Source organism: Castanea sativa, chromosome 12, assembly GCF_040712315.1.
Source record: "Castanea sativa cultivar Marrone di Chiusa Pesio chromosome 12, ASM4071231v1".
NCBI classification, from domain to species: domain Eukaryota; kingdom Viridiplantae; phylum Streptophyta; class Magnoliopsida; order Fagales; family Fagaceae; genus Castanea; species Castanea sativa.
Window position 1 is genome coordinate 6,606,176 of NC_134024.1, and position 144,179 is coordinate 6,750,354.

The 144,179-nt window shown below is 36.4% G+C and overlaps 7 protein-coding genes, 1 non-coding gene and 3 pseudogenes across 9 annotated transcripts; 6 read left to right on the forward strand and 5 right to left on the reverse strand.

The window, feature by feature from the left end:
* The first annotated feature begins 20,150 nt into the window (after positions 1-20,150).
* Positions 20,151-21,635, forward strand: LOC142618619 (homeobox-leucine zipper protein ATHB-7-like). 2 transcript variants are annotated; one of them, XM_075791566.1, is made up of 3 exons: positions 20,151-20,679; positions 20,925-21,199; positions 21,331-21,635. In XM_075791566.1, the coding sequence occupies exons 1-3, from the start codon at positions 20,302-20,304 to the stop codon at positions 21,353-21,355; spliced, it is 678 nt and encodes a 225-aa protein (XP_075647681.1). In that variant the 5' UTR covers positions 20,151-20,301; the 3' UTR covers positions 21,356-21,635. The 2 variants fall into 2 exon arrangements, with proteins under 2 accessions (XP_075647681.1, XP_075647680.1); XM_075791565.1 differs by having other exon boundaries at positions 20,925-21,456.
* Positions 21,636-22,942: 1,307 nt separating this feature from the next.
* On the forward strand, positions 22,943-23,022 carry TRNAL-UAG (transfer RNA leucine (anticodon UAG)). The gene has a single exon. It is a non-coding gene; the product is annotated as a tRNA-Leu (tRNA).
* Positions 23,023-24,739: 1,717 nt separating this feature from the next.
* On the forward strand, positions 24,740-30,289 carry LOC142618934 (pyridoxal reductase, chloroplastic). Its single transcript, XM_075791989.1, has 9 exons — positions 24,740-25,014; positions 25,138-25,366; positions 26,794-26,887; positions 27,110-27,233; positions 27,768-27,869; positions 28,203-28,354; positions 28,444-28,537; positions 29,709-29,890; positions 29,987-30,289. The coding sequence occupies exons 1-9, from the start codon at positions 24,892-24,894 to the stop codon at positions 29,988-29,990; spliced, it is 1,104 nt and encodes a 367-aa protein (XP_075648104.1). The 5' UTR covers positions 24,740-24,891; the 3' UTR covers positions 29,991-30,289.
* A 454-nt stretch (positions 30,290-30,743) lies between these two features.
* On the forward strand, positions 30,744-40,163 carry LOC142620095 (stemmadenine O-acetyltransferase-like; annotated as a pseudogene).
* LOC142620983 (phospholipase A2-alpha-like) lies at positions 34,281-38,201 on the reverse strand. Its single transcript, XM_075794300.1, has 4 exons — positions 37,863-38,201; positions 37,731-37,773; positions 37,227-37,352; positions 34,281-34,570 (listed from the first exon to the last, which is right to left on the reverse strand). Exons 1-4 carry the CDS (start codon positions 37,989-37,991, stop codon positions 34,395-34,397), a joined length of 474 nt encoding a protein of 157 aa, XP_075650415.1. The 5' UTR covers positions 37,992-38,201; the 3' UTR covers positions 34,281-34,394.
* Positions 40,164-42,799: 2,636 nt separating the features above from the next.
* On the reverse strand, positions 42,800-48,865 carry LOC142618882 (phospholipase A2-alpha-like). The gene is made up of 4 exons (XM_075791922.1): positions 48,653-48,865; positions 48,510-48,552; positions 45,582-45,707; positions 42,800-43,154 (listed from the first exon to the last, which is right to left on the reverse strand). Exons 1-4 carry the CDS (start codon positions 48,779-48,781, stop codon positions 42,979-42,981), a joined length of 474 nt encoding a protein of 157 aa, XP_075648037.1. The 5' UTR covers positions 48,782-48,865; the 3' UTR covers positions 42,800-42,978.
* An 820-nt stretch (positions 48,866-49,685) lies between these two features.
* Positions 49,686-54,466, reverse strand: LOC142618883 (phospholipase A2-alpha-like). The gene is made up of 4 exons (XM_075791923.1): positions 54,197-54,466; positions 54,062-54,104; positions 53,571-53,696; positions 49,686-50,215 (listed from the first exon to the last, which is right to left on the reverse strand). The coding sequence occupies exons 1-4, from the start codon at positions 54,323-54,325 to the stop codon at positions 50,040-50,042; spliced, it is 474 nt and encodes a 157-aa protein (XP_075648038.1). The 5' UTR covers positions 54,326-54,466; the 3' UTR covers positions 49,686-50,039.
* A 5,161-nt stretch (positions 54,467-59,627) lies between these two features.
* On the reverse strand, positions 59,628-62,138 carry LOC142619898 (ubiquitin-ribosomal protein eL40z fusion protein). The gene is made up of 5 exons (XM_075793257.1): positions 61,901-62,138; positions 61,697-61,783; positions 60,862-60,964; positions 60,048-60,114; positions 59,628-59,905 (listed from the first exon to the last, which is right to left on the reverse strand). The coding sequence occupies exons 1-5, from the start codon at positions 62,001-62,003 to the stop codon at positions 59,879-59,881; spliced, it is 387 nt and encodes a 128-aa protein (XP_075649372.1). The 5' UTR covers positions 62,004-62,138; the 3' UTR covers positions 59,628-59,878.
* A 20,881-nt stretch (positions 62,139-83,019) lies between these two features.
* LOC142619740 (putative 6-phosphogluconolactonase 4, chloroplastic) lies at positions 83,020-85,326 on the forward strand (annotated as a pseudogene).
* Positions 85,327-107,418: 22,092 nt separating this feature from the next.
* Positions 107,419-107,907, reverse strand: LOC142620096 (uncharacterized). The gene has a single exon (XM_075793524.1). It carries the CDS (start codon positions 107,905-107,907, stop codon positions 107,419-107,421), a length of 489 nt encoding a protein of 162 aa, XP_075649639.1.
* Positions 107,908-113,885: 5,978 nt separating this feature from the next.
* LOC142619198 (wall-associated receptor kinase 2-like) lies at positions 113,886-120,051 on the forward strand (annotated as a pseudogene).
* The last annotated feature ends 24,128 nt before the right edge of the window (positions 120,052-144,179 follow it).

Here is a 144,179-nt window from a genome sequence, read left to right on the forward strand (position 1 = left end):
TGTTGCTTAAATATCAAATTATAATGTTTTTTTTTTTTTTTGAAAGTGTTTAAATCATAACTTACCACTTTAATAAATTGTGGGAAAAAAAGGTTAAGGAAAATTTTGTATCCATCGATCTGCTCAATATAACCAGACCTATTAGACCACCCCAAGAAGATACTATTTTGATAATTATATAGATTTTTTTTTTAGTTCTCTACCTTTCTATATGTCCTCTTCTCAAAAAAGAAAAAAGAAAAAGAAAAGAAAGATAGGCTTTAGGAATAAGGTTTTGGGCCGGGCTGGCAAATATGGGTGGCTTCGGAGTTTTCATTTACAAACTTGAGCGGGTCCGGTAGCCCCTCACCCCTTCCATTAATTCTCTTCAATCCATCTCGGATCTTTATAAGGTTTGGCCCAACAACAAAGATTTCAAGCCCATTCTGCTTTGTGAGACCAGGGTTATATATTACAGCCAGGCCCAGAAATGGTGGGATAGAAATCATAAGCATCAGAGAGGATATGAATGTCATACAAATAGCTTTTGCACACAATTTTTTAATTTTTTTTTACTAAGTAGATGAAAGCCTTATCAATGTAATTTTTAAACCCACTTCAAAACTCCAGGTAACCTGGCAATTATAAGCCAAAATCCAATTCTCTTTTTAACAACATGGGACAAAGTCTAAGGGACCTTTAAAAAGAGTTCTCTTTTTCTATTATAATTTGGGACTAGTGAAAGTGTATTCACACAAACAATAATATAAAACAATCACACAAAACAATCATATATAACTTTTAATTTTAGGAACATAATATTTTTCCAAAGAGTGTCAAACGACTCTGACCCAGTGATATTCAGCCCATTTTAAGGGTTTAGTTCCAAGGTTAAATTCCTTTAACTTTTACTTATAAAAAAAAAAAAAAGCTTTTTTGTGTGTGTGTGTGTGTTGGTTGAGAATAAAAAGAAAAGGTTAATTACTTGAGCATTGTTTACCCATTTTATTGTATTGACACTCCAAAGGTAAGGGTCCAAAACAAGGTTAATTTCATCGTCATTGTCTTTACCGCCGATGATACACATATTACTTGGCTGTACATTAAACTACAACTTATCCTCAATCAATCTTTCATCATCATGTACTCGATTAAAAAAAAAAAAAGAACTAATATCAAATTTAGTATCAATTTTACAATAAAAACTAAAAAGTTAACAAAATAACGTGGGGAATGAATATAATTAATGCTATATCTCAAAAAAAAGAAAAAAAGAAAAAAAGAAGAGGTTGGGTGAACAGGCCATGACCGTAAATGACCATTGCACAACCGTATTGACACAATTTTAGCATTGTTAACAAATTTTATTTCATTGGTAGGTCCGTAACCATGAAATGTTGAATATTTTATACCATATTGGTGAAACTCCAAAGGTAATTGTCCAAAACAAGGTAAAGTTTCATCGCCATTAGCATTGTCTTTGTTTTTTGTTCAACTTGGGATCCACGTCCTCTATCTCTAAGGGAGCGTTTGGTTCGTTGTGATATGTTTTTGATGCGATGCACATTACGATGATGTGATATTCAGATTTTTGGTTTATTTTATTTTTTCTAACATTACTATAATTTAAAATTACAAAATATATCACATTATCTTAATCTCATCACTTTCCTAAATAATGTAACGTTGTATTCTCGTATTAAAATTACATTAATGTAAAATTACAATAATGTAATATTATTGCGTAATGTAATATCACGACGAGCCAAGCATCCCCTACTCATGTAATAGTAACGACAGATGAGTGATAAGTAAGAGATTAATTAGGGAGTGGTGGATCTGTGTTTTAAATATGATTTAATTTTATACTCCATAGTCCATATAAATAAGCATTAACAATAATAAAGATAAATACCTGAGACTATAGGATGGCAACAGCTTATTCCTTTCTGTTTGATAATTCACTACTCCTAAGCCCACTCATTGCTAAGAGATCTTGTAGCTTATTTGAACAAACTAAACTATAGAATCAAACTAATCAAATTACATCTTCATCTCTATCTCCTTATCACTGCGGTTATGCATCTTTAACTTCTACTTTATCAATATGGCTGTCCGAAATTAGGGCATGGGATTTGCAGCACGTGCTTCTTGCTACGAATAGGTAACACTTTGCCATACATATTTTACTTGGCTATACATAAAACTACTATAAATATCCTCAGTCATTTCCTAATGATGTGTTAGATAAATATAAAAAGAAAATCGAAAATTCTAGAGCAGTAAAAATTCTTTAAAAAAAAATCATCAAATGCTTTTTGTTCTTTGTATTGTGGATGGGATATTTTTCAGTGCCTCCAACAAGACTGAAAGGAAAAAAAAAAAAGAAAAGAAAAAAAGACGACATATACTCATACACATAGTATTTACAATTTACATGCGATGGTACACATAAAACACAAAAAAGTGGTGTTTACATTTAAAATATAAAAAGTGGATGTGTATGGAAAATTTGAAATAAGTTATGTGAAAGAATTGTTTCCTATAAAACAAATATGATAATTTTGCGTTTGTTGCGGGATTAACAATTTTAAGTTAGTTATAAGATATAGCTCTATAAGTAGCAGAACAGAAACACAAAAAAAAGAAGGAAAAAACTAAAAATAAAACTTCTATATAAGGTTTTGCACATGCCCATTCTTTTTTGGGTGCAAAATCGTTTTCCTTTTGTAGTAAATTTGAAAGAACAATAATCTTAAAAAAAAGTCTAAACATAGCATTTAGCAACATTCTTTAGAGGGCAAAAGGAAAATATCAAACATCAAATAACAACTTCACATTTTCCTCCTTTCATTTCTTTCCATACAACCAAACCGTACACTGCGGTTGACCAAATATCAATGTCTCACCACACCATGTAACCCAAAATACATAATTCCTAATGTGTCCTCATACATATAGTCCAATATTTCATGTGTATTCTATAGTCCTAGCTAGACAAGTTGACATTCCGCCGGATTTTGATCGTCCTCCACCGGCCGTGACCGGGAGGCCGGAATCCACCGGCAGCACTCTCCTCCAGCAGCCAAAGCGTCGGCGATTGGTCTAATTACCAACATACCCTCCCCCACTGCGGCACACAAAAATGTACTAATAAACACAACGAGTGCCACAGCGCCATAGGCTAGTTCTTCAGGACTCCAGAACGAGGACAACCCAAGAGACAGAATTTGAACAGCCAAAGATGTCAAAACCGAGGAAGCAAGCACATAGATTCGAACCCTCAAGCTCTTATTGATGGCTAGGGACACAGCTTTCCAGCAAGAAAACAAGAAGCATAGACAATACGCAATGCAAAAACTACCAAACGCAATGGTACTCAACAAAGGGTATCCGCACAAAACATTCTCGTTACCAAAACCATCCTTCAAAACCACATAGCTTCTTGTGAAAATGGAAGGTAGTTTTTCCTCCAAAGGCACAAGGAACAAAGATACCACTTGGAATGTTAATATGGGAAAGCAAGAAATGAGAACAAAAGGGAAAGCCCAGCTTTCTCTCTTGGCTTTTTGTTTGATAGAGATGTTAAGAAGGAAAAGTAGGGTTACCAAGAAGGCAGGCTCGAAGAACCCTAATGAGAGAACAACATGGATTTTGCAAAGGCTGGCTTGGTTGGATCTGTTTACGGAAGGTAAAAGAGGGTAGAGAAAACGCCTACAATAGAAAGGTATACGGAGAAGCTCGTTGAGTGCCCAGAAGATAATGAAAGCGACGAGGATGAAACGGACTGACCAAAGAGAATTGAAGTCTTGTAAATGGTAAAGGGTGCGCGATTTGAAGCGGAGGTGGAAGATGAAGCAAAGGGACAAGATGGAGAGGAGAAGGAGCAATGCAATGAAAGCAAGGGTGGTGTAATCGTTCAAGAGAGAATCAAAGAGAGGCAATGGAGGAAAGAAAAACATGGAGAGAATCTCTCTTTCCCTCTTGTGTCTCTCTTTTCTCCCTCTCACTCTTTGTAGCTCTCAAACCCGGGTTGATATAAATATATATATATATTTAATCAATAGTATATATCACTACCTTGTGTTTTCTATAATAAGGTAGGTTTGATATTTATGATATGGGTGGTGGTGATGGTGGTTTTGGTGGCAAAATCCGAAGTGAAAGTGGCGGCGAGAGGGTGAGATTATGCATGGAATGGTAATCATATGGAGGAAAGATGGCATTTGGTGGTAGGAATGGAATGGGATGGGGGAGAGAGATTTGTTTATGGTAAAATTTTCTCCCCCAATTCCCAACCGGCGGGAAAAACAGGCTAGATTGGTACTAATAAGGTAGGGAAATTAGCTTTGTTTTTTGATGAGAGAGAGAGAGAAAGAGAGAGAGAGATGGTGGAGGAAGAGAATTGTGTTGTAATGAGATGGCACCCTTAATCTCGGGTTTGTACGGTTAAGGAATTTTTTTTTTTAGAAGAAGAAGTTAAGGAATTAGTTTGTTTGATATGCATAGGATTTTACAGCTTCTATATTAGTATAGTATAATAGGCTTTGAGATGAAGAGGTTGCTATTCCTGAGGCTTAATCTTGTGGAGTCCATTGAAGGATTTTTTGGCATATTAAAATCTTATCTTTGAAAATTGAGATAAGTTACAAGATATTAGTGATAATATTATTATGGTGATGATATCTCTGCCGACCACCTGTGTGATCTTACCAAAGAATTATAATTTATTATTTAGATTTTTTAATGATTTTTATTATTATTAATGAGTCTTATCGATTTATCTGCACCTTTAAATTATTTGTTAAAAATAATTTTAGGGACATAATTGGGAAAATCTATAAACAATTTTAATTAGGAACATTAATGAAACATTACATTTCTTGTAATCATCAATCAATTATTCGTTTAGATTCTTCTAAAAAAAATTAAAAAAATTATTCGATTAGATGTTTTTTTTAATAATTTTTTAGGAATTATAGACTATATGGATGTCAGAATATTTTTCTACTATATTTTATTAAGAATTGACACCTAATATATTCTTTTAATTGTGGATGTGATCAAGAAAAATCAGATTCTGTTACCCAAATTTGTAGTTTATTAAGTTGGCAGATCTGAATTGTATTACAGCTTGGATGGATACACTTCCATTATATGATTATAATTTATCGAAAGCCAATGAATTAGTTTTTGGGTATATTATATACGCTTTTTTTTTTTTGAGAGAAAGTTTATAGGTAGATACCATCCAATGGATATGTGCAGCTTTAATGGTTTTAAGTTTGACCAGACTGTTAGCAATATTATGGAAAGGTGAAACCTGTGGGTACAAAAATAACAGCTAGCTGTCTTTTATGTAAGGGAAGGAGGAGCTCCTTCAATTTTTATTTCCTGTATTGTACTTTGAAATGCCAACCGTAATACTTTGTGATTCGATCAATCATAAGTATTAATGACTCCATTATTGTGGGATTAGTGAACTGGTTATTCTCTTGTGAAGAGAGAGAGAGAGAGAGAGAGAGAGAGAGCCCTAAAGCATGACATAATTAATTTATGAACAAAATTATGTTTTGCATTAGGGTTCTCTCTCTCTCTCCAAATTACTAAAGGACTTATTCAGAAAAAAAAAAACACTAAAAGACTTTCATTTCTCCATATTAAGAAATCTACAAACATAAAGTCCAGGATGAGGAACTTGCTAGCTAACAGAAGAAATCATTTCTAGGAGCTCGTGGGCCTCAACCAGTGATCTATATTGGTAAATTGATCAAATCTTGGTAAATTTATTTTTTTTAAAATAATTCAATAATTACAATAATAGTAAGGAGCATTTGAATTCTGATTCTCATTATAACGAAGAGTAAGCAATATTGTTAATATACAAAATTCTTGACAATAAGATTAGCAAGTTAGAATATGCTGATTTGAAATTACATCAATAATTACTTACAATAATGAAATTGATTCTCCTTATTTTTCCTTAAGTAGAGAGCAAGCAATATTATTGAAATATAAGATTCTTGATAGTAAGATTTTAATCAACTGATACGAAGAGCTACCTATCAATAGATGGGTGTGTCCTTTAACCTAAGGGTAAGGGGCAAACATAGATAGACTCCCATTGTATGACTCTTGACAGTAAGTAACTAATACCAAAACATTGATGATAGGTAACAAAATTTTCATAAAATAACCTCTAATTTGAGAACACTAAGAAATATCTAATGCAACTACAACACTTGGTAGGTAGTGGTAACCCGGCCAACAGACAAAATAGAGAATAACCTTGCATAAATATTAAACCAGCAACACAGCTTATGTTGCTCCCCAATACTTGTTATGTTTATATTGATCTTTTTACATTTAGTGGTAAGCGTGGAAACTAAAGTGAATCATCAGGGCACAGTGTGTCATCAACTTCACCGGCAATATAAAACCTGCATTTCCAGCGATCACTTTCTGCTCCACCTAAAGAAATAAAAAGTTCCATTCTTTAACCTTTGTCTTTGCACATTTGCGCACCTGCATCCCACTACTCATAACCAAATATATTGAAATGCCTTTTATTTCATATAAATTGTGGTCCAAACCATACTCTACGGGAAGTGTGTGCATGTTATGCAACAGTCCCAATGTAATTAAGAATTCTCCTCGACCTTGCTTACTGGTTTAGTTTAGCATTTGGGAAGAAGATTCTTGTTTTTCAAAATCATATTTGCTGTTTTCTTCTGCTTTCTGAAGGGCAAAGAGTAGTCTATTATAGTAATGACAATCTGAATGCTTTTCTAGCCAAAAAAAAAAAAAAAAAAATCAATCTGAGTGCTTAGACATAATTCTTTGAAAGACAAAATATTCTTTAGATTTCTCTTAGGAGCGTTTGGTTTGTGGTGATGTGCCCTTAATGATGCACGATGATGTAACATTAAAATTTTTGGTTTATTTTTTTTTTAATATTACCATAATTTTAAATTCAAAATATATCACATCATATTCCTAAACAATGTAATGTTGTATTCTTGTATTGAGATTACATTATTGTAAGATTATAATAATGTAATATTATGTTGTAATGTAACATCACGGCAAACCAAATGCCCCCTTGAAGATTAATATGTGATATTTCATTGACGTATAGCAAACTCTTTATATCGAATTATCAGAAAAAAAAAAAAATCCTATTTATATAGAGCTTTACAAAGATTAATTACAAATATCTGAAATAATTTGTGAATCTTAGAAAATCACTTATTTTAGAAAAAAGTTGAAAAAATATATATGAATTCAACTATGGAATTATATCTTAAAAGATTTTGCTTTTTTGACGAGTGATTGCAATTAAATTGATTACATGATTCTACTCATGGAATGATAATTATCCTCATTTCCAAATTAATGTTAGCATCCGTATGACTTAATACTACAAGGAATATCCATAAAGATTCTGTCTCTAATAATATAGTAAGCATGCACATCGTTGATGTATCTTAAATATATTGTCAATGACCATATCTTTCTTGTTTCCTTCACACCCACTCCGTCACTATCTCTATCAACAAGTTTGATTGCCAGTGCCAGATAAAAAAGAATGTATTTCATTTCATTCAGTGGCTACATGCATCCCACCACTTACATGAGAAGATAAGAGGCAGAGGAGTAGTATGAAACAGCAATGTGATTACTCGCTAATTAATTACTTTTTCAAATTATTTCAAAATAATCTAAAAAAATCTAAATCTTTATCACTCTCAATATAGTGCCGTAACCAAATCCAGTGACAGTTCATTTGGATAAAAGTGTTTGAAGATAAGGATCTAAAATTGAATAATCTGAATAAATTAAGTGTAAAATGACAACTTTTATCTTGATAATATTTTATGGATGATTTAAGATGTGTATGTATCAATGTGTAAATTTGAAATGATTAAATGTAAGGTATTATTTTAAGCCCATGTATTTTGTTATTAGAGTAAAATTCTCAAAACTCAAATCTATCATGTGCTGTTAAATTGATATAAAATAGTTTTTACTAGTACATAAATATATTTCAAATCCATTGATTTTAAATCCTAAAATCCAAATGCAATTTTACACCATTTCCCAAGTTCATATTGACTCTAGAGTCTAAACTCTAACACCAATCCTAAAATCAAAATGCAATTTTACACCATTTCCCAAGTTCATATTGACTCTAAAGTCTCTAAACTCTAGAAACCAATCCTAAAATCCAAATTCAAATTTTCACCATTTCCCATGTTCATATTGACTCTAAAGTCTAAACTCTAGACATCAATCCTAAAATCCAAATGCAATTTTCCACCATTTCTCAAGTTCATATTGACTCTAAAGTCTAAAGTCTAAACACCATATAATTTTGTCCTAGCTATTAGACTAGCAATAGTATGAAAGCTTAAAAACACTTTTTTTTCCCAAGCAAAACTTACCTGACATTTTGAAAGTGGCATAATTTGTAATGTCTTTAATGTTTTTCTACAAGTTTACGAGATTACATTCCAAAAGAATAATCTGACGGAAAAAACAATCCACAAACGATAAAACTTATGGTTCTCGTGTGGTAGGTAGCATTGTTAACGAGAGAGAGAGAGAGAGAGAGAGAGAGAGAGAGAGACATTTAAGAATCACTGGAATGAGCATTATTCATCACAAATATGGCAATCATACATTGCCAACGTTGGCTTCATCCTTCAAAAAGCAAAATTACAAAACAAGAATAAACAAGAGAAAGATGGCTCGTAAATTCACTAAGTGCCTTACTTTTTCTTTTTCTTATTCTGATGAACACTAAGTGGCTTACTTATGCATTCAGAAATAAAATTAAAAAAAGTTGTTTGTCTTATGCAATACAAATTTAAAAGTATGAAAGTCTTTCATCCTTTATTAGGTCTAAAAGTTAACAAAATTAAGAACCAACCTGATCTCTACTGCCGCATAATAAGAACTATTTTATAGTAATTTGCATACCACATGAGGGAAGTCATTGCTTCACCATTATTTTGGAACAACTACCAAGAAAAGAATCACTTTAATTGTTCACACTGATACAGAGACAAACAATAATGTTTGCACAGTTTGCTACACTGAATTTAGTACATGACAAATAAATTGAGGTGGTACGGTGCATGCATGGGCTTATTGAATCTATTGAGTCCATCCCTAGCAAACTATAGCAGCTAGGCTTACTCGGTTATCTTCTTGCTACTCTGTGTTACAATGATCCATTATGACTGTTTAGAATTTAGACATTAAACAGTCACGCCATTGAAAAATAAGAAGAGGAGATTATTAATCATTATTTTCAAAAAAGAAAAAAAGAGGAGATTATATTCTATTTCTTTTCTGTAGAATTATTGTCGTAATGAAAACAACTATATATAGAGTATGAAGCATAATAAAATGGCTTTATATGTCATGTGATTTCTTATTTTTTTGAGAATCAAGTCATGTGATTATTGTTGCAAATAAAACAAAAATATTATATCATAACATGTAACTTAATATATTAACTTAGGTTTTACACCAAGAGCATTGTAATTATAATTTAACTGGTATTTTTAAATATTTTTAATGGAAATATTAAAATTTCAAATTAAAAACCAAAAATAAAAAACAGTTAGGTTTAACCTGTTATTTGATTTAATGTGAGCATATTTTAACAATATAAGATAGTAAGATACTAATATAAGACAATTTACTCCATCCAAAACCTTATCACCAAAAGTTGTAATCATTTTTAAGTAGTACTTATTTTATTTCATCTGAAATTTATTTATAAAAATTCTAATTAATACAAATTAATAGCTTTCTTTTTCTTTCCTCTTATCAAAAGCATTGTCTAAACTCTAAAGGCTAAACCAATACAAATTCATACCTAAAATATTTATAAATACAAGATAATTTCTTATTATTTTACATATGTGTAATCAATTAATGAATTTGTGCTTTGTAGGAGAATATAGTTACCACACACACAAGTCCCTACTTATTGATTAAGGAAAAAACATGATACGTACTACAAGGAAATCTCCATTAAAAATAAAAGGAAAAGAAAAATATCTAATGCCCCGATCTTGTTAATTAACACGCACACGATTAGTACTTAAAAAGAATTAATTAAATAAATTAATTGTTGAAAAAATAAATTAATGAGACATTATTTTCCTTCAATCAAAAGAAGCCTAGCCTAGATAATATCCGGGGATAAGATCCAAAAGATAGATAGCGTCAAAAAAGAAAAAAGAAGAAATGAGAAAAGAGATTTCGAAAAGATGGCAGAAAGATGCCTCTTTTTATAAAGAGAGACACACAACAAATTAGAATCAATTCTACAAGAATATTATTGACCCACAAATACAATCTGATCTAGCTAGAATATTCCTACTGCAGCTCCATATATATCTAGCTAGCAAAGTATAGTATTGTTCCACTAAAAATATATCAACAAAAATTCAATGTAAATATATATTTGGAAAAAGCATTGGTAAAGCTGAGAAGTTGAAGATTGTACAGCTCTGCAGATCCACACCCACCCCACTAGCAACAAGTTATACAAAACAAAACCATTACTTAATATTTAAAATTTCAAGGAAAACTTAATCTTTGTAGCTAAAAGTGTATTGTCCTTTTTCTAAATAATATTAGGCTTTGGTAAGCTAAACTTTCCACTAATCTTCTCTAGGGGGATGAAAGGCTCTTAGTAGCCCTCTCTAAACCCTAGTTTAAAAAATAAAAATGAAGATACAACAATTATTGAAGATAAACCCTAAAACTGAAGAAGGGAAACATATAGAAATTACTAGAAATTTTGAAGGCATCATGAGAAGAATCTATCCAATGATAAACCCAAAAAGGGTTTTGGAGGAACTGAAGAAAACACACAGTCATGATGGCAATAGCTGAATAACCCAAGACTAGAACTTAAAAAGCAATGATGAAAAACCAAAAAAAAAAGTCTGTGTTCTTGTCAGAACCCAAAGACTAAACAGAAAACAGTCAGCTTTTCATCATTACACCAATCTGATAGTAATTAACCACACTAATATTTCCACAAAAGAACAAAATCATCAAATCCACAAAAAAGTAGAGAGCTTATAACACCAAAAAATAATGAGAGATTTTCAGAATTAAGCAAAACCCACCTGGGAGATCATGCAGGCGATTGAATGAATGAGATCTTAAGAGGTGAAGATGATTGTGCTGGTCAAAAGGGAAGCAATAATTGAGGGGAATGAAGCCTGGTCCGAGGACACGTACTGACACTTATATATAAATCGAGTTATGATCATATGTGTGATCGGTTTTGAAACTGATAAGGAACAGAAAGAAAACAATCGATTTAGCTGGTGAGTCTTGGCCTTGGACCAGATAACATTCCCCTCAAAAGAGAAAGCTTCCCAAGCTCCTAGCTATCCTTATTCCTTGATATCTCTTTGCAAGCAAGAGACTTCTTTGATCTTCTTCTTCATATTTTTGTGTGGTTATTCTTATCTCCAACAGTGCAAACCTCTCTTTTATGAATGAGATGAGATTTTGGTTTATGCTATAATGAAAACATGATGATGAAAATAATCATTTTGGTTTTAGGGAAAGATAAAGGGCTGCACACAGAGAGAGAGAGAGAGAGAGAGAGAGAGAGAGAGAGAGGGTGCATGGGGTCCTGGGATCGTGGTCATTTCTGGAACCCAGCAGTGGGGTTGGGTGGGACTGCCTTTTGTCTCTCTTTCTCATAATTCATATGCATTGTGTTTTTGGTACAACTTAAAAGCTAGTAGTATTCTGCTTTTAATTTTCATGTACAAGACCTCACTTTTTTATAGAAATTTTTTTTTTTTGCTTAAAAAAAATATATTTTAGCATACTTTCTGTGGGAGGTAAAAACTCCTGAATAAACATTAGGGCTTTGGGCTTAATTGGCTGGTACCAGTTTGTTTTTTATCAGGGTCTCCAGGCCCACAAGTCAATCTGCACTGTAAAGGTTCGAGGAGTTGTCCGAGGAGGAATGTCTCCTCGGACAGGCCCAGCGATGACCCTGGGACTTGCTAAATGGGTTAAAGGCAGAATTCTGGAAAAACTGATGGATAAGAGGGTGATCCAAGTACCCTCTAGAAGCAAGGATGTGAGAGAAATATCTAGGAAAAAGGCTGCTACCTCTACATTAAAGACTCTGCATCTACCTTCCTGGCCACATTAATGGGGAAGTGATCTATGAACAGTAGGATTTAGTCTCCCTGCTATTATTTGAAGACTTCAAGAAGGTGGTGGATGGGACAAGGATCCAAGGGGAAGATTTGTATGACACGTGGATGAACCAGTGAAGGAAAAGTATATAAAGAAATGAGAGAGGAAAGAGAAAGGGGATCAACACTTTCTGCTTAGAGAAAACAGGAACCAAGAGTTGTAAACTTTGGCATAGAAAGAAAAAAAAAATATATATATATATATACAAATCGTCATCGGCTTACGTCTGAGGAGGTTTCTTTGTTGTATTCGTTCACCATTTGCATAGATTATGGCATTCTAGCCTGCTAATTAAACTTCCAACATCCCGAACCTAGATTTCAAATCCACGCTCTACAAATCTTATTGCATAAGGCTTATTGGACCTGAGTCCAACACTTATTTTTGGGTCCGGGTACAATTGTGCACTTACACTTTCAATAAAAACAAACTATATAAGTTGTTTTCAGAGGAATGTAATATAGACTAGTCAATATGATCATTATGATCATGATCTCCTTCAAATTCTCTAAAGCATTAAACGGATTTGACTATATATATTTTGAAGTAGTCAATAATATTATGGTTGGTGGAATCATTCTCCTTATACCAATCATCCTCCAAGTAGTCATGACAAAATAAGTTGAAAATTGAATATCTTATAAATTCATGAATACGTACACAGGGATTTTTCAAAGTTTATTGCAAATTTATAATGCGATATAATCAGCGTATCAATTTTTATTATATTATTGATATGCAGTGTGAATTAAATTAGTTGACATGTCCATTGGTAAGACTTATAATAAAATTAGTCAATAGTTCGTGCGATACATGGAAAAGTTTAATAAAATACAAGGGAATCCCCTTAAATAATAGTATAAATACTGTATTTTTTTTTGTCTCACTACGAAATTTAATATTTATGATAATTATTAATAAGTATTTAATATATTTTTATTTGTATATTGAACTATATACTCTACTATTTAAAAAAAAAAAATTATTTTGTAAGATTTTGTAAGATTTTAATGGATGGGTTAATTATATAATAGATTTTTATGAAGCTGGCAACACCATCATTAGTCGAGGAAGTCTATAAACACAAAAAATTTCACATCTATTAGGGTCCGTTTGGATAAAACTTATTACTGAAAACTGAAAACACTGTAGTAAAATAATTTTTAAATATGTGAATAGTGTTGTGGGACCTATTTTTAATAAAAAATTGGCTGAAAAGTGAAGTTGTGGGTCCCGTAAACAGTACACGGGACCCACAGATGTGACAAAAAAGATAGAAAAGTCAATAAATCACGGTTACTGTTCATGAACAGTAGCATAAACAGTACCGTTGTCCTCCCTGACGCGTGTAGCCACAGCAGAAGAAAAAAAGAAAAAAAAGAAAGAAAACGTAAAAACACAACTTTACAAAATGTAACGTGCATCCAAACAGGCAATTAATATGTCAAATTATGAGTGGCAATAAAAAAACCGGAATTAATAATGAATTCAGATAAGAACCGATTAAAACTCACAATTGGGTGTGTGAAGCATGTGGCAGCCCACCAAGATATACAGTGAGGTAGGTGAGTAGAGTGGAACCCAATTAGCTGGTCCACTGAAAGAAATAACTCCTGTTTAGTTGTGGGCCAATGTTATTCATGCACACGTAGGCCCTTTACATTTCTACGCAGGCTTTCACTAAATAACATTGATGGGTAAACCCATTTAAGATTCGATAATGGGCGTTGTCTAATGGGCTGAATGAGACAACTTTTATTTTATTTTTGAGGAAGGAAAAAAATTTGACTTGACCAAAAAAAAATGCTTACCAATTGACCTGACAAAATTAGACCTGGATTTGTTTACCCGTTGAACTCAAAGAAAAATATCACACTCACATTCGAGGCCATCTTACTAGAGCTTCAATCTCAACCTAAGCAATAGAGTCAGAGCTGCCGCACACAGTAGGCAATAGAGCTGCCCCTAACTCCAAGTCTTGGCTTCATTCTTGGGTCGATCTGTCCCTTAACAACCTGGTTAAGATCATAGGTTTAATAACTCATTTAGAATGACACAAAGAACTTGAACCCGATCAATCTGACCTATTTGCTAGGTATACTTAGCAGCCAGGAACACAAGCACCATAAAGTAAGCTGCAAACAACATAAAAATGGAATCATAATTACAAACTGAAACTATTTTTTCGGAATACTTAATACATGTTAACTAAAGCAAGGATCTAGACATTTACATAGCCTGCAACAGATTCCAATTGTATGGATTAACAAGGTCCACTCATCACATAACATTTGGCTGTTTCAAAGAGTTACAATATTTGTGTTAATAACTTGAGTAAATTGCATTTCTAAATGCATTCAGACAGTACTTTCCTTTCTTTTCTTTCTTTTTTTCTTTTTAACTTTTTTTATCTAAACAAATGCAATCAGTTTCATAGTACTCGAAGTTATGGACCAGGGTTGAGGGGTGCTATCAGCTAATGCATCAATCTTAGCAAAATAAAATAAAATAAGGACTAATACCACAACTTCACCCATACAAGAATATTTTTCAAACTCTACACAGCCTTCTTAAAAACAGATGCTGTCATATGACCTCAAGGTCATGCCACAAATATATTTGCCATACATGTGTGAGTAGGTTCCACATTTAGTAAAAATAAAGAATATGAGTAATTAATATAAAATAATTAGGTCCACATCTATTGATTTACATTTTTGGGTTAAGTAGCTTTTAAAAAACATACTTCTCAAGGTATTAGTATCTTTCCACAAAAATTACTAAAAATAAATAAATAAGGGTATTAGTGTTTTTCTTATGAATCCAAAATCTCCACAAGTGGTATCAAAGTTAGTGGATGATCTTCAAAATATCCCAACAAAGCAATATCACTAATGATATGACTAAAGCAACACAAGATTTCCATGGATGACATATGAGAGAGCCTATGGGAATTGTTAGGTATAGAAGTATGAGTGAAAGTCTCATGGTTGAAGAATGAGGGCCCATGCATAGAGATTGTTAAGATATATATGTGTTTGGGGAAGTCTTATGACCATAATCTAGTCCTAAATCCTTATCATATGTTTGGATGGAGAGAGATACTAGAAGAGGAGAAGAGAGTAAAAAAGAAAGTGGTCGGAATATACTAAATTTCAATATATTCCGACTATCTTCTTTCTCCTTACTTTACTTTTGTCTCTCTTTATCTTTCTCCGTTCCAATCATGCCCTTAAGAATTTGTTCTTAATATAATTTAATTGTTACTAAGATACAAAATGAAGGAAAGGTGATTCAAATCTTGGTGCTCCTCAAAACGAAGACCAAACATGTCACTAAGATACAAAACTATTTGAATCTTTATGGATTAAAGGACCAACCATCTCACTTTAAAATTTTAGGCATAAAAATTTGCTGTTAACATAATAGAAATCAATCCAGATGTAGCTCATGTAATCATATATATAAGGTTAATCCATAGATACTAAGAAAGAGTTGGATAGTAGAATTGGTAATGATGATCAAATAATTTATGACCAACAATCCTATCCTTAATATTTAATTATTAGAGGACTAACCAACTCACTTTGCTGTAGCTTTTTAGGCACAAAAATTTGGCATATAAATTGGTTTGAGAATTGAAATGAATTATTAGGTCATTCAAGCTTGCGCGAAAGAAAAGAAATGCTAATTAATCATTGCCGTTCAAGACAAATAAGTTGGTCATTGTCAAAGGCAGTAGTTAGAGATAGACTTACGGAGATTCGAGGGGGAGGCTTTTTTCATTTACACGCAGTTTCTAGATACAAACCCAGCTTCCTGGACGTGGACAAAGGGATGTTTGATGCACAATTCCAACCCAATACTCACTACAGGACACTACAGATAGTAGTTTTGGTGACATTGTGTGGAAAGCATCTTGCTTTACGACATTTGCTGCTTTAATCTTCCCAACTTTTCTACGTATTGCTTTTGTCTTCATGTTCACATTGCCTCAACTTTGATTTTGATCCTTAAAGTTAAATTATTTGGATTTTAGTCCCTAACGTTGTTTTCGATAGACATGATAGAATTTTAACCTATATGAAACTTTAGTAGTTAAACTAACTGGAACACGCTTTCTAATGTTGTTAATTCATTCTTCAAATTCCATCCTTGTATGTTAATGTGAAGCTAGCAATTCCTCTAATGTATGTTAATAAGTCCAATTAAAATATGTCAAGTCAACTAAAGAGTCCATAGACGAGTTGTAAAAATTCAAATAATTAACTATTTCAAATTAAAGAGACTTAAAAAGAATTACCCTATTTTAAATTTCTTTTTGGGAAGTTGCCAAAAAAAAACCCCCCCTTCTATGGAACAAGTATGGATCTAACTCACTCCAAAGTCGAGACCTGCCATCCTCAAAACACCAAGAAATCTTCACCAAAGGCGGCACACGGTCAAACCATCACCCACATAAAAACCTAGTTGTCCCCAGTAAGCCTATAACCTCCAAGCCATGCTAGATCTCCACAAGCCCTCACAATTGGTCATCAAAATGGGAGAGACCATATATATATATATATATATATATATATATATATATATATATATATATCCAAATAACAAATCCACAATCCGCCTTCAATCCACCACCAAACATCTCACATTTTGCAAAAAAATGCAACCACATCAACACTATACCCAAAAAGGACAAGTCAAATTACAATTAGTGATCTTCATATATAATAACTTATATAACCCAAATCATCCTTATACACATACCCGTATAAATAAATTTAAAAAAAAAAATTAAAACCCAAAGTAAGACATGTGCATTAATCTATTAGAGATTGAGGGGTAATTTCCTTGATCAATTTCTCCAAGTAAGACATTTGCCAAGCACATGAATTAATAAGGCAACTATTACCTTGAAGCGACTATAAGAAGTTCCTCAGTTTTAATGTTCGTGAAATGTTTAGCAAAGAAGACACAAATCAATACATGCCATGTGGTAAGGAAGAAAAGATTAACTGTCAAAGCCTCAAGTATAAACAGAAGGATTATTCTATGAGAAAGTGTACTCGCAATCAACCACAAAAATCCAGAATATCATTTGTATTTGTATCACATAGTATGTAGGCAATACGTAGGCTAGTAAGAGGCTTTATACATGTAAGTTTGTATTCAAGTTCTTAATTTAATTAGGCATTACTCTTTTTAAGTAGGTTTTTACCCTTTTTTGCAGTTTATTTTACTTTGAGTAAGCTTGGTATATATTAGGCTTGATAATATAGGCATCGTACGTAATCTAGGATTTTCTTATTCTAATTGTTAACTTGTGAATTTCACAAAAGTCTTATTAACTAAAGCATGGTCAGAAAGATCACAAGTAAAACGGACTCATGTTGGGAACTAAAATTCAACTTTTTATACATTTAAGACTAAAAATTAAAATTACCTCAAATTTTAAGGATATAGTTTACATTTTAGTCTACACTTTATTCTAGTGCATTTAAGGTGATTGCATGGTATACAGTAGATTTCAATCTACATCCATTGTGGTATTTAAGTACTCCTATCTCCATAGGTAAATTATAATAATGTCCCATTCAAATGCTAAATGATATATAAGATTGTATCCAAAGTTCCAAACCATGTCTAAATGTCCTACTTGAATGGGACCAACACAGGGCAATTGCCCTTTAATGACCAATAAAATTTGTAGATAAGGAATTTTCAGAACTTGAATCAAACGAAGAACTGTTGTCAATATAGTAGAAGTCAAATTTCACGTCTTGTTGGTTAACTGTAAACGTGCTCAAGGGATTGTTCATTGCTTGTGTTTCTTTTGTAGCCAAGAAATGAATTTACTTTCAAAATGTGTTTTGGAAATCAAAACCATAGGGTTCAACAATTCCTTGCCAAATTGTCAACAATATAAGGCTCCCGTGGCGTGCAAGTGAGGACTAATTAGAAAGAGTATCCTAAGCTTATTGACCGACACCTATTCTTGTTCACAAGACACTTCACCAACCATGACATTGACACCTATTGTTTTGGTAAGAATACATGACATATACACGGCAAACTGTAAAGCCATTTTGGACAATCCAATGCCACCAAAACATGAACAGAGTTTGGAAACAGTGCCTAAATCAATGGTCTCAAATTATATGAACTTCGTGGCCAAATTTATACCTGAAACGTGAAACCAAAATGGATATGAAATGAAGTTGGCCTTTGTCTAAGGCCAACTGGTATGATTAGCCTATCATTGTTAAGGTTGATTTTTAATATCTCATGTGATTTAACTTTACAATCTATTATTCATCATTCATTTGTCTGTGTTAGGCGACTTAATTAGTTGATCCTCATGTTCTGCAAGAATTTATTATCTACTCTAAGACCAGTACGAAATCTTATCCTAGATATCCAAGTGATAAGTATCAATATGAGCCAGAAACTTCATGCCAAAGATTGCACCCATCTTTTTGTTCAAATTATGCAGGTCATTGTTCAAATTATTGTTACATAGCTTTAATCTGTGCCTTACTAAGTAATTAAAAATGTTTCCTTCAATGGAACAAGACTACAGGAGTTTATTGTATCCATCAACATCTTGTAAAACTAGTACAACAATCTTCATCAAATCACTATGAGTTTATCATCCCAGCTGAGTAAGTGGTTGATTAATTAGTGATAATACTGACAAAGTGCTAATATATACCTGTATCAGTCAAATCTAATCACAAGTCAATTTAGAATTAACCGCCAGCCTTTGTGAATCAAAACCAGAATATGTTAACAGAGAGAGAGAGAGAGAGCCACTTATTTCAAAGTTCATTGCAAAGAACTTTTTCTTCTGATAGGCCAATTGTCAGTGATTGATTGTAGGAACTTTACAAAAATTTAATGTACTGAAAAAGTGCATGCAAGTTCAAAGTTAGTTGATTAATCTCTATCTTGCAGACACAGATTAAGCTTAAATTTGACTACTCAGACCCCATGGCCAATTATTTTTGTAAGCTAGCCACATAACAGCAGAACTGACCACAAAATATCCCTTCCACACTGATCCAGACAGCAAAGATCAAAAGGTTGATAAGAACAGTTTGAAAATTTTCCTCAGCAAAAGATCAAAAGGTCGATAAGAACATCTTGAAAATTTTCCTTTTTACTCACAATAAAGTAATCCTAAGTTTGAAAATAAGAGTAGGAAACAATGCTCCCCCATACCCTTTCCACATGCAAGATCCTGTAGTCAAGAAAATATATTAACTAAGAGATGCATTCTTTTAACTTCTAAGATAAACCAAACCCCTTAAAATGAATATTGTGTTTTATTTTATTTTTTTTGCTTTTCTCTGTTCAATTTTCTCACTGACTAACCAAATGGCATTTTTATCTTTGCCATTTTCTTCACATATTTTATATCGTTTGAGAAAACTACAATTCCCTCATATAGTTTAGTCCTATTACAATTTACTACACAAACTTTCTAATTACTACATTTGAAACTTGAAAGTTTCATCTTGTTCAGAAACAGATTTCAATTAAAGTAGAAACAGGTCTCAATTGTATGCTTTTTTCTTTCCTTTTTGGTTTACAAAGAGTGGGGGGGGGGGGGGGGGGGGTTTTGAATCTAAATTTTCCTCATTGGACAATACCACTCAGCCACGAGTCTCTTGGCTTAGGTAGCCTCCAATAATGTGTGCTTGCAAAGATGACCCGTGTATAATTTACTTTGCCATTTATATACCAATGTGATGGGACTCGAACAAAAACTATGCATGGATCACTGTCTATAAATAGAAAGAGAGAAGATAGGAATGTCCTCAAAGGCATAAGATGGACATGGCAATACGGTATCTAATCCCATTGGTTTGAGTAATCCATAAGTCATAATTATCTGAAAGCAAAAGCCCACATAATCTCTTCATGCCTAACTATATATCCTACAGCCACTCTCTATGGTAGAGTTCCAAAACACATTCATCCCAAAGAGAGTCATATCTTCTATTACTCTATATATTAAACTACTTTGATAAACGGTTCTTGCTGTCTCAATTGAGACACAAAACAATGGAAGGTAGAGAGTACATGAACAGTCCAGCAGTGCCAGAAGGTAAATATGAAATCTTCACTTGCCAGCAGCCACCTCAAACTGCAAGAAAGAAGAAGAACAAGATTGTGAACAAGAGCAGGTTTAGTGCTGAACAAATTATGTCACTAGAATCCTCATTTGAATCAGAGACAAGGCTTGAGCCTAGGAAGAAGGTGCAACTGGCACGAGAGCTTGGGCTGCAACCTCGCCAGATTGCCATATGGTTTCAGAACAGAAGGGCTAGATGGAAATCAAAACAGATAGAGAATGAATACAAAACACTCAAAGATAATTATGACAATTTAGTATCCCAGTTTGAGTCCTTAAAGAAAGAGAAACAATCCTTGCTCATACAGGTACTGTTCTTTTAAATATGTATTATTATATTATGAGAAGGCATTAATTCCCATATGTTCAAGTAGTCAACAGAAAAATATTAAAGATATTACAAGTTTTATCACATAATTCTTACAAACTGATATGTGGCATCAAACACATTCGTTGTCACAACAAGTTGTAAACTTTTTGTAGTAAAACTGATAGTAGCTTTGAAAAATTTTCCATGCCTAAACATGAGCATCTTGTTTGATTTTGCCAACAGTTGCAAATCCTAGGTGATCTGCTGGAAAAAACTCATGGTGGGAATGAAGATAGCAAGGGTTTGGAAGGAAATAGTGCAGTTTGTACATCAAATAATGTAAATACCAAAGGTGAGACTAAAGCAAAGCTGAGTTGCTTTCAGGAGGGAATGGAAGGCAGTGCAGTCATGTGCCCACATGAAGATAAGACCGGCATTGGAAACTTTGGGGAGGAAGGACAAGGACTTCTGAACGTGACAGAACATGTACATGGTCCCTTTGCATCACTTGAAAAATGGTACACTTATGATTCATGTGGTCTGCTTGATCAGTTATGTAGTAGTTCATACTAGTTAAACTTTTGGAATAAGAAAAATGCATCTAGCTTGCAAATTTTGGATATTTGTTTAACAACTGGACCCTCAAAAGGACCAAAGGAGGAAGCGAATGGTGAAGTGGATGGCTCAAAGTACATTCAGAATGGTCCATCAAGCATCCATATAGTAGATTAAAGGAATGCTACAGAGCTCAAGAGAACTGAAGCAAGCAAAGGAATGGTCACCTAGAGGTTTGTTCAGGCATGTTTGCCCATGTGAGTGTGTGCATGTGTTGTGAGGCAAAGACTGCTACCTTGTAGAAATATGACAAACATCAATTCAAAAGGTGCAACATAATGCTTGAATAATTTAGCAGTGTATTGTTTGATTGTGTGAATTATAGAATCAATTATTTCTTCTTTGTGGCTTATGGTGTATACATCAACACAATAAGGTCAACCTGGCACAAAACATGGCCTTTAATGGGAATGGCCCTGCGCAATAAATCAATATTGGTTATACTGTATATAATACTGTTCAATCACAAGTTTAGTTCATCCTAACAAAAGCTTGTAACAATTCAGAGGCACATTATGCACTTGGTTATACAACTTTTGACAAACTTTTTTTCTATATTTTGTGTATAGTACTGTTCAATCACAAGTATAATTCATCCTAGCAAAAGTCTGTAACACTTGAGAGGAACATATTTTTGGAACACTATGGTATCAGGTAGTCGAAGATATTTGAAGCCTAATTAAATCCTAATGTAAATGTTATTTTTTGAGTGGACTAATAGAGATAAAAACAAGGTAGCTCATCTTCTAGCAAAGTCAGATTGGTCTGGTAATATTTTTGTTCTTAGTCATTCTTTGTGTTCCTGTTTTTCTTGTTAATTGTCTTTACTTGTAGCAAAATAAAATAAAGAACCTTACACTGAGACACAATTTATTTATCATAATGTCACTTTTTCTTTCAAATTTAGAAGTTCCTCATGCTCTAACTTGCCTTCAAGGTTCTGGTTATTGGGTATATGCTATTCTCAGTTTTTCGCCGTGAGTTTTGGTTCAAAATGTTAAATTATGAAGCAGGTCCTACCACTTTTTTTTTTAATTTTTTATTTTTTATAACAAGGTCCTACCAGGCTACCACTCTTCAATACTAAAAACATTGTGTTAAATGGGCTAATTGATCTAGAACTTTAGAGGGTGATCACTGACATTTTTTGGTCATTTTCAAGACATCAAATCCCAGAATGTTGCCATCAAAGTCTAATACTTCCATTTCACGTCAGCAAACATATATATATTTTACTCCACGGTCTAATCGAAATTCACTTCCTTCTCAAACATATTCTCATGAAAATATGCTGTAATAAAAATTAGTTACTTTAAGAGAAATGAAAGTAACACATTAAAAAATAAAAAATCAAAGTCATACAACTTCTTAAGCAAGATAAGAGTGACACACTGACACTAACAAGCTCTTTTGTTTTTTTCTTTTTGGTGGCTTTATGGGTTTAAGGAAAAATGATTATTTAAGCTGGGAAGTGACAAAAAGCACTCACTTTGAAACCTCCATGTGAAATCTTCAAGTGGGTATTAGCATAATGGCCTATTCTGTACTATAGCCTATAGGCTATAGCGCACACAAATGTTGATAGCAGGTTAAAAATCAAAAACGTTGTTTATATTTATAAAGTATGCATTTGTATGCACAAGCACGACAGTTTGGCCGAGTGGTCTAAGGCGCCAGATTTAGGCTCTGGTCCGAAAGGGCGTGGGTTCAAATCCCACAGCTGTCAATTTCTTTTTTTTTTTGCCTTTTTTGTGGGCCCTCTCATGTTATTTTGGGCTCTGTCTCTAGTCTTCAATTGGGCTTCAATTTGAATTTAAGTTCAGTCTGTGTTTTTTATTTCTTGAGGTAAAAGAGAGAAAGTTCAATCTGTGTTTTTGAAGGGATAACATTAGTTTCAGGCCCAATGAAGGCAAGAATAACAAAGAAACACTAAATTTGGGGAAATTCTTCTTATCAATAAAATAATCGTAAAAGCCATAACAAAGTAGGAGCATTCTATTTTCACAATAAATATGTTTTGAATTATATATGACGGGAAAGAGGTCATCCAATAGTATCATCATCTAATGAAAACAAGAATAACAAAAAAACACTAAAATAAGAGAAACTCCTATTGTCAATAAAATAATCGTAAAAGCCATAACAATTAAGAGCATACCATTTTCACTATAAATATGTTTTGAATTATATATGATAGGAAAGAGATCATCAAATAGTATCGTCAGCTAAAGAGATTTGATTAGATAGATCCAATTGGATAAATGAACTCCTCACTTTAAAACTTGGAACTACATTGTTCACTTGAGGAGATAACCCAATGACAATATTGAGCTTGTTGCATGAGTACAATACCCAAGAGGAAGACGTAATATTTGGAGCGCATGAACTACATCCACTGGAAAATAGCGGTCAAATGTGTCACCATCAAACCTATAAACTCTCTCTCTCTCTCTCCAAGTCTAAAATTCAGGTAATTATTGAGTATTTTCAGAGTACCATAAATGTGTACTCTTTTCTCTCACATAACTGTGGGTCTTATTAATTAAATTTATGGTAAAACTCACAATTCATGTGAGAATGGAGAGTATGCATTTATAATACTCCCAAAATATTCAATAATTTTAACTAAAATTCAATATGAAAAACTGTTATGAATTCTATATTGTCTTACCTTCCATATTTGACTAACTATGAGCATTGGATCCAAAACAATAATTTTGACATTGATATGAAGCCCAAAAGTAACCAATCCCCTAAACACCCGCAAATTAAGCAAATAGAAATTAGCGTTGTGGGCTTTCCTTGAACCACTAGATGCAAGATATGATTGATCAATTAGTTTGGGGAAACCCTTGTCATTATATGATTGGACCATATACAAATATACTACATAACAAAAATTGCATCGTATCATTTTTTGGTTGTACCAAATGGTTGAATGTAAACATTAAATATTTTACTCTAAATGAAAAAAACAAAATTTAAAATACTGCTCCAATTAAAGTTTTATTTTCTAATAAAAGTTGGTACCAAGTGGGTCAATGCAAGTGTTACTCATCATATAATATGTTTTTGCATGTGATTAAATAATTTTTAAAATAGTTTATGAAACTCTATTACCAAAGTTGTAAAAAATAAAATTTTAATATCTCACTTCTATTGAAATTCTATGACCAATATTTTCATATAAGTTTACTGTTTTATTTTAAATTCTTTAATACTCTGTCAAATATTCCTTTTGTTTCAATAAAAATTTGGTATTTATTATTTATTTTATTATTCAATTTCAATAATTTTTTATAATTTAATAATTGAGAGTAGGAGAATTTTAGATTTAAGTAATATGATGCTTATGTAACTCCCCCTCTTTCTTTTTGGCTTACTTTTCGTAATCTAATGTGAACAACACACAAAAGTGTGTATGATGTCCCCTACACCACTTCAGTTCAAAGTTAGAGTACAAGCGAAAAGTTTAGGTGTCACCCAACATGTCAATGGTTATATCCTATCCATTCGAAGACATGACAATATCCACTCAACTCAACCAAGCTCTTTCAACTGTCTTCCCCAACACCCCCTAGTTTAGTTAGCAATAATGGGTTTCTTTACCTCAACACCCACAGCCTATTTCAACTCTTTCAGCCCTCTAAATGAAATTTCCCTTCCTTCCTCACCATTTAAGCCCCTCAAACTCCCTCCCTATTGGCCATGGCAAAAGGTATATGTATAATATAATATATCCTTAAACATTCCTCTCTTTGTTTTTGTGTGGTGCATAATACATATGCATGTTTGTGTGTATTTTGGATTTTAATAGTGTATGTTTCAATGGTATTGGCAGGTGAAGATAGGCCCACTTAGTGTGTCACCAATGGGGTTTGGAACTTGGGCATGGGGCAACCAGCTTCTATGGGGGTACCAGGAATCAATGGACACTGAGCTTCAACAAACTTTCAATTTAGCTGTGGACAATGGTATCAATCTCTTTGATACAGCTGATTCTTATGGGACTGGCAGGTTAAATGGGCAGAGTGAAAAGCTTCTTGGGAAGTTCATCAGGGAGTATCAAGGTTGCTTTTTCTTTCTCAAGTTTCATTTACTCGTATTTAGTCACCAAGCGATTAAAGAACATTGGGTTTTCAACTAGTAAACAGGTGGTCACAGAGACACAAAACACAGTGATCAATGGTTCTTGACAAAATGTATGTGTCTCCAAGTGTATATGTTTGTCAAGCTGTAAAGATGATCCTTATGATTTTGAAAATGAATTAGTGCCACCCTTCTTAATCTCAATGCTCAGATAGCCTTATAAGTTGGAAGTTGAAACCATATGCTACAACAGAAACAATGACCATTTGATCATTAAACCCTCTAATGAAAATTCGGTTGTTCTGATGTGGTTCATCATTCAGTTTCGTTATCCATTGGCTTCAATGATGCTAGAGACCTTGCAATTCCCTTTCTCATCTTTCTTCTTGAGCAATTGTAAACAGTGACAATGCTTTTAATGCTCAAGTTTCCAGCCTTTATTCAGTGAAGAGCAAATTGAAGCTCCTCGAGTTGTTTCTTACATCAACAGAATAGCATCCCTGGTGTTGCCACATATATCCTAGTACATTAAGGAACTTTCTAGTTGTAACTTATGTAACCATTTCTGATGTTGGTGTTGGGCAAGAGCCTGTTGGGTCATTGGAATTTGAGAGTAAAGCTGCCTAAATGACCTCTCCCAAACTCCCCAAAAGTGGGAGCTTAGTGCATTGACTAAGACCAGTGCATGTTGTTTTTACATTTGATAAAGATGATGCCTCCCAAGAATTAAGCTTGTTTAGCTCCATTTCAGCTTTAAGTGTCCGTTTCGGTCTAGCTTTTTTGATTGCTTTTAGCTTTTATGTATAGCTTTTTAAAACCTCAATTTTTCTTTTTTTTTCTCAGTTTTTCAAAGTACAAACATACTTTAGATATTTTTAGCAAAAAACTAAATAAGTTGATGTCAAACTCACACTAAGCGTGCAACAATGAGATATAGCCAATAAACTAATGGATCATACATTGTAGCCATTAGAGGCTTTTGTGGAGAAAGCAGCCATAGTTTCTTTCTTCATCATTGAAAGTTTCAATCTTTAAGAAGGATTTAATGAGTCCTATAGAGAAGATGGGAGGGACAGAAGATGCTATAGACTATTGTGTCAATGAGATCAACCAAATGTTCAATGTTTGAAAATTTATCTACTCATTTGAAAGTAGAACACTGTGAACTCTAATATATGGTTAGTGATCAGAGTTAAGTCTGCAACATCATAAAGATAATATAACTTGATTTACTGTCTTCTTGCTCAATACTTGATGAACTCTCATTCTTAATTTATCAAACAATTATAGATGTCCAATAAAAGGGAAGAAAAAGGGGTGTGGGTATTGCAGGGTGAGAGTATTTTCGTTGGTTTTAATGCCATACAAAGTACTAAGTGTTTCAGTGCTTGTGTAAATGTATCCTCAGGTCAAAAGCGGGTGCAGAATGAAATTGTGATTGCTACAAAGTTTGCGGCATATCCATGGCGCTTAACTTCAGGGCAGTTCGTGAATGCTTGCAAGTAATACTACTTTTTGCTGTTTTGTGGTTATATTCTTTGGCCTTTTAGTAATTTTGCCCTAGAGTAGTAGACTGAATAAAATTGTCAGAGACACCCTAATGTAACATGTTCATCAATCACACACAATCCCCCCCCCCCCCCCACCCCCCCAAAAAAAAAAACTCTAAACAAATGCATATTGCTTCTATTGCTTATGATAATAAAGCTTGACCGATTTTTTAGGGCCTCTCTAGATCGGATGCAGATTGAGCAAATTGGAATAGGACAATTGCACTGGTCAACTGCAAATTATGCTCCTTTGCAGGAGTTAGCTCTCTGGGATGGTTTAGTGGCAATGTACGAGAAGGTTACCATTATTTAAATAAGTATGAAAACTATTTAGTCAACAAGATACACTGTCATTTTCCATATTGATCAAAAAGTTTGCTCCAATGTTTCTCCTGTAACTTAGATGAGTAGAGCAAAGCACTGCAGAGCAACATGCATTATGTTTTATCCCACTTACAAATCCTGAGCATGGATATTTGGAAACTTCATAAAGATAAAGTCTTCCTATTCTTGAACAATGCAGAAAATTCTTCATTTTTTTTCATGGTGGCATTGTGATGAGTTTCAAAGCTTTTATGTTCTTGGGAACTGCAGGAATCCAGATCATTTCAATGCCTCTGTACATTTAACACACAATTTTCCACTCCCCCCGCCCCCCAATCTCTCTCTCTCTCTTTTCCTGGTGTAATTTCTTTGCCCAAGTATTTGATCTATTTAATTTTGAAAGGAAGCATGGTTGATTATTTGATTTATCATACATATTCAACCATTCAAAGTAAATTTACAAGGACAATATGCAATATAGTCATATTGACAATATGGAACCATGTAGGGTTTAGTTCAAGCAGTTGGGGTAAGCAACTATGGACCAAAGCAGCTCGTAAAGATATATGAATACCTGAAAGACCGGGGAGTCCCGTTATGCTCAGCCCAGGTATGACTCTATACCTATGTATCAAGGCTACTATCTTTTGCAAACGCATTTCCCCTGCTCCTTTACTCTCCCTACTACCCAAATCAACATGATTAATGCTATACGTCTATCATATATATCACTTTATGTACCAAATCCTCTATCTTCTGCAAAGCAGTATAAGTATAGTTTTATGCTATCAGAAGAGGACATAAACTATTGAGCATCCATCTTACCATAATAATAGTGGATGGTTGTGCTGGTACTACATTGCTTATGGTGGATATATTTTGTATCATTGTATGGATGAATACCAAAATTATTGTGTTATATTCTAGAACACCCTAATTTCAGGTGCAATTTTCTTTGCTAAGCATGGGACAAGATCAGTTGGAGATCAAGAATATATGTGATTCTCTAGGCATCCGCTTGATTGCTTATAGTCCATTAGGGCTTGGAATGCTTACCGGAAAATATACACCCTCCAAACTTCCACGTGGACCTCGGTAAAATAGGATTATGTTTACACTATCTACTTGATGGTAGAAAAGGATGGATGATGAATTCTATAACTAATAATTTCTCCTTTTTGCAGGGCCTTTCTTTTCAGGCAAATTCTTCCAGGATTGGAGCCTTTGTTGAGTTCACTAAGAGAAATTGCACAAAAGAGGCGCAAAACTGTACCACAAGTAATCATTTTTACTTCTCAAAAGATTTATCAACTTCTGTGCATCTATCAATTATTGGATTATAATTTTCTAGTCCAATGTGATATAAGATTATACTGCTAATGTGCTTCATGTGATATACCTTTCATAAGTAGTGCATTCCTAAAATTCATGGTATGCTCTAATCCTACATTTCTATTGCTTTCTGGCAATTAAGAGCCCGTTTGGTAATATTGTTTTAGTAACGTTATTTAAGTGTTGTGAAAATACTTATGGGTAAAAAAGTGTTATAGAAATACATGTTGTGCTGTTTAAATACTGAAAATTGTTGTTTAAACAACACAACCAAACAGGCCCTAAGCTTGTCAAACTGGTTTTAATAACATGAGACTTGTCATCATTAAAGTAATGATAAGTTAACAATATATTTCTCTCTTTTTTCCCTGTAATTATCTCTTGTGCTCGTAGAAGGTTAATGGCTTCTTGCTGCTCTACCATAAGCATATAGGGTCAGCAGCAGATATCGCTCTCTGCAGTTCCTATCTGCCAAAATGTACATCTCCAGGTCTAGCATGTGTATTAATCTTTTTCTGCTGTCTCAAGTCCTGGATTTCAGCATGCCCTTCTTATCTAGGGCCTTAAATTTACTTAAATCCGTTTCTGCACTTTGCATCCTAATATTCCATCAAATTTAATGGAAATGTCAAAAAATTTCAAAAAACTTATCTAATCAAAATTTAAATTTGACACAAATTTTAAAGGCAAAAGGCAAAATGCTTATTACTCATAGTTAAGGAGGGACATTGCTTAGTTTTTAAGTTTATAGAGGACGTTGCAAACTACACCATAAATAAGAGGGGGAAAGTTCAATTACCCCTTTAACTAAATACAGCTCTCTATACCTGTTCTCTTATAGCATAGCTTTTTTCATATTTCCAAGATAACTTTGCCTCTCATGTTCTGTAGTACAGAATGAGTAAAGTTGAAAAGGCCAGTATTTTACCATGAACGCTTGTTCAGCAAGCACACAGAAATTTGCTATTATTGTTTTTAGCTAACGTTAGTGCAACATATGATTATTCTTGTGATCTTGTCCCTAAACTTGTAATATCCGTCATTCCTAATCCTAATGCTAATCCATTCTGAAATGGTGAGTCTATTTTTCACCTAATGTAAGACAATTTTTTGCCAGGTTGCTATAAACTGGTGCATCTGCATGGGTGCCATTCCAATACCTGGAGTTAAGACCATAAAACAGGCAGAAGAAAATTTGGGTGCTCTTGGATGGCAACTCAGTTCAGGCGAGTTACTACAGTTAGAAAATGCAGCTCTTGAGTCTCCCCAGAGGATGATCCAGAACATTTTTCAGACAAGGTATATACCGTATTCCTTTTTATATTTCTTAAGACCAAAATTGTGAGTACAAGACTCAATAAATGTGTTTTATCCTTTTTTACTCTTGATCCACAGATAAAATTTGGATAGATAATAACAGACTGGTTCCTGCTCAGAAGATATGAAGACGCAGGGGACATAGAAGGCAAAATATCAACAAAGATTATCATAAGAAGTTTGTATCTGTGTCTGTGATAAACAATATAGTATTTATATTTCCTAGTTTTGTTCCAAGTATCATCACTCTAGGAATACTCTTGATTTCCTCCTCTTCTTCTTCTTTTTTCCCTTTCGATTTATTTATTTTTAAATGACAACAATATGTTAGAAATGTCGGTGCCAGAGAAACGCAATGCAGGTGCTAACATCATCACTTTCCTTAGCAAGTTTATGCAAATTCAAAGCCCAACAATGACACAACACAGTCATCTGACATATTACAACCAACAAAGTAATGGAAAATTGACTGAAACACATGATGAACATTTTATCTTAGACTAATGAAAAATATTAGAAGACACAATACGATGGATTTATCCTGCTTGTAAGCATTGACAACTCTTAGCATGACCTACCAATACCATAAGGGTGAAGGCTTATGTGTGTAGCAGTAGCTGTACCAATATGAAAGAGTCAACTTGGAAAGAGGAAGCTCAGAAAAAACCCCAATACGTGACAAAATAACAGGATCTTTATCTTTAGATCATATGCATGAGAAACATGACAAATTGATTAACACATGCAAATGGTGCTCCGTTGGGTACAAAATATGGATTAACTAAACACGCGCAGCAAGTTTATATGTCACTTAACCATTACAAATTCTCCTTTAATGATCAACTATCTCCTCTTCCATGCTCCAGATCAATCTGACATCAAATTCAACATCGATGACATATCCAATCGCCTTAAGAACTCTCTCTCTCTCGGAGGTCTTAACCAAATAGTACTACCCACTAGCTGGACGCTTGAAAGAGAACCGGTTCATACACTGCAACGATGAAGGGATTCCTTACGTGAAAACACTAGTGCAAACTTTCCAATGTTATCAACAGTCCAATTCCTGGTGAACTCAACAAGCTAGTCCCTTATTTTCAACTCGATGCTCTCACTGATGTAACATTTGGGGTCCAACTCAACGTGTTTGAGTACGGTGCAATCGGTATGGGAGCTTGCATGTCGCATAAGATTGCGGACACCTTATCGTTCTAATAACAAAGAGGTATGTGTTTGATGCTTCCATGATAGAAACTCTTAGAGCAAAGTATGCTGACAATGAAGGCCTTGAGAATCAGAAACAACCTTCAAGCGTTGAAACCTTATCAACCTTCATATGGACACGCTTACTTTGTTGCTCTAACTAAGGATGAATCAGGAACACAGAAGCTATACACAGTGAATCTGCGTCCAAGAACCGACCCACCACAACCACAATCATCTTTCGGAAATCTTTTCTCCATTGCCATAACAATACCGATTTTGAAAAATGGGGACGATGGTCACGGTCTCATGTGCCAGGTTCGAGAGGGAATAAGTAAAATTGACAAGGATTACGCGAAAAAACTCAGATAAAAGATGCCAACACTTGAGTAATCCATTAGAGCAATGCTACACTTGATTTCTTCACATTTGATAAAGAAGTCCCACATTGAATAATAATGAAACGAATTAGTAGTTTATATAACATAATTATATACCTATTAATTGAGCTTGGGCCTTTTGGGTATTGGGTCACCCAAAAGGTCTAGGCCTTTTTGGGCTTGGGTTTTTAATTATCTGAAACTTTTTTTTTTTTAATACCATATATATACATCTTGGTTAGACAATGTATTATTAAGTCTAGATGACTTTTTTCTATTTTTAAAATATCATATATATGATAAATAATATGTCCACAACAATTTCACAACAAATCTTAAATGAGTGGTTATTACTAGTTGTAATTGTTGGGACAAAACAGTAATCTTAGTATTATATTCAAATTTGAACCAATTACAAATAACCACTTATGATTTGTTGTAAAAATATTGTAGACGTAGCATCTCTCCATATATATACATCCTGGTTAGACTTAGACAATGTATTATAGAGTCTAGATGTATTTAGTGAAATTCAAGCTTTACCAAAGCTGCAAATAAAACAAAGAAAACAAATCAATGATTATTATTTCTTCAGGTAACAAAATTATTACGAAGAAGACAGGTTCCTAACTTCTAGGCTGTCACTACCAATTTTTCAACTTCTTTACTCCCACACCCCCCCCCAACCCAACCCAAATAAGTGCCTTCTTTTCTTCTTTGGGTCCGTTTGGATAGAACTTATTGCTGAAAACTGAAAACTGAAAACACTGTAGCAAAATAATTTTTAAATGTGTAAATAGTACTGCGGGACCCATTTTTAATAAAAAATTGTTAAAAACGTACATGAACAATGCGCGCACAGTGCGCGCTTGTCCCCCCGCAGCAGAAGAAAAAAAAAACAAAACGCAGACGCAGCATAATAAGCTGGATCCAAACCAGCACTTTATCTGAAATGTTTTGCCAACATAGAGCTGATATTTTTTTTTTTTTGGGTGAAAAGCTTAGAGCTGAATTAGTATATTTGGTTTATCTGTTAAATAGCATAAGTAAATAGTTATTTGTCTACTATGAAGAAGTCAAGCCATTCAAAACCCACTATCCTCTTAATTTAAGAGAATACGAAAATGACCACGAGGCCTTCTGGCCTAAGTGGTACCCGGTTCTCCTAGTGACCGTCAACTTAGGGGTTCTACCCCTGCATAAACAATTACCCAAAAAAAAAAAAAGAATACTAAAATGTTTCAAGTTTAAAATTTTAATATTTCCTTTTTTCAAAAAACTTAATGTATATATAATAAGATTTCAAAATCAAAAAGTAAACTATTTCACGTATTAAGATGTGGACAAAATGAAATTGTAACAATAAATCCACCAGCACCCGTCCCGATTAGGGTTTCGTAATGCCAAAAATCATCCTAGTTGTATGATTGAGTGCTTCAAGATAATATAATATAAAACTTTGATCATGCAAGTTCTACTTTAAGTATTATTTGATAGAGCATGGTAAACTCAAATGGATCAAATAATCCAATGATCTAACTTTGGCATGTATGAGATGGAATGCATTAATTTTTACATCCTTAATTCTTGCCTTAAAACTTCCTTCTCTACAAGGCCTTTCAATACTCACATTCTAGATATTCTCTTATCAAAAACACTAATTCTTGATACTAGATCATTTGTAAAAAGAATATTTGTGAGATTGAATATCATATTATGTCATTTGCTAAAGTTCAAAATATCAAATATTCTTATAGGTAATACTCCGAATAATTTAGGGATGACCATGAGTAGGATATGGGTAGGATATACCCATACCTAATCCAATTAATTTATCTATGGATACCTAATTACCTTACCCAATTAGTATCTATACCCAATTATAACCCAGTTTATTTACCAAATGGCTATCCATACCCTACCTAAACCCGATTTCTATAAAATCACCAAATATGCTCAAAAACTACTAAAATAGCCAAAATATTCTTAAAAACTACTAAAATAACCAAAATATCCCTAATATATCTAAAATCACCAATTATGCTAAAAACCCACTAAAATGACCAAAATATCTCAAAATCTCTAAAATGACCAAAATACCCATAAAACTTCTAAAATGACCAAAATACCCCTGATATCTCTAGAATAACCACTGAAATAAATACTATAAATCATATTTGTGGCATTTCATTAAAGAGTTTCATAAGGACTATTTCTGTGTCGTACACATTTACATGAGACTTGAATGCCAAGACTTTGTATCAAAAGAAAATCGTCAAAATATAAACATTTCCATTCTAGCACAGCAACCTGACCCTAACTAAAATTTGAACCTTCTCAAAAAAATAAAAAAATAAAAAATTTGAAGTTTTTTTTTTTTTTTTTTACCCATATGATTTCTAGGCAGCCATTTGGTGCATGAAAAAGAAAGTAAAAAATAAAAATAATAATAAATTAAAGAATTAAATGAAGCTGTTGCTCCTCTCCACAGTAAGGAAAATTCATTCTATGAGCATTCCCATTGGCAATTGTAAATAGGAAATGTAGGGAAAATTTAGCATCAAGGCACAAAAAGAGCTCAACAGCTGAACTTGTAAAATTTGATAATTGCAAATTTTTTTGCAATTGTGCTACAATGTCATTTTACATTTAGGATGGCACTGTAGCATAATTGTAAAAATTATAATATATTTTAATTCCAAAAGATCACTGTAGCACTGTAGTAGCAAGACAAAAATTATATATTATATTATTTTAGTGAGTAATATATATTATTTTAATGAGTAGAATAGAAAAATAAAAGTTGAGATGATAGTTGTGTTGTAAAATAGTATGGTACAATTGATAAAGTAGTTTTTTAAGATAATAAAATAGAACAGGATGCAAGTTGTGGATGCGAATGCTTAAGGGTCATGAATAGATCCTCCAGCAGCTAGAGCAGCTTGCATGAATACAGTGAGAACATCAATAGTCTCATTAACATCACATTGGTTCCCAGCAAACGTAGGGCCTCCTGATTTTTTGACATCAGCCATACACTTTAACAAGTTTAGGCTGCACTTTTGACTTAGATAGCCTCCTGCACCACAAAACCATCACCATTATCAGTTTCAATCCTGAATTCTGTCACAACTCACTCATACACATGACAACAACACTGTCAAAATCTAATTAAAATGATTCAATTTTATCATCTATCATCATCTTATGAACTTTTGGTGCAGGTATTAATTTACACTGCATGGATACAATCACACAAATATATAAATAAGTCCCTCTCAATAAGTTTTGGCACAAAATTAATTCGATTGGCGGGTATAACAAAACTATGAATTCATGTGAAAGTGAGGTTACCTCAATCACAACGTACCAACACAGTAAATTGTGAAAAAAAAATGTATCCTCAGTATTGCTCATATGTTCCCATCTATCACACTATCGATTGCATAAAGAAGACTTATCTCACTCTCTTCTCCTTTATTTATTTATTCATTTCTGACTATTGGTTCACACTTCACAGGAAGTCCTGGCCAATTTGTTTCCCTTATTATTTGTCTATATCTCACCACCGACACTATAAAACCTATTTGTAATTTAAATATTGCACCTAAATCTCACAACTAAAGTATTAATGGCTATTCAACAACAGCAATGAATCCTGTCTCATACCCACAGTACACATATTAAATGCACCTAAATGACTTGCAAGTACATTATTAATTGATATTCAACAACTACAATATGAAACCTTCCTCATACCCATAGGACACATATATAATACAGAAAGGTACCTCTTAGCCTGTATAGTTATCTCTTTAATTATCAAATGCATCATTGTAGATGGGAAAAAAATTAATGAATGAATGTGATAGATCCATGTCTGAGATTTGAACATCTCCCATTCCCTTTCTTTTCTATATATATATATTCAAAGCAGATTTGTTTAATAAAGAAAGGTGGGGTGAAACTTTCTTGGCAAATCAAAAAAATGAAACAAATGCAAACAATATCATCCTTTTTCTCCAAAGTTAATAACTACTACAGTTGAGAGGAGAGTACCAAACTCCCAATGACTAAGGTCCTATTTACTGTCTCTTCAATAATCAATGCTTTATTATAGATAGGGATCATTTGATGAAAGCAGTTGAAAATCAATAAATAGGGATCATTTGAGGGAAGATGATGAAAATCGTGAGATGGTTTTTTTTTTTTTAATTATTATTTTGGTTCTAAACCTTTGCTTCATGTTTCAAAATGTTTCATATCATTTCAAATGTATCAATTTGATCTCTAACCTTTTGATATAGTTTCCCTAAAATAAAATAATAATAAAAAATCCTTTTGATATAGTGTCAAAATAATCTCTGTCATTAAGTAGTGGAAGAAAAAATCCGATACAACTAATGCCTAATGGTGATATTAAAATATTAAAGTTGATGTCACTTGGGATGTCAAGTGGATGCCACAATAGCCTTAAATTTATAATTTAAAGAAAAAATTGAGTTAAACTCACAAGTATGCATTTGGGATACATGCATTTGGGATGAGTTTAGTTTAACTCAGTTTCTTGTTTGGGATGAGTTTAGTTTAACTCAGTTTCTTTAAATAATAATAATAACAACAACCATGTAGCATCCGGTGTGGCATCAAAATTAATATTTTATTATCAATGTTAGCTATATTAGATATTTCCAAGATACATTAGATTTTTCCATCACCATTTAAATAGGGGCTATTTTTAGACAATATCAAAAGGTTAGGAACTAAACTAATACATTTAAAATGTTATGGACTATTTTGGAATATGATACAAAATTAGGGAATCAAATAGTAAAGAAACATTTTTTCTAAAATATGGTCTTCCAACTATAAATAGAGTTTAATTTGGCCCTGAACTATTAATTATGTAAACCTAGTCCCTCAACTTTTTAAATCAAGTCAATTTCTTAATCAAGTTTCCTATATTTAAATATAATAAAAATAATAAATGAAATTGACTTTATATTTTTATATTTTTACATTTTTTATAATACTCCTTTAACATACTTGTCATAATAACATTTTAACATGTGCTCCTATTTGCAGCATTAGTTTCATTAAAATTTAATCAGAAAGAAAATTCAAAAATGAAATTGAAAGTTTAGTGATCAAACTGTTGATGATCCAACTTAAACTTTATCCAATAATTAGAGGACCAAAATTAGTAATTTGACCCTTTTTTTATGCTATCAATCCTACACTGTATTATATATATAATCTAGATATTTCTTTCTATTTTTTGGTAACTATTTAACAAGGATTTTGACAAGTCAATTTCATAATCAAGTTTCCTACATTTTAAATATAATAAAACTAATAATTGAAATTGACTTCATTTTTTGAATTTTTTATATTTTTCATAATACTCTTTTAACATACTTGTCATAATAACCTTTTAACATGTGCTCCTATTTGCAGCATTGTTTAGTTTCATTAAAATTTAAACAGAAAGAAAATTCAAAAATGAAATTGAAAGTTTAGTGTTCAAACTGTTATCCAACTTAAACTTTATCCAATAATTAAAGGACCAAAATTAGTAATTTAATCCTTTTTTTATGCTATCAATCCTCACTGTGCTATATATAGAATCTAGACATTTCTTTCTATTTTTTGGTAACTATTTAACAAGGATTTTGAAGTAAATCAAAATATAAGAGTCTGAGACCATAAAATCCTGCTAGTGTAGATGAACTTACTTGTTGTATTTCCCACACAATCATCATGCTTCATGCAACAAGTGTCGAGGCCATCACAAGGTTGCTCCCCAGGGCATCCACTGTATAAGGGTCCACAGAATTTACCATATCTTAAAAATGGAGCAACTATCATTCCAAAATTAAAAAACTAGTTAGTCCATTATTGAAAACTTAACAAATACTCAAATAAACTAAACTTTAATTAATTAATTTTATATATATATATATATTCTAAATGATCGATATCTTCATTTAATTTTCCTTCTGATTCTATTTCTTTTCCTTTGCTCAAAGTCTTTATTTTGAACTGATTTGCTATAAGTATTTGTATAATTATTTTGTTGTATTATATTATCAAATTTTTATTTTCATCACATATCAAAATTTTCATTCTCAACTATATATATTGAATCTTCCTCAAAAAAAAAAAAAACTATATTTGTTGGAGAGAGATAGAGAGACAGAGAGAGAGAGAGAGACAGAGAGAACCCATTAAAGGTTTACCTGTACAGAACTCTGACTCGCATGTGTTACTGCAACCTGTATCCTACAAATGAAGAACAAAGGCAGGTCAGGAAAATGAAACTTTTTTTTTTTATATTAATGTATAAGAGATTCTGAGGAATGAGAACAAACCAGGGAGACTGAGGGATCAGAATATTGAAGACCAACGTTAAGTGCATAGACAGGAATGTAATGAAGGTTTAGTGCAACGAAGGAACAAGAGAGAAGAAGAGCAAACTTTAAGGAATGGTGAGGAGCCATTGTTCGGGAGAGAGCTAAAGAAATTCAGGCACAGAAATATGAAGCTTGGTTTTGCTTAAAAGCTCTGATTTTTTTATAACAAAGCAATGCTACACTTAGCTTCTTCACACTTCAGAAGTATTAAATATCTGGTAGATATTTGAGTCTTCTTGTAGAATCTTGTAGACATCTGTGAGTCTTGTAGCTATTTGTCACAGCATAGAATATCTTGTAGATATTAGTTTAGTTGAGTAGTTTTATACTGTAGTTTGTAAATAGAATGCTAAGCTATATGCCACTTGTCATGTTTGTATTGGCTGACTTGGGATTGAATATTGTCGGTCAAATTTGTTACTCTGTTTCTGTTATATATAAAGGAACAGAGTCAGATATTTAATGCCTTCACGTCTCTGCATGCTTTCCGCCATTGCTGAACCTTTTTCGAGCTTGCATTTTTTATTTCAACATGGTATCACGAACTAGCTCAGAGAATCGTTCAAGCCTGGTATGCTCTGATTCTTCCTAGTTCAATTTCGCTTTCTTTTGATTTCTTGGTGCTTCTTTCAGATCAATTAGAAATTTTCTTCATTGTGTTTCTGATTGATTCTTCCACTAAGTTCATCATCTTCTAGATCTTGATTTCTTTAGCATATTGAAATCTAGATTCCCCTTTTCATAATTGGAAATTAATTTCTTTCAATCTTAGGGTTCCAAATCCCAATTTGCTGTGAGTTCATCAAGATTGTAAATTGAATCTTGTTTTGATCTGACATTACATTGTATCATAGTGTTCATTAATTACTTGTTCCTTGAAAATTTTTCTCTAAAAGGACAATTTTTGATTTTTCGTTTGCTAAATCCTGTTTGGGACTCTGAATCTTCAATCAAGTTTCATCTTTTTCTTGATAAACAATTTAAACATTGCACTAAGGACTTCCTTTTTTTTTTTTTTTTTTTTTTGTATTAGTAGTCACATGGAGGGAAAAAAAAAAAAAAAAAAGACTTCTACTCGTTGAAACTTGAAAGGGACCAAACCACCTATTTCACTATTTTTTATTTTTATTTTATATCATTATTTACACAATTTTTACTATTTATGATACTTTTCACAGCATTTTATCTTTGAATGATGCTAGAGATATTACAAATTTTACTACTTATGTCTTACAAATTGGTATGTTATCAATCACAAAAAATAATTTCAAACATTTATTCATTATATTTTTTAAGTAACACTAATCATATTTTTATTCCATCAGTTTGTAAATTTTTTAGTAGCTATGAATTGGTTGTTTTTGTTTATTTATTTTAATAATATGAAATATATTCATATTTGCTTACAATTATTTATTTATTTTGTTATTATTGTTGATTAATGTTTTTTAAATAAATTTCACTTTTAATATCGTCTTTTAATTTTGCCCCCTCTAGACTAAAATCCTAACTCTGCCACTGACTAAAAGTACTTCCAGTTCTACTGCTCCAACTGTTCAGCCTTGGAAAAATTCCTCTAGCCCTTATTTTCTATCCAGTGGTGATAATCCTGGTATTTCATTGGTGGTTCAACCTCTCACTGAGGAGAATTATAGCACCTGGAGTAGGCAATTCTCATTTCTCTAGATGCCAAGACCAAACTAGGATTCATTGATAGTTCTATTCCCAAACCTCAATTTGTTGATCATCCCTATTACAGAGCTTGGTGTAAATGTAACGGCACAGTCTTGGCTTGGCTGCTTAATTCTGTCTCCAAGGATTTACAACCAAGCATAGTCTATTTCAAGACTGTCAGAGATGTGTGGATTGACTTACAGTTCAGATTTGGACAAGGCAATGGCCCTAGGATCTTTGAGTTGAGAAAGGAGATCAGTTCTTTGACTCAAGACAATTTAACCATCAATGCATATTACTTTGTTGAAACCTTATCAACCTTCATATGGACACACTTACTTTGTTGCTGTAACTAAGGATGAATCAGGACCAGAGAAGCTATACACAGTGAATCTGCGTCCAAGAACCGACCCACCACAACCACAATCATCTTTCGGAAATATTTTTTCCATTGCCATAACAATACCGATTTTGAAAAATGGGGACGAGGGTCGCGGTCTCATGTGCCAAGTTCGAGAGGGAATAAGTAAAATTGACAAGGATTACGCGAAAAAACTCGAAGAAAGGATGCCAATACTTGAGTAACCCAACAAAGCAATGCTACACATGATTTCTTCACACTTGATAAGGAAGTCCCTCATGGAATAATAATGAAATGAATTAGTAGTTTATATAACATAATTATATACATACTAATTAAGCTTGGGCCTTTTGAGTATTGGGTCGCCCAAAAGGTCTAGGCCTTTTTGGACTTAGAGTTTTTAATTATCTAAAACTTTTTTTTTTCAATACAATATATATACATCCTAGTTAGACAATGTATTATTGAGTCTAGATGACTTTTTTTTTTTAATACCATATATATGAGAAATGATATGTCCACAACATTTTCACAACAAATCTTAAGTGGCAGGTTGTTACTGGTTATTATTGTTAGGAAAAAAAAAAGGTGTTACGTCCACAACATTTTTACAACAAATCACAGGTGGTTAGTTGTTATTGGTTCAAATTTGAACCTAACAGGAAGATTACTTTTTTGCCCAACAATAACAACCAATAACAACCTGCCACTTAGGATTTGTTGTAAAAATGTTATGGACATATCATTTCTCGAAAAAAAAAAAAAAGTAATCTTAGTGTTAGGTTCAAATTTGAACCAATAACAAATAACCACTTATAATTTGTTGTGAAAATATTATAAAAATGTTATAGACGTAGTATCTTTCCATATATATATATATATATGTATGTATATGTATACATCCTAGTTAGACAACGTATTAGAGTCTAGATGGATTTAGTGAAATTCAAGCTTTACCAAAGCTGCAAATAAAACAAAGAAAACAAATCAATGATTATTATTTCTTCAGGTAACAAAATTATTATGAAGAAGACAGGTTCCTAACTTCTAGGCTGTCACTACCAATTTTTCAACTTCTTTACCACCCCACCCCCCCCACCCCCCCCCCCCGCGGGGCTTTCCAATAAGTGCCATCTTTACTTCTTTATCTGAAATGCTTTGCCAGCATAGAGCTGATTTTTTTTTTTTTTTTTTGGTGAAAAGCTTAGAGCTGAATTAGTATGTTTGGTTTAACTGTTAAATAGCATAAGTAAATAGTTATTTGTCTACTGTGAAGAAGTCAAACCCTAAACCCTAAACCCTATACTCTTAATTTAAGAGAATACTAAAATATTTCAAGTTTAAAATTTTAAAATTTCTTTTTTTCAAAAAACTTAATGTATATATAATAAGATTTCAAAATCAAAAAGTAAACTACTTCACAGATTAAAATGTGGACAAAATGAAATTGTAACAATAAATCCACCAGCACCCGTCCCGATTAGGATTTCGTAATGCCAAAATCATCCTAGTTGTATGATTGAGTGCTTCAAGATAATATAATTTAAAACTTTGATCATGCAAGTACTACTTTAAGTATTATTTGATAGAGCATGGTAAACTTGATTATCAAAAAAAAAGATAGAGCATGGTAAACTCAAATGGATCAAATAATCCAATGATCTAACTTTGGCAAGTATGAGATGGAATGCATTAATTTTTACATCCTTAATTCTTGCCTTAAAACTTCCTTCTCTACAAGGCCTTTCAATACTCACATTCCAGATATTCTCTTATCAAAAACACTAATTCTTGATACTGGATCATTTTTAAAAAGAATATTTGTGAGATTGAATATCATATTATGTCATTTGCTAAAATTCAAAATATCAGATATTCTTATAGGTAATACTCCGAATAATTTAGGGATGGCTATGAGTAGGATATGGGTAGGATATACCCATACCCAACCCAATTAATTTATCCATGGATACCTGATTACCTTACCCAATTAGTACCTATACCCAATTATAACCCAGTTTATTTGCCAAATGGCTATCCATACCCTACCCAAACTCAATTTCTATAAAATCATCAAATATGCTCAAAAACTACTAAAATGGCCAAAATATCCTCAAAAACTACTAAAATAACCAAAATATCTTTGATATATCTAAAATCACCAATTATGCTAAAAAACCACTAAAATGACCAAAATATCTCAAAATCTCTAAAATGACCAAAATACCCATGAAACTTCTAAAATGACCAAAATACCCTTGATATCTTTAGAATAACCACTAAAATAAATACTATAAATCATATTTGTGGCCTTTCATTAAAGAGTTTCATAAGGACTATTTATGTGTTGTACACATTTACATGAGACCAGAATGCCAGGACTTTGTATCAAAAGAAAATCGTCAAAATATAAACATTTCCATTCCAGCACAGCAACCTGACCCTAACTAAAATTTGAACCTTCTCAAAAAACTAAAATTTGAAGTTTTCATTTTTTTTTTTTTTTTTACCCATATGATTTCTAGGCAGCCATTTGGTGCATGAAAAAGAAAGTAAAAAAAAAAAAACAGAGAGAATAAATTAAAGAATTAAATGAAGCTGTTGGCTCCTTCTCTCCATAGTAAGGAAAATTCATTCTAAGAGCATTCTCATTGGCAATTGTAAATAGGAAATGTAGGGAAAATTTAGCATCAAGGCACAAAAAAAGCTCAGCTGCCGGACTTGTAAAATTTGAGAATTGCAAATTTTTTTGCAATTGTGTTACAGTGTCATCCTAAATATAAGATAACACTGTAGCACAATTGTAAAAATTATAATATATTTTAATTCCAAAAGATCACTGTAGCACTGTAGCACTATAGCAGTGGGACAAAAATTATATATTATATTATTTTAATGGGTAATATATATTATTTTAATAAGTAGAATAGAAAAATAAAGTAGTGAGTAATATGTATTGTAAAATGGTATGATACAATTGATATAGTAATTTTTTAAGATAGTAAAATAGAATAGGATGGAAGTTGCGGATGTGAATGCTTAAGGGTCATGAATAAGTCCTCCAGCAACTAGAGCAGCTTGTATGAATACGGTGAGAATATCAATAGTCTCATTAACATCACATTGGTTCCCAGCAAACGTAGGGCCTCCTGATTTTTTGACATCAGCCATACAGTTTATGAAGTTTAGGCTGCACTTTTGACTTAGATAGCCTCCTGCACCACAACACCATCACCATTATCAGTTTCAATCCTGAATTCTGTCACAACTCACTCATACACATGGCACCAACACTGTCAAAATCTAATTAAAATGATTCAATTTTACCATCTATCATCATCTTATGAACTTTTGGTGCAGGTATTAATTTACACTGCATAGATACAATCATACAAATATATAAATATGTCCCTCTCAATAAGTCTTGGCACAAAATCAATTAGGTAAAACAAAAACTATGAATTCATGTGAAAGTGAGGTTACCCCAATCACAATGTATGAATATAGGAAATTGTGAAGAAAAAAAAATGTATCCTCAGCATTGCTCATATGTTCCCATCTATCACACTATCGATTGCATAAAGAAGACTTACCTCACTCTCTTCACCTTTATTTATTTATTCATTCCTGACTATTGGTTCACACTTCACAGGAAGTCCTGGCCAATTTGTTTCCCTTATTATTTGTCCATATCTCACCACCCACACTATAAATTTATAAAACCTATTTGTAATTTAAATATTGCAAATCTCACAACTAAATTATTAATGGCTATTCAACAACAGCAATGAATCCTTTCTCATACCCACAGTACACATATTAAATGCACCTAAATGACTCGCAACTACATTATTAATTGATATTCAACAACTACAATATGAATCCTTTCTCATACCCATAGAACACATATATAATACAGAAAGGTCCCTTTAGCCTGTATAGTTATCTCTTTAATTATCAAATGCATCATTGTAGATGGGAAAAAATTAATGAATGAATGTGATAGATCCATGTCTGAGATTTGAACATCTCCCATTCCCTTTCTTTTCTATATATATATATTCAAAGCAGATTTGTTTAATAAAAAAAGGTGGGGTGAAACTTTCTTGGCAAATCAAAAAAATGAAACAAATGCAAACAATATCATCCTTTTTCTCTAAAGTTAATAACTACTACAGTTGAGAGGAGAGTACCAAACTCCCAACGACTAAGGTCCTATTTACTGTCTCTTCAATAATCTTTGCTTTATTATAGATAGGGATCACTTGATGAAGGCAGTTGAAAGTCAATAAACAGGGATCATTTGAGGGAAGATGATGAAAATCATGAGATGTTTTTTTTTTTTTTTTTAATTACTATTTTGGTTCTTAACCTTTGCTTCATGTTTCAAAATGTTTCATATTATTTCAAATGTATTAATTTGGTCTCTAACCTTTTGATATAGTTTCCCTAAAATAAAATTAAAAAAAAAAATCCTTTTGATATAGTGTCAAAATAATTTCTGTCATTAAGTAGTGAAAGAAAAAATCTGACACAACTAATGCCTAATGGTGATATTAAAATATTAAAGTTGATGTCACTTGGGATGTCAAGTGGATGCCACAATAGCCTTAAATTTATAATTTAAAGAAAAAATTGAGTTAAACTCACAAGTATGCATTTGGGATACATGCATTTGGGATGAGTTTAGTTTAACTCAGTTTCTTGTTTGGGATGAGTTTAGTTTAACTCAGTTTCTTTAAATAATAATAATAATAATAATAATAACAACCATGTAGCATTCGGTGTGGCATCAAAATTAATATTTTAATATCAACATTAGCTACATTAGATATTTCCATAATACATTAGATTTTTCCATCATCATTTAAATTGGGGCTATTTTTACACAATATCAAAAGGTTAGGAACTAAACTAATACATTTAAAATGTTATGGACTATTTTGGAATATGATACAAAATTAGGGAATCAAATAGTAAATAAACATTTTTTCTAAAATATGGTCTTCCCACTATAAATAGAGTTTAATTTGGCCCTGAACTATTAATTGTGTAAACCTAGTCCCTCAACTTTTTAAATCAAGTCAATTTCTTAATCAAGTTTTCTATATTTAAATATAATAAAAATAATAAATGAAATTGACTTTATTTTTTTATTTTTTTTACATTTTTCATAATACTCCTTTAACATACTTGTCATAATAACATTTTAACATGGGCTCCTATTTGCAGCATTGTTTAGTTTCATTAAAATTTAAACAGAAAGAAAATTCAAAAATGAAATTGATAGTTTAGTGATCAAACTGTTGATGATCCAACTTAAACTTTATCCAATAATTAGAGGACCAAAATTAGTAATTTGACCCTTTATTTTTATGCTATCAATCCTACACTGTACTATATATATAATCTAGATATTTCTTTCTATTTTTTGGTAACTATTTAACAAGGATTTTGACAAGTCAATTTCATAATCAAGTTTCCTACATTTTGAATATAATAAAACTAATAATTGAAATTGACTTCATTTTTTGATTTTTTTTTTTTATATTTTTCATAATACTCTTTTAACAAGGATTTTGAAGTAAATCAAAATATAAGAGCCTGAGACCATAAAATCCTGCTAGTGTAGATGAACTTACTTGTTGTATTTCCCACACAATCATCATGCTTCATACAACAAGTGTCGAGGGCATCACAAGGTTGCTCCCCAGGGCATCCACTGTATAAGGGTCCACAGTATTTACCATATCTTAAAAATGGAGCAACTATCATTCCAAAAATAAAAAATTAGTTCATCCATTATTGAAAACTTGACAAATACTCAAATAAACTAAACTTTAATTAATTATATATATATATATATATATATATATATTCTAAATGATCAACTAGTTGGTAATTATGCGTATGTTACACGTAAAAATATACGCGTACGTACATAACTAGGGGTGTCCAACAGCAACCGAGACCTGATTCACCCGGCCAGCCCGTCCGACCAGGCCCGAAAACCGGCCGACCCTACGCCGGTGACGGTCGGCAGTGGGTCTTCTCCACGAAAAACCGATCTAGGCGGGTCGGATGGCGGGTTTTCTTCTCCAAAACCCGATGAACCCGATCCGACCGACGAAACTTGTGAAAGAAGACCGGATCTACCTAGATCCACTAAGATCCGGTGAAGATTTGGTAGTTTTTGGTTAGATTCGGTGATGAGATGTAAGTTTTCTCTTAAATCTGGATTCGAGGTGGTGTTTTTTGCTTCAATCTCGTGGTTGTCACATAGATCCGGCGAAGACGGTGATGATTCGACGAAGATCCGGCGATGAGATGGAAATTCTCGTTCAAATCTGGGCTTGTGTTGGTCTTTCTTGCTTCAATCCCGTGGTTTTCGCACAGATTGGGTGAAGATTTAGAGAGATCCAGCGAAGATTCAGTGAAGATTGGGCGAGATTCGGCGAAGATTTAGAGATTTTCGACGAAGATTCGGCGAAGATTGGAGGTTGAAACTCACTCCGACTTCGATCGACCCGACCGTTGTCCACCGAAGCCCGATCCGACTCGACCCGAAGTTGCTGGCGGTCGGCTGCGAGTCGTTCAACCTCCCACCCGATATGAGTGATTCGGTTCCGGGTTGGGGCAAAAACCCGACCCGGACCGACCCGTGGACACCCCTATACATAACAATTAATAAAACTCCCGTTTGCCGATTTGTTTCCAACTGTATGGTAAATTACGCGTTGTTTTGGTATGAGACTTTCATTCCCGTTTGTAACGCACAAAAGTTTTAAACTGCAGAAACATACGGGCTATAAAATACTAAAGAGATAAAGTTGAAGTCAACTACAACAATAAATGATTAAACAACTCCTAAGAAATAGCCTTAAAAGAGTGAAACACGAATCCTTTGTTACAATTACTAAAATATAGCAATAAGCATTTAAACAATTCCTAAAAAATTGCAATAAATGATAGCTAATAATTCAATTATTAGCTTTTGAATGAATATTAATTACTTAATAATGTTGCTATTAACGTCTATTGAATTTTGAATCCCTTGTGTGTGTGTTTATTTCTCAACAAAAAAAAAAAAAGTTTTTATATTAAATAGATTATTTAAAATTAAATTTGTGAGAATCTTATGCAATATAAAAAATATTGTATTTATTTAAAAAGAAGTATATTTTCATAAATAAATTTTAAAAAGAAAGTATATGATAGAGTAATGCTTCTTCCACAGTAATTTCATAACAAATTCTAAGTAATAAGCTATTAATAGTTCTTGTGGGGGGTAAAAATGCTTAAAGGCACGTTTGGGCCTTGGGCTTGGTTAGTTGGTATAAGTCTGTTCAATCAGAGTCTTCTGGGCCCACAGGTTAGTCCGCACTATAATGGTTCGAGGAGTAGTCCGAGGTGGAGTATCTCATCGGACAAGCCCAGTAAAGGCCATGGGACTTGCTATTGGGCTTAGAAACTGAATTCTAGATGGTCTGTTGGATAAAGGTGTGATCCAAGCACCCGTTAGAAGCAGGAACGTGGGAGAAATATCTGAGGAAAAAACTGCTACCACCACATTGAAGGCCCTGCGTCTACCTCTCTGGTCGCATTAATGGGGAAATGACCTCTGAACAGTAGTATTCAGCCTTCCAGCTATTATTTGAAGACTTTAAGAAGGTGGTGGATGTGACAAGTATCTAAGAGGAAGATCTGTGTTACACGTGAATGAAACAGGGAAGAAGAAGAAGGATATAAGAAGACGAGAGAGGAAAGAAAGGAGGAGGCTCCCTTTTGGAAACTAAAAATTGTAATCTTTTGCTTAGAGAAGAAAGGCTATACAAATTGTCATCGGCTTACGTCCGAGGAGGATTTTTTGTTATATTCATCTATTACTTGCATAGACTGCGGCATTATAGCCTGTTTATCAACTTTCTAATACCCTAACCTATGTTTCAAACACATACTCTACAAATTTTATTGTATAAGGCTCTTTGGGCCTGAGCCCATCACTCGTTTTGGGTCCAGGTACAAATTGTCCACCTACAGTTCTAATTTGAGCCACCATTAATATCACTAATAGCTTGCCATCTAGGATATGTTGTAAAATTATTGTGAAAATATTGTGGATGTAGTATTGTTCTATGACAAATGTTTCCGTATTTTAAATGGCGATTTTTTTAATAATAAACGTATTATACACGTACTATACACGTACCGTTATTTCTCCGTTTCTGTATTTTTCTGCTGAATTTTTGAAATGTACTTTTCTTAAAAATGCCAAATTATATCCGTCTGTATATTTACCGTAATGTACAAGCACTGTATTTTACTAACTATATCTTCATTTAATTTTCCTTCTGATTCTATTTCTTTTCCTTTGCTTAAAGTCTTTATTTTGAACTGATTTGCTATAAGTATTTGTATAATTATTTTGTTGTATTATATTATCAAATTTTTATTTTCATCACATATCAAAATTTTCATTCTCAACTATATATAATATTGAATCTTCCTCAAAAAAAAAAAAAAAAACTATATATATTGAAGAGAGAGAGAGAGAACCCACTAAGGTTTACCTGTACAGAACTCTGACTTGCATGTGTTACTGCAACCTGTATCCTACAAATGAAGAACAAAGGCAAGCTCAGGAAAATGAAGCTTTTTATTTATTTATTTATTTTTTATGTAGAAGAGATTTTAAGGAATGAGAAGTACAAACCAGGGAGACTGAGGGATCAGAATATTGAAGACCAACGTTAAGTGCATAGACAGGAATGTAATGAAGGTAAAGTGCAACGAAGGAACAAGAGAGGAGAAGAGCAAACTTTAAGGAATGGTGAGGAGCCATTGTTGGGGAGAGAGCTAAAGAAATTCAGGCACAGAAATATGAAGCTTGGTTTTGCTTAAAAGCTCTGGTTTTTATATAACAAAGCAATGCTACACCAACTTATTCATGCTTGAAAAGGAAGTTTCACGTGGAATAATAATGAAAAGATTTAATAGTTTATATAACATAATTAAATAAATACCAATTGAGTTTGGGCCTCTTGGGTATTGGGTTACCCAAAAGGTCTAAGCCTTTTTAGGCTTGGGCTTTTAATTATCTAGTTTTTTTTTAATACCATATGGATGAACCAAAAATTCTACCGGTCCAAGCCGATTTAGAAGAGTGAGTTTGCATGTTTAGTTTAGGCTTAAATCAATAAAATTGTTAAAGAGGGAATCAAATAACAAGAGAGGGCTTAGCTCGAGAAGAAGTATACGGGAGGGAAACCCTTCCTTATAAAAGATGTAAATCAACACATTATCACTAGCTTGCCCGAGGAGGCCAAAATTACACATAAAAGTACTGTTCATGTTCTTCTTTCTATGATCTTTTTACAATGATCTTTTTTGTTTTTGTCTGAATCCCTTTCCTTACCCAATTAGTACTTATACCCAATTGTAACCCGGTTTATTTACCAAATGGATATCCATACCCTACCCAAACTCGATTTCTATAAAATCAACAAATATGCTAAAAAATTATTAAAATAACCAAAATATCCTTAAAATCTCTAAAACAAACAAAATACCCATGAAACCTCTAAAATGACCAAAATATCCCTGATATATCTAAAATCACCAATTATGCTCAAAAACCACTAAAATGACCAAAATATCTCAAAATCTCTAAAATGAGCAAAATACCCATGAAACTTCTAAAATGACCCAAATACCCCTAATATCCCTAGAATAACCACTAAAATAAATACTATAAATCATATTTGTGGCCTTTCATTAAAGAGTTTCATAAGGACTATTTCTGTGTTGTACACATTTACATGAGACCTGAATGCCAAGAATTTGTATCAAAAGAAAATCATCAAAATATAATTTCCATTCCAGCACAGCAACCTGACCGTAACTAAAATTTGAACCTTCTCAAAAAAAAAAAAAAAAAAAAACTAAAATTTGAAGTTTTCACTTTTTTTTTATAACCCATATGATTTCTAGGCGGCCATTTGGTGCATGAAAAAGAAAGTAAAAATAAATAAATAAATTAATTAATTAATTAAAGAATTAAATGAAGCCGTTGCTCCTCTCCACAGTAAGGAAAATTCATTCTAAGGGTCATGAATAACTCCTCCAGCAGCTAAAGCAGCTTGCATGACTACAGTGAGAACTTCAATAGTCTCATTAACATCACATTGGTTCCCAGCAAACGTAGGGCCTCCTGATTTTTTGACATCAGCCATACAGTTTATCAAGTTTAGGCTGCACTTTTGACTTAGATAGCCACCTGCACCACAACACCATCACCAATATCAGTTTCAATCCTGAATTCTGTCACAACTCACTCATACACATGACACCAACACTGTCAAAATCTAATTAAAATGATTCAATTTTATCATCATCTTATGAACTTTTGGTGCAGGTATTAATTTACACTGCATAGACACAATCACACAAATACTGCATAAATATGTCCCTCTCAATAAGTCTTGGGACAAAATCAATTAACAATTATGAATGTCGCCTGTTTTTATTAGCGAGTACAACAAAACTGTGAATTCATGTGAAAAGTGATATTAATTCAAGTCTTAAACACAACTTACTACTATAATAAATTGTGAAAAAAAAAAAAAACTGTATCCTTAGCCTCGCTTATATGCTCCCATCCATCACACTATTAATTAAATAAAGAAGACTTATCTCACACTCTCCTCCTTTATTTATTTATTCATTTCTGACTATTGGTTCACAGGAAGTCCTGGCCAATTAATTTGCTTCCCTTATTGTTTGTCTATATCTCACCACCGACACTATAAAACTTATTTGTAATTTAATAATGCACCTAAATCTCACAACGAAATTATTAATGGATATTCAACAACTACAATGAAATTAATGAATCCCTTCTCGTACGCACAGTACACATTAAATGCACCTAAAACTTCTTGCAACTACATTATTAATTGATATTCAACAACTACAATATGAATCCTTTCTCATACCCACAGAACACGTATCTCATATAATACAGAGAGGGCCCTCTTAGCCTGTATAGTTAGCTCTTTAATTATCAAATGCATCATTGTAGATGGGAAAAAAATAAATGAATGAATGTGATAGTTTCATGTCTGAGATTTGAACTGAAATTGGGCATTTTACAACAGGACTGAAATACCCATTTAAGTTCTTTCATCTTCCTTTCCTTTTACTAACATTTTCTCAGCTGGTAATTTTTGAGTTTTTTTCTTTTTTTCAAACCCAAGCCAAATTGTCAAAGCTTTTTCACATTCCAAATTGAACCCAGTCACCAAAGCAACCCAGATACAACCAAAAACAAAGGAGTAGTGGTGGGTGAGTTACAGATCTGGCGAGTGCAGTGGTGTTGAAACGTTAGAGAGAGTGAGAGACCAAGAGAGAAGGAGTGAGAAGGGAAGAAGAGAGAGAAGGTATTTTTGTCTTATGACTTATGAGTAACAAATTTAACTTTAAAGAACTGTTTCTCTTTCTTCAATAATAGTTTACTTATTATTTAATTCCTTATTGACAGGTGCTGTACACAGGACTTTTTTTAATTATTATTTTGGGTCTTAAACTTTGTTTCATGTTTCAAAATGGTCTTGAAATGTATTAATTTTGTCCCTAATTTTTGGATACAGAGGATGTTTAGTTTGTGTTTTTAAATAACAATTTTTAGTTTTTAAACAACATTACACGTATTTTTATACAATTTTTTCACCCACACGTATTTTCACACATGTTTTTAATTAACAATTTTCAGTTTTTAAATACATGTACCAAACAGGCTCATAATTTCTCTAAAAAAAAAAAAACCCCTTTTGATATAGTGTAAAAATAATCTCTGCCATTAAGTAGTGAAAGAAAAAATCCGACACAACTAATGCCTAATGGTGATATTAAAATATAAAAATTTGATGTCACTTGGGATGTCAAGTGGATGCCACAATAGCCTTAAATTTATAATTTAAAGAAAAAAAATGAGTTAAACTCATGAGCAGGGACAAAACCAGGATTTGAACTTAGAGGGACCAAAACATGAATCAAAAAAATTTCAAGTGACATGGTTTATTAAAAAAAATCATGATAGACATAAAAAATTGCACTTTATTACCTAAATATTTAAGTCAAGAAGGAAATAATATAAACCATAAAAGTTGAAAGTTACAATATGATATTCTAACATTTTCGAAGAAGAAGAAAAAAAAAAGAAAAAAAAGAGAGGATTTCGAATCTCTAGATTTTGGGTAATTGGAATTTATATGTTGATTTTATCATGTTGACCAACTCACCAATATAATAAACCTACACTTTTGGATGCAACTGAAAATCACACTAATGAAGTTTTCAAAACTTTGTTTGAGGATTTTAAAAAATTAAGATATTAATATTAAGAGTTGGCAATGCTACATCTTCAATATTGGCTTCTAAAAGAATTTTGCACTTTATCTTTTGAAAAAAATTTAAATATTGTAATTCACTTTCCCATAATTTATAAATCAATTAAAAAAAGTCATAAATTATTGTAACCTCATAAGGAAATTTTTTTTTTCTATGAGATTTTTTTGGTTATGAATTATTAAATTATGATATTGGTGATCGAGAGATTTTTTGTTGTGTTGTATTTGGACTATGGAGGGGCCACGGGCCCAAAGAAAGGATTAGTTGATTAGTTTCTTTTGGGCTATTTGGACCAATTCAAAAATTTGAGGGGGCCAACTATAACAATTTCACACTCAAACTCTAAAATATGAGTCATCCTATATACTATTTAAATTTTTCTAAAAAAAGGGAGGGGGGGGGGGGGGGTTTCCGTCTTTGCTCACGAGTATGCATTTGGGATACCTGCATTTGGGATGCGTTTAGTTTAACTCAGTTTCTTTAATTCGGTGTGGCATCAAAATTAATATTTTAATATCAACATTAGCTACATTAGATATTTCCAAGATACATTAGATTTTTCCATCACCATTTAAATAGGGGCTATTTTTACACAATATCAAAAGGTTAGGAACTAAACTAATACATTTAAAATGTTATGGACTATTTTGGAATATGATACAAAATTAGGGAAACAAATAGTAAATAAACATTTTTTCTAAAATATGGTCTTCCAACTATAAATAGAGTTTAATTTGGCCCTGAACTATTAATTATGTAAACCTAGTCCCTCAACTTTTTAAATCCAGTCAATTTCTTAATCAAGTTTCCTATATTTAAATATAATAAAAATAATAAATGAAATTGACTTTATTTTTTTATTTTTTAAAAATTTTTCATAATACTCCTTTAACATACTTGTCATGTTAACATTTTAACACGTGCTCCTATTTGCAGCATTGTTTAGTTTCATTCAAATTTAAACAGAAAGAAAATTCAAAAATGAAATTGAAAGTTTAGTGATCAATCAAACTGTTGATGATCCAACTTAAACTTTATCCAATAATTAGAGGACCAAAATTAGTAATTTATCCCTTTTTTTATGCTATCAATCCTACACTGTGCTATATATAGAATCTAGACATTTCTTTCTATTTTTTGGTAACTATTTATCAAGGATTTTGAAGTAGATCAATATATGAGAGTCTGAGACCACAAGATCCTGCTAGTGTAGATGAACTTACTTGTTGTATTTCCCACACAATCATCATGCTTCAAACAACAAGTGTCGAGGGCATCACAAGGTTGCTCCCCAGGGCATCCACTGTATAAGAGTCCACAGTATTTACCATATCTTAAAAATGGAGCAACTATCATTCCAAAAATGAAAAATAAAATAATTAGTTAGTCCATTATTGAAAACTTAACAAATACTCTAATAAACTAAACTTTAATTAATTATATATAAATATTCTAAATGATCAATATCTTCATTTAATTTTCCTTCTGATTCTATTTCTTTTCCTTTGCTCAAAGTCTTTATTTTGAACCGATTTGCTACAAGTATTTGTATAATTATTTTGTTGTATTATATTATCAAATTTTTATTTTCATCACATATCAAAATTTTCATTCTCAACTATATATATATTGAATCTTCCTCAAAAAAAAAAAAAAAAACTATATATATTGAACAGAGAGAGAGAGAGAGAGAGAGAACCCATTAAAGGTTTACCTGTACAGAACTCTGACTCGCATGTGTTACTGCAACCTTTATCCTACAAATGAAGAACAAAGGCAAGCTCAGGAAAATGAAACTATTTTTTCTTTATTTTTTATGTATGAGAGATTCTAAGGAACGAGAACAAACCAGGGAGACTAAGGCACCAGAATATTGAATACCAACGTTAAGTGCATAGACAGGAATGTAATGAAGGTTGAGGGCAACGAAGGAACAAGAGAGAAGAAGAGCAAACTTTAAGGAATGGTGAGGAGCCATTGTTGGGGAGAGAGCTAAAGAAATTCAGGCACAGAAATATGAAGCTTGGTTTTGCTTAAAAGCTCTGATTTTTATAGAACAAAATATCTATATATAGTAAACAAATAAAGGAAAGGCAAAGATTATGACAGGAGTCCAGTAATTATAGGACCACATTGTTTTTTTCTTTCTTTACAATCATCTTACGTGACAATTAGCTGTGTTGTTAACCGGGTTGAAATCATTTTTAGTCAATTCCGCAATTATTCCATAAGAAAAATTTTGATTAGCTATGTTGTGAACCGGTTTGAAATTACTGTTTGTCAATTTGAGGTGAGAAAAATACTTTTTTTAGTTAATTTTCTGCTTAAGACCTATTAATGCTTTCCAAGTACATAAATAGCCAAGCATAAAATAACCTCTTTAAAATCTAATCCTAACAAATAAGAACCAACTCCTATTTATATCTTTCTATAAAAACAAAAACAAAAAACTCATTTTTATATATTTATCAAAAAATACTCCTAATTATATACAATCTAAAAATATATCCTAATATGCAAGTAGATAATTATTTAAACTTCAAACTTCATCTATTTGAATTGATTAGGTACTGGCAAGGTATTTAGATTACATAAGATTGGTCAGAGAGTTTCATGGATTGGATCAAGAATCGGAATATTCTAATTTCCATTGTACTAAAACATAATGAAACATCAATAGTAATAATAATATATGCAAAAGAATCATAAAGAAAATAGTAAATGTGACACAAATTACTTATAAAATGTACTAATTACTGAGTACCAAATTACTAATACTGAATAAATAACAAATTTCAAACTTACAAGTTCCAAGCTCTAACATAAAATATCCCATAAAAAAAAACCAAAAATATACATAGAGTCCCAAATTAACAAATTTGATCATTGGCTACAAAAGGAAAATTCATTCCAATTTCAAAATTACAAAGACTTTGCAAATGTTTTAATTGTATTAAGATAATGAGAAATGTCAAATCCTTCAAAACTCATTACAATTTGATCAATAAGACTAAACAATTCTATTATTTTAGTCAATTATGATGTTAATTGTGAGTCGAGATAAAAACCAATTATAACATACCACTTAACTTTTATTGTAAAATTATTACAAAATAATATGAAAATAACACTAAGATAATTATATTTAGGCTTATTTTAGCTGAGTTTAAACAAAATTTGGGTTTAAGGTGTACAAATTTTTTAATCATGGGTCAAAACAAAATAAAAAATTATATATATATATATATATACACATATATTCGGCCAAGTGAGGGGGTTCAAATGAACCCCTAGGTTAGCTGTAGGCCGCCCCTGATGGCTATGGGATATAACAGGTTGTCAATCACTTCACCTGCTTTTACATAAACCTCTTTTTTTTTCTCTTTTTTTTTTCATTACTTAACTTACCGTATTAAAATTGTGATACAAAACATGTTATTCATATTCTTTCTAGGAGTAGTAAAGAAAACATAATTTATAGAAGAAAACATAATTACTACGACTAGGAGAAAAGTAGGGAGGGTTGTCTTGTAGTAGCTCGTGACATGTTTTTGTACTGTTGTTCACGCTTGTCCCCAAAGTTCTCTGGCGGTACAATTAAAAAATTGAACCATTATGTGAGACAGGTTGCGGGTTAACCTCGTGACCACTGAACTTTGAAACCATTCCTATCAATTTATATACATGTTCCACCAACCCACAGCGAAAATTGTTATCAAAGCAACACTTGTAAATAACTTTTTGAATGAGGGTAAGAATGTGATTAAACACAGCTTATTTTATTGAAATTAAAAATTTATTGTTGAAAGTATTATAGATAAATGTAAAATTTAGTTAAAATAGTACAATAAGACTTATGAATAATATCAAAAAGTGCAGTAAAATTTATAAATAGTAACAAAAATAAGCTGAATAGTAAAATAATTTTAATTTTCCATTCCATTCCTATCCAAACGCACACTACACAAAAAATTTGGTAATATTTTTTTATTTTTCACACCGTTAAATTTTTACTGATTCTCACTTTTAGTCTATTACTGATATTACCATTTTACTTACAGTCAATGAAACTATTCCGATCAATTTATATACAATTCATTCATTATTGATTTTGCACTAGTAATAATTTATAAATTAGGATCTTAATAACGAGTGCTCTCAAAGAATTTGTTAACAGACAATTGTAGAAAAATTTTAATACCACTTTTATATAAAATATAAAAAAAAAAAAACATAAAAAACTTGCTGAAAGTTTTGTACCATAAAAAATTCTAAAATAATACCCTAAAAGCATGGTTAACTTTTTCCTAATAAGTCATGGGTCATGCTAACGAGTGTTAGTAAGGCAGTAGTTAACAATCCATTTTAAAAAAAGTTTAGCATCATTTTTATAGGAAAAAAAAACTGTCAAAAAAAATATATTTTTTTCATAAAAATTTTTTTTAAATAAATTATTAACTATTACCCTAAGAATATTCGTAAGTATTTTCCATAACTAACAGCTGAAAGTTTTGAGCCACCCTCACACCGGTTATTTTCATCTAAAATCAAGAGGCATATATAACAAATTAAAAACCATCCAAGTTACAAGTTCCAACACAAAACCCATGTCAGAAAAACTGAATTTAGGTTGTCAAATTACCAATCTTTTAGATATAGAACATCAATTTGATATACTGTTCATTCATTACTGATTTTGCACCGATTATAAGTTATAAACTGAAAGATTTGAGCCACACGTTTTTTTCCTCTAGAATCAGGAGATAACAAATTAAAAACCTTCCAAGCTCCAACACAAAAACCATGAAACAAAAACTGAAATTTAGATTTTTAAATTACCAATCTTTTAGATTTACTACACCAAAAACAAAACAGAAAAAAAAAATTAAGAAAGAAAAGAGAAATTCTTTGGAAAATAAAAATGCTCTATATACGTAATAGTTTTGACAATAAATTTCACACATGCTCAATTAGCAAGTTATTATTGATTCTCATATAGGCCTACAACACTAACATTATTTTATTATCTACTGTTAATAAATTGTTACTTCAAACACATGTAAAATTTGTTGTAAATTTTTGTGTGCCTCTAAGCTTATTGTTGAAAAAGTAATGGACATTACTACTTTATGTTATGTAATATGTCATAAATAAGATTTGAAAGTAATATGTCATGTAATACTAATACAACATTCACAACATTTTTCATTGTTTTTCTTTCCTAAAAAAAAAAAATCCTTCCTGTTTTGATTATGCCACAATGGGGGACGTCTTTTCTATTGAAAGTACGATCATCGTAGTTTCCAATTTTCTGTGACTGTTGCTCTTTGGAGACATGGACTACTCAAATTATCAAAAAGGTAGAGAGAGAGAGAGAGAGAAGTGTGTAAATTTGATCTGACTTCTGAGTGAGCCAGTGAGGCTGTGAGGGACATAAATCTCTGCGGTCACATCAGCGCATAGCTTTATGCCTTTCCTTTTTTACCCTATTTTGTAACCCATTGAACCAAGTTGCCAAAGCACCATTCTAAGCATCCTCACCTACCTTTTGGCTAGTGAACGAGGGAGGAGGAGAAGGTACATCAAGTTCAATCAACTTGTGTTATTTGCAATTAGGATCTGTTGCTTTCATTGTTCATTTACAAAATGAGACTGATTTTTACCTTATTAAAAATCATTGTTTTTGTGTGGAAGATATGGTATAGGGTTTTGTACGTTAAAATTGAACTAATGAGTGTTAGATGTAAATATACTGTTGTTATCTGCAATCAGTAAGATGACTCTTTTGATCATTTGATTCTTCATTACTCATTTGCAAGAGCAATTTGGAGGAGCTCAAGCATAGATTTAAGAACGAATGTGCTGAAATCTATCAGTGTGAACTCTTGGATAATAAGTTGGCTAGAACAATTTGAATGGGAAACTTCAACAGAGAAAGATGCCAAGATCATGTAGGGACAGTTTCATACTTTCATTACCCATGTGGACCCTACGGTGTCATAGAAATCAGATTCTTCATGAAGGCAAAAAGATACACCGATTTAGAAATTTTGTTAATGTCAAAAAATTTTCTGTTGGCAGGTACAAAGAATCATTGACAAAGAACCAAGTCATGAGAACCATAATAGATGTCACAAGACTACCAACACCAGAAATAGGAAAGGCAAAGCAAGTGAAGCAGGATGTAACTAGAGTTTTGAAGCAGGACGATACTAGAATTTTACGAAATGAGGCCAAAATAATAACAAATATAAATTTGAACCAATTTAAATTATTTAATAGTGTCACAAAAGAAATATGAGGGATTTGGGGGTGAGGGGGAGTTATCATATTTTTTTTTTGAGAAGTTCAGACAAATTTAAGGGGTAAAAATACAATATTTGAAAAGTTTGGGAGGCCTACCATATATTTATTGAAAAATTTAGAAAAACTTGGGGGTAATTTGATAAATTGAAAAAGTTTGGGGGGCCACGGCCCCCACCCTTCTTAGTGGGTCCGCCCCGCCCCTGAATGGAAGACTGGCAATGACTGACAATTTTTGCAGGCACATGGAGAGGGTACAAGGGGTGGAATTGGAATTGTGGCGAAGTCTAGACAGACCCAAGAAAATATTTTTGCTGGCAATGTTTAGCTCCAATGATTGCTCACTGCAAGGGAAGCTATGATTCAAGGAAGGAGGAGTCTCAAAAGTTACGTGCCAAATCTAATCTACTCCACTTCACTTTCCCCTCTCTCCCTCAATCCAAACGGCCCTTAAAAGGACATGAGAGAACTTGTGATTTTGCTGTACCCAGGAATGTAGCAGAAGAAGCTTCTTCTATTCTAGCTAGAATTGTGGCAAGTAATTCTAGCTATGGACCCTGGGTGTAGAAATGGAGAAGAAAGAGAACCAATCCCACATCATGGCAAATCCTAAGTTGAATCAATTCAAGATCTCCATTTCGTCAGATTTGTTAACATTTAAATTTCATATTTCATAGAGTATAGAAAAACACAAGATAAAACTAACCTCTGGGCAAGACATGATGAAAAAGGAGTAGAATAATGACTAGGGTCAAGAGAATATGAGAGCTCCAGAGAGATAATAACGAGGGACTGGACATTTACAAGCGTGATTCTTGAGAGCACGCTTGAAATTAGAACTTCAAAATTACTTGGAAAGTGAATTTTTTTAAACAGAATTTCAGGTCAAGGGCAATACATATTTTGCCCCAAAATCAAGGATCCCGAGCCCATACAAATTTCCAATCATAAGAACACACAAAATAGGAGCGCACAAATAACCAACCAAAGTACCAGCTTTGATTTCAACATATCAAAAATGAAGAGCTCAATAAAAATGCATATCCAATAGCCAAACAAGGTGCAAAACATATTAAAACAAAGTAACGTTTCAACATCTACGAAGGTATTGAGTTCAAAGCTACTGTCTGATTTCTGGTCTACTAGCAAACTCTTTAATGCTACCATGGTTCAGAAACATTAAATGACCCACAACAATGGATAGCACTTCCTCCTCAAGATCAGCACTCTACTTGATCTTCTTCTTTGGCCTCAGCTGCAACACAAGTAACAAGCAAACATTTTTTTTCTTCATTTAACCACAAGAAAATATGGGGGAAGCAAGCAGAAATATTTCTAGAGAAATAGCTACTGAAAATAATCAACCTATAAGTATATAACAACAAAAATTGATATACCTGGTTGCTGTGTCCACACTTCTTCTTCCTGCAGTTGACAGCACGTGGGTGCAAGCGAGCATAACATCTGTACATCACACAAAATCATTGGGAATTAAGCCTATGATTCTTCTATTGAATAATTAGGAGAAGGAAAATCAGGAAAAAAATTTCAGAGATACATGTTTTAGTAACCACCAAACAAATCTAAAATATAAAAAAAGCAATGTCCATTGTTAAATATATGTGCATGACATCAAACAACTTAGTATAAGAAACTTCCCTTGTTCTTGACAAGGGACTTAACAAAAGTGTTCAAGACATCTTTGGGAAAAAATAAATCATTAAAAGCAAAAGCGGATGATTTAACCCATATCTAATTCAAGCACAGGGAGTAAGAATACCCCCTAATGTCTATAGTAGATGACATAAATGAGCAATATTGATTGACAAATTTTCAACAAACATTTTGATTCAGAGCCAAAGAAAAGCTACCATCAATTCCAAAAAAACCTCCTTGTTATGAGGCAGTTGGACTCTCAAAATAATTATATAAATTTGATAATGAAGATGGATTTATTAATCAATCAATTCAAATAAAAATAATAATTCAAAAAGTCCTATATCTGAAACACATTACTTCATTTTTCAAGATGAGAGATAGCATTGTCTAAGTCAAGAGAACATCAAAATTATTTGATCATAAAGTCCATTAACAACCATGATAAGTTTAAATGCGAGAAATGAATACCAAAAATAAAATATAGCAATTTCGAGAAGCATAAGCAAAGCTCAATCAAACTTGCATTAAAATAACTACATATAACTATCTTACTTGCGGCAGATCATCTTATCTTGGTTGTATTTCCTAGCCAATTGCATCAAAGATGGCTCGATAATACCACCACGAAGCCTCAGAACAAGATGAAGAGTTGACTCTGCACAAGAGAGTTTTACATTCAAATCAAACAATAAATAAGTCCAAAACACAAGATTTTAAAATCAACCACAAAACCAAACGTGCAAATAGAATTCAGATGACAGGGATTTAATTCAGTATAAAAATTTCTTAGAAGCTAAAAAAGAAATAAATTTTAACAATTCTTTTGAAAAATAATGTGAAACCTCATGTTTCCTTAAAACCCAGAGGGAAATGATCAATCTATCAAATTATAGACACACACCCCCAATGGGTCTTAAACCCATGGGAGAACGACAATACATGATGAGCTATAGTTCATTGGCAAACTATCAGCCTATACCTTATATTAATTTGAGCTCATGTAGACCTTCCAGCCATTTAACTAAACAAAGACTAAGCTCTCGCAGAACAAGGAGAACACAACTCCAATTTGGCTTAAATTGTTTTAATGTGAAACCACATGTTTCTTTACAACTGGGCTGGCAATGATCAATCTATCAAATTATACACACGTTTTACTTATTTTCCCAGCATCCAAACAAAATCATCGATTTGTGTTTGTGCTCATGTTCATTAGGTCATGTTAAATTACGAGCTAAACAGCAATGAAATATACCATATTTCACAATCTATAACTTGAATCTACATAGAAATCACACACCACAGAAATGAAATATACACAAAGAAATTAGTCTACACAATTTTCTTTACTATTTTCTCGGAAACCAAACAGGGAGAACTAACTGACCTTTCTGGATGTTGTAATCGGCGAGAGTACGGCCATCCTCGAGCTGCTTCCCGGCGAAGATCAACCTCTGCTGGTCCGGTGGGATACCTAGAGACAACAAATTTCAAATCACAGCCGTTCAAATCTCAAACGATGATAAAAAATAGCACCAGAACCGTCCGATTCAAATCGGGAAATGGAAAAAATGAAAGCGAAAGCTTTTACCTTCCTTGTCTTGGATCTTGGCCTTGACATTGTCGATGGTGTCGCTGGACTCGACCTCGAGAGTGATGGTCTTCCCGGTTAGGGTTTTCACGAAGATCTGCATTTTTTTCTCTCTCTCTCGCGCTCGCTCTCAAGCTCTGCTGTTTTGCTGTGTGGGGTTTGGGGGGTTTGGTTTTGGTTGTGAGGTTTATATACGTGGAAATTAGGGTTTCGGTGGTGTAATGGGTGGTGTTTGGTTGTGAGGTTTATTACGTTCTGGTTGGATTTTAATATGCCGTTTGTTTGTTTTTGGGGGCATGTGTTGTGGGCTTGGGTACAAGAATGTGGCCGATAATTGGGCCTACTGTGTCAAACCGTTTTTTTTTCTTTTTTTTTTTTTGAGTAAAATGCTATTTTTGTTCTTACACTTTATTAAAAGTTTATTTTTATTCCTAAACTTTATAAAGTTCATTTTTGGTCCCTAAATAATTGAAAGTTCTTTTTTTTTATACCTAAGAAAATGTTTTACTACTTTCCATCCTTAAATTTTACCAAAAGTTTACTTTTCATCCCTAAACTATTTTAACAAGTTCATTTGTCATCTCTATTTTGTCTCTAAACTATTAAAAAAAAACTATTTACAAAGTATGAGAATGAAAAATAACTTTTTTAAGTTTAGAGATGAAAAAAAAAACTTTTTGTAAAGTATATGGACCAAAATACTATTTTGCCTTATTTATATATATACAACCGTTTGTGGTTTATTTTTTGCTAGCATTTCAATTAACTATAGATAAATTTAAAGATGTTTTAAGTGCCAACATCTCTGATAAATGATTGAAGAAAAAAAAAAAAATTTCTCACACACTTTTATTCTCTCTTTAACTTTTGCCTTCAATCCTCATTTGGGATGGTGTATGTTTGCAAGGTGTAAATTGTAATATTGAACTATAGTTTTCTTTAATTATTTCACAATGGTGTGGTTTTTCCGATAGATTTTCTTGACTCTTGTCACATCATCGAATTCCATTAAATTTAACAAAATTGAATCATAAAACAAACTATGGTAAATGTCTCATTGGCTTTATTTGATTTTGATTATGTTGCAAATGCTAACATCACAAAGAGAAAGAACTGAATAAAAAGATTGTTTTACCGTCACACTTATGGTTCTCTTTTTAACTTTCTCCTTCAATTCTCATTTAGATTTGTGTAAATTTAAAAGGCGTAAGCTTTAAGGTAGTTTTCTTTAATTTTTCCCCAACGGGTGTTGTTTTCCTTACGGATGTAGATGGCAACAACCATGTGTTGTGACATCTTTCTTTTCTTTTAGCATATTATACACTAAAGCTTAAAGCCCAATACACATTGTCACTCGTAGGAGTCAACATAGTCCATATTACAAATTACATGGCTATCTACAAACAAAGACATCATGCCCATTAAGCTAACAATCTTTCTAACCCATGGCCCAAACCCATGGAAAATTATAAATTTGCAGCAAGGGGAGAAGTGGTTTGACAAATAGATGAATGGTTTTTGGTGAGTAGCTTTTGTCAATGTGTTAGCTTGGAACGCATGAATCAAGAGTTTGATTCCATTATATCATGTGCATAATGATTCCGCTAATTTCTTCTCAATTGTCCCTATCAATTGAAGATGTCATCCACTATATTAAATGCCCCACCTACTCTTTTTGACATTTTAATAATGCATCTTTCCTTTGTAGCTATAGCCAAGTGCTACTTTCACCTTATAATTTCTCAACTAAGCTAAGTCTACCACAACCCCTTATGAGCCATGCATTTATGCTGGACTCACTATATACTATCACCCAAATTATAGTCCTCCTTAACCCTTCTAGGTACGAAGGAAGGATAAGCAATGGGCCGAATGATTTATATATTTGTTTCTTACACTACTAGGCCTCTATCGCAGCAGATCAAGTCTAATACTCCGCGTCGGGGATCGGAAACAACAACTAGGAAATAACAACTTGCCGCTGAATGCGGCAAGTCAATTCTCGCCCCCTCTGACTATATTAGTTAGACCTTACTTTATGCGTTCCTAGAATACTTGGTCAAGAGCAAGTCTGATCCAATTGATGTCAGTGACTTTATTAGCGAAAAATTTCTTTCATTGAAAAAGGTCTTTATGAAAGTATTCTACTAGAAGTAGCTCTATTGAAAGAAGGGGAATCGGAGTCGGTTAATATAAATAGGCTGGACAAGCTCCTTCAATCCTTTCGCTTTCCTGGAAGCCATGGTTTATCTAACAACCAATGACATGTACGATATATATTCTACAAAAATCCCACAATTATAAGGGGCACTCTAAAAACATCAATCTATCTAGCCTTATCCACATATTCCCTTATTATTTGTAATATTTCACTTTCTTGGACCTTTATCAGAAGCTTTTGCTAACCAAACTTATGATCTAGCTAACTTAAATGTTTTACCACATATTTCATCTATGTGAACTTATGATAATAAATACTAGTGAGCATATACGCTGTGCAATGTTCCACAAGACATTGCTAAATGACTGACACAAAGCTACAAACTTCTTCATTACGTCCGACAATACTAGATATGCCTTCCACCACGACAATACACTATGGTAGACTAAACTTTCCTCCTTTGTTGATCTTTATATTGATTTTTCATAGTAAAAGCAACCCCCAACAAAAATACAAATCTTAAGCATTATCATTATTTTCACTCATCTTTATATTATGAACAATATTAAAGTTTGCTTACTTATAACTTTTTACTACTTAGGAGAAAACACAACAGTAATGGTCTCAGTGGCAAGGTCAAGAATTTTTCTTAGGAGGAGCTAGTGGCAAAGCCAGAAATTTATCTTTGAGGGGGCCATATATATATATATATAAACTTTTTTTTTTTAATTTATGAAATGTAAAATAGTAATGTGCAATTTTTTTTTTTTGTGCTTGAAAGACCCTAATATATTGTCAAGTTGACCAAATTATGGACCAAAGTTTAATTTTATTGGGCATAAAAAAAATTAGGGTGGTCACAATTTTTTTTTTAAGGGTAGACAATATTTATTATAAGGTTATTTAAAATTTTTCAAATTATTTAAGATATTTCCAAAAAAAAATTAATTTTTTCAAAAATTTTAGGGGGCCCAAGCCCCTCGATCCTTTAATAGCTACGCCATTGGGAGGAGCCAAGCTATATATATAATAAAGTTCTTAGGTTAAAAAAAATCATGACTAAAAAGTATAATCAACATTTTATTTTATCAATTAATTTTAACTCAACAAAGTTATCTTATCTTCTTTTATGCTACTAAAATCATTAATAGTTGATTTTTAGACTCGGATTGTTTGTAATCCTATCTTCTATTTTAATATGCCTCAACTTTAACATGTTAAACAAGTTAATTAATTGAGATATTAGTTGTTGTAATCCAAGATCACATTCTAAGAAAACATTATCTATTTCTTTAGGTTCACAATTTTAAGTCTTTATAGGGGTTTCAATGTATGAAGTTTCAGCATTTGAAATATATGAATAAGTGATAACCTCCAATCTTGAACACTTTTTTTTTTCTTCATATATGAATATGTCTAGTTGTCTACTCCAATTATAAAATCTAAATAAAATTTTATAATCAAGTTATATATAGTCTTAAAAGAAAATTGTAGAACTAAATAGCTCTCTATAACAATTACACAAACTAGTATTCAAATATAATAATATAAGCCAATCATTATGATCAAATTTGGAATATAAATAAAATATAATAACTTTTTTTTTGTGAAGGCAATGAACTTACTTCAGTGCTTAATAGGAAGGGAAAAAAAAAGAAAAGAAGAAGAAGCCAAATGTGTTAAAGTGTTAAACAACTACTTGTAACCCACTTACCGCTTTTAATAATAGCAAATGTTAATAAGTACCGTGCGGTGCTTGTTAATGTTACACTAATGTGAGTTCCATTTGATAAAAAAAATTGAACAAAAAGGGAAAAAAAAAAAAAAGACATAAAACTAACCCCATAACTTAATTTAATATTTTTCTCTCTCTATAAAGCTGGTCCCACAACTTAAAAGCTGCAAAAATAAGACATAAAGATGCAATAAAGCTAGAAAAAAAAAAGTACAAAAGGTTGAAGTTACCAGACGTCTTACTGTACATGTTAACACAATCCATAATAGTAAAAAATCTAGAAACTAAAAAACTTAAAACTTAATTTTAGAAGTCAGTAACTTAGATAATATCGTCAGATCTAAAGACTCTAAGGATCTATTTGATTGAAGTAATGGAAAAGTGGGAGGATAAAAAACATTTTAATTTCCTTTATTTTTGTTTGGTTGGGAGTAGAAAAGTGGAAGGATGGAAAAATGAATTTGTATAAAGTTACTCATATATCCTTATTAAAAAATAATGTTCAATTAAAACAAAAACGTGACCAAAAAAACAATTATCCAAATTTATTAAAAAATAAAAATCATATCTAGAAAAAAAAAATCACCTCTAGTTAAACAAAAGGAAAAAAAACAAAAAAAAAACAAAAGCAATACAACATCATCCAGGAGGAAGGAGGAAATCAAAAGGAACAAAAAAATCATCGTCCAGGAGGCAAAAAAAAAAAGTAAGGAAAAATAAGGCCAACGTTCTACTTGGACAAAAGACATGGGTATTTCGGTCAAATTAATAAATCAAACTTCTCCAATAGTTTTCTCTTCATTTTAGGGAGAAAATTTTATGGTGGGCTTAGAAAGAAAACGCCTGAGCTCCACCTTTTTTTTTTTTTTTTTTCCTCCTCTCAATTAAACACCCTCCAAAAGTTTTCCCTCCTTATTTTTTATTTTATTTTTTTCCATCCTCCCTAAAATCCACCCTACCAAACACATCCTAAACATTCCATAAAGAGAGAGAGAGGGAGAAATAAAGATACCGCTAGAGTTAGGTGGAGGCTAGAGTCGTCACTCATTTCTGTTTTGGGTTTCCAATTAACTAGAGCTGAGAGGATAACGTGAAGCTCACACAATGAATTGGGGGTGGTAAGCCAAGCATTTTTATTTGTTTTTTTTTTTTTACTTCTTCCGTGGGTGTAAGACTCACATGTTAGCGAAACATTGTTCTCAAGAGACCGTCTCGTACAAGACTTTTCCATTGACATGAATTCTTGACTCGACTTACTGAACTAGAACATGAGTGTTATGCAACCCCACAAGTTCATTTACTTTTTTTTAAAAAAAAGATAGAAATTCTACTATAGTCTAATATTTTAGGATTTTTCTAGTAGAGTTTGGTATGAGATAATGTTTTAAAATTCTCAAGAATGTTGAAAGATTCCTATATTTGGTTGCAAATCACAAAAGGGAATAAGATGTTAGGGATATATGGATTCCCACTTAACCCCCTTCTTTTAGGCATGTGGATTCCCTTTGAGACAAGTGAGTGTATGTGCACAATTGCACCTGGCCCCAAGAACAGTTACGGGCTCAGGCCCAATGAGCCTTAAACAATATGAATTTGTAGAGTGTGGGCTTGAAACCCAGGTTAGAAGTGTCTGAGGATTAAATGACAAGCCAAAGATTGCAAACACTTGAAAACAACAAGGAATATTGTAAATCAACCTGCTCGGACGTAAGCCGAGAGCTGTTCTTATATTATCTCTTTATCTTTTTTCTTTTTCTTTTAGATTACAAAGAAGGGACCCCATATTCCTATTCTAGGTTGCTCCTTAAATACTCCTCTTTTTGATACTTTGTACACGTGTTGCCCCAACTCCCCCTTAGCCTAGATATTTCTTTTCTCAGTGCCTTTGAATAGTAACCAGAAATTTCCTTTCCACTGTTCAGGTGTCACTTCCCCATTAATGCGGACAGGGTGGTAGGTGCAAGGTCTTTAATGTGGAGGTGGCAGCCTTCACCTTTGGTATTTCTCAAACATCAGTGCTTCTAGGACATTCAAGAGTTCCCCCCCTTTAACCATTGGTCTTGACCATGTCATTCCCCAACCTTTACCATGAAGTCCCGGGTTCTCCAGTGTCCGTCCGAAGGGAAATTCACCCTCGGCTGGATCCTCGGATCCTCGGCGCATGGGCCGACCCGTAGCACTAACAAGTTCTAAGCCCAAGAGCAGGTCGGCCTTCCTTAGCATGGCCCAAAGGCCCACATCCCCATCAGGGTCTTTTTACTCCCCACAATAGCCCCTCAAAACTCTAATTTTCAACCTTCGAGGAGAAAAATAGGGTTTTGATCTGACGAGAACCTACTCCACACACTTTGTGAGTGACTGCGCGTGTGGAAATAGTTTCGCATCCCAGAAGATGCCACTTGGCGGTTTTATTTTCAAAAATGCGCGCATTTATTGCTGTAAGCTACACTTTGTCCCTCACGTTCAACGGCGAGATGGGTATCCAACGGTCCTCGTTACTCCACGAAAATTTGGGCGGGACCAATGTAATTTCGAGGTCGCTTTTCCGCACATTGTGACGCTTCGGGAACCTGCGCCTTCATTTAATTCCCCAGGGGCTAATCCCATTAAAACATCAGCAATCATACTTTGCCTGCAGAAAACCGTGGAAATTTGCACACCTTCAACTTTGTAAGTTCTTGCTCTCTCTATTCTTAACCTTTTCTCCTCGGATAGAGTCCTCGGCTGTCCTCGTAGATATTCTCCCCTTTAGAGTTTAGTCGTTCGTTCTTTTCTGATGGGTAGGTTTAGGTGTCTAGTTGATACCGCCGCTGGAATGGAAGGCTTCAGAGCCAAGTATAACATTCCCGGCGATGTAGGTTTAAAATATTGCCCGACAGAAGCCGTGGCTGGTTCTAGAAAAGAGGGAGAGGTTATCATCCTGATGATAGCCTTTATAGAGGGTGGGATGACCCTCCCAATGAAATCTGTAACTAGGGAGTACCTTCGCAACCACCGGTTGTGTCCCGACCAGTGCCTCCCAAACGTTTTTAGAGTTTTGGGTAGCGTCGATGCTTTAAACGAGCAAATGGGTCTAAACCTCACCTGGCACGATGTCGTCTTTCTGTACGAATCCCATAAACTCTCCAACGTAGGTTACTACATTAAATCCCGCTCCAGCGTCGTTAGGCTAATCTCCTGTCTGCCCAAATCCAACAAAGGCATGAAGGATGACTACCTGATCGTCTCTGGGAACTGGCACGATGTCCTCCACTGCCCAGTTGAGTGGGGAAATCCAGGTGCGACACCTTAGGATTAACCTCCCCAACTCACAACTTCCCTTAATACTCACAAACATGCACACTAACATGTATTTACATTTGTTTAACTTTATCACTTGCTATGTGAATCTGACCATGTTGTTTACTTTCACGTCTTTCTTTACAGATAAGCAACACGTGTGTCCACGCTTGAGCCACTGCAGCGTTGCCGATCTAAACCGAGTGCTTTGCTCCAAGGTGTTTGTCAGCGAGGACTTACAACTTAGAGCTGCTCATCTGATTCTGGGGTACACTCTTATCTCTTCGGACTTCCAGGAGATAGAAAACGCCATAATTGCGGGTGACCGAAGACGAAGGAGAATAAACGTAGCCCGACCCCACCTTTTGGACGACCACGAGCTCCCTAACGCCCCTCACACCGTTTTGTACAACCAGCCCATAGCGGCAATTCCCCTCGCCGTGCACTCTCAGGCAACTGTTGTTCTAGAAGAGCAGGTGTCTTCTTCACATACACTAGACGAAGAGATAGGTCAATTCCAACTTGAAGACACCAAAAGACCTCGAGGGAGCCAGTTCGTTGTACTCTCTGACGAGGAAGAAGAAGCCACTGAGGCCTCTGGAATTGCAGGATTGATCGTTGCCCAACCAGAGGACGAATCCGAGGAGGAAATGGACAGGATGAAGGGTCTCCTGACCAATAGAGCTGCGAAGGTTGTTGAGAAAAAGACGGGGGCAACCCAAGCTCTTCCATCTTTGCCACCTCCCCCTCCTCCAGCCGAGCCGAAACTTCCAGCCGAGGATCCCAAAAAGAAGAGAAAGGGGGAGGCCGAGGGGACGATCAGCAAGGACCCCAAGAAACCACGACAACAACTTCCACCGGTTCAACAGCAGAGGCTAGACAATGGCAAGGGTAGGGCCCGCTCAGTTGAAAGTGGGGAGATCAGGGACGAGGCCGAAGTGCGCTGAGCACCGACCACCTGGTCCCCTGACTTAAGGCTGGACGGTGCACCCATCTCCTGCCAATCCAGTATAAGGGCGGTTCAACAAGGCCATGCCCACCACTTGGCCGAAGTGTTGGAGCGCCCCCTTCTGCTGCCCAAGGACATGGAAACCTTGGAGAAAATGAGCCAGCCATAACTATTCCTCTCTTTAAAAAGGGACTTAGCGCTGGTAAGTTTAACCCCTTTAGGAAGATTCCAATTTTTAACAATATCAAATTATTCATAAGTGCCTTTCTATATTTGATTTCCTCGCACTTTACTGCAGGCCATTCAAGAAGTCTTCGTAGGTGAGAAATTTATAGAAGATACTCGGAAGAAGGCCAGAACTGAGTTTGAAGTCAGGCTAGAGACTGAGAAGTCCTTGGGCACAGCCCTTGCTGAAAATGAGAAGCTTACCTCGGGGGTGGCTGATCTAAAGAGAGAGAAGAACAGGGCCGAGGTGAATCTGAAGACCATGAAGTCCCAGATAGAAGGGCAGCGCAAGCTCCTTCGCGAAAAAGATGATGAGCTCTCCCAAGCCCAAAAGGAAAGCTCAGATTTGGAAAAGGAACTTGCGCTGATGAAGGAAGAAGCCAGCTCATTCCAACGCTCTTTACAGGCTGCCAAGCAGACGAGCTATGAGGCAGGGGTAGCAACCACCGAGGAGCAGCTGACAGAGGCCTTCACGGCTTTGTGCTGGGAGTACTGTCAGAAAGTGTAGGGGGAAGCCCTAAATGTAGTTGGAGTTCCTCTATCCTCGGATCTGAGGAAATCCGAGAACGTTTGGCTTCCCCTGGAGATACAGGAGATTGAAGAGGCTCCTGCTGCTACTCCTACTGCTACTTCTACCCCTGAGTCAACTCTCCCTGCTCTGCCTCCGATGGTCCCACAGCTAATTCCAGATCCTACAGAACCTTCAGGTTCCAAAAAAGAGAAGGAAGGAGGCGGGGATGCAGAGAAGGACTTGAGCCAGAAAGTGGAACACAACGTCCTTCCAACGAAGACAGCAAACAAAGGAAAGCAAGTCCTGACTCCCTTTGAGCTGGAGTTGAGAAAGACCGAGGCCACCAGTACCTCTCAGCAAGATCCCCCTCCAAAAGCTTAGGACCTAGCTTAGGACTTCTCTTTTTCCATATTTGAATTAAATATGTAATGTATATTCGAATGATTAATGAAGAACAATTTCATCTAATTCTCACTTATGTTGCATCCATCTTACTTTATTCTTTTTGTATTTGTCATAAAGATTGCCAACAGTATATAGTCAAAAAGGGACAGGACAAACAAGTCTAACTCCAAGTATTACACAATCATAACCTCCACGCAGTCATTCGCATGTTTTAGTATTAAAAACTTAACAGCAGATGATATGGTTGAGACATTTTAAACAATGCCTTGATAAAAAAGAAAGACCTCATATAATGGTTAAACCCTTATAATGTGTGGTTTTGTTTTTAGTAGGACGTAAGATCCAAGAACCATTCCTTACATAAATTTACTTAACACTTAAAGATATGGAACTTTAAGATCCGATCTAACAAACAGTAAGGCATTAATTTCCAGACGCAATAAGAAATTAACTTTAATCAAGTTTGCAGTCCGAGAACAAGACTTAACCAAGTTGCTGTTTGATTATTTAGATCAGTAACTTCAAATGTTAATTTCTCCAAAGTAGGAGGTCCGAGGACCCGACATAACTAAGGTTTTGTTTAACAAATGACAAGACATCAATTTCCACAAGGTTTGTGGTCCGAGGACTACACTTAACCGAGTTTTGTTTGATTCTTAAGAACAATAACTTCAAATGTTAAGTTTCCCAAAGTAGGAGGTCCGAGGACCCGGCATAACTAAGGTTTTGTTTAACAAATGACAAGACATCAATTTTCACAAGGTTTGTGGTCCGAGGACTACACTTAACCAAGTTTCTGTTTGATTCTTAAGAACAATAACTTCTAATGTTAATTTTCCCAAAGTAGGAGGTCTGAGGACCTAGCATAACTAAGGTTCTGTTTAACAAATGACAAGACATCAATTTCCACAAGGTTTGTGGTCCGAGGACTACACTTAACCAAGTTTCTGTTTGATTCTTAAGAACAATAACTTCAAATGTTAATTTTCCCAAAGTAGGAGGTCCGAGGACCCGGCATAACTAAGGTTCTATTTAACAAATGACAAGACATCAATTTCCACAAGGTTTGTGGTCCGAGGACTACACTTAACCAAGTTTCTGTTTGATTCTTAAGAACAATAACTTCAAATGTTAATTTTCCCAAAGTAGGAGGTCCGAGGACCCGGCATAACTAAGGTTCTGTTTAACAAATGACAAGACATCAATTTCCACAAGGTTTGTGGTCCGAGGACTACACTTAACCAAGTTTCTGTTTGATTCTTAAGAACAGTAACTTCAAATGTTAATTTTCCCAAAGTAGGAGGTCTGAGGACCCGGCATAACTAAGGTTCTGTTTAACAAATGACAAGACATCAATTTCCACAAGGTTTGTGGTCCGAGGACTACACTTAACCAAGTTTCTGTTTGATTCTTAAGAACAATAGCTTCTAATGTTAATTTTCCCAAAGTAGGAGGTCCGAGGACCCGGCATAACTAAGGTTCTGTTTAACAAATGACAAGACATCAATTTCCACAAGGTTTGTGGTCCGAGGACTACACTTAACCAAGTTTCTGTTTGATTCTTAAGAACAGTAACTTCAAATGTTAATTTTCCCAAAGTAGGAGGTCCGAGGACCCGGCATAACTAAGGTTCTGTTTAACAAATGACAAAACATCAATTTCCACAAGGTTTGTGGTCCGAGGACTACACTTAACCAAGTTTCTGTTTGATTCTTAAGAACAATAATTTCTAATGTTAATTTTCCCAAAGTAGGAGGTCCGAGGACCCGGCATAACTAAGGTTCTGTTTAACAAATGATAAAACATCAATTTCCACAAGGTTTGTGGTCCGAGGACTACACTTAACCAAGTTTCTGTTTGATTTTTAAGAATAATAACTTCAAATGTTAATTTTCCCAAAGTAGGAGGTCCGAGGACCCGGCATAACTAAGGTTCTGTTTAACAAATGATAAAACATCAATTTCCACAAGGTTTGTGGTCCGAGGACTACACTTAACCAAGTTTCTGTTTGATTCTTAAGAACAATAACTTCAAATGTTAATTTTCCCAAAGTAGGAGGTCCGAGGACCCGGCATAACTAAGGTTCTGTTTAACAAATGACAAGACATCAATTTCGACAAGGTTTGTGGTCCGAGGACTACACTTAACCAAGTTTCTGTTTGATTCTTAAGAACAATAACTTCAAATGTTAATTTTCCCAAAGTAGGAGGTCTGAGGACCCGGCATAACTAAGGTTCTGTTTAACAAATGACAAGACATCAATTTTCACAAGGTTTGTGGTCCGAGGACTACACTTAACCAAGTTTCTGTTTGATTCTTAAGAACAATAGCTTCTAATGTTAATTTTCCCAAAGTAGGAGGTCTGAGGACCCGGCATAACTAAGGTTCTGTTTAACAAATGACAAGACATCAATTTTCACAAGGTTTGTGGTCCGAGGACTACACTTAACCAAGTTTCTGTTTGATTCTTAAGAACAATAACTTCAAATGTTAATTTTCCCAAAGTAGGAGGTCCGAGGACCCGGCATAACTAAGGTTCTGTTTAACAAATGACAAGACATCAATTTTCACAAGGTTTGTGGTCCGAGGACTACACTTAACCAAGTTTCTGTTTGATTCTTAAGAACAATAACTTCAAATGTTAATTTTTCCAAAGTAGGAGGTCCGAGGACCCGGCATAACTAAGGTTCTGTTTAACAAATGACAAGACATCAATTTCCACAAGGTTTGTGGTCCGAGGACTACACTTAACCAAGTTTCTGTTTGATTCTTAAGAACAATAACTTCTAATGTTAATTTTCCCAAAGTAGGAGGTCTGAGGACCTAGCATAACTAAGGTTCTGTTTAACAAATGACAAGACATCAATTTCCACAAGGTTTGTGGTCCGAGGACTACACTTAACCAAGTTTCTGTTTGATTCTTAAGAACAATAACTTCAAATGTTAATTTTTCCAAAGTAGGAGGTCCGAGGACCCGGCATAACTAAGGTTCTATTTAACAAATGACAAGACATCAATTTCCACAAGGTTTGTGGTCCGAGGACTACACTTAACCAAGTTTCTGTTTGATTCTTAAGAACAATAATTTCAAATGTTAATTTTCCCAAAGTAGGAGGTCCGAGGACCCGGCATAACTAAGGTTCTGTTTAACAAATGACAAGACATCAATTTCCACAAGGTTTGTGGTCCGAGGACTACACTTAACCAAGTTTCTGTTTGATTCTTAAGAACAATAACTTCAAATGTTAATTTTCCCAAAGTAGGAGGTCTGAGGACCCGGCATAACTAAGGTTCTGTTTAACAAATGACAAGACATCAATTTTCACAAGGTTTGTGGTCCGAGGACTACACTTAACCAAGTTTCTGTTTGATTCTTAAGAACAATAGCTTCTAATGTTAATTTTCCCAAAGTAGGAGGTCTGAGGACCCGGCATAACTAAGGTTCTGTTTAACAAATGACAAGACATCAATTTCCACAAGGTTTGTGGTCCGAGGACTACACTTAACCAAGTTTCTGTTTGATTCTTAAGAACAATAACTTCAAATGTTAATTTTCCCAAAGTAGGAGGTCCGAGGACCCGGCATAACTAAGGTTCTGTTTAACAAATGACAAGACATCAATTTCCACAAGGTTTGTGGTCCGAGGACTACACTTAACCAAGTTTCTGTTTGATTCTTAAGAACAATAATTTCTAATGTTAATTTTCCCAAAGTAGGAGGTCTGAGGACCCAGCATAACTAAGGTTCTGTTTAACAAATGATAAGACATCAATTTCCACAAGGTTTGTGGTCCGAGGACTACACTTAACCAAGTTTCTGTTTGATTCTTAAGAACAATAACTTCAAATGTTAATTTTCCCAAAGTAGGAGGTCCGAGGACCCGGCATAACTAAGGTTCTATTTAACAAATGACAAGACATCAATTTCCACAAGGTTTGTGGTCCGAGGACTACACTTAACCAAGTTTCTGTTTGATTCTTAAGAACAATAACTTCAAATGTTAATTTTCCCAAAGTAGGAGGTCCGAGGACCCGGAATAACTAAGGTAGAGTTTAACAAATTACAAGACAACAATTTCCACAAGGTTTGTGGTCCGAGGACTACACTTAACCGAGTTTCTGTTTGATTCTAAAGAATAGTAACTTCAAATGTTAAAATTACCAAATTAGGAGTTCTGAGGACCCGGCATAACTAAGTTTCTGTTTAACAAATGACAAGACATCAATTTTCACAAGGTTTGTGGTCCGAGGACTACACTTAACCAAGTTTCTGTTTAATTCTTAAGAACAATAGCTTCTAATGTTAATTTTCCCAAAGTAGGAGGTCTGAGGACCCGGCATAACTAAGGTTCTGTTTAACAAATGACAAGACATCAATTTCCACAAGGTTTGTGGTCCGAGGACTACACTTAACCAAGTTTCTGTTTGATTCTTAAGAACAATAACTTCAAATGTTAATTTTCCCAAAGTAGGAGGTCCGAGGACCCGGCATAACTAAGGTTCTGTTTAACAAATGACAAGACATCAATTTCCATAAGGTTTGTGGTCCGAGGACTACACTTAACCAAGTTTCTGTTTGATTCTTAAGAACAGTAGCTTCTAATGTCAGAGATACTCATAACTTTAAAATGTTCACTGACAAAAGCACATTTTATTAATAATAATACCTTCTAAGATTGTTTACATTCATGGGCGTGGTACAATTTTTTCATCTAGGTCAGCTAGCCGATATGACCCTATGCCGGCTACTGAAACAATGCGATATGGGCCTTCCTAGTTGGGTCCTAGCTTACCCCAAGCTGGGTTCTTAGAAGTCCCTACGACTTTTCTGAGTACAAGATCACCAGGTGCAAGCGGCCTTAGCTTCACATGGGCATCATATCCCCGTTTTAGCTTATGTTGATAATAAGCCATTTGGACCATAGCTGCCTCGCGCCGTTCCTCAAGTAAATCAAGACCTTTCTCCAGGAGTCCCTTGTTATTCTCCGGGCTAAAAGAGCTTGTCTTTAGGGTGGGGAAACCATATTCCAAAGGTATCACCGCCTCAGCCCCATAAGTCATAGAGAATGGCGTTTCTCCAGTGGACCTGTGCGGTGTGGTCCGATACGTCCACAGGACATGAGGGAGCTCTTCTACCCATTTGCCTTTCGCATCGTCCAACCTTTTCTTAAGCCCACCGACTATGACCTTGTTAACAGCCTCGGCTTGCCCATTTCCCTGAGGATAATATGGGGTGGAGTACCTATTTACGATACCCATGTCACCGCAATACTTCCTGAAAGCTTTGCTGTCAAATTGAACTCCATTATCTGATATAAGTGTATGTGGTATTCCAAATCTGGTGACGATGTTCTTCCACACAAACTTCTTGGAATCAACATCTCTAATGTTTGCCAAGGGCTCCGCCTCGACCCATTTAGTAAAATAATCTGTTCCTACAAGCAGCCATCTTTTGTTACCTGCTGCCTTCGAAAACGGCCCCACTATGTCCAATCCCCACTGTGCGAAGGGCCAAGGACTGGAGAGGGGGTTAAGAACTCCTCCAGGTTGATGGATGTTAGGGGCGAACCTCTGGCATTGATCACATTTCCTGGCGTAGTCTTGAGCCTCCCTTTGCATATTGGGCCACCAATAACCCTGAGTCAGAGCTCTGTGGGCCAAGGACCTTCCCCCAGTGTGGCTGCCACAAATTCCTTCATGCAGTTCTTCCAAAAGTGCTTCCGTTGAGTCAGGGTGCACACACAGCAAATACGGTCCTAAAAAGGATCGTTTATACAGTTTCTGATCCTCGGACAACCAGAAGCGTGGCGCCTTTCAACGTATCTTATCTGCTTCCGATTTGTCCTTGGTAAGGATGTCATTCTTAAGAAAAGACACGACGGGGTCAATCCAACTAGGTCCAGGCCTTACTAGATGGATGCGAGCCACATTGATCGGGGTAAGAGTTGGCTTTAACAAATGCTCCACAAGGATAATCCTGGGCAAACCCTGAGCCGAAGATGTTGCCAATGTGGCCAAAGAATCTGCATGAGTGTTTCCACTCCTAGGAATGTGAACTAAGGAAAATGAGTCAAATTCAGCTTGTTGACGTTTGACCTGGACCAAATATTCCTGCATTCTGGGGTCTCTAGCCTCCATGGTCCCCATGACTTGGCCGACCACTAACTGAGAGTCCGAGAACACATGGACTTCCCTTCCACCCATTCTACGTACCATCTGCATACCTACCAAGACTGCCTCATACTCGGCCTCATTGTTAGTAGCCGAGAATGCCAATCTTAAAGATTTTTCGAAGACAATTCCTTCAGGGGACATTAGAACAAGTCCAACACCAGACCCTCTCTGATTAGCAGCCCCATCCACATACACTTTCCAAGCTGAGGGCACTGCGGCCGTGATCACTCCAACTGATTTTGCATCCATGTGTGCTTCTTTTAGAGCTTCTTCTAGCAATGGTTCAGCAAACTCTGCCACCAAGTCAGCGAGGACCTGGCCCTTCACCGAGGTGCGAGGCTTGTATTTAACATCAAAAGCCCCCAGGATGGTTCCCCACTTTGCTACCCTTCCTGAGTAGTCGGCACTATGCAGCACTGCCTTAAGGGGCAATTGGGTCAGAACAACCACTGTGTGAGACTGAAAATAATGGGGAAGCTTTCGCGTGGCATGAACCACAGCCAAAAGTGCTTTCTCCAAGGGTAGATAACGCCCCTCGGCTTCGTTTAAAGATTTGCTAACGTAGTATACCGGCCTTTGGACCCCGTCATCGTTTCTTATAAGGACCAGGCTGACCGCATGGACAGCCACTGCCAGATAAGCAAATAAGACCTCGTCCGCCTCGGGACGAGACAAAATGGGCGGCCGAGAAAGATATTGCTTGAGTTGTTGGAAGGCTAACGCGCAGTCCTCAGTCCATTGGAACCCTTTCCATTTGTTCAACAACTGAAAGAAAGGACGACATCGGTCAGCCGACCGAGATATAAATTTTTTCAAGGCGGCAATCATTCCGGTTAATTTCTGGACTTCTTTTGGGTTCCGAGGAGGCTGCAAGTTCTGAATAGCCTTAACCTGCGTTGGGTTTACCTCTATGCCTCTATGAGTGATCATGTACCCCAAGAATTTTTCAGACCCAACGCCGAACGAGCATTTTGAGGCGTTAAGGCACAGCTTATACTTTCTTAACACCTGAAAGGTGTTAGCCAAGTCTCTCACATGTGAAGGTATCGTTTTGCTCTTCACCACCATATCGTCTACATACACCTCAATAGTCTTCCCCAACTGCTGTTCGAACATCCTAGTCATCATTCTTTGGTAAGTAGCTCCAGCATTTTTCAAACCAAATGGCATGACCTTATAATGATAATTCCCGGTCGGGGTAATGAAGGCAGTCTTCTCTTGGTCCTCCAATGCCAAGGGAATCTGGTGGTAACCTTGGAAAGCGTCCAGAAAACTCATCTTGGGATGTCCGACGGTGGCGTCCACCAGTTGATCAATACGCGGCATTGGGAACGAATCTTTGGGACAGGCCTTGTTCAGATCGGTAAAGTCCACACATACCCTCCACGTTCCATTCTTCTTTTTAACAACAACCGTATGGGCCAACCACTCGGGGTAGAAAACCTCTTTGATAGCCCCAGCCCTCTTAAGTTTAAGAACCTCTTCCTTCACAGCCTCGGAATGTTCTCTGGAAGATCGCCGAGGTGGCTGCCTTCTCGGAACGATAGTTGGGTTGACATTTAAGTGATGACAAATGAAGCTCGGATCAACGCCTGGAGCTTCATAAGGATCCCACGCAAAAACATCAACATTGTCCTTCAAGAATTCTAACAATTCCGTCTTCTCTTGGTGTGGCAAAAGTACACCGACCTGGAAGAATCTCTCTGGGTCATCGGCTACTGGAAACTTCCCTAACTCCTCGCAATGTGTCTCATCTCCTGTCACCATTCCAGATGAATCAGGAGCCATTAATTGCTATAAGCCTTTGGTGATCAGAGTCGAAGATTCGGCTTCCGTCTGATGCAGGACAGCAACCGATATGCATTGCCTGGCCACCGATTGGCTGCCGAGGACCTCTTCAACACATTCCCCCGAAGGAAATTTAACCTTAACATGCAAGGTAGAGGAGACAGCTCCAAGAGCGTGCAGCCATGGCCTGGCAAGGATGGCTGTATATGAAGAGTACGCGTCAACCACAATAAAGTCCACCTCAACCGTTTCTGAGCCGGATTGAACGGGCAAACGAATCTGTCCCTTTGGCACAACGGCTCTCCCTTCAAAACTTATAAGCGGCGAATCATAAGGAGTTAGATCTTCCAACTTCAACCTTAACCCCTTGAATAGATCAGGGTACATGATATCTGCACCGCTGCCCTGGTCTATCATCACCCTTCTCACATCATAGTTCCCTATCCTGAGGGTGACCATAAGAGCATCGTCATGGGGCTGGATAGTCCCTACCTTATCCTCCTCGGAGAAACCTAAGATGGGCAAAGTGCCCTTCAACCTCTTCGGCCTGCTACCCACATCCTCGGCCTGAGGATGGGAAACCGCCATCACCCTAGTAGGACCTGAGCCAGTCCTACCAGGTGCAGCGAAGATAACATTAATTGTTTCCAATGTTGGCCGAAATGAATTGTTCCTCTGGTTGTTTGAGCCAACTTGACTGACCTGTCCAGCGGGCTGACACAAGTGCTGCTTCAACTTTCCCTCACTGACGAGCTGCTCTAGATGGTTCCACAGGGTCCGGCAGTTCTCGGTAGTGTGGCCCACATCCTGATGGTACTGACAAAAGAGGTTTTGATTTCTTTTCGCAGGGTCCCCTGCCATCTTGCTGGGCCATCTGAAGGAGGGCTCTTTACGAACTTTCTTTAGTAACTGATGCACTGGTTCTCGGAACACAGTATTTACAGCCTGAGGTGCTGCCGAGCCGGATTGCCCGAAGTAATCCCTCCTCAGCTTGTTGTTGTGATATCTGTCTGACCTGAAATCCCTTCTCTCCTGCGGGATAACCTTCTCCTTTCCCTTCCCCTGCTGCTGGTCTTCCTCTACCATTTTGTACTCATCAATACGATCCATAAGGCGGCGTACGCTGCGGACGGGCTTTTTCGTCAAAGACTTTCTTAGGTCGTGGTCAGTAGGAAGACCTACCTTAAAGGTATTAAGCGCCACTTCATCAAAATCACCATCTATTTCATTAAACATTTCCCAGTATCGGTCGGAGTATGCTTTCAGCGTCTCCCCTTCCTTCATGACCATGGATAGCAGCGAGTCCAATGGCCGAGGGACTTTACTACACGTAATGAACCACAAAGCGAATGCCCTAGTTAGCTCCCCGAATGAGCCTACAGACCCCGATTTGAGACCGTTAAACCATCTCATAGCCACAGGTCCCAAGCTGGAGGGAAAAACTTTACACATCAGAGTCTTGTTGTGAGAGTGCACTGCCATCCTCTAGTTGAAGTGACTCATGTGCTCCACCGGATCAGTCCGGCCATTGTAGATGGTAAAGGTGGGCTGGGTGAACCTCCTGGGAAGCCTCCCCCTCTCAATCCTCCGTGAAAACGGAGATTTGGAGAGTTGGTGTAACGCCCTACTCATAGCGTCGTTGCCTAAGCCCCTAGAAGGAAGATTCTTGTGTCTGTGAGCTGGCCGGTCGTCCTCCTCACCGGAGGACACTGAGCTGGTAGGTGAGCACGATATCGAACTGTAGCCAGCTCGCCTATCCTCTTCCGAGGAAGGATCAGGTGAGGATGATGAAGGCCTGCGTCTGGCGCGGCGTAGCTTTCTCTTTAAACGGTTGATCTCCTTCTACATGGTTTTAGAACCGTCCTCCTGGGGGGCGCTACCCCCACCATGAGTATGGCTGGCGCCTGGGTACTCTGTATGGAAGCTTCCCTCACGATCCCTTCGACGTTCAAGACGCTCGAAATGATCCTCCGGTTGTGATCCCTGTGACTCTGCATGGTGAGCACCTAAGCCTGCCATAGTATCCCTACCACTTCTAGACTAGATTTTCCCACAGACGGCGTCAAATTGTATGTGCACAATTGCACCTGGCCCCAAGAACAGTTACGGGCTCAGGCCCAATGAGCCTTAAACAATATGAATTTGTAGAGTGTGGGCTTGAAACCCAGGTTAGAAGTGTCTGAGGATTAAATGACAAGCCAAAGATTGCAAACACTTGAAAACAACAAGGAATATTGTAAATCAACCTGCTCGGACGTAAGCCGAGAGCTGTTCTTATATTATCTCTTTATCTTTTTTCTTTTTCTTTTAGATTACAAAGAAGGGACCCCCTATTCCTGTTCTAGGTTGCTCCTTAATTACTCCTCTTTTTGATACTTTGTACACGTGTTGCTCCAACTCCCCCTTAGCCTAGATATTTCTTTTCTCAGTGCCTTTGAATAGTAACCAGAAGTTTCCCTTCCACTGTTCAGGTGTCACTTCCCATTAATGCGGCCAGGGTGGTAGGTGCAGGGTCTTTAATGTGGAGGTGGCAGCCTTTACCTTTGGTATTTCTCAAACATCGGTGCTTCTAGGACATTCAAGAGTTCCCCCCTTTAACCATTGGTCTTGACCATGTCATTCCCCAACCTTTACCATGAAGTCCCGGGTTCTCCAGTGTCCGTCCGAAGGGAAATTCACCCTCGGCTGGATCCTCGGATCCTCGGCGCATGGGCCGACCCGTAGCACTAACAAGTTCTAAACCCAAGAACAGGTCGGCCTTCCTTAGCATGACCCAAAGGCCCACATCCCCATCAGGGTCTTTTTACTCCCCACAGTGAGTATCTAGATTCTCGTGTTTAAAAAAAAAATTACATTTGTTATAAATTGACAATTTTACCAGTTTTCACTTATCATGTAATCAATGGAGACAAATAATACTTATAAAAAAAATGGAGATAAAACATAAAATAAATCATCAATATCTATTCCTCTATTTACATAAATGTTAAAATAAAATAAAATATTCATATCTCCTATTTGGATTAGTTATTTGCTAAAATAAAATATTTATTAACAAAACATAATGTTGTGATTTTCATAAAGAACAATAATTTAAATAGTTATTTTTGTATTATACAGGACTATAGTTTTAATGAATTTGTCTTAATTTATAATTTATATTTTGTTTGTTAATTTTATTTAAAGGAAAATTTTAAAATTTGTTGATATTAGGTTTATAAATCTAAGGATATAATAGGAAAAATAAATAATTCATTTTAAGATTCCTATAAATAAACCAATTATAGGAATAATTACATTCCAATACATTTAGAGCGCGTTTGGTTACCTCTTATTTTGCTGAAAACTAAAAATTGAAAACAATACAAAAATAATTTCTGGATTACTGTTCACACCAAAACACTGTTCATTTGATTATTTGCACTGGTTAAAAAAAAACGGTTGAAACGTCCAAAAATTATTTACAAGAAATCACATTCTAAAGAATCTGAATGTTGGGAGTAACGTGAATTTCTCATACCAAACGAGTAAGTGTATATGTATTGGAGGTCACACCTAGCATCCTTGGTACCTCCAAATCACCCAAACAAAAGTAGGTAACGAAAGTTACAAAACACAAAAAAAGAAAAAAAAAAGAATTATGTTAGAATACAACTTTTGGTATAATTTTGTATCCTAATTTGCCATATGGTGAAATGTAATTGGTAAATATTTGTCAATGAGTCATATGAGGCTCGCTCTTACCAATCAAAACTTGTGACAAAAAATTACGTCAAAAGTTGTGTTCACGATATAATTCCAACAAAAAATCTCAAAGAAACCGAAACCCACCCACATGATCAAAGAGACAATAGTCCTATAAAAAAACAGAGACACAATAGTGACACCACTGAGTTTGAGAGGTCACACTCACTACAAAAACTGTGTTATTAGAAGTGTGGCTCTCCACGTTACACTGCGCACTAAGCTCTCCATTTCCACCACTTCTGTACGATTGTTCCACACGTCCAGTCCTCTCACCCAGGGCATCATCATAATACAAGCCATTCGTCAACGCTGCTTCCACACTCAGACTCAGAGGCTCGTCTCTCTCTTTGGTGAGCGATAAAAGGTTGAGTCATTGTAGTAGTAGTAGCAGTAGTAGAACAAAAGTGTCAATGGCAACCAAGGGTGAGGTGAAGAAGGAGGTGTTTGAATCGGAGGAGGATCTGGCTGTGTCTCTCGCTAAGTACACTGCTCAGCTGTCTGACAAGTTTTGCAAAGAGAGAGGAGCTTTCTCTGTTGTTTTGTCTGGTGGGTCTCTTATCAATTCCCTCAGGTAACAGCAATAAAGCTTTTGTTTTTGTTTTTGGGTCTTAATTTTGACTGTTATTGTGCTTGTAAATGTTTTTACTCTTGTTGTTTTTTTTTAGGTTTTTTTATGTGCCCAGATGATATATGTTTGTTTGGTTGCTGGGAAAATGGAATGTTGTAGGAAATGAAAACAAAATGGAAAATTGGGTTTAGAGCCAAAATGAACTATTGACTGTGCTTGATATCACTGGTTTGGTGAAAAAGGGGAAGAGAATAGAGAATTGAATCATGGGTTATTCATTATTAAGGACCACATGAAGTAGGTGCAATTCTTTTTCATTTTTCCCCTCAATTTATGGTGTTCAATTTTATTGCAGAGTCAATTTACAAGTAAAAATGATTGCTTGTTTGTCTTTTACTTTGTGTGGTTTTATTCGTTGTCGAAAGGAAAGTTTAAAGATAATTAGTATGGGTTCTTAATAATGTGAGTGCGAGTCTTGGTAATTGCTTGATGCTGGAATTGCAGGAAACTAGTGGAACCCCCCGTACATTGATTCGATTGAATGGTCGAAATGGCATGTCTTTTGGTTGGATGAGAGAGTGGTGCCAAAGGATCATGAAGACAGTAACTATAAGCTTGCTTATGATGGGCTTCTTTCTAAGGTAGGATTGATTGTTGAAAGTTTTCTGATTTCATATCACTAAGAATTTCTGTAAGATTGCACATTCAGATTGTGCTGTTCTTTGTGATATATTCATGCTTTATTTTGAATATTATGTTGGGTGTATGTGAAATTTGTTATAGGAACTTTAAAAACTGTGGATCTAAGACTAATGGCTGCACTGCTTAGGTGTGGCTTTATTTGGGTAGAAATCATTGCAAGGACACTATTAAGGTCAAAGAGAGCATGGGATCAGGGTAGTGAGAAAAGATGTTAATATATTATGAACAAATTTATGAGAGCATGGTTTATTTATGACTTTGTTGTGTTAAATGATTAGTTTGGTTCAGGTAAATAAGCAAAGGTTTGGGTGTTGTCAATTGATAAAATGATGTCTTATACCATTTCATGAAGATTGATAATAATTCTAGATGCTTATCTATGATTTATATGAAAGTGTATTCTTGGTCATATGTAGTTAGAAGGCTGGCTCATCTTCTTTAGTTAACTTTTTAATAGCAAATTTTATTTTGTCTATGGCTGTTCTGCTTGTGACAATCTTAGTTAATTTAAATCTGTTGAAAAAAAATTTCTGGGCAGGTACCAATCCTCCCTGGCAATGTTTATGCCATCAATGACGCCCTGTCAGCTGAGGCTGCTGCTGAAGATTATGAGGCACGTCTCAGACATTTGGTTAAGAGCAATGTTATAAATATATCAGCAGCTAGTGGGTTTCCAAAGTTTGATCTCCAGCTGCTGGGTATGGGCCCAGATGGACATGTGGCTTCTTTATTCCCAGGCCACCCTCTCGTCAAAGAGAATGAAAAATGGGTTACCTTCATTAAGGACTCACCAAAACCACCTCCAGAAAGAATTACTTTTACCTTTCCAGTGATCAACTCGTCTGCATATATTGCCCTTGTGGTGACTGGTGCTGCTGAAGCTGGAGCAGTGCAAAATGCTTTAGGAAATAGTCAAAATTCTGAGAAGCTGCCTGTTGCAATGGTTTCACCCGAAGGGGAGTTGGCTTGGTTCTTGGATACGGCTGCAGCTTCAAAGCTGTAGGAGTGGGAATTTCTACAGCTTTGTGAGTTGATCAACATATATATTAGTGTGTTTTATCTTGTACTGTGGTTATCAGAGATCATATAGGTGTTCTGTTGTATTTTGTGATCTCTGAGGTATGTAACAACTAGTAAGGTTTTTCTATCTTCTGTGATGGTAATAAAAGAATGGTTTGAATAATATCTGGTTTGATATGCGATTGGAACAACATTAACCTCCCCCATTGGTACCAACTTAATCTTAATTAATGTTCCAATCTAATATAGCTTTGAAGCAAAAGAAAAACTCAGGGAATATATCTCAATTGAAAAGGGCTGGTGAGGGACTATAAGCTAGCATAATGGGTGGAATTTGTAGTTTTTTCATTGAATTTAAGCTTTTTCAATTGGTGGTTGAGGAAGGAGGAATTTTTTTCTCCTTACGTGTTTTTGAACAGGGCAAACACTTCATGAAGTCAGTATTCATGGGCAAGAATGCAGCTTTATGGTTGATGAAGAACATAGAACACACGGTGGTCGAAGTCAATCCCAAACAGTTTTTTACGCTTAGGGAAGGAGACACTGCGTACACTTTACAGCAAGGTTCTAATGCCTTTGGTCAGTTCCTTTTAGTGTCTGAACTCAAAGTTGGAGGGCACAGAAGATCTATTATCATTCCTAGAGGCAAAGCACAAAATGGTTGGAAGCTCTTTGGGCTTGAACTGAGGAAGATGTTGGGTCCTGACCAATATGTTTTTGATGGTTTAGGTCAAGCCAAATTTGTGTCTCTGCCACAGAGGAGATTGTTGGGACCTCATCCCTCTCGGTCTTTTGCTGAAATCTTGAAGGGTCAGGTGCAGCCAAGGGATGTGGCTCAGTCTTGGGATCTCATGGGTTCCCTCATGTACAGTGCAAGATTTTCTATTTAGTTGGTGGAATTGGTTGGAGAAGCACTCATCTTACATTTGAAACCTAGTCCCGCTGTATTTGATGTGGTGTATTTGGAGGGAACGCAATTGGCGGACATTTGAGGATTTGGATAGATCTGAGGACCAACTGCTTGCTCTTTTTTCTGGTTCCCTGTTTGATTGGGTTAGGGCTTGAGGACTCACATCTAGTGACTCTATTCCTTTATTCCTTAGCTCCCTTCTTCTTTGTATTTAATGCCTTTTTACGTCTTTGCTTTTTCATCGTTTTTGTACTTCTGTTTTGCTGGTGCTTCTTTGCATCTAGTAGTTTTTGAATATACTTTTTCTTACCTATCAAAAAAAAAATATGCGATTGGATATTAGTTTTTCTTTTGTTCATCCTGTTTTTCTCCCTTACACACTCACATAAATGTAATGTTTTTACATTTACTAATGACTAAAATGCAAATTGCACCGGTCCAATTACAAAAAGAAGTTCCTCTCTGATCTCCATTTCTCTCCCTTATCTGTTCTCATTGCTGCTGCCCTCTTGCCTTCACTCATTTTTCTTCTTTTTCCATTGAGCTCTACTACTGATCATTCACCTGGATTCCAGGAATTTTGTCTCATCATTATTGTGGTCTAAGATGGAGGAGTGAGAGGCCATGACAACAGCATTGGAGGCAATGACCACAGCATGGGGGCTGCACCCGTGGCATTGAGCGCCTCGTCTTCACCTTCGGCTGTCAGTGGGTTTTCTAACAATAGCATGAGTGAGTTTGCGATGGTGGTCTCATTGGCTCATTGCTCAGGAAGTTTGAAGCCCTTGCTTTTGGTTAGTGTAGAAGAGTTAAAGGATATATTTTTTTCCATGTTTAGTGTTTTTGAAAATAGGTGCATAGTTTTCTAGGATTTATGCTATAGATTTGTTTTGTTATGGACTAATCTTTCCCTCTACTGGGAATTAAAATGAAATTATAAGGTCATACACTGTTTTCTTTTCTTTGGCAACATAGCTCAGTAGTTAAAAGGAATTTCTTTCTTTTCATTTTTTATTGATTTGTTTTGAGTTTGGGTGGGAAAAGTTTATAACTCTGCATGTGGTTTGAGTCCATTGTTGTGATCGGGGATGTAGGGTTTTGATATGAAAAATCAAAAGATTCTAGGAAACTGGGTTCTGGGTTTGGCTAAAAACAGCAAGTTCACAGAAAAAGGTGATTCTTTTTGAATTCAAGATTTATTTTTCATGAAAAAAATTGGTCTTAGATTTAAGTTTATATTTTTAAGTGTATGGTGGCTGGATGATTTGGCGTGGCTGTGTTTTTGATGCGGCTGGAGAGGTAACTGGTGGTGGCTGGGGAGACAGAAAGGGAAGATAAATATCCTGGCGTGTTCAAAATGACGTAGTTTTAAGTGTCTCAGAACAACGTTGGCTTGAGTTAAACGAAAACGATGGATGTTAGAAAAATGATGTTAAACATTAGGGGCAAAGATGAAAATATTTAGACATCAGGGACCAAAATCAAAATGATCTCAAACAAGGGTATAGTTTGCGTATCTACTAATTTATCATTGATCAACTTGTGCTACTCCATTTTTTTTTACCTATCAAATTAAAAAACTTGTGCTAATCCACAATGCAGTAATTAGTAGAGAAGGTAGCACAGTACTCTGCTGTTTCCTTATTTTTTTTCTCCCCTCATTGTGACTCATTCTCTATTAATTTGGTGGCTGATGCTTTAGCTAAAAAAACTAGATCCTTGTATAGCACATTTGTTTCTCTATTAAATCATGATTGTTTGGGCTATTGTAGAAATCGATAAACATAAAACTTATTTCTTAGTCATTTCTTCCAACCATGGCTGAGTTGATTTTACTTATCTTTTGAGAATTGTAATATTTATCAAAACAATAGGTGTGTGCAGAGATGATGATTCCACCACTATTCTGCATTTGTGGTGCAAAAGAGGCAATGTTTGAACTAATTTGTTGTATTTGCCACTTCATAAGTGGCAAATACAACTGATTAGGTCAGTCTAAGACAGCATTTGTCTTGGAGATTTAATTAAGTTTCTTGATTGATATCTCTAATATAATATGATTTTTTGTCATCCTTTTGATATTTTAACTTCTGTCCATCAGATTTTTTTAGGAAATGCCCTTCCTTTGTCATAGTTGTGGTGTACACATTGCCTAGAACACGGCCTTCCTTTGTCATGGTATTGTAAAGAGAATCACATGTTGTAGTTGTTATCCATCCTTGGTATCTGGAGGAACTTGATTTTACTACAGGCATGGGGATGCCAGGGTCTTTCTCTTGGGATTTAGTAGTTTGTTAAACTAAGATGATGACAAACACACGTACATTAACTCATCTTATCATAGGGGACCATTTATTGAAGCTTCTAGTCAGTTGGTGTAGTCTGTTAGCCATAGGAGTGATTCTGGTTACTCTTTGTCAGTTGGTTTATCTTACACAATGGTGAGAATCTTGAATTTTAACAGGTTGGTTTAGCAGATAACTTTTTATCAAACTCCCCACCCCCCACAAAAAGGACTAATAGTAGATTACTTGGAGACTTTGAAGCGGAGCCGTCTCCCTTGAACTGGCATTATTTTCAGGGTGCAGACAAAATGGTGACATGCTGTGCTCATCTGTAGTATGCTTAACTTATTATATCCTGCCATTCGTAATGATAGATTGCTAGTAACAATTTGAAGAACTGCCATTTAGCAGGTCCAATTTTGTTTATTGATAGCATTTTAAATGAACTTGGTAGTGCTCGTTGCTGTATATATGCTAATAGTCGCAGGGAATTGGCATATGATATAATGGATTTTACCCAAGCCATTCGCTAAACAAGAGGTGGTGTTTTCCAGATTCCTTTACCGGAACTGCAGGTCCTGATGACAATATGCCGGTATGTTGAATGGGATTCTCCTCGTGGTTCATTAAGACACTCAGCTTGTATGTGTTTGTTCATTCCTTTGTATAGAATTATTACTTTGCTTCCATGTGATGTCATGTCGAAAATCATGTCTGTACTTAAATGGTCACCCCAGGTAGGGTCTTCACGATTGGCGTCCCCATATTTGTATTTTACAAAATATGTAAAAGCTTCGTACCCAACATAGCACCATGTGCATGTGTTAATCAATTTGTCACGTTTCTCATGCATATGATCTAAATTGTGTCTTCTAATCAATTGTGTCTTCTAATATCTTTCATTAGTCTAAGATAAAATGTTCGTCACGTGTTTCCATTACTTTGTTGGTTGTAATATGTCAGATGAGTTGTAAACTATTTAATTCTTAAATGTTATCTTCATCTTCTGCTATCCTTATGTGGTGGTTTATGGCTGAATTTTCACCATAGAGATATATAGAGGCCTGGCTACCTCAAATTAGTTAGAAATACTGTTCTCGGTTATTTTTTCTTTTGTTTTGGATCAGTATGGGTGGATTTCGTAGTTTTTTTATTGAATCGAAGTTGTTTCAGTTGGTGGTTGAGGAAGGGGGGAACTTTTTCTCCCTTAAGATTTTTGAAAGGGGGAAGTATTTCATGCAATCAGTGTTTATGGGTAAGAATGCAACACGTTGGTTAATGCATTGCTTGGAACACATGGTGATTGGGGCTAACCCCAAACACTTCTTCACGCTCAGGGACAGAGACACTGCCTACATAGTGCAACGGGGTTCTAACTCCTTTGGCCAATATTTGTTAGTAACAAAGCTCAAAGTAGGTGGGATGAGAAGATCTATCATTATTCCTGTAGGTAAGGTACAACAAGGTTAGAGGGTCTTTGGGATTGAATTAAGGAGAATGTTGGAACCTTCTCATTATGCGTTGGGTGGTCCAAAAGCTTTACTGTAGAAGCCTAAGTTGGGTTCTGAGATTCACCCTTCTCGGTCCTTTGTTGAAACGGTAAAAGCTTCTGTGCAAGTAAGGAAGAATATGCAGCAGCCCTCCATTAGAGAGAAGGACAAGATTCAAGTCGTGGAGAACAAAATGACGCCTCCGAGAGACGAATCTTGTAATCAGTTGGTGGCTGTCGAAGTTCCGGCTGAAAAAGCTATCCCGGTTGCTGTGGGTGGTGTGGAGGGGAGAGACCTTGGTATTAATGGGGAGACTAAGATTAAGGAGAAAAATCCGGAATAAAATAAATTTAGATTTCCTTTGAATAATTTGAATTTAAAAGGCATTGATTCTGGAAGGGAACATCAAGCTAGGAGGTCTAGCTGGTTAGGGAAAGGTTTAATTGTGGAAGTAAATGAGTTTGGAAAGAGGTGGGTATCTTGGCAACGTTATAGGGGTGATAAGCAAGCTGTAGAGTGGGTAGCACATGAGGCCAATTCTGCCCAGGAGGTTATTAAGGGAATGGACCATAGTCCTTCAGAAGCCCATGCACTTTGGTTGGGTAATTCTAAGAGTTACTTAGGCCCACTGTCAACAAGCCCATTTACTTTTAAGGCAGGTAATTGTTCAAAACAGTCCCAAATGAATCCCAGCCCAGTTATTACGGGCCCAAATGTCACGGAAGGTAATATTGTGTCACTCTTCTCTGGGCCGGGCACAAACTTGAGTGGTACGAGTTCTACGGTGTTCCCCGTGAACTCTATGTCTGCTTCTCTACCACCAAAGAGGATGGAGATGGCTCCGATGGCCACTTTGGGCTCAAATTCTTCCGTATCGGTACCGGTAGTCTCAGGCGAGAGTGGGTTTAGCGATCTGAGTTGGCTTACCCAGTCCCCCAACTTGCCGATATTGACAGCGGAAGTGGCCCAGACTGCATGTGAGCTGAGTTCGTCACCCTTAGCACCGATATGTGCTTCTTTGGAGCCGGCGAAGGCGATGGTATTATTGTTTGAGGACCCGATAGCAAATCTGGTGGTGAATCCGTCATCTCCGGCGGCGATGAAAGGCGAGGATGAGGAATCTTTGGGTTCGGAGGAAAGGGCGACGATACAAGAGTCTACTGATTTTAAGGGGATACCTCACTCTTGTCCTACCATTAGGGAATTGGTCGGTGATTTGGATAAATCATGGGGTAACTCCAAAGAGTGGATGCTTCGATTGCGTGATGGTCGGCAAATTATGCTTCCTCTGTCTCTATTTCGATCTCCAGAGAGTGTGTCGGATGGCTCAGTCACGGATGTAGAGACTGTAACAGGTAATGACTCTTTTATAAATGAAGGTCAGTTGGTTAGCTGGGCAGAGGATTGTGATGGGTTAGTAGATTCTTTGGCTATTGTTACTGGATCAGAGGAGGAGATGTGGGAATTTGATGAGAGGTCGATGACTTGGGAGTGTAGTGGCAAGCCTTTAGTTGTGGTACCTTTGGCCACAAAAGTTCCCTTGGAGATGGAGTCTTGTGCTGAGCTGGGGGTTGGGTGTAAGGAGACAGTTGATAGCAATCATTTATCACAATGGGTAACCAATCGGATTAAGGCTTTTAGAAAATCAGTGGGCACTTCTTTGGAAGGTTTTGAGGAGCAAATTACGGGTTTGTTGTTAGCTATAGAGGCCAAGAAAAAGAATAAAAAGCTTCACGCAGTAGATGATCAAATGAAGCAAGGCAAGTCGAGCCAAAAGGGTCAGCGGGAGTTGAAAATTTTATTGACCTCTTTAAATGTTGAGGTTGCTTCAACGAAGTCAAGGAATGCAAGTAAGGAGAGGGATGTGGTGGTTCATCAATGAATTTGAAGATTATTTCTTGGAATGTTAGAAGGTTGAATGATAGGGATAAAAGGCTTCAGGTCCGAAATCTGGTTAGGAAATAGGGGCCAGATGTTATTTGTCTTCAAGAAACTAAAATGGAGTTAATAACTAGAGCTGTGATTCGCAATTTGTGGGGTGGTCAACATGTTGATTGGTCTTATCTAGGCTCTTGTGGAGCTTCTGGAGGGGTGTTATTGATGTGGGATACACGGGTTGTGAATAAAGTGGAGGAAGCAGTGTGGCAATTTTCGGTTTCTTGTAAATTTACAAATGTGTGCGATCAGTTCATCTAGGCGTTTACTGGCGTATATGGTCCTAATTATTTGAGAGACAAAAGGTTCTTATGGGAGGAATTATTTGGATTGAGCAGTTAGTGGAATGTTCCATGGTGTGTGGGTGGTGATTTTAACGTGGTAAGATTCCCTTCTGAGCGCTCTGGTTCTACCTCTTGTACTGCTACTATGCGATACTTTTCCAATTTTATTTTTAAGCAAGGCCTCATTGATATTTCGCTTCAAGGGGGATCTTTCATGCGGTCTAATTCTCGTGAAGTTGCATCAAAGGCTAGGCTGGACAGGTTTTTATTTTCTGCAGATTGGGAGGATAAGTTTCCATCAGTCTCTCAACGACGCATGCCTAGGTTGCTATCTGATCACTTCCCGATTGTTCTTGAGGGTGGTTCTTTCCAGAGAGGTAGGAGGCCGTTTAGATTTGAGAATATGTGGCTTAAAGATGAGGGTTTCGTGGAGAGGGTGCGATCTTGGTGGGAATCTTATAATGTTTTAGGAGCTCCAAGTTTTGTTTTGGCCAATAAACTGAAACTTTTGAAATATGATTTGAAAATATGGAATGTGGAGGTTTTTGGAAATGTTGAAGATCGGGTGAGAAAATTGTGGAAAGATCTTAGTGATTTAGAGATGATTGAGGAGAGTCGTGTTTTATTGGAGGAGGAAAGGCTGCAATTGGAGAGAGTTCGAGGTGATTTAGAAAAAGTGATTTTGATGGAGGAAATCTGTTGGAGGCAGAAGTCTAGAGTCCTTTATATTAGAGAAGGAGATAGGAATACCAAATTCTTTCACCGTATTGCTAATTCTCACAGGAAGGTTAATTCTATTGATAGACTTATGGTGGATGGGGAGTTATTCAGACTTGACAGCTATAGCAGACTGTATCTCTCAATTCTATAGGCAACTTTATTTTGAGGATGTGGCTCATAGACCTATCTTAGATGATGTGGACTTTTCTAGTATCTCGTGGAAGATGCAAGTTGGCTAGATCGCCTTTGAGGAGGAAGAGGTGTTTGGGGTGATCAATGATTTTAATGGCGATAAGGCACCTAGCCTAGATGGCTTTTCCATGGCATTCTTCCAGTCTTGCTGGTGTGTTTTGAAAACAGAAATTATGGCTGTATTTCACAATTTTCATACTTAGGCTGTGTTTGAGAAGAGTTTTAATGCTTCGTTCCTTGCCCTTATGGCTATATTCCACAATTTCAGGTGTGTTGTGTAAATTGGATGTGGAAAAAACATATGATCATGTGAGTTGAGATTTTTTAATGTATATGCTTTAGCATTGTGGTTTCTCAGAGAAATGGAGAAAATGGATAAGGTATTGCATTTCAACAGTAAAGTTTTCCATTCTGATTAATGGTAGCCCATCCGATCTCTTTGGAAGTTCTAGGAGGCTTCGGCAAGGGGATCCATTATTTCCATTATTGTTTGATATTGTGATGGAGGATGTGGCTGTCTCCGCTGGCCAATTCTCAGGCTTTTCTGTGGGTAGTACGGCTGGTTCATCAGTGATGGTGTCTCATCTTTTATTTGCAGATGACACGTTGATTTTTTGTGATGCTGATCCTTCTCAGATTGCTAATTTGAGGGCGATTCTTGTTAGATTCGAGGAGGTATCAGGGTTTCATATTAATTTGGGAAAATTTGAGTTGGTACCTGTTGGTGGGGTGCATAATTTGGAGGCTTTGGTTGATCTGTTGGGGTGTGGGTAGTCTTCACTGCCCTTGACATATTTGGGCCTTCCATTAGGTGCAAAGTTAAAGGATTTATCTATTTGGAATCCTATCCTAGAGAGAATGGAGAGAAGATTAGCAGGTTGGAAGAGAATGTATCTATCTAAAGGGGGTAAGGTGACACTCATTAAAAGTTCACTCTTGTCTTTACCTACATACTTTCTTTCCCTTCTTCCTTTACCGCGTAAGGTGGCAAAGCGTATGGAGAAATTACATAGAGATTTTCTGTGGGATGGGATTGATGGTGAAACTAAAATACATTTAGTTAATTGGGCAAAGATCTGTAAGCCTTTACAAGTTAGGGGGTTGGGTATAAGAAGGTTGGGAACTTTTAATTCTGCCTTGCTAGGAAAATGGTTGTGGAGGTATGGCATGGAGATTGATGCTTTATGGAAGAGGGTTATAGAGGCAAAATATGAGAATATTTGGGGTGATTGGTGTACGAAAAAGGTGACAAGTCCTTATGGGGTCAGCTTATGGAGGTACATTAGAAGTGGCTGGTTGAATTTCTCTAAACTCCTTGTATATGAGGTGGGGGATGGTACTAGAGTGAAATTTTGGAAGCATGTGTGGTGTGGGGCTTGTACTCTCCAAGAGGCATTTCTGGAACTTTATTGTATTAGTAGGTCAAAGGATTCCTCAGTGGCTAAAGTTATGGGTTGGTTTGCTGATAGATTTCACTGGAATGTGCAATTTCATCGTCCACCACAAGATTGGGAAGAAGAAGCCTTTGATCGGTTTATGGGGTTGGTCTATTCTTCAACAGCGTGGGGGTTTGGTCCAGATAAGGTTTGTTGGAAGCTTGCAATGAATAGAGGTTTTGAGGTTAGAGGATATTATAGCTCCTTCTATTCTCCTAATCTTGTTTCCTTCCCTTGGAGAATGATATGGCACTCGAAGGTTCCTCCAAGGGTGGCTTTCTTTTCTTGGTCTGCTTCTTTAGGTAAGATCTTAATAACAGACAACCTTCGTAAAAGACGTGTGCTAGTGCTTGACTGGTGCTATATGTGCAAGAGTTGTGGGGAGTCGGTGGATCATCTTCTACTTCATTGCTCCATAGCTTAGGAGTTGTGGTCCTTGGTTTTCTGTTTGTTTGGTATTCAATGGGTTATGCCTCATACGGTTCTTGAGTTGTTTGAGGCTTGGCAAGGAAAGTTTGCACGTCTTTGTCACATTGATATTTGGAAATTAGTGCCTCATTGCTTGTTTTGGTGCATTGGGCATGAAAGGAATGCTAGAAGTTTTGAGGGTTGTGAACGTTATTTGGTAGAGATTAAGTCTTCTTTCTTGCACACTCTCTTTCAATGGAGTGTGGTCTTTTCTCATTTTTCTTGTTCTTCATTTCCTATTTTTCTTGACCGTTGTACTTTTGATTCTTGATTTGTGCCCCCTTAGTACATCCCAATGTACTTGGTTTGACACTTTTTCTATTATTCATAATATTCTTACGTTACTTATCAAAAAAAAAAATATGTCAGATGAATGTGTTTCGCCATTGTTGGGCTTTGAATTTGCATAAAGTTGCTAATGAAAGTGATGATGTTAGCACTTGCATTGGGTTTCTCTGGCACCTACATTTCTAACTTATTGTTGTCATTTAAAAAAAAATATATCGAAAGGGAAAAAGGAAGAAGAAGAGGTGGAAATCAAGAGTATTCCTAGAGTGATGATACTTGGAACAAAATTTGTGCATAATGATAAAGCTCACCCCACCATCAGTTTGAAATATACTCAGCGCTCGCTCGTGCACACACACAAATATATATATCACCTATCGTAATTTCAATTCCAGAATTTGGGATTGCTTCATTTCCTTAACTTGTTCTACTTCCTGACATGTTAAAGCAGGGTTGATTTTAATGGCTGAATTGTCACCCTAATTAACAACCTGTGTTGTGAGCACAGAGCTTTCTTTTAATCCCCTGATCAAGCTGAACTGTGGGATGGTCCCAAAATCATATTTTTAAATGCTACTCAAATCTGAAATTGCTCATAACGAGTTTGCGAGTTGTGGGTTGCATATGAGAATGGCCTTCCCAACGCCTTTATATAAAAAAAGTCGGAAAATCAATGCCTGACTTGTGCACATGACTGAAAATTAGAATAACTCCGGCTCAACTAATTTTAGTTTAATTAGATACATCACATATTGTCTAACTCAGATGAATTTACTTGTATGAGGTTTTTGTATCTTTTCCTTTTTCGAACAAAGTATTGGAAAGATATACCTTGTGTCTCAAGCAATGGTGCTTGCCCCAAGAAGAGAACAATATTTTATAAATAAAGATTAGTCACTTATTCATGTGCTTCTTCCTTTATTATTATTATTATTATTTATTTTTTGGGATAAACATCTTATCAGCACGTTCAATGTAATGGATAATGGACCTTAATTTTCATGCAGAGAAGAAATGGTGTGTAGAAATGGCAACCATTATAATATTTCACATTGGGATATACTACAAACAAGAAGTTCATTGATTATGTGGCCTGCAAGGGTGTAGTTTTGTTGCTGAAACCTGAAAGTGGTCCTAAAGGTCTGCTCCGACCCTCTTGTATATCAAAACCCGAGAACTTTACGCTCAGACCAAAGTCACCTAGGGCCCAAGCTATACATGATGGATTTTATAGCTTGAACAAATTCTATCTTGATTTCATGTAAAAAAAAAAAACTCATGAATCAGAAAAAGAAAAGGAAAAAGGGGAAAACATTTTTTACTTTTAAATTATTTCACTCTTTGTCTGTGAGATATTTTGGGGAATCCTATAAACCGATAGTGTGGTAGATTGAATCTGAAATATTCAGGTTTACGTCATGTCTCAGACTAATGAACCTACCACCTGGATTCCCCCTTTGGGTCATTTTAAAATCTGTTCTAAATAGAGAAATTCCACAATCGCAACAACCAATAGAAAAATAAATTTCTTGCATGGCATCCATCTAGAATAAGCCCTCTAATCAATTGCTAAATTTCACAACAAAAAAGTACTTTGAGAATTCGATTACAAAGATTTTTTTTCCTTTTTAAGGAACAACATGATACACAAAGTAGTAAAAAATTATTTTTTGAGTTACTCTCACATAATTGCTCTACTGAAGTGGCTAGTAAGAAGAATATAATGCATGCATAGAGCTTATGAACTTTCCCAAACAAGACCCTAAAAGAAGCAAAAACAACCCCATTGAGGATGTTGATGTTAATGTTAATGATCAGATTCATAGCATGCTTTCCTCATGGATGAAAAACCATTCCTTACTCCCATTAAAAAAAACAAAACAAAACAAAACCATTCCTTATAACATATAAAACTAAAATGTACTAGGTGGCAATTTTTATCCATATCCATGAACCCACTAATTACCCACCTGGATAAGTCTTAACCCAACCAATTTGAATATTTGGGTTAAATAGATAAAGACCCATTAAGTTATTTAATTATATGGGTCTTAACGGATAAACCCACTAAAACCGATCTAAAATTTAAATAAACAACATAAAATCTAAATTTCTAGAAAATGACCAAGATACCTCCGAAACCTAAAAATTACCAAAATAACCCCAAAACCTAAAAAATTACCAAAATATCTCCAAAACCCAAAAATTGACCAAAATACCCCCGATACCCAAAAATGATCAAAATACCACTGAAACCCAAAAAATGACCAAAATACCCCCCAAAACCTAAAAAATGACTGAATTAACCCCAAAACCTAAAAATTATCAAAATACACCTAAAACCTAAAAAATGACCAAAATACCCCTAAAACCCAAAAAATGACCAAAATACAACTGAAACTCAAAAAATGACCAAAATACCCCCAAAACCCAAAACCCAAAAAATGACCAAAATACCCTTGAAACCTAAAAATTACCAATATACCCCCAAAACCTAAAAAATGACCTAATTACTCCCAAAACCTAAAAATGACCAAAATACACCCAAACCCTAAAAAAAGACCAAAATACCCCCAAAACCCAAAAATGACCAAAATATCCCCAAAACCAAAAAATGACCAAAATACTCCAAAAAACCTAAAAAATACCAAAAATACCCCCCAAAATCTAAAAAATGACCGAATTACCCTTGAAACCTAAAAATTACCACAATACACCCAAAACCTAAAAAATTACCAAAATACCCCCAAAACCTAAAAAATGACCGAAATACCCCTGAAACCTAAAAAATGACCGAAATACCCCTGAAACCTAAACAATTACCAAAATACCCTGAATTCTAAAAAATAATCATGAATCAGAATTCTAAAAAATAATCGAAATACCCCAAAACCTAAAAAAATTACAAAAATAACCCCAAAACCTAAAAAAATGATCGATAAAAATCCTTGAAACCGAAATTATGACCAAAATATCCCTAAACATGTAAGATGACCAAAATACACCTAAACCATCTAAAATTACCAAAATAGAGGTTTGGGGTATTTTGGATGTTTCGACGATATTTTCAACAAATTAAACGTTTTAAGGGTATTTCAGTCATTTGATAGGTTTTGAGGGGATTTTGGTAATTTTTTAGGTTTCGAGGGAATTTCAGTAATTTTTTAGGTTTCGGGGTTATTTTGATCATTTTTTAGATTCTAAGGGTATTTCAGTCATTTTTTGGTTACGAGGGCATTTATGTTATCTTTGAAGTTTTAGGGGTATTTCAATAATTTTTATATTTTTTGGTTATTTTGGTAAATTTCCAGGTTTCAGAAGTATTTTGGTAATTTTTAGGTTTTGGGGTATTTTGGTAATTTTTTAGGTTACAAGGGTATTTTGGTCATTTTGTGGGTTTTGGGGGTCTTTTGGTCATTTTTTGGGTTTTGGGGGGATTTTGGTCATTTTTAGGTTTTGGGGGTATTTTGGTCATTTTTTTGGGTTTTGGGGGGTGTTTTGGTAATTTTTAGGTTTTAGGAGGTATTTCTGTCATTTTATGAGTTTTATGGGGTATTTTAGTCAATTTATGGGTTTCAGAGGTATTTTGGTCATTTTATGGGTTTTGGGAGTATTTTGGTAATTTTTGGGTTTTCAAGGTATTTTGGTCATTTTTTAGGATTTTGGAATATTTTGATCATTTTTTAGGTTTTGGAGGTATTTTGGTCATTTTTATGTTTAAAAGGTATTTTGGTCATTTTTATGTTTTGGGGGTATTTTGGTCATTTTTTAGGTTTCGGGGTAGTTTGGTCATTTTAAAGGTTTTTCGGGGGTATTTTGGTAATTTTTTAGGTTTTGGGGATATTTTGGACATTTTAGAGGTTTTGGTGGGTATTTTGCTCATTTTAGAGGTATTTTGGTCATTTTAGTGGTTTTTAAGCATATTTGGTGATTTTAAAGATATCGGGGGTATTTTGCTCAATTTAGAGATTTTGGGGACATTTTAGTCATTTTAGTGGTTTTTGAGCATATTTGGTAATTTTAGAGATATCAGGGATATTTTGGTTATTTTAGAGGTTTCATGGATATTTTGCTCATTGTGAGGGTCCTTTTTTGGACAGTACCGAAGCCCAAGTAGACATAAGGATCCCGGACCCTTTATTTGTTGTTTGGTGGACTGGGCTTGGTTCACCGCAGCTAAATGGGGGCTGATTACGAACCAAGTTGTGCACAAGTTGCATAAATCTCCTCAAGGTAAAATGTGATTCCTCCTAAGTAATAAAATACCACTATAAGTGTTTTAGTGTCATAAAATGACCATTTACTATTATGAAATAAGTAAAATAAGTATTCACAATGAGAAGGAGATCGAAATATAGTATTTGAGCCTTATCTTTTATTGTGTGATCATTTAAGAGAGTTCCTTCACTTGGTACCCCGGGTGTACTGTCATGGTACCCCAGGTGTACTGTCGTGGTACCCCAGACGCAATGTCGTGGTTCCTAGGGGTATTAGGCCTGTAAGAACCCAGAATGCTAATTCTCTGATCTGTACGATTTTTCTCCATGCTTATTATGCAATGGAGTTTTTTTCCCTTTCTTTTTACTTCTATAGGTCCTACATAAAAAAATACACTACACAATGCACATATCTTCAAATAATTGTTAGTTTCTTAGGTTAGGATATACATTTTAATACATAAACATATATATAAATGAATTTTATGAGAATGATTCAGCCACGAGGATCCTTGCCCCAATTCTCACAGACTTAGTGTTTTTACACAAGACTTGTGGGATTTGGAACTCAAGTCCAAGTGGTTTTTGCTTGGGCATTACCTTCCAAGATAGTTAGGTGAGGAGGATTTTTGTGGGAGAGAGTGATATCTGATGTGTGCATGTTTTTGGCATATGTTTCTTTGGAGGCTAAGTGATATTTTGAATAATCTCAAGGATATGAGACAAATTCTTACTCCTTGGCTCTTTGTTTGTTTATTTCTTTCTCTAAGAATATGTGTTTTGAACCTTTGAACTATTTCCTTGAAGCCCCATTTTTCTCCCATCTGAATCCCCCTTTTTTTGCTATGCCTTATGTCCCTTTTATAGCAGACTTGGTCTGGTACACCGGGAGAGGACGTCCTAAGTCTGCTGGGTAAAACTATGTCCTCTGTGACTTGAAAAGGTGCACTGAGCAGAGGTTTAGCTTATTTAGGCAATTATAACTCAAAATGGGCATTTGACTTTAGTTATAAATGAAAGATTCATTCTGGTAAAGTTAAAGGAATGGGTGGACTGCTCAATGTACAACCACAGCTCTGTTGAAAATGATATAGCAGACCTGGTCTGGTACCCCGAGATAGGATGTCCCAGGTCTGCTAGGTAAAACTGTGTGCTCTGCGACCTGAAAAGGTACATTGGACAGAGGTTTAGTTTATTTAGGCAATTATAACTTAAAAGGGGCATTTGACTTTAACTATAAATGAAAGATTCCTTCTTGGAAGGTTAAATGGAATGGGTGGGCTGCTCGGTGTACTGTGACTGCTTTGTTGAAAATGACAATTGAGAGGAAATTATGGAGAGGTGTCATGCACATGGGGGAACTAAGTTTTCCATTGGTTCATGCATTCCAAGCAAATATATGAACCAAGGGAAAGCTTCGGGATCCTCCTTTCACTAGAAATCACTCCCCTTCCGACCAAACCATTCCTCCCTTACTATCCACTCAGGATCCCACGGGCTTGGACCATGGGTTACAAAGATAATACCTGGTTTTTTGCTGGAAATTTGAACATACATAAGGCCTTGATATTGATTCTTCTTGCTGTATATCCTCTGGCCTGACCGAGATCCTTGCTACATGTCCTCTGGTCTGCCCGAGATCCTTGTCCGAGATCCTCTTTTTCTTTTTCTTTTTTCTTTTTTATTATTATTATTTCTTTCTTTTTTCTTCTTTTTGGGATTTTTGGCCTTCATGGTCCTTCTTAACTTTATGAATTGGGCCTTCTTTTGTTAAGGCCCATGTGTTTTCTTACTTTTCATGGAATGAGCTTTTCTTGTGAAATTTTGGCCTTCAACACACATTTTAGAGATTTTGGCAATATTTTGCTAATTTTAGAGATTTTGGGGATAATTTTGGATGTCCAAGGGTATATTGGTAGTTTTGGAAGTGTAGGGGTATGTGCGTCATTTTAAGTATTTAAGGGTATTTTTGGGTTTTAGAGGTATTTGGGTCATATTGGGTTAAATGGATGGGTTACTAATTAAATGGGTTGGGTTGGTAATAGATAATTAATATATATAAATAGGTCATAAATAGATAAATGGGTAACTACACACCCAATTCATTTATGACCCAACCCACACATTTGCCACCCCTAAAATTGTCTATATAGTAAAGACTGAATGCTTGCTCGATGCTCCTACTCACTGTTTAAGCATTGAATTTGGCATTGGTTGTTCTTCTATAAGAACAACTACTGAGTACGATAGCATGGGAAACCAAGTATTAAAAACATCGGATGATAGGAATGTTGATGAATTGTAAATCGTCAGTTAAAGTTGGTTCGTCTAGATGGCGCTGAATCCTCGTCACTGTCCCTGCAAACGTTAAACAAAAGCTCTTCTAAGGTGGTCACCGGTGTGGTGTCTACCACAACGTTTCCAATGCCAAAGTCAGTATAGAAACCCTTTGAGAGAAATAAGAAAGTTCTAAATGCTAGAGATATTTGTGTAAGAGTATTGTTGGGTGAAAAATTATGTACCCGATTTGTCCCTGTTCAGGTCGTATATATACGGCTTCATGGTTCCTAGTCGTTGGGGCCTTAACTATAGCTTTATGGCTCTTTTGTAACGCCCAAGGGTTCATGATTATGGGACTTAATGAGGTTTCAACGGTTTGCCACCCAATTTGTAACTGTTTGAGGCATTGAATGCCCTCATTAATGATTTGCTCACGCTCGTCCATGCTGTGTCAAGGTGGACGAGTATAATGTCCTCTCAAGAAGGGGAGTTCGTCAATCCCATCAGTTGCCCCCCAGGTTCTGAGGTCGTCGTGGTGTGTCATGTCGACCTTCAGAAGATGAAAGGTTTCTTTTTCTTTTTCTTTTTTTGTTCTTTTTTTTTGTTCTTTTTTTCGTAACTAGACATGGCTCATAGGATTTCACTCCACATTTAATGCATAGTGGTGGCACCACTTACTTCGTGGCCACGTGGCTTGTTCTGACTAGGGGTTAATGCTCCAATTATGTGACTATTGTGTTTCCCGCTGATTTTCAGTTCTTTATGCCTTGGTTTTTAAACTTCCTTCATTTCACTTTCCCCTTCTCCAACTCACAATCATTGTTCCGTGCTTTTTCTTCTTCTTCAACCTATCTCAATGATTTCCTTTGAGCCATTGCATTTTGAGGTTAAGCTTCCTTTTGAGGTATGTTTTCTTCTTTCCCTTTTCCTTTGCATCTCTTATGGCTTGGATGTTTGATTTCTGATTGCTGTTCCCCTTTTTTTTTCTCTTTTTTTTTTAGGATTCTTCTCTCTTTTTCTGTCTTCTGGTTTTCATGGTCAATAGCTCTGAGGTTAGGGTATCTTGCCCCTCAGTCTCCTTTTTTGTGCGTTTAGGGGCTTCTTTAGGTGTTTTCCGTGCCTTTTTTCCCTTGGTTAAGAATTTTTTTTTAGGGTTATAGCTTGGGCATTGTGTTGGGTGATCTACTCCCCTTGCTTTGTCAATCAATAGACTGGTTTAAGGGTTTGGTGAGTGAACAAGTGGTAATGTCTGAGGTGAGGTCAAGTGAGCTTGATACCGGGTTGTCGCCTAGCGATGACCCCGTGGAGGGAGATATCGCCGTCTCTGTCCCTTGTGAGGTTAAGGCTTTCCATGCCCATGGGCAGATGTGTGGTTTAGACGATGAGACACTCTAAATTTAGGGATACATTTCAATTTCCTGATAGGGTTAGGGTTTGTCTTCCTCACAAGGAAGAATGGGCTTACCACTTCTCGCCCAAGGAGGTTTGCTTATACGAGGCTGCCTTCCTGAGTGGGCTTAGATTCCCCGTCCATCCTTTCAATATAGAGCTCCTAGGCCACTTCGACATTGCTCCTTGGCAACTTATGCCCAATTCTTGAAGGATAGTGGTCAGTTGTATGAAAATATGGCTGGCCACTACTGAAGGGGATATGATCAAGGTGGATGAGCTTGTTTATTTGTATCATCTAAAGGAGCCCAAGGAGCACGGGTACTACGAGCTGGTACCTTGGGAGAGGAGGACCAGGATCATCAGGGACCTGCCCTTGTCATTCAGATACTGGAAGTCTCGCTTCTTTTTTGTGTCCAGGGATGAATGGGAGACTCCTTCTAACAAGGTGTAGGGTGATCTTCCAAGGTTGCTCCTTCGATGGAGAACCCTGAGTCTAGGTGCGTCGTTATTCCTGTTAGTATTTTGCACTTCATTTTTCTTTCTCTTTTTTGTACATTCTGCCATGACTAATTCTTCTGTTCGTTGTCTCATGTAGTTAAAAGACGACCAAACTTAAAAGTAGGTATAAGAATCGCGTTGAAGCTGCTATCGAGTACGCGAAGTCAATTGACAATTTGACGATTTGGTCAGTCCTCGCACTTTGTCTTTGTATTGTGTTAGCCAGGAACCTTCTGCCTACGTCCTGCACACTATTGAGAGAGAGGAGAGGAAAAGTAAGCACAATATATAGTTCGTCATTAATTTTGTCTCTCTCCTTTTCTTTTTATTAATGAGTGTTTCCTCTTTACAGGAATGACAACCAAATTCAGCAAAGATATGTATGCAAGAATGAGGTCAAAGAAAAATGAGCCACCATCCAGTCTTGGGAAGAGGGCAGTACAGGTGGTAGAGAAGGGGGTCTCCATCATTTCAGCTACCCCCAGCACTAAGACGCTGAGGACAACTTCTTCGGCCACCTCGATTGAAGAGGTCACTCTTATTTCTAAGAGACCGCGGTTGGCCGACAAAGGTAAGGAGAAGGCAGATTCCTGTTCGTCCAATGTTTGGGATGATGCCGAGCTCGCAGTGGAGAGGGCGCATGAGGTCGTCACTGCTGAGGAGTTGAAAGTCCTCTCCAGTATGCCTTCTAACGAGGTTGTGGGTCGTCATATCCACAAACTCGTCTAGGTAATGTGCTCGTGTCATTTCATTCTTCATTCCCCCCCCCTCTTTTTTTTGTAAGGCCTCACTCTTCTTTTTCAGGTGTTGGGGGAGAGTCTTTATATCACCTCAGAGTACCTCACTTAGGAGGCCAAGGATGCGTCAGCGATTTTCAGGATGAAGGCTTTGGAGGTGGAGAACTCCACACTGAAGAAGGACTTGATTAATGCAATGGACGAGGCCAACACCGTTAAGGAGAAGGTCAAAACCTTGGGGGATGACCTCAGAGCTGAGCAGAAACTGACTTTAGAAAAAGATGAGCCACTTCTGGTTGCGAAGGAGAAACTCAAGACCATTGCTACTAAGGCCGTCCAGGCTTTCCAACAGACTGAGGAGTGCAACACAGTGTTTTTCAGTTGGTATTGTAAAGGTTTTGAGCTCCTGAGGATATACCTTGTTAAGCACCCCACAGGAGTGAATCTTGAGAACCTGGACCTAGAAGAGGTGGACAGAGAGATGGCAACTGACGAAGCCTCCCAGTCCATGGCTCCTGAAGGCGACGCACCTGAAGGTAATGCTCCTAGAAGTGGCCTTCCTCCTCCTGCTGTTGCTAACAATTGAACCTACTTTTCCTATGACTTTTTTCTCTCTTTTTTGGGTGCCTAGTGTATTTTTGGGTTTTTTTTTTTAATTCTAATTTTAGAACAATGTTTTCATTTTAAAAACAATGTTTTTGCCCAATGTTTATGGGCTTTTAATTATAATATTGAAAGCAGTGATGGTTGCCCTTCAATCATAATTCAATACTTATTTGTTTTTGCTCATTCCTTGCTTAGTTTTTAGTGAAAGCGTGTGGCTTCTGTCTGCCTTATCGTCAGTAACTTACATAGCTGTTAGTTGAAATTTTTGCTGACTTACTCCATCAATAACTTACATCTGTCTCAAGCAGGATCTCGTTACTCAGCTTAACTTTTGACCCATACCCATTCCTTAACTTCATCGGTATGGGTCTTGGTCTGTGTGGAATGCTGTTACTTAGCTAACTTTTAGTAACTTTTGTCTACATCCGTCTATGCGAGATGTTGTTACTTAGCCGATCTTCTTTGACATATACCTAGCGAAGAGATTTGGTCATCATTAGACTTCGTCAGTAACTTACATCCGTCTATGCGAAATCTTGTTACTTTGTCAATTTTTGTGACTTATACCCATTTAAAGGATTTTGTCATCTTTGGCTTCGTCAGTAACTTACATCCGTCTATGCAGAATCTTGTTACTTTGCCAATTTTTGTGACTTACACCCATTTAAGGGATCTTGTCATTAATAACTTACATCCATCTATGCGGAATCTTGTTACTTAGCCAGTTTTTGTGACTCAAACCTATTTAAGGGATCTTGTCACCTTTGGCTTCGTCAGTAACTTACATCCATCTATGCGAAATCTTGTTACTTAGTCAGTTTTCGTGTAACCCAAACCCGTTCAAGGGATCTTGTCACCTTTGGCTTCGTCAGTAACTTACATCCGTCTATGCAGAATCTTGTTACTTAGCCAGTTTTCGTGACTTAAACCCATTTAAGGGATCTTGTCACTTTTGGCTTAATCAGTAACTTACATCAGTCTATGCGGAATCTTGTTACTTAGCCAATTTTTGTGACTTTTAGGCTACTAAGTTTGCTCACATCAGGTCATTGGCTGGATAGTCCTTTTATTGCTTTAAAAAATTATTACAATTATCTGTTACATCTATTGATGGTACTTTTTCAAGTGCTCAATGTTCCATAGTCGTGGTAGTCTTTGCCCATCTAAAGTCTCCAAGTGATAGCTGCCTTGTTTGGAGTAATGGATGACCTGATAAGGTCCTTCTCAAGTTAGGCTGAGTTTCCCATGGGCTGGGTCTTTGGTTGCTAGGGTGACCTGGGGTAGGACCAAGTCTCCTATGTCAAGTTGTTTGAGCTTCACTCTCTTGTTGTAGTACTCGGCCATCTTCTGCTGGTACTTTGTCATTCTGCTGGAGGCTCCGTCTCTGATCTCATCCAAGCAATCCAGGTTGACCTTTAGTTGCTTGTTGTTGCTCTCTTCGTGGAATGCCTCTCATCTGATGTTGGTTATTCCTACCTCGACCGGGATTACTGCGTCGGTGCCGTAAGTTAGTCTGAAGGGGGTTTCTCTTGTCGGGGTTCTCGCTGTAGTCCTGTAGGCCCACAAGACATTAGGTAATTCCTCCAGCTAGGCTCCCTTAGCGTCTTCCAGCCTGGCTCTGATTATCTTGAATAGTGTTCGATTAGTCACCTCCGTCTGTCCATTCACTTATGGGTGTCTTAGGGATGAGTATTGGTTATTGATTCCTAGGCTTGAGCAAAAATTCCTGAAACTTTGACTGTCGAACTATCGCCCGTTGTCTGATATGATCGTCCGTGGAATCCCCGAATCTACATATTAAGTTCTTCCATACGAAGCTCTGGATTTTTTCTTTTGTGATGGTTGACAATGCTTCTGCCTCAACCTACTTTATGAAGTAATCAATAGCGACCAATAGAAATTTTACCTGCCTCTTACCTCGGGGCAATGGTCCGACATGTCAATTCCCTACTATGCAAAGGGCCATGGGGAGGTTATCATCATCAATCTCTCTGCTGGAAGGCGTTGGACGTTCCCAAACCTCTGGCACTTGTTGCATTTCTTAACGAGCTCCCTCGCATCCACCTGCAAAGTAGGCCAGAAGTAACCTATTCTGATGACTTTGTTTACCAAGGATCTAGGTTCTGCATTGTCTCCACAGAGCCCTTCATGGATCTCCTCCAGGATGTATTTGGCTTCTTCCTCATTGACGCACTTCAAGTACGGCATAAAGAAGCCTCTCTTTTACAGGGTGTCGTTCAAGATCATGAATTTGGCTGCTCTCTTCCTGACCTTTCTGGCCTTCTCGACGTCCTGTGGAAGGTGTCCATCTTGAAGGAAGGATATGATCGGGGTCATCCAGCTACTTTTGCTCTGGATTGCAAAGACATAGATTTCTTCAATGCTGGGGTGTTTCTGGACTTCAATTTCTAAACCCCCACCCGTTGGTCTTTCTTCTACCGACGCTTGCTTCACGATCTCGTTTGTTATCATGTTCTAGTTTCTGGGGATCTGCACGAATTCCACCCTATCAAATTACTATGTTAAGCGCTTCGTCAGCCTGAGATATTTTTGCATTCTCTCCTCCTTTACTTCATACTCTTCTTTTATCTGTCCTATCACCAGCTTAGAATCGCTCTGAAGGAGCAGGTTTTTAGCTCGTAGTGCTTTCCCAATCCTTAGCCTCGTCAATATTCCCTCGTACTCGGCTTCATTATTGGTGGTTGGGAATTTTAGCTGAACCCCGTATTTAAGCATTTCTCCGTTTGGGGCGATGATGACAACCCCTACTCCTCCCCTCTTTTGGGCTGACAAACCATCAGTTTGTATCGTCCATCTTTCTACTTTGTTGGGGAGGCAGTCATCATCTGGGGTGGTGAATTCGGAAATGAAGTTTGTCAATGCTTGCGCCTTAATAGCTGTTCTGGGGTGGTACTCAATGTCGAACTGGCTAAGTTCTATCACCCATTGGACCATTCTCCTTGCTGCCTTGGGCTTGTTCATGGACTTCTTAATGGGTTGGTCCATTATTACTAAAATGGTGTTACCCTGAAAATAAGGTCGCAATTTTTGCGAAGCTACTATTAACGCGAATGCAACCTTCTTGATCTGTGGATACTTGGCTTCTACTTCCTGGAAAGCCTAGTTGACGTAGTAAATTGGAAGCTGTTTCCTGTCCTCTTCTCGGATCAAGGCTGCGTTGATAGCTGTGGTTGATACTGCTAGATACAAATACAGGTTTTCCTTTTCCTTGGGTGGACTCGGGAGAGGTGGGTTGCTTAGGTAGCACTTGAGTTCTTGGAAAGCTGCCTTGCACTCGTCATTCCAAGCAAAAGCTTGCTTTAATGTCTTGAAGAATGGTAAGCATTTATCTGTCACTTTAGAGATGAACCAATTGAGTACCGCTATCCTTCCTATAAGCTTGTAAACTTCTTTAATGGTTCTTGGCGACGTCATGTCAAGTATGGCTCGTACTTTCTCTAGGCTTGCTTTTATCCCCTTTTGGGACACCATGAATCCCAAAAACTTCCCTGAGGCTACTCCAAAGGCACACTTATTGGGGTTCAACTTCATCTGGTACTGCCTGAGTGTGTCGAACATTTCTCTAAGATCGTCCAGATGAGGAAGTTTCTCCTTACTCTTGATGAGCATATCATCCACATATACTTCCATGTTTCTCCTGATCTGTTTGCTGAACATTTTATTCACTAACCTCTGGTAGGTTGCTCCTGCATTTTTTAGTCCAAATGGCATTACCTTATAAAAATAGAGCCCTTGGCTCGCGATGAAAGCAGTTTTCTCCTAGTCTTCTTCAACCATCTTTATTTAATTGTACCCCGAGAATGCATCCATGAACGTTAGTAGTTTATGCCCTGCTGTGGAATCCACTAGTTGGTCTATCCTGGGCAGAGGGAAACTATCCTTTGGGCAAGCTTTGTTTAAGTCCATGAAGTCCACGCACATTCTCCATTTCCTATTAGCTTTCTTCACCAGGACGACATTGGTGAGCCAATCTAGGTAGTAGACTTCCCGAATGAAGCCTGCTGATAACAATTTGTTTACCTCATCTGTAATTGCTTGGTTCCGTTCTGGAGCAAAGACTCGTCGTCTTTGTTAGACAGGCTTCTTCTCGTGGTCCACATTTAGTCTATGCTTGATGACTTTTGGGGATATGCCTGGCATGTCCTCGTGATTCCATGCGAAGATGTCCATGTTCTCTTTAAGGAACCGGGCGAGTTTCGTTCTCATCTTAGGACTCAAAGTCGTCCCTATTCTAGTCGTCTTTATTGCTTCTCCTTCGACCAACTCCACTGTCTCCAAGGCTTCCATTTTATCTTCTTCCCTCTCCTCGATCATTCATGTATAGTTTTCCTTGGAAGCTAACACGGCCTAGTAGCATTCCCTGGCCAGTACCTAATCTCCCTTTACTTCTCCTACACCATTTTCCGTTGGGAATTTCACTTTCAGGCAATATGTGGAAGTGGCGGCCTTCCAACGGTTGAGTGTGGGCCTCCCGATGTTCACATTGTATGAAGAGGGACAATCTACCACTAGGAAATACAATTGACGAGTCAGCTGTCGTGGATAAGACCCCACTGTGACTGTTAGCATCACTATGCCTTTAGGATACACTCTGTCTCCACTGAAGCTGATGAGGGGGGACTTAAAAGGGCGCAATCTTTTCGGATCTATCCTCAATTGTTGAAAAGCGGAGAGGTAGATGATGTCTGCGCAGCTACCATTGTCCACGAGGATCCTTTTGGTGTTGAACCCTTCTATCGTGAGCATTATGACCAAGGGGTCGTCATGGGGTTGCTTTACTCCTCTAGCGTCTTCTTCAGAGAAAAACATATCCCTGTCCGTTCATCTTTTTTTCAAGGGGGTATCCTATGGACGTTGTTCACCTGTCTCTGATATGACTTCTTGAGGGATCTATATGATCCTCCTGTGAACGGCTCGTATGTGATCGTCTTTATCTCCTTGATCACGCTTGGTGGACGCTGGGACGTGCGATCCTTGTCCGTTGGTAAGGCTTTGCGATTGTCCTTGTCATCGTCCCTTGTCCTACTGGACTCTCCCTTCTTTACAAACCTATGCAATTTCCCCTTTCGTATGAACTCTTCTATTCTCTCCTTTAGGTCTCTGCAATCCTCTGTGTAATGGTTGTGATCCTTGTGGAAATGGCATTACTTCTTTCTGTCACGTACATTGGGCAACGAATGTAACGGCCTAAGCCATTTGAGGTAATGCTCGTCTTTAATCTACGCCAGAATTTTGTCAATAGGCATAACTAAAGGAGTGAATTTTACCATCTAAGGACCCTTCTCGTCTTTCCCTTTACCCCCCGTTATTAGTCTGACGATCTGAGCATTCCCTTTTTCCATCCTCTCCGGTCGTCCTCTTTCCTTCCCCTTTCACTGGTTTTCCCTTCATCTTTTATCACGGCTAAAGCATCTTCGGCGTTCATGTACTTCTGTGCCTTTAGGAGCATCTTGGCCATCGTTTTTGGAGGATTCTTTGTGAATGAGACCACAAACTCCCTGGATTTCAATCCAGCTTTAAAGGTTGTTAGATGTACCTTGTCATTAGCTTCATCCACCTCCAAAGTTTCGCGGGTGACGCATTTCACGTACGACCTCAAGGTCTCCTTCTCCCCCTATTTGATGGTGAGTAAATGGTCTGCTGGTCTCCTCGGGTGCTGACATCCGATGAAATGACATAGGAAGGAACTGCTCAATTGTTCGAAGATGTCGATAGAGATATGCGTAGCTTCGTGAACCATTCCCTAGCAGCCTCTTTGAGAATAGCAGGGAAAGAGCGGCACAATATTTCGTCGAGAGGCTGCTGAAGACCTAGTGCTGTCTTGAAAGTATTGAGATGGTCCAAGGGATCCTTACGTCAAACTGTTCGAGTTGAGGCAAGCAGAACTTTGACGGGACTGGGCACTCAAGAACTACTGCTGTGAAAAGGGAATCCGTCGTCCTGACCATCTTGTCCACGCTCCGATCCGTTTTCTCTTTTATGGCGTTCCTTAGCTCATCCATCACCTTCTTCATCTCTCGAAGAAGTTCTGAGCTCGGTTCATCTGGAGTGGTTAGCCTTCGATGGTCACTCTGTCTTTGGCTATTTCCCTCGTCTTCCTGATTGTCTCTGGACCGGTTGCCTTACTGTTGGAGTCGTTGCTTCATCTCCTAATTTTGTCTGGTGAGTTCTTCCACACTAGCTGTAAGTGCTTGGATTTGCAGAGCCAGTGCCGTAGGGTCTTGATTGGACTCCATCTAAACTAAGAGAATGACTGGAACTATATTTTCGAACCTTAGTGCGAAAATGTCGATCCCCATAGATGGCGCCAAACTGATGAAGTGTAAATCGTCAGTCAAAGTTGGTTCGTCCAGATGGCGCTGAATCCTCATCACTGTCCCTGCAAATGTGAAACAAAAGCTCTTCTAAAGTGGTCATCGATGTGGTGCCTACCACAATGTCTCCGATGCTAAAGTCAGTATAGAAACCCTTTAAGAGAAATAAGAAAGTTCTAAATGCTAGAGATATTTGTGTAAGAGTATTGTTGGGTGAAAAATTATGTACCCGGTTGTCCCTAGTCGGGCCGTATATATACAGGTTCATGGTTCCTAGTTGTTGGGGCCTTAACTATAGCTTTATTGCTCTTTTTGTAACGCCCCAGGGTTCATGATTATGGGACTTACTGAGGTTCCAAATGGTTTGCCACCTGATTGGTAACCGTCTGAGGCATTGAATGCCCTCATTAATGATTTGCTAGTGCTCGTCCATGCTATGTCAAGGTGGACGAGTGTAATGTCATCCAGAGAAGGGGAGTTCGTCAGTCCCATCATATGTAATTAGTACCGTAATACTTTTGCATCAATTGAGAATTGAATAATTAATAAATCTCTTGTTAATCAGTTAGACTAGAGGATAGAAGTGGTAGAAATTTTTGTATTAGATTCATTTGCATTTTGGAACGTATTCTAAACATATAGTACAGAATACAGACGCACTTTTTTTTTTCTTTTTTCTTTTTTTTCTGTTACTTCAATTAATCTATGAGGTTGTAAAAAAATCGGCATAGGACAGTGGAACATGCATGCACTAATGTCTAGGTGGTTCTCTACATATTTTCATCTAATTTTCGAGATCGTATTCAGTATTCACTATATTCTAATTTATGCTGCTTAAAAATAAACTACTTTCTGAGGTTGAGGTGGACCTATGAATCAATGCGTAAGAACTCCACAAAGTTTAAATTTAGCTCCACAACGCGAAATTTTATAGTTATTTTAGTGTATAATGTTTTTGGAAAAAATAATTTATTTTTCAATTTTTAGTTGCATTCTTAAAAAAAAAATTTAAAAAAAACACTTTCCAGTATCATAAGGAAAGATTCTGGGCTGGCCCTACCATTTGGCCAATTAGGTCGCCTAAGACCCCGAGTGAACCAAGGCTCCTAAATTTTAACCAATAGAGATATTTGTATACCTATAAGAGCATTAATTTGGCACCAAATATTAGTCAATAGATTAAAAAAATTTGTAAATGGAATGTACCTAACAAAATGTTACAATAATTTTACAACATTCTTAAATTAACATGTCAACTCATATATGGGTTCACCACAATCTCTATTTAAATTTTTTTTGCTATGCTAATTTATGGATGTTGTGAAATTGTTCTATCTCTAGAATTACTCAAAAGAAATTATTTAAACTAAGAATATATTTGGATTCGGCTGAATCTCCTCGCATCTGCGTTTAAGCCCTTTTTTTTTACGTGCACCGGTCACTATTCATTGATCATGAACAGTGATTTTAAGCCAATGAATAGTTATTTTAGGCGTGAACAGTGTTTTTTACCCATTAAAAAATTATTTTGCTACAATATTTTTCAGTTTTCAGCTTTTAGTTGAATCCGAATGAATCGTAAGGCAATGTCAATAATATTTTCATAACAAAATTTTAGTGGCAATCTATAGTGATCAAATTCTTTTGTACTGAAACAATTCATAATCTATTAATTGTTACAGAGTTATTTTTTTTGGTACAATGTTACCTAGTTTATTACGACTTTTGTTTATCGAACTTTCATATATTGTCAAATATGTTATTTTGCTAAGATATTCTTTTAAGAGGAAACTTCTGACCTGTTGTATGTATGTGTGTAGTTGGTGATTTTATTTTATTTTTGAGTTGAATTGACCATTACCGGGTCATAGTCTTCCGAAGTGAGAGCAATTATCTTTAAAGAGTATCCTATGGACACCCGACATATACGCCAAGTACAACATATAATTTTCGGGACACCTCAAGATCTGTAGTTTCCAATCACTATTTCTACAACATCTTAGGCCATTTCTCCCGACTTTTTGAACTATAACTTTCCTTGAAGAAGGCTTGCTAGAGATACCACTCAGACTAATAGCCTTGTTGCATGTATCTTTCAGTGAGGTGAGTCTCGTGTTATGTTTAAATGAAAAAATTTTGCTTAAAAATTACACATTGGCAGTCATCGATGAGAACGACAATTAAACCGCGTGAGAATATTTTCAGTTTTCACTAGCTTACTAAAGTTGAAAGGAGATGTCCATCTCTCAAAATGAGAGACGACCTCAAGAAACAGACATGCAATAATATATTTTTAAACTAAGCAGTAATTTTTTAAGGATTTTATTAATGTAGGTTTGAGGGCATATAATAATACATTATTTTTAGAAAAAATTTTATCAGAAATTAAAAAAATTTTGACAATTTTTTTAATTTTCAATACAATTTTTCTAAAAATAATTGTATGACTTATTGTATGCCTCACGTACTAACTGGAACCATATTTTAAAAACAACTAATATGTTAGGCATATAGTTTTTATCCTTTTAAGTTTAACCAAAAGACTTTCGGCATTGACCTGGGTTTCTTTCCTTATGCCTTCAAAAGCAGCCGGATCTATAAAGTCTTAGCACATGCAAGCACAAAATAGAACAAATTGATCTGCAGAGGAACAAAGTTGCCAAGCAACCCAAATATACAGCCCCATCTGGTGGTGCAAAAGAAAGTCTAAATTCTACACAAAAAAACAGAGACGGAGAAGGAAAATCATGGCTTTGCGTGAAATGCTTTTGCAACAACTGCTGCTGCTGCTGCTGCTTGGGTTGATAATTTTAGCAGCAACAGAAGCATCTCAACCCAATTCGAATTGCGAAATGAGCTGTGGAGGTGTTAGCATCCCTTACCCGTTTGGAACAAAAGAGGGTTGCTACCTTGACGAGTCTTTTCTCATCACTTGTAATAAGACCAAGAGAGGTACTTCAAAACCATTTCTGCGCCGTGGCAATATAGCTGTCCTCAACATATCATTGGATGGTGAACTGCGAGTCTTAAGCCCCGTAGCTTATGCCTGCTACAATGACTCGGGCATTCCTTTCAAAGAAAGAACAATCGGGCTTAGCTTATCAAAGTTTGCCGTCTCATCTACGAAGAACAAGTTCACAGTTGTCGGTTGTAACGTTGTGGCGCTTATTCTAGGTTCAGAGGAAAGGGACTATGGAACTGGATGCTCATCACTCTGTCGAAGTGTTGGCAGTGTGAAAAATGGGCCTTGCGTTGGCATAGGCTGTTGCCAGACTCCTATCCGACAGGTGTAACAGCAGATTTTAGTGTGATGCTTACAAGACTTGTCAACAACTCCACCATAGTTGGCTTCAATCCATGTAATTACGGTTTTGTAGTGGAAGAAAATATGTACACCTTTTCCTCTTCAGATCTTAAAAATTTCATGAATGAGTCAGTTCCGGTGGTGCTTGATTGGGCGGTTGGAAATGAGACATGCGAAGATGCTAAGAGGAATTCAACTAGCTATGCATGTATTGCAAATAACAGTACGTGTTATGCATCCAACAATGGTGGTGGGTATCGTTGCAATTGCTCCTCTGGCTTTAAAGGGAACCCATACCTCTTTGATGGTTGCAAAGGTACTAATATATATTTGATTTACTAAAAACTTTTTTGTTTCTTTGGCTGAATTTAGTATGCTGCATTCTTATTTACATATTAATAGTACTTTATGATGGGTTGCATTGTGTTTCAGATATTGATGAGTGCCAAAATCCAAACCCCTGCTACAATGAGTTATGCCATAACTTTGATGGGGGTTTCAATTGCTCTTGTCCTAAGGGATAAGAAGGTGATGGGATGAAAAACGGAACAAGTTGCAAGCTTTTAGTCAGCCAATCCAAGATTACCATTATTGGCCAATCCAAGATTACCATTATTGCACTATGTAAGTACATAATAATTCTGTGTTATTATTATTATTAACAGAATACTTGCATGGAATAGATAATTAAATGATATTTGATTTAATATTTTATAAAAAAGACATGCATAATATTAGTAAAATTAAACATGTTTTAGGATTGCGGCTTTGTGACATTGTGCTAGCAGATTTTCTTCCTTTTGAATAAAAAATTCTTATTCATCCGAAAAAATATATCACTAAAATACTAACTAGTAAATTTTATTCTTTTAAGAGTGTTTGGATTTTTTAAAGAACTTATTTTCGTTCGTTTGTAACTTGACAATTAAAAAAACTGCACAATAATAAGTTTATTTTATTAAATACAGCAATAAATTAAGTAATTCTAAAATTATAGTAATTCATTTAAAAAAAGCTAATGCTTTGAATTTTGAAACTTAAAAGCCCACCATAATTACTTTAAAAAAATATTTATTAATGAACATTGTAAAATTAATTGTTAAAGTCTCGTTAAAAGTCAAATTTTCAAATGTAAAATTTTTAGTTTACATTATACTAATAATATAAAATTCAAATAGTACACACACAAATTTGCAAAAAATTATACATTTGTTTGTCAATAATATAAGACTGTCCAAATTAGGTCCTATTGAGATTGTGATGTGTTTATTTTTTAACACATGTCATTATCTGACTGGGTCTAGTATATTAGAAGCATTAGACTCAAATCTCCCAGTATAAGATTTATATTAGTATATATAAATATATAACTACCCTTCTAAAATAAACTTTTTTTTTAGAACAAATTTCAAAATAGAGTTAAGTAGAATACCTTTCTCTAAAAAAAAAAAAAAGTGTTAAAGTATAATAGACTTAATTTAAGTCAAAATGCATCTAGTGTTCTGGACCAATCAAATAGTACAAGGTGACTTAAAGGGAATATATGTTAAGTTTAGTATTACTAAACGCTTCACCTAGCCTGAATATACCATTACTTCTTTCTACCAAACGACAAATATCTTACTCAGTCTAGTAAATGTGACTGTGGAATCAATCAACGCGGAGTAATTCAAACCATTGCTTTTGGAATGCATAACCCTCATTCGTCAACGTTTGTCTGCTGGACAACATTGACTAGAGATTCAAAAGCCATAATAGTGGCTTTCTGGCATATTTTATAGTATATTAGTATTTTTATTGTTATGTAACGAATCCATCATTTTTTTTTTTCTTAACTATTTATAATATGTTATGTGAACAATTGTAGCAAAATTTATTATTATTTTTTTTAATGTGAGCTTAGCATTTTTTTATTCTATATTCTATATGAGTCCTCTTAATATTAAAATATGTCAATCCTATTATTATATTTTAAAAATTAAAATAAAAAAGAAAAGATTCCACGTAGTTATACAAGGCCCACAAACCCTTTAAATGCTTTTAAAATGTCATTTGCCTCATTGATCTACGTTGTCTGGTGGAAAACATGAATAGATACTAAAAAGTAGAATAAGGTATTCTTTGTAATAATGCACATATATTGGGACAAAATAGCAGCTTTTGTTTTACAATAGGGAGATTTAGGATTTCTTATCCATCTTGTGACTTACGTAGTGAAATTTTTTTTTGTAACAACAAAAACAAAAAACCAAAATTGTATAAGTCACTCGTTTTCAAAATTTTAGTGTTAAATCTCTTGGGTCTCATAAGAAAATTTGGGAGACCTGTTGTGTTAGCCATAGAACCAGCCAACCAGGTGGTGTCTAGCCGTCTAGATCACAATGAGCAGGCAAGCATTCTGATATTTTATCAATCTTGAGCCCATACTTTAAGAAAACAACTGCTGTCCAATACATGTAAACCCCCAAATTTGCAACCTAAGGTCACAGTCAACCTGTTATAAGTCGAATATAAATAAGGATGCACAAATGGAAAGGCCCATATTGGCTTAGGACCAGAATCAGAGCCTACTCATACCCTTATTTTTCTTTTTTCCTTTTCTTTTTTTGATCCAGAAACTAGAAAGAAAGGGGTGCAATATCATGGAGAATTTGTCAGGTTTTTTAAACTTATTTTAATAAATTTATTTTATTTAAAAAACAAGTTATATAAATGTATAATTGTGTGTAAAAAAAGTGAAAATTTTAAAACTATATTGAGAAAAATAAATAAAATAAACTAACAAAATAAGAGAAAATAAATAATCCCTAAAGCTCCAAACTTAGACTTGGAAGTCTCAATAGCATATCAACCCCATAGTTTATAATTTTTCACTAAATTATACTTCAAAATTTCTTTAGAATATTTTAAACAGATTATTTAAGCAAAAATAACTTTTAATAGTATAATTCAATTTAACAAAAACACTATCATTTTCTAGTTTCTTCTACTAAACTATCGTTTTGTTCATATAATAAGTATCTTAATGCCCAGATAAATTTTGTATTTGACACGTTATAGAACCTGACAAACAAGAAACAATATAACCAAATTTTATTTGTTTCAATTTAGGAAAACTTTAAGTGCAAAAAACTAGTTCAAAGCTGAATAAGATATTCTTAAGAAACTAGTTTTGCATTTGTCTCTTTTAACGACTATTTGGAGTTAAGTAATTCACACTGCCTTTAAAAAGGGGTGTTTTGACAAATAACATAGTTACTTTCATTATGACATAAGTTATATAAAAAGTAAAAAAAAATAAAATTAACATGGTTTAATTTTATATTTAATTTGTCTAAACTTACGTTAGAACAAATTTGGTGGGATTATGTATATGAAAATGCTAAATTCACTATCTATTATGAGACAACACTTAAGTATAATCCTTTGAATAGAGTTTAGTGTCAAGAGTCTTGTAACTTATTTCGTTGACACCTCATGGTGTTTCTAATAGAGATATTTAGGGTTCAAACCTTCCTCGTACTGGGTGGTTGTAACTATAAATTTAACCAATATATATAATTTATTGAGTTTCCCAAATAAATTCAAATGTATAACGAGATGAAAATAATGTGTAATAAAAAGGTAGTTACTCAGGCTTTCTACCATGGAGAAAGGCCAAACCAAGTCCACTCTTTATTTCTCTCTACTACTCACTCACGATCTCAACATAAATTAATTCCAATGATTTCATTGTTTCAGGGAACAAAAAGATGAAACTCCTATTTAATAAGAAAAAATATAAAACTAATAAAAGTCAATCATGCTATTCAAAAATTTGGTTAAATTGGCTTCTTCTCAACTAGTAAAAGAATGTAAAGATTTTAACAAATTAAGGAGAGATCAATTCAAAATTTTGGTTCATTAATTCTATTTTTGTTGTAAATAAGTTTAATATTCATTTAAGTTAGCATGAACCACATTCCAAATCTGCTCGTAGATATATGCTTATGCTATAGTCACAAACTATGTTCTAAATATTGGTTGGGTCATCTTTGTATGATAAATATGTTAAACATTTATTTCGTACCATGTCAATGTATTTTCCATTACAAACTTAAAGACGATATCTTCTCACAAAAAAAATATATATATATATACACACACACACACTTAAAGACGATAGGATTGGCAAATATAAAATGTTAAAAAGTTGTTCAAGGTGAGAATGCATGTTTGAATTTGTGCAGGTATCAGTGTTGGCTTTTTAGTATTGTTTGTGGGAAGTTCTTGGATATATTGGGGACTGAAAAAAAGAAAGCTCAACAAGCTCAGAGAAAAATTCTTCCAACAAAATGGTGGCTTACTGTTACAACAGAAACTATCTAATCGCAGAGGGTCTGTCCAGACAAGCAAAATTTATAGTGCAGATGAAATCAAAAAAGCTACCAACAACTATGATGAAAGTAGAGTCCTTGGTCAAGGAGGCTATGGAATAGTTTATAAAGGAATATTACCAGATAACAAAGTGGTTGCTATTAAGAAGTCCAAAATTGGTAATCAGATCCAGATTGAGCAATTCGTAAATGAAATAAACGTGCTTACCCAAATTAACCATAGGAATGTGGTTAAGCTATTAGGTTGTTGTCTAGAAACAGAAGTACCTTTACTAGTTTATGAATTCATCACAAAAGGGACTCTTTCTGGTCACATTCATGATAAAAGCCTATCATCCTTACTTTCTTGGGAAAAACGCTTGAAGATTGCTGCAGAAACTGCAGGAGCACTTGCATACTTACATTCTGCAACTTCTGTACCAATTATACATAGAGATGTCAAAACTGCAAATATACTATTAGATGATAATTTCACAGCAAAAGTGTCTGACTTCGGAGCTTCCAGACTAGTTCCTCTTGATCAAACGCAATTAAACACTTTGGTGCAAGGAACTTTTGGATACTTAGACCCAGAATATTTTCATACTAGCCAATTAACAGAAAAAAGTGATGTGTATAGTTTTGGTGTTGTTTTGGCAGAGCTTCTAACTGGTAAGATGGCACTTTCATTCGATAGGCCTGAAATTGACAGAAATCTAGCAATGTACTTTGTTTCTGCTGTGAAAGATGATCGCCTAGTTCAAATTCTTGAAGACAGCATTGTTAATGAGGGTAATATTGAGGAACTAAAGGAAGTTGCTATTCTTGCAAAAAGGTGCTTGAAGGTGACAAGCGAGGATAGGCCTTCTATGAAGGAAGTGGCAATGGAATTGGAGGGGTTTGTTATCATGGAAAAACATCCTTGGAGAAATACTAGTGTCTATACAGAGGAAACTGAGTTCTTGCTCAGTGCACCTACTCAGTCATTTAGTATTGATGTTGGTCCAAGTAGTGTGTCCAGTACAAGTACTGGGTACGATAGCATGAGAAACAAAGTATTGAAACCGCATGATGGGAGATAGTTAGGTAATCCATGGTAATATTCTTGAGTCGATTTAGCCTAAATTATTTATGTATGTTTTATGCAATTGAACTTATGTATCACAATATGTTGGAGCATTTTAATATTAAATAATTAAAATGAATAAGTGTTATGACATAAATGTTAAGATGTGGGAGTGAATATGGAAGATGAGGAGTTTGTGAAAATGTTTAATTCACATTGAAAATGAGAGAGACTATTTTGTTCTTTCTAATTGTGGTGATTAATGGGCTAACATAAATTGTCTCAAATATTGGCCCAGATACGTGCGCAAGCGGGAGGTGAAGGGTGGAGGTGTCAAAAATGGAAATGATTCAGCCTCTTGGATCTTCCTACTTGACAGCTACTTTCTCTACTTAAATTAATAAAATTCAGAAGTATTATTCAGTTTCTTTTTGTGTTATTTCCATTATCATTGTGTTTGCACCAACAATTTTAAAGAGATTCATAACATGGAGCCTAGACAAGAGAAACCAAACAAGCCTGTTGGAGATCTAAACAAGCACCTAAGCAATGGCATGAAAAGTTTGATTCCTGCATGATTGAGAATGGTTATAAACCAAATGAATGTGATAAATGTATTTATTCTAAATCATGGAATAATTTACATATTATTATCAACCTCTATATGAATGATATGTTGATTTTTAGCTCAAATATGCATGTTATAAATGAGACAAAAAATATGCTTAAAAGCCATTTTGATATGAAAGATCTTGATGAGGCTAATTTTATTTTGGGCATGAAAATTACAAAAACATTTGATGGAATATTTCTTAATCAATCACATTATGTTAAAAAAATATTGTGAAAATACAATTTTCATGATCACAAAAGTGTAGCTACTCCTTTTGATTCTAGTGTTCACTTATTTCCTGTGAATAATGATGATGAGATTTTTAATCAAAAGGATTATGCTAGTATTATTAGTAGTTTGCGTTATGCTACTAATTGTACTAGACCTGAAATTACATATGTAGTAGGAGTACTAAGCAGATTTACTAACAGACCTAGTAAAGATCATTGGCTAGCTATTGAATAAGTCATGAGATATTTAATTGGTACAAAAAACTATGGCTTATTTTATAATAAAAAAAATCCTGTTGTGATTAAAGCTTTTAGTGATGTTGATTTAAATACTTTGTCAGGTGATTCTCTCTCTACCACTGAGTTTTATTTTTACCTTAGGTAGTGATGCTATTTGTTGAAAATCTAAAAAGCAAACAATAATTGCTAATTCAACAATGGAAGCTGAATTAATAGTATTAGCTTTACCTAGTGAAGAGGTAAATTGGCTTAGAGACTTGTTATATGAAATTCCACTTTGAGAAAAGCCAATTCCACCTATATTAATTCATTGTGATAGTACTGCCGCAATTGATAAAGTTAAAAACGGTTATTACAATGGTAAATCCAAACCTATAAAAAGAAAGCACAGTATCGTGCGATCTTATTTGAGTAGTGGTATCATAACTGTGGATTATATTAAATCTAATGATAATCTTGTAGATCTATTTACCAAGGCCTTGGCAAAAGATGAAATTTGGAATACATCAAGAAGGATGAGACTAAAGTCCATAAAATCATGAGCCATGTATGAGGATACCCAACCCAAGAACCAGAGATCCTGAGAATTGGGTTCAATGGGAAAAATGAATCATACGATGGTCGTAAGAAATGCACAATTTATTTTGTCAATATTTTTTTAATTGTTCATCCTTATGATGTAAGTGCATTGATCTTGTAATGTGGAGAGGTTGAGTAAAAGACTCTTAATGAAATTTGTAGCTCATGTGAGTGGGGTGTCAGAATTACAGGAGCACCCTTGACAAAATTTCACCTATATAAGTATGGAGGTGGGGCCGCTCTCTATGAGATTTGGACTTAATCTCAAATACACTCATGAAATCGGGATCAACACACGGCCGTAAAGTGCTAGTTATAAAAGCTCATGTCAACACCTGGGATGTTATGTATAAGCAATGACGCTTAATTTCCCTAAAGCAGTCCTAATTCAAGTCGAAGACCACTATGACTCTGGAGTTGAGATTGCTGTTTTACAAAGTGAAGGTTCAATGCAGAGCACACCTTTATGATGCATAGTGATCCATCTTTGCCTGGTAATCTCTCTTTAACTAAAAAATTTAATATTAAAATGAGTGGGGGATTGTTGAAGCATTTTAATATTAAATAATTAAAATGAATAAACATTATGACATAAATGTTAAGATGTGGGAGTGGATATGGAAGATGAGGAGTTAGTGAAAATGTTTAATCCCACATTGAAAAGGAGAGAGACTATTTTGTTCTTTTTAATTGTGGTGATTAATGGGCTAACATGAATTGTCTCAAATATTGGGCCAGATATGTGCGCAAGGGGGAGGTTAGGGGTGTAATCGGTTCGGTTTGGTCAGTTTGAAGTGCGATTTTTCCAAATTTGGCACCAACACTGAACCGAAGGGAAGCAACACCAAGACCGAACTTACTGGATTTCAATCGGTTCAGTTCGGTCAGTTTTCGGTTGCTTCCAATTTCTTAGGACCAAAAAGATCAGAGACAAAAAAAGAAGAAGAAGCCTATTTCTCTTTACTTTCCCACATTTTCTCAACACCCAAACACCAAGCAAACAACAAAAAATTAAAATCATGTATCTAATCAGAAAACATACCAAAATAAGAATATATATATATATATATATATATATATATATATATATATATATATATATATATATATATATATATATCCTTTGCTTTCCCACGTTTTCTCACCACCTAAACACGAAGCACCAAGCAAGTAGCAAACACACACACACACACACAAAAGAGAGAGAGAGAATGGAGAAGAAGCACTGAAGCAGCATGATAGTCTATATGTGTTTTTTTGGATAAATTTTCTAACTATCCAAACAAGAGGGACTGTGGGGAGGCCAGCGTAGGGAGGCGATGGCAGAGGCAGAGACCGTGAGAGAGAGGGATTGGAGAGTGGAGTGTGCTACCATTTGTGAGAGGGAGTACTGGTTGGCGTATTGGAGGGGTTTGGGGCCGGAGGTGAGGTTGACGACTGGAAAAAACATGGGTTTAAAACAACAATGTTTAAGATGAGAAAAAATGGTGTGAGAGAAAAAAAAAATGGTAGGGGCGGCTAGAAAGAAAATGGTCGGAGGGTCTGAAAGAACTTATAAATATAAGAGGTCTGAGCTAGGGTTTTAACTTTTAATGGTTTTAAAAAATTAAAAAACTTAAAAATGTTTGGGCGAAGGCTTGAATAAGGGAACATTTAGTCATTAAAGCCACAACATACCACTAAGCTACAAACTCCTACGTGACTTAGTGTTACATACATACATACATACATACATATATATATATATATCAAAAAATATATATATCGGTTCGGTTCAGTCGGTTCGGTGCATTAAAATTTGCCACCGAAACCGAATTGAAATTTTTGGTTTTATTATATAAAAAACTGAAACTGAACTGAATCGAAATTTTTGCATTCGTTCGGTCGGTTTGAAGCAGTTTTTTTGGTTCCTCGGTTTTTTTCACACCCCTAGGGGAGGTGAAGGGTAGAGGTGTCAAAAATGAAAATGAATCAGCCTCTTGGATCCTCCTACTTGACAACCCATTCTTACCATCTCTGTTGGTGAATAAATAGCCCGAATTAATATTCCATTTTTATTATGGAAAATAAAGAGCCATTAACCCACTTAATGGACTATCCGTTTGGGCCTTTTCATTCTTCAGAAACTCTGTATCTCACCATTAATTGTGTAACTCCAGCCAATCAGATTAATATCCAACAATTAATCTTGTAACACACACTACATCAGAATAATGGACCTAATTAATTTGGTAATAATTTTGTGAGGCCTATTGAGCTTATAAATAGATTCACTCATACCCATTCAAGGTACTGCAATATACAAAAAAAAAAAATAGAGAGGTTCTTGGCAACGAAGAGTGTTCTTTCTAGTGAAGCTTTAGGCTTGAACACTTTGTGCAGAGATTGTTCTAGTCATACGACACTTGTTAGGCTGTTGTATCCTAGAGGAGACAACAAGTCAGAGACGGTCTGCACCGGTTGCAAAGTTTAGCCAACCAAGAGCTTGAATCTCCTTAAAGAGAGCGAGTGTCGCGCCTTAGTCTAAATAGTGTTGTATACTTTCTCTACTTAAATTAATAAAATTCGAAAGTATTATTCAGTTTCTCTTTGTGTTATTTCCATTATCATTGTGTTTGCACCAACACGATATATTTGAACATGTAAATTGGTTCATGTTGTGTATGACATTATACACATGTTGTAGACTGAATAAAATCTAGCACAAGAACAAAAGAACATGCATTGCCCCAGAAAATGTCTAGGTGGTAATTAGACATGGCAAAACAGGCGGGTCAGGTCGGGTCAGGTCAATCAGGTTGCAGGCCAAACAGGTTACAGGTCAAACAGGTCATTTTAAGTGGGTTAAAAACAGGTTCGGGTCAATCAGGTTGCATGTTGGGTCAAGTTGACCCGTATTTTTCACATGTTTTTTTTTAAGAAAACAACATGAATTTGCCATTTAAAAATTCATGCAACAAATTACTTTATGTAAAATGCATTACTTTGAATTCACCACTTATATCAAGAATGAATTACACTTATTAATACTTATTCAATAATTTTAAAATTATATAAATCCTAACATTGCTAATTAAAACAAAATAACACAAAAATAAGTAAAACAAATACACAAGTTTTATTTCTACACAATATCAACATCCCAAAATATAAAACAAAATTACAAATGACTTATTGGATAATTCATTTGACAAAAAATAAAAACATATAAGAAATTTACAATCTTGAAAATTAATTTTATAATCTATTGTCAATTGTGGTTGAAACTCTATTTCAATTTGAGATATATATTAAAGTTTGATTGTTTACTTATTTATACATGGTCTCTTTTATGAATAACATATCATTGTTAAGCAACTCACACTCTAGGAAATATTATAATTTATTTTGAAAAGCCATTCATTTTGGACATAAATTGTTAAAAAATAGGTCTAAGTATTTATAATTTATGTTAATTTGATATTTTGACTTCACTATTTACACACTTATGAATCAGTGGATGTTTCTCACACATGTCTACAATTTTAAATTTATATTTTTAACTGTACTGTAACTAGATTATTTTGACATGTACTTTGCTATTTGATGTTTAAAAATATTTACTCATTACAAAATGCTCAATCATTCATCTTTCAATTAAGAGACATACAGTCATGTAAATGTTTTAATTGATTCCTTAAAACTCACAACAAATAATTAAACCAATATTGTCTTAATTTTTTTTTTTACAAAAAAAAAGTTTAAAAAAATGGTTTAGGTTCGGGTCAAGTAGAGGATATGGTCAAGTTAACCAACAAAAAACACAGGTCGGGTCACGGGTCAACCCGTTTTTGTTTCAGGTCAAAAAAATCTAATTCGAGTCAGGTATTTTTTGGGTCGGATTAGAAAATCTAGACCTGTTTTGCCATGTCTAAATGTACCCGCACTCTTGACTTAAGAGCATGACTTATGAGACACTCTTGGTGTGTTGTCACAGTCCCATAAAACAAAGAGCTCACTTTGGACCTTATTTATTCTCTTGTTTCACTTTCATGATTGTGGTAGCTAATGCAAAAAGGTGTGAAATGTAGACCATGAAAAGTATGCAAAGGGTCACTTTCATTTTGGCAAAATAGATCATATCCTTGTGTGGGGAGTAAAAGGACCCAAGCAGGCATTTGGGCCTTTGGGCTCTAATAAGGAAGGCCGATCTGTTCTTGAGCTAAGGATTTGTTGGTATTGCGAATCGGCCCATACGCCAGGGGTCCGAGGACACCACCGAGGGTGAGATTCTCCTTGGACAAGCCCCAGAGAACTCAGGGACTCACTACGGAGGTCAAGACCCGGAAAGACTGCTGGTTAAGAGGGGGAACCCTGAACCTTCTAGATACACCGTTGTTAGAAAAATATCATGAGCAAAGGCTGTTACCTCCACATTAAAGACTCTGCACTTACCTCCCTGACCGCATTAATGAGGAAGTGACCCCTGAACAGTAGAACTGAAACTTCTGGTTACTATTCAAAGGCACTAAGGGAAGAAAGATCTAGAAGAGAGGGAATTTTGAGCAACACGTGGATAAAAGCATTAGGGAAAGAAGTATTTAAGGGGGGGGTGAGGGCCAAAAGGGGGGGATCGAGTGGGAACTGAAAAAAAAGATTAAGAGTTGTAATCTTTAAGAAAGAAATAGAAATAATACTGAGGTAGTCTTCGGCTTGTGTCCGAGGAGGCCTATTTGCGATTATCATTTGTTATTTACAAGTGTTTGCACACCTTAGCCTGTTATCCAGATCTCAGCACCTCTAACCTAGGTTTCAAGCCCACACTCTACAAACTTCATTGTTTAAGGCTCATTAGGCCTGAGCCCATAATTGTCGTTGGGTCCAGGTGCAATTGTGCACTTACAATTGGCGCCGTCTGTAGGAAATCTAGTCTGAAAGGAGCTGTGATACTATGACAGGCTTAGGCTCACACCATGCAGAGTCTCAAGGATCACAACTGGAGGATCTTTTCGAGCGCCTTGAGCGTCGAAGGGATCGCGAGGGAAGTGTTTATACAGAATACTCTAGGGCGAGCCATACTCATGGTGGGGGCAGCACCACCCACGAGGATGGTGCTAAGGCCATGCAGAAGGAGATTGATCATTTGAAAAGGAAATTGCGCCGCGTCAGACGCAGGCACTCACCGTCCTCATCCAATCCTTCTTCAGTGGAGGTCCGGGGAAGTGGTTACAGCTCGAGGTCTTGGTCGCCCCCTAGTGCAACGTCCTCTTGTGGGGAGGATGACCCGCCAGCTTGCAAGCACAGGAAGCTCCCTTCTAGGGGCTTGGAGAATGATGCCATGAGTCGGGCGTTGCACCAGCTCTCTAAATCGTCATTCTCACAGAGGATTGAGAAGGGGAGGCTCCCTAGGAGGTTAACCTAGCCCACCTTTACCATCTACAACGGCTGGACTGATCCGGTGGAGCACGTGAGTCACTTCAACCAGAGGATGGCAGTGCACTCTCATAATGAGACCTTGATGTGTAAAGTTTTCCCCTCTAGCCTGGGACCCGTGGCTATGAGGTGGTTCAACGGTCTTAAATCGGGGTTTGTAGGTTCGTTTGGAGAACTTACTAGAGCATTCGCGTCGCGGTTTATTACGTGTAGCAGAGTGCCTCGGCCATTGGACTCACTGTTATCCATGGCCATGAGGGAAGGGGAGACGTTGAAAGCATACTCCGACTGGTACTAGGAGATGTTTAACGAGATTGATGGTGATTTTGATGAGGTGGCGCTCAATACCTTTAAGGTCGGCCTTCCTACTGACCACGACTTGAGGAAGTCCTTGACAAAAAAGCTCGTTCGTAGCGTACGTCGCCTCATGGATCGCATTGACGAATACAAAAGGGTAGAAGAAGACCAGCAGCAAGGAAAGGGTAAGGAGAAGGTTACCCCGCAGGAAAGAAGGGATTTCAGGTCGGACAGATACCACAACAGACAGCCGAGAAGAGATTACATCGGGCAATCCGGCTCGGCAGCCCCTCAAGCCGTGAATACTGTGTTCCGAGAACCAGTGCACCAATTACTGGAGAAAGTTCTTAAGGAGCCCTTCTTCAGGTGGCCTAGTAAAATGGCGGGAGACCCCGTGAAGAGGAATCAGAACCTTTTTTGTCAGTACCATCAGGACGTGGGCCACACTACCGAGAACTGTTGGACCCTTTGGGACCACTTGGAGCAGCTTGTCAGTGAGGGGAAACTGAAGCAGCACCTGTGTCAACCTAATGGGCAGGGCAGTCAATCCGGCTCAAACAATCAGAAAAATAATTCCTCTCGGCCGGTGTTAGGAACAATTAACGTTATCTTCGCTGCACCTGGCAGGACCGGTTCAGGTCCTACCAGGGTAATGGCAGTTTCACATTCTCAGGCCGAAGAGCCAGGCTGCAGGCCGAAGAGGTTGAAGTTGAATTTGCCCGTCTTGGGATTTTTCGAGGAGGATAAGGTCGGGACCATCCAATCCCATGACGATGCTCTTATAGTTACTCTTAGGATAGGGAATTATGATGTAAGGAGAGTCATGATTGATCAGGGCAGCGGTGCAGATATCATGTACCCTGATTTATTTAAGGGGCTAAGGTTGAAGCTGGAGGATCTCACTCCTTATGATTCGCCACTCATAAGCTTTGAAGGGAAGGCCGTGGTACCGAAGGGACAGATTCGTTTGCCCGTTCAATCTGGCTCGGAAACGGTGGAGGTGGATTTCATTGTGGTTGACGCGTACTCCCCATATACAGCTATTCTCGCCAGGCCATAGCTGCACGCTTTGGGAGCAGTCTCCTCTACCTTACATGTTAAGGTCAAGTTCCCCTCGGGGGAATATGTTGAAGAGATCCTCGGCAGTCAATTAGTGGCTAGGCAATGCATATCGGCTGCAGTGCTGCACCAGACGGAAGCCGAGTCTTCGGCTTTGATCACCAAAGATTTATAGCAATTAACAGCTCCGAATGCGTCCGATGCGGTGACAGGAGAGGAGGCTCTTTGTGAGGATCTAGAGAAGTTTCTGATAGCCGAGGACCCTGAGAGGTTCTTCCAAGTCGGTATACACTTGCCGCACCAGGAGAAGATGGATTTGTTGGAGTTTCTAAAAGACAACATTGATGTTTTTGCTTGGGACCCCTATGAGGCTCTGGGCGTGGACCCAAGCTTCATTTGTCATCATTTGAATGTCAACCCCGCCATTGTACCGAGGAGGCAGCCACCTCGGCGTTCTTTTAAGGAACATTCCAAGGCTGTCAAGGAGGAAGTGCTCAGACTCAAGAGGGCTGGGGCTATTAAAGAAGTTTTCTACCCCGAATGGTTGGCGCATACGGTTGTGGTTAAAAAGAAGAATGGAACGTGGAGGGTATGTGTGGACTTCACGGATCTGAACAAAGCCTGCGCCAAAGATTCGTTCCCAATGCCACGTATTGACCAGCTTGTAGACGCCACTGTCGGACATCCTCTTATGAGTTTTTTGGATGCCTTCTAGGGTTACCACCAGATTCCATTGGGAGCAGAGGATCAAGAGAAGACGGCTTTCATCACTCCAACAGGGAACTATTACTATAAGGTCATGTCGTTTGGGTTGAAAAATGCTGGGGCTACCTACCAAAGAATAATGATCAGAATGTTCGAACAGCAACTAGGGAAGACTATTGAGGTATACGTGGACGATATGGTGGTAAAGAGCAAAACAGTACCTTCACACGTTAAAGATTTGGCTGACACCTTCCAGGTACTTAGAAGGCACAGGTTGCGCCTTAATGCCTCAAAGTGCTCTTTTGGCGTGGGTTCAGGAAAGTTCTTGGGTTACATGATTACTCATAGAGGTATAGAGGTGAACCCAACGCAGGTCAAGGCTATTCAGGACTTGCAGCCGCCTCGGAACCCAAAGGAGATCCAGAAATTGACCGGAATGATTGCCGCACTGAGTAGATTTATCTCTCGGTCAGCTGACCGGTGCCGTCCTTTCTTCCAATTGTTGAACAAATGGAAAGGGTTTCACTGGACCGAGGACTGTGCGTTAGCCTTCCAACAGCTTAAGCAATATCTTTCTCGGCCACCCATTCTGTCTCGTCCTGAGGTGGACGAGGTCCTGTTTGCTTATCTGGTAGTGGCCGTTCACGCAGTCAGTCTGGTCCTCATAAGGGAGGAAGGCGGGGTGCAGAGACCGGTCTACTATGTCAGTAAGTCTCTGAATGAAGCTGAGGTGCGCTATCTACTCTTGGAGAAAGCACTTCTGGCCATAGTTCATGCCACGCGGAAACTTCCTCATTATTTTCAGTCCCACACTGTGGTAGTTCTGACGCAATTGCCCCTCAAGGCGGTGTTATGGAATGCCGATTACTCAGGCAGGGTGACAAAGTGGGGAACCATTTTGGGAGCCTTTGACATTAAGTACATGCCTCGCACCTTAGTGAAGGGCCAGGTTCTTGCTGACTTGGTGGCAGAGTTTGCTGAACCACTGCTAGAAGAAACTCTTAAGGAAACACGCATGGATGGAAAATCAGTTGGTGTGATCACAGCCGCAGCACCTCCGACTTGGAAAGTGTATGTGGATGGGGCAGCTAATCAAAGAGGGTCTGGTGTCGGGCTTGTCCTGATATCCCCTGAGGGAATTGTCTTCGAAAAATCTCTGAGGCTGGCGTTCTCGGCTACTAATAATGAGGCTGAGTACGAAGCAATCTTGTTGGGCATGAACGTGGTACATAGGATGGGTGGAAAGGACATCCATGTGTTCTCGGACTCTCAGTTAGTGGTCGGCCAAGTCATGGGAACCATGGAGGCTAGGGACCCAAAAATGCAGGAATATTTCGCCCAGGTCAAACGTTAGCAAGCTAAGTTTGACTCCTTCATTTTATCTCACGTCTCTAGGAGTGGAAACACCCATGCAGACTCCTTGGCCACGTTGGCAACGTCTATGGCTCAGGGTTTGCCCAGGATTATCCTCGTAGAGGATTTGCTGGAGCCAACTCTTACCATCGTCAACACGGCTCGCATCCATCTAATAAGGCCTGGACCTAGTTGGATGGACCCGGTCATATATTTTCTTAAGAACGACATCCTTCCTAAAGACAAGTCCGAAGTAGACAAGATACGTCGAAAGGCGTCACGTTTCTGGTTGTCCAAGGACCAGAAACTGTATAAACGATCCTTCTCAGGACCTTACTTATTATGTGTGCACCCCGAATCAACGGAAGCACTTCTAGAAGAACTGCATGAAGGAATTTGTGGTAGCCACACTGGGGGAAGGTCCTTAGCCCATAGAGCTCTGACTCAGGGTTATTGGTGGCCCAATATGCAGAGGGAGGCTCAGGACTATGCCAGAAAATGTGATCAATGCCAGGGGTTCGCCCCTAATATTCATCAACTTGGAGGGGTTCTCAACCCACTCTTCAGTCCTTGGCCTTTCGCACAATGGGGATTGGACATAGTAGGGCCATTTTCGAGGGCAGCAGGGAACAAAAGATGGCTGCTCGTAGGGACAGACTACTTCACTAAATGGGTTGAGGCCGAGCCCTTAGCAAATATCAGAGATGTTGATTCCAAGAAGTTTGTCTGGAAAAACATCGTCACTAGATTCGATATACCACACACACTTATCTCGGACAATGGTGTTCAATTCGACAGCAAGGCTTTCAGGAAATATTATGGTGGCATGGGCATCATGAATAGATACTCCACCCCAGCTTATCCTCAGGAAAATGGGCAAGCCGAGGCCGTGAACAAGGTCATAGTCAGTGGGCTGAAGAAAAGGTTGGACGATGCGAAAGGCAGATGGGTAGAAGAACTACCACATGTCCTGTGGACGTATCGGACTACACCGCGCAGGTCCACCGGAGAAACGCCGTTCTCCATGACTTATGGAGCCGAGGCGGTGATACCTCTGGAATCTGGTTTTCCAACCCTAAAGACAAGTTCTTTTAGCCCGGCGAATAACGATGGCCTCCTAGAGAAAGGCCTAGATTTAGTTGAGAAACGGCGCGAAGCAGCTATGGTCCAAATGGCTTATTATCAACAGAAGCTTAAGTGGGGATATGATGCCCACGTGAAGCTAAGGCCACCTGCACCTGGGGATCTTGTACTAAGAAAAGTCGTGGGCACTGCTAAGAACCCGGCTTGGGGTAAGCTAGGACCAAATTGGGAGGGTCCCTATCGCATTGCTTCAGTAGCAGGCATAGGGTCTTATTGGCTAGTTGAATTAGATGAAAGAATTGTACAACGCCCGTGGAGTGTAAATAACCTTCGAAGGTATTATTATTAATAAAGTGTGCTTTTCTTAGTTAACGGTTCAAAGTTTTAAATATCTCAGGGGCTTACAGCTACTATTCTTAAGTGTCAAACAGAAACTTGGTTAAGTATGGTCATCGGACCACAAACCTTGTGGAAATTGATATCTTGTCATTTGTTAAACAGAACCTTAGTTATGTCGGGTCCTCGAACCTCCTACTTTGGGGAAATTAACATTTGAAGCTACTGTTCTTAAGTATCAAACAGAAACTTGGTCAAGTATGGTCCTCGAACCACAAACCTTGTGGAAATTGATATCTTGTCATTTGTTAAACAGAACCTTAGTTATGCCGGATCCTCGGACCTCCTACTTTGGGGAAATTAACATTTGAAGCTACTGTTCTTAAGTATCAAACAGAAACTTGGTCAAGTATGGTCCTCGGACCACAAACCTTGTGGAAATTGATATCTTGTCATTTGTTAAACAGAACCTTAGTTATGTCGGGTCCTCGAACCTCCTACTTTGGGGAAATTAACATTTGAAGCTACTGTTCTTAGGTATCAAACAGAAACTTGGTCAAGTATGGTCCTCGGACCACAAACCTTGTGGAAATTGATATCTTGTCATTTGTTAAACAGAACCTTAGTTATGCCGGGTCCTCGGACCTCCTACTTTGGGGAAATTAGCATTTGAAGTTACTATTCTTGTCATTTGTTTCAGTATCTTATCATTCATTAGCTTGGGTCTTAAGTTTTTATATCTTTAAGTGTTAAACAAATTTTTGTAAGGAAGGGTCCTCGAACCTTACATCCTACTGAAAGAGATACCTCAGGTTACAAAACTTTAAACATCATATGAGTTTTCTAACTAAGGCATTGTTTAATACCTAAACTAAGTTAGTTTCCTTTGTTGGGTTCTTGAATGATTCAATCTACAAAGCAAGTGTGCATATGGTAGTTTAGAAGTTATAGTTGTTTGACTGTTGGAGCTAGACTTATTTATTCTGTTCTTCCTGTAGCTATGTATTAGTGAGAATTTTCACGACAAGTATAAAAAGGATAAAGTGAAATAAATACAACACGGAGGGAAATAGAATAAAATTGTTCTTCATTAACTATGTACATCAAAGAAAAAAAAAAAGGAGTACAAAAAAGTCCTACACTAGGCCCTAAGCTTGGGGAGGGGGGTCTTGGAGGGAGCTGCTGCCAGCCTCAGTACTCTTCAGTTCCAGCTCAAAGGTAGACAAAACTTGCTTCCCTTTGTCTGTTGAAGGGATGAGGGGCTCCACGTTCTGAGTCTGCTCCTTCTCGGCGCCACCACACTCATCCTTCTCTTTATGGGAACCTTCAGGTTCTGTAGGATCAGGAACAAGTTCTTGCACCACGGGAGGAAGGACAGGAGAGGCAACTATAGGAGGGTCTTCTATCTCCTGTATGTCTAGGGGAAGCCAAACGCTCTCGGGCTTCCTCAGCTCGGAAGCTTGAGGAACCCCTGCTGCGTTCAAGGCCTCTCCCTAGACCTGTTGACAGTACTCTCGGCACAAGGCCGCAAAGGCTTCTGTCAACAGTTCTTGCATTGCAGCTACCCCCTCCTGATAGCTGGCCTTCTTCGCAGCCTCTAGTGCGTGCTTGTGGGTGCGAGCCTCCTCCCTCATCCGCGTAAGCTCCTTCTCCAAGTCAGAGCGTGCCCGATGTGCTTGGGAGAGCTCATCATCCTTTTGGCGAAGAAGCTTACGTTGCCCCTCCACTTGGTTCTCCATCGTCTTTAAGCTGGCCTCGGCACCATCCTTCTCTCTTTTTAGGTCGGTCAGCTGCGATGTGATCTTCCCATTCTCTGCTAGGGCTTGGCCTAGGGACCTTTCTGCCTCTTGCAGTAGCTCTTGCTCCATTCCAGCTTGCTTTCGATAGTCCTCCACAAACTTCTCGGCCGCGAAAACTTCTTGGATGGCCTGCAAAAATGTCAAGGGTTAAATGTGTTAAAGTGTTTACAAATGAACCTAAAGTATAAGTGTGGGGTGGAACTTACCAGAGCTAAATCCCTTTTCAATGAAAGGAACAGCTGAGGTTGGCCCATCTTCTCCAAGGATTCCATGTCCTTGGGCAACAGAAGAGGACGCTCCAACGCCTCGGCCAGGTGGAGGGCATGGCCTTGTTGGAACGACCTGATGTTGGATTGGAGGGGAATTGGCGCCCCGTCCAGTCTCAGCTCGGGAGACCACATAGCTGGTGCTCGGCGCACCTCTGCCACGTCCCTGATCTCCCCGCTTTCAACTGAGCGGGCGCGCCCTTTGCCCTTGTCCAGCTTCTGCTGCTGGGCTAGCGGTGGCTGATGCTTCAGCTTCTTCTGCTTTTCGCCACCTGCCCCCTCGGCCTCCACCTTCCTTTTCTTCTTCGGATCTTCGGCGGGAGGCTTGGGGTCGGCTGGAAGAGGAGGTGGTGGCAAAGCTGGGGGAACTTGGGACACCCTCGTTCCCTTTTTAGCCACTCTCGCCCCTCTCGCGGTCATAAGGCCCTTAAGCTCGTCCATGTCTTCCTCAATAGAGCTGTCGTCTGGACGTGCTATCACTAGGCCCGCGATCCCAGAGGTCTCGGCTGGCTCTTCTTCCTCGTCGAAAAGAACAACGAACGGGTTTCCACGAGGTCGTTGGGCGTCCTCGAGTTGAAATTGTTCTATCTCTTCGTCCAACGTGTTCGAAGAAGACACTTGCTCCTCTGGGACAGCAATTGCCTGAGAGTGCGCGGCGAGAGGGATTGCCACAATGGGCCGTGTGTATAATACGGTGTGGGGGGTGTCAAGAATGTCGTGGTCGGCCAAGAAGTGGGGTCTGGCTACGTGAATCCTCCTACGCCTCCGGTCACCCGCAATTATTGTGTTCTCGATCTCCTGGAAGTCCGAGGAGATAGGGTCATACCTTAGAATCAAATGAGCCGCCCTAAGTTGTAAGTCTTCGCTGACGAACACCTCGGAGTGTAACACTCGGTTCAAATCTGCAACGTTGCAGTGGCTTAAGCGAGGGCGCACGTGTTGTTTATCTACAAAGAAAAACACCAAAATAAACAAACATGGTCAAATTCGTAGAACATGTAATAAATTAAAGTTAGACGCTCAAGTAAATGCAAATGCACATTTCTAGATGTTAGAAGGAGTTATGGGGTGGGAAGTTAAATCCTAAGGTGTCGCACCTGGATCTCCCCACTCAACTGGGCAGTGGGGGCCGTCGTGCCAATTGCCTGAGACGATGAGGTAGTCGTCCTTCATGCCTTTATTGGACTTGGGCAGATAGGAGATTAACCTAACTACGCTAGAGCGGGATTTGATATAATAACCTACTCTAGTGAGTTTGTGGATTTCGTACATAAAAATGACATCATGCCAGGTGAGGTGCAAACCCATCTACTCGTTTAGAGCATCGACGCTTCCTAAGACTCTAAAAACGTTGGGAGCGCACTGATCGGGGCACAACCGGTGGTTGCGGAGGTATTCCCTAGTCACACTTCTCATAGGGAGGGTTATCCCACCTTCTATGAAGGCAATCATGGGAATGATAACCTCTCCCTCTTTCCTAGAATCAACCACGGCTTCCGCTGGGCAGTATCTTAAACCTACATCGCTGGGGATGTGATACTTGGCTCTAAAACCTTCCATCCCAGCGGCGAAGTCAACCAGACACTTAAATCTACCCATCAGACAGGAACGAAAGACTAAGTGTTAAGAGGTAGAACGGTTAAAATGGGAGCCAAGGACAGAATCCGAGGAGAATGGATTGAGGAAAGAGAATAGGAACTTACAAATTTGAAGTTGTGCAAATTTCCACGGATTTCTGCAGAGAAAAGGTGATTACTGATATTTTGATGGGATTAGCTTCTGAAGAAATAAATGAAGGCGCAGGTTCCTAAAGCGTCACAACGTGCGGGAAGCGGCCTCGAAATTGCATTCGTCCCGCCCAAATTTTCAGGGGGTAACAAGGGCCGTTAGATGTTCATCTCACCGTTGAATGTGGGGGACAAGGTGTAACTTACGGTAATAAATGCGTGCGTTTTTGAAATTAAAACCGCCAAGTGGCACCCTCTGGAACACGAAACGATCTTCACACGCGCAGTTATTTACAAAATGTGTGGGGTAAGTTCTCGTTAGATCAAAACCCTATTTTTCTCCTTGGATGCTGAAAAATAGAGTTTTGAGGGGCTATTGTGGGGAGTAAAAGGACCCAAGCAGGCATTTGGGCCTTTGGGCTCTAATAAGGAAGGCCAATCTGTTCTTGAGTTAAGGATTTGTTGGTACTGCGAATCGGCCCATATGCCAGGGGTCCGAGGACACCACCGAGGGTGAGATTCTCCTCGGACAAGCCCCAGAGAACTCAAGGACTCACTACAAAGGTCAAGACAGGATCCCGGAAAGACTGCTGGTTAAGAGGGGGAACCCTGAACCTTCTAGATACACCGTTGTTAGAAAAATATCATGAGCAAAGGCTGTCACCTCCACATTAAAGACTCTGCACCTACCTCCCTGACCGCATTAATGGGGAAGTGACCCCTGAACAGTAGAACTGAAACTTCTGGTTACTATTCAAAGGCACTAAGGGAAGAAAGATCTAGAAGAGAGGGAATTTTGAGCAACACGTGGATAAAAGCATTAGGGAAAGAAGTATTTAAGGGGGGGGGTGAGGGCCAAAAGGGGGGGATCGAGTGGGAACTAAAAAAAAAAAGATTAAGAGTTGTAATCTTTAAGAAAGAAATAGAAATAATACTGAGGTAGTCTTCGGCTTGTGTCCGAGGAGGCCTGTTTGCGATTATCATTTGTTATTTACAAGTGTTTGCACACCTTAGCCTGTTATCCAATTCTCAGCACCTCTAACCTAGGTTTCAAGCTCATACTCTACAAATTTTATTGTTTAAGGCTCATTGGGCCTGAGCTCATAATTGTCGTTGGGTCCAGGTGCAATTGTGCACTTACTCCTTGCATGCCATAGAAGAAAAAAAAAATCTCCAAGGAATGACTCTTTGCAATCCAGATGTTACCTTTAATTTGTACAATGAATAATCACTATATATATCTTGCAACTTCAGAAAATGTGTCCTTTTTTTTTTTTTTCTAATTAGGGACCCATAAGCTTTGTGTAAGAGAAGGAAAATATAAAATGGCAAAAAAAATTTCCTAATTAGGGACCCATAAGCTTTGTGTAAGAGTAGGAAAATAAAAAATGGCAGATTTTTTTTTATAATTAGGGACCCATAAGCTTTGTGTAAGAGTAGGAAAATCAAAAATGGCAGACCAAATGTTTTGTCACATACATCTTTGAAATGCCTTTGTCATAAGTATGTAGAAAAGTAAAATGCTTGACTATTGCAGAAGATTATGGCCACCAAAAATATATAAGATTAGATCATTGATATTCATATTGTAGTTCTACATTTTGTAAAACAAACCGTTATATTTAAATTAAACAAACCTAATGCACAATTTTTTTATTTTTATAAATGCTAACATGACTTATTATAATTCTTTTACCTAATAAAAATTGTATTTATAAGCGATAAAATTAAATGTGAAAGTCATATAATATACCTTACAATGACCTCCATTATAAACAAGACTTCCATTTCACGCCACTGTAGGTACATTTGGCTTGGAGATTTAATTAAGTTTCTTGATTGATATCTCTAATATAATATGATTTTTTGTCATCCTTTTGATATTTCTAACTTCTGTCCATTAGATTTTTTTTAGGAAATTGCCTTCCTTTGTCATAGTTGTAGTGTACACGTTGCCTAGAACACGGCCTTCCTTTCTCATGGTATTGTAAAAGAGAATCGCATGTTGTAGTTGTTATCTGTCCTTGGTATCTGGAGGAACTTGATTTTACTACAGGCATGGGGATGCCAGGGTCTTTCTCTTGGGATTTAGTAGTTTGTTAAACTAAGATAATGAAAAACACACGTACATTAACTCATCTTATAATAGGGGACCATTTATTGGAGCTTCTAGTCAGTTGGTGTAGTCTGTTAGTGTTAGCCATAGGAGTGATTCTGGTTACTCTTTGTCAGTTGGTTCATCTTGCTCAACGGTGAGAATCTTGAATTTTAACAGGTTGGTTTGGCAGATAACGTTTTATCAAACACCTCCCACCCCCCCCCCCCCCCCAAAAAATAAAGGACTAATAGTAGATTACTTGGAGACTTTGTAGCGGAGCCGTCTTTCTTGAACTGGCATTATTTTCAGGGTGCAGACAAAATGGTGACATGCTGTGCTCATCTGTAGTATGCTTAACTTACTATATCCTGCCATTCGTAATGATAGATTGCTAGTAACAATTTGAAGAACTGCCATTCAGCAGGTCCAGTTTTGTTTATTGATAGCATTTGAAATGAACTTGGTAGTGCTCGTCGCTGTATATATGCTAATAGTTGCAGGGAATTGTCATACAATGTAATGGATTTTACCTAAGCCATTCACTAAACAAGAGGTGGTGTTTTCCAGATTCCTTTACCGGAACTGCAGGTCCTGATGACAATATGCCGGTATGTTGAATGGGATTCTCCTCGTGGTTCATTAAGACACTCAGCTTGTATGTGTTTGTTCATTCCTTTGTATAGAATTATTACTTTGCTTCCATGCGATGTCATGTCGAAAATCATGTCTGTACTTAAATGGTCACCCCAGGTTGGGTCTTCACGATTGGCGTCCCCATATTTGTATTTTACAAAATATGTAAAAGCTTCGTACCCAACAGAGCACCATGTGCATGTGTTAATCGATTTGTCACGTTTCTCATGCATATGATCTAAAGATCAAGATCCTGTTATTTTGTCATGTATTGGGGTTTTTTCTTCGCTTCCTCTTTCCAGTTGACTTTCATATTGGTACAGCTACTGCTACACCCATAAGCCGTCACCCTTATGGTATTGGTAGGTCATACTAAGAGTTGTCAATGCTTACAAGCAGGCTAAACCCATCGTATTGTGTCTTCTAATATTTTTCATTAGTCTAAGATAAAATGTTCATCACGTGTTTCAGTCAATTTTCCATTACTTTGTTGGTTGTAATATGTCAGATGAATGTGTTTGTCATTGTTGGGCTTTGAATTTGCATAAACTTGCTAATGAAAGTGATGATGTTAGCACTTGCATTGGGTTTCTCTGGCACCTACATTTCTAACTTACTGTTGTCATTTAAACATAAATAAATCGAAAGGGAAAAAAGAAGAAGAAGAGGAAATCAAGAGCATTCCTAGAGTGATGATACTTTGGAACAAAATTTGTGCATAATAAGAAAGCTCACCCCACCATTAGTTTGAAATATACTCAGCGCGCGCTCACGCACACACACAAACATATATATCAACTATCATAATTTCAATTCCAGAATTTGAGATTGCTTCATTTCCTTAGCTTGTTCTACTTCCTGACATGTTAAAGAAGGATTGATTTTAATGGCTGAATTGTCACCCTAATTAACAACCTGTGTTGTGAGCACAGAGCTTTCTTTTAATCCCCTGATCAAGCTGAAATGTGGGATGGTCTCAAAATCATATTTTTAAATGCTACTCAAATCTCAAATTGCTCATAACGAGTTTGCGAGTTGTGGGTTGCATATGAGAATGGCCTTCCCAACACCTTTATATAAAAGAAAGTTGGAAAATCAATGCCTGACTTGTGCACATGACTGAAAATTAGAATACCTCCCACCCTGACCATCATTCATTGGCTCAACTAATTTTAGTTTAATTAGATACATCACATATTGTCTAACTCAGATGAATTTACATGTATGAGGTTTTTGTATCTTTTCCTTTTTCGAACAAAGTATTGGAAAGATATGCCTTGTGTCTTAAGCAATGGATGCTTGCCCCAAGAAGAGAACAATATTTTATAAATAAAGATTAGTCACTTATTCATTTGCTTCTTCCTTTATTCTTATTATTATTTATTTATTTTTTGGGATAAACATCTTATCATCACGTTCAATGTAATGGATAATGGACCTCAATTCTCATGCAGAGAAGAATGGTGTGTAGAAATGGCAACCATTTATAAAATTTCACATTGGGATATACTACAAACAACAAGTTCCTTGATTATGTGAACTGCGAGGGTGTCGTTTTGTTGCTGAAACCTGAAAGTGGTCCTAAAGGTCTGCTCCGATCCTCTTATATATCAAAACCCGAGAACTTTAGGCTCAGACCAAAGTCACCACGGGTCCAAGCTATACATGATGGATTTTATAGCTTGAACAAATTCTCTCTTGATTTCATTTTAAAAAAATCTCATGAATCAGAAAAAGAAAAGGAAAAAAAGGAAAGCATCTTTTACTTTTATATTATTTCACTCTTTGTTTGTGAGATATTTTCGGGAATCCCATAAACCGATAGTGTGGTGGATTGAATCTGAAACCTTCAAGTTTATGTCATGTCTCAGACTAATGAATCTACCACCTAGATACTCTTTTGGTTCATTTTAAAATTTGTTCCAAAAAGGGCAATTCCACAATCACAACAACAACCAATAGAAAAATAAATTTCTTGCATGGCATCCATCTAGAATAAACCCTCTAATCAATTGCTAAATTTCACAACAAAAAAGTACTTTGAGAATTCGATTACATAGATTTTCTTTTTCTTTTTAAGGAACAACATGATACACAAAGTAGTAAATCATTGTTTCTGAGTCACTCTCACATAATTGCTCTACTGAAGTGGCTAGTAAGAAGAATATAATGCCTGCATAGAGCTTATAAACTTTCCCAAACAGGACCCTAAAAGAAGCAAAAACAACTCCTTTGAGGATGTTGATGTTAATGTTAATGATCAGATTCACAGAATGCTTTCCTCATAGATGAAAAACCATTCCTTATAACATATAAGACTAAAATGTACCTGCACTCGACTTGAGAGCATGACTTATGAGACACTCTTGGTGTGTTGTCGCAATCCCATAAAACAAAGAGCTCACTTTGAACCTTATTTATTCTCTTGTTTCACTTTCATGATTGTGGTAGCTAATGCAAAAAGGTGTGAAAATGTAGGCCATAAAATTATGCAAAGGGCCACTTTCATTTTGGCCCCTACTATCACATCCTTGCATGCCATTGAAGAAAAAAAAAAAAAAAAAAAAAAAGGAAATCTCCAAGTAGTGACTCTTTGCAATCCAGATGTTGCCTTTAATTTGTACAATGAATAATCACTATATATATCTTGCAACTTGCAGCAGAAAACGTGTTCTTTTTTTTCTAATTAGGGACCCATAAGCTTTGTGTAAGAGTAGGAAAATCAAAAATGGCAGACCAAATGTTTTGTCACATACATCTATGAAATGCCTTTGTCACAATTATGTTGAAAAGTAAAATGCTTGACTATTGCAGAAGATTATGGCCACAAAAATATATAAGATTAGATCACTGATATTCATATTGTAATTTACTATAGTAGTTCTACATTTTGTAAACCAAAGCATTATATTTAAATTAAACAAACCTAATGCGTGCATATATATATATATATATATATATATATATATATATATATATATATATATATATCTAAAAGCTGAAGTATAGAGTTTAATATTATTGCGCTCCTGTTAAACCATATCAACGCCACATCGTCAACCTATTTTCAATATTTTCTCTCATTTTTAATTATTTTTCTACTTATTAATTTGCCACTTTACAATTACACCTTCTCCAAAATTTACTTATTTTTACATTTTTATCTCCCACTATTTTATACATTAACCTTACAATTTCTCCATCCCTTCATCTTCCTTTTATTTCGACTCTTCTTCTTCCCATTTTTTTTACTATAAAAATTTGATATTTTCTCTACCATTCAATCCATATTTTTCTCACACAAAAAGACTCTAAAAGTTGAAGTATAGAGTTTAATATTGTTGTGCTCCTGTTGAGCCACATCAGTGCCACATCATCAACCTATTTTCAATATTTTCTCTCATTTTTAATTTTTTTTACTTATTAATTTGTCACTTTACAATTACACATTCTCCAACATTTACTTATTTTTACCTTTTTATCTTCCAACTATTTTATACCTTAACCTTACAATTTCTCCATCCCTTCATCTTCCTTTTATTTTGACTCTTCTTCTCCCCATTTTTTTTTACTATAAAAATTTGATATTTTCTCTACCATTCAATACATATTTTTCTCACACAAAAAAGCTATCATTTTTTATTATTTTTCTCCTTATTAATTTGTCACTTTACAATTACACATTCTTCAATATTTACTTACTTTTACCTTTTTATCTCCTCACTACTCTATATCTTAACCTTACAACTTTTTTATCCCTTAATCTTCCTTTTAATTTGACTCTTCTTCTCCCCATTTTTTTTACTATAAAAAATTGTTATTTCCTCTTCCAATCAATTCATATTTTGCTCACACAGAAAGGTGAACTCTCTCTCTCTCTCTCTCTCTCTCTCTCTCTCTCTCTCTCTCTATATATATATATATATATATATATATATATATTCTTTCTTTTGGTGGATGTTTAATTCTTTATATAGTTTAATTTTTTTTCTTTGTTTGTTACATGTTATCTTATGAAATTACAGTATGATTTAATGTTATTCTATTACATAGCATGACTTGGATAGTTTGGTGTTTAACACTATACATTTTCTTTTGAATATTCTTTTACTCATCTTCTTTTATATAATTTTGTTATTTGTCTCACATTTTCTTCTAAAAAAGGTGATCGTTCTCTCTCTCTCTCTCTCTCTCTCTCTCTCATTAATTCTTTCTTGCAACTCTATTTTTTTTTTTTTTTGCGTCTCTACTTTTGGATGATACACTTTGGTGGTGTGTTTTTTGAGTTATTTATCACATGTACTCTATATCCCTCTTATAGTTTTAGTTTGAGTTAATTTTTAGATATTTTAGAAGTGAGATGATTATGTATATGAATGTCTCTATAAATTATTTGAGTAATATCAATTATAAATTTATGATGAGGGTTGGTTATCATGATAATGTTCTTAAGAGAATGAAAAATTCAAATAATTAATTTTGGAACTTAAAAATTTTAGTTGTTAGGAAAAAAAAACCATAACACACTAATCAGCATACAAAAGTTTAAATAATATAGATCACTTGAAAAAAGAATAGTATTTCTAATTTTTATCTTAAAAAAAAAGGAATAATATCATCAAATGCACCTAAGTTTCACAAAAAAAAAAACTCAAAATAATAGAATGATATATTTGTAAAGACGGAGAGATGAAAAATAATTTTAGAAATAATATCTCCAGTGTATTTTATAGAATAAATCATAAATTATACCACGTTACAAAATAGTTTTATATTCTCATGCATCGCGTAAATCTGCCATTAGTTTTTATAATTGCTAACTTGATTTATTATATTTCTTTAACCTAATAAAAATGGTATTCATAAGCGATAAAATTAAATGTGAAAGTGATGTAATATACCTTACAATGTGTCCTCCATTGTAAACAAGACTTCCATTTCACGCCACTGTAGGTACCCTTTGCACTTATAATTCTTTTACCTAATAAAAATTGTATTTATAAGCGATAAAATTAAATGTGAAAGTGATATAATATACCTTACAATGACCTCAATTGTAAACATGACTTCCATTTCACGCCACTGTAGGTACCCTTTGCACCAAGTATTTCCCTTTTGTTATTTAGTATTTTCATGAATGAGTATATGAGTTTTTCTTACCTCCTCACTTTTATATTTGAGTAACACTTTTTATTATATTTTTAAATGGAATGTCTTAAAGTTGTCGTTAAAACAAGACCTTACATATTTTTCACAGCGCCTACCAATTTTGAATGTTGACCAAGTCCTGTTTGAATGACTTTTTCTTTTCCACGCCGAAGTTAGTTGTTCGTTAACCATTGGACTTGGTTTTCTTATCAACAAAAATCCAAAACCAAAACCCTAGACAGGCTAAGTCAATTCGTGCCCTGATTGATTATTAGTTTTCATAATCAATACTATTACTCCACTAGTTTTTTTTTTGGTTGCCCACAGTGTATCCTCAAGGCTTTCAACCAGAGACTAATCATGTTCGCGCTGAGAAATTTCTACGGGCTGCAGAAAGCTGGCCCAGAAATTCTTTTCAAAGTGCAGTGAAGAAGACTCGAACTCTGAAAGACACCCGCCGAGCCCAAGATAAAGACTTTGAGACTGAGAGCTCTACCAACTCAGCCAACCCCCTGGGTTATGTTACTCCACTAGTTGATCTATAATAAAGTGCTCTCAACAACCGCAATTTGTTTCTTTGCTATTTTACACCAAAGGTGAAAAGCATGGATTCCAATTACAATAAAGTAATCTTATTTCT

Excerpts from the sequence above, each read along its gene's own strand:
- LOC142618883 (XM_075791923.1), bottom strand. The coding sequence starts at position 54,325 with ATGGCTCCTCACCATTCCTTAAAGTTTGCTCTTCTTCTCTCTTGTTCC. Across the intron at positions 54,105-54,196 it reads CTGGTGCCTTAGTCTCCCTG|GATAAAGGTTGCAGTAACAC; the intron begins GTTTGTTCTCGT and ends CTTCATTTGTAG. Across the intron at positions 50,216-53,570 it reads TTGTGTGGGAAATACAACAA|GTGGCTATCTAAGTCAAAAG; the intron begins GTAAGTTCATCT and ends GTTGTGGTGCAG.
- LOC142620983 (XM_075794300.1), bottom strand. The coding sequence starts at position 37,991 with ATGGCTCCTCACCATTCCTTAAAGTTTGCTCTTCTTCTCTCTTGTTCC. Across the intron at positions 37,774-37,862 it reads CTGATCCCTCAGTCTCCCTG|GATACAGGTTGCAGTAACAC; the intron begins GTTTGTTCTCAT and ends CTTCATTTGTAG. Across the intron at positions 37,353-37,730 it reads CGAGTCAGAGTTCTGTACAG|TTGCTCCATTTTTAAGATAT; the intron begins GTAAACCTTTAA and ends TTGGAATGATAG.
- LOC142618882 (XM_075791922.1), bottom strand. The coding sequence starts at position 48,781 with ATGGCTCCTCACCATTCCTTAAAGTTTGCTCTTCTCCTCTCTTGTTCC. Across the intron at positions 48,553-48,652 it reads CTGATCCCTCAGTCTCCCTG|GATACAGGTTGCAGTAACAC; the intron begins GTTTGTACTTCT and ends CTTCATTTGTAG. Across the intron at positions 45,708-48,509 it reads CAAGTCAGAGTTCTGTACAG|TTGCTCCATTTTTAAGATAT; the intron begins GTAAACCTTAGT and ends TTGGAATGATAG.
- LOC142619898 (XM_075793257.1), bottom strand. The coding sequence starts at position 62,003 with ATGCAGATCTTCGTGAAAACCCTAACCGGGAAGACCATCACTCTCGAG. Across the intron at positions 61,784-61,900 it reads CAAGATCCAAGACAAGGAAG|GTATCCCACCGGACCAGCAG; the intron begins GTAAAAGCTTTC and ends TGTTGTCTCTAG. Across the intron at positions 59,906-60,047 it reads AGTGTGGACACAGCAACCAG|CTGAGGCCAAAGAAGAAGAT; the intron begins GTATATCAATTT and ends CTTGTGTTGCAG.
- LOC142620096 (XM_075793524.1), bottom strand. The coding sequence starts at position 107,907 with ATGGACCAACCCATTAAGAAGTCCATGAACAAGCCCAAGGCAGCAAGG.
- LOC142618934 (XM_075791989.1), top strand. The coding sequence starts at position 24,892 with ATGGGTTTCTTTACCTCAACACCCACAGCCTATTTCAACTCTTTCAGC. Across the intron at positions 27,870-28,202 it reads TCCCGTTATGCTCAGCCCAG|GTGCAATTTTCTTTGCTAAG; the intron begins GTATGACTCTAT and ends CCCTAATTTCAG. Across the intron at positions 28,355-28,443 it reads AAACTTCCACGTGGACCTCG|GGCCTTTCTTTTCAGGCAAA; the intron begins GTAAAATAGGAT and ends TCCTTTTTGCAG.
- LOC142618619 (XM_075791565.1), top strand. The coding sequence starts at position 20,302 with ATGGAAGGTAGAGAGTACATGAACAGTCCAGCAGTGCCAGAAGGTAAA. Across the intron at positions 20,680-20,924 it reads AACAATCCTTGCTCATACAG|TTGCAAATCCTAGGTGATCT; the intron begins GTACTGTTCTTT and ends TTTTGCCAACAG.